Source organism: Gambusia affinis, linkage group LG13, assembly GCF_019740435.1.
Source record: "Gambusia affinis linkage group LG13, SWU_Gaff_1.0, whole genome shotgun sequence".
Taxonomy (NCBI): domain Eukaryota; kingdom Metazoa; phylum Chordata; class Actinopteri; order Cyprinodontiformes; family Poeciliidae; genus Gambusia; species Gambusia affinis.
Window position 1 is genome coordinate 14,272,457 of NC_057880.1, and position 144,179 is coordinate 14,416,635.

The 144,179-nt window shown below is 37.5% G+C and overlaps 2 protein-coding genes across 3 annotated transcripts; both read right to left on the reverse strand.

The window, feature by feature from the left end:
* Positions 1-14,961: 14,961 nt before the first annotated feature.
* On the reverse strand, positions 14,962-74,017 carry zgc:171482 (zinc finger protein). 2 transcript variants are annotated; one of them, XR_006372557.1, is made up of 7 exons: positions 73,262-74,017; positions 56,691-56,807; positions 52,027-52,119; positions 44,085-44,262; positions 39,270-39,588; positions 30,479-30,575; positions 14,962-19,131 (listed from the first exon to the last, which is right to left on the reverse strand). XR_006372557.1 is itself a non-coding variant. In XM_044136364.1 (7 exons), exons 2-7 carry the CDS (start codon positions 56,799-56,801, stop codon positions 19,110-19,112), a joined length of 747 nt encoding a protein of 248 aa, XP_043992299.1. In that variant the 5' UTR covers positions 56,802-56,807; positions 73,262-74,012; the 3' UTR covers positions 14,962-19,109. The 2 variants fall into 2 exon arrangements, 1 of the variants encoding a protein (XP_043992299.1); XM_044136364.1 differs by having other exon boundaries at positions 39,343-39,588; positions 73,262-74,012.
* Positions 74,018-108,976: 34,959 nt separating this feature from the next.
* On the reverse strand, positions 108,977-124,657 carry sfrp5 (secreted frizzled-related protein 5). Its single transcript, XM_044135534.1, has 3 exons — positions 123,718-124,657; positions 115,189-115,266; positions 108,977-111,205 (listed from the first exon to the last, which is right to left on the reverse strand). Exons 1-3 carry the CDS (start codon positions 124,265-124,267, stop codon positions 110,877-110,879), a joined length of 957 nt encoding a protein of 318 aa, XP_043991469.1. The 5' UTR covers positions 124,268-124,657; the 3' UTR covers positions 108,977-110,876.
* Between the last annotated feature and the right edge of the window lie 19,522 nt (positions 124,658-144,179).

Below are 144,179 nucleotides of genomic sequence, written 5' to 3' on the forward strand. Positions count from 1 at the left end.
ATGTGGATCATGATTTAATAATGAATTGATTCAGCAAAAAACTGCATGTTTTTACTTGTAACATTGTTTTTCACACTGCTATTGCCATATTCAATAAACTAGACATAAGTAACAGGTCAAGGATATGTAAGGGTATGTGATATTAATTTCCATCTAGGTCAGTAAGCATTAGCATTAGCATTAGCTTTTGCAAATGTAAAGCACTGGATCGATTAAAGGGTGGATGGATTTTACCTAAGACATTTTTTCAACACTTGGTGTCTCAGGAAGTGTTTTATGAACTGTGCTGTTTTTGCTTTGTTATTTTCAGCAGACGTTATGTTTTGCGTAACATTGGAGGGCATGCTTCAACACAGTTGGCTGCGCTTTTATTTTTGGGACAGTACTTTGAGTCATTTCTGTTTTAATTTGTTGTTCCTCTTTACAGCTTCCCATATGTAGCATCTGAGGCCTCAGTGACTGTCGGTATCAATTCAAACCGACATGAAAATGTTATTCCTCATGCCTTCCCTGATTTTGCCCCCTTTTCAGTTCAAGTTTGTGTTCAGCTGCACTGCTGCCCACTCGGATTATGTGTAATCTGGACACAAATAGCTTTTGAAGGAAAATGCTAATTCAGTGCAATTATTATGAAAATAAAAAGGACTGCGTTGCTTCTATAGTCTCTCTGACTGTAGACTCCACTGATGGCGTAAAAAAAACAAAACAACTTGCTTTTCGCAAAGTGCTTTAGGGACACATCCTAGTCCCCTCATTGCTTTTCACATATAGAAAAGTTTCACTTGTATCTTAGCTGACATTTAATAACCGATGACGGACAGCACTGGGCAGACTTTGGTCATCTGTTTTCAACACTCTAAGATCAAGAGTCCTTCGTGATGGCAGCTTCAAAATGATTCAATGCGACTCTTTTTATTCTTGCTGAAAACACGAGTCATTTGCTTTTTCCTTATTTGCTTTGCTATATAATTTGGGTTCTTTTTCCAACTCCACACCACAATGTTGACTCAGATGGGCTTTAGGAATGGAGCTTTTTCAATCTGTGCATATTTTTATGTGGCTACTTTCCCATCTACAATTCTGTGTCAAGTATATTTCTTGTTTTTAGCGCTTGGGAGCACACATGAATTTGCATTTTTTTTTCCTAGTTTCTGCAAATATTTTGGCTTATTTAGAATGAGTTTTTAAGATTGACCCAGGCTGATATTGGGTTCACAAAAAATTTATATTTCTAGAAATATTTTTGGTGAAACATAAAATCCTCATGTTTATGTTCTTACAAATAGTATTTTTACAGATCACTAACTGTTTTAAATGGTCCGAAAACAGTCTGTATAGAAGTTTCAAGTGCAGATTTGACTAATCCACATGTTATGGTTTTTATACTGGCCTAATTATAAGCTTGTCCTAATGCAACAATTGTTTTGTTTTCACACATCAAATAAAGTTTCATAAATTGAAACTCTGTTTTAAAGAATTAAAGAGGACATATTCTGTATTTTCCAGGCACATAGAACCATTTTATAGCACAATCAAGGAACCAAGTTACCTTCTATTGTTATGAAAAAGCTGTATATATCAAGGACATTTGATTTTGGAATTAACACCTGGAAATTGGGCCTCTGTCTCTTTAAGAAGTTCTTGCCCTCTCCAATACTCCGCCTTCAACACGTCATCGCAACAATGTTTCTCTAAGAAATAAGAAATAGTTCATACAATAAGCTCAGTATATAAGCAGTTCCACCAGGTGTTTGCTAATGGCTGCTGCTGCTAGTCTGAAGGAGTTGGGTGGGATGAAGGGTGCTCTGTGAGCTGGAGGCTTAGAAACTTGGAGACTGCGGCTCTGAGGAGAAGCTTTGTGTGAATAGGCGCCGTTTGCTTCCCCCACGTGTTTTGCACAGCTGGATCATTTCCAAAGGAAATTAAAGAATTTCTCAAACATGCTTGAAATAATCAAGGCAACATTTCATGTATGTTGTTGATGAGGGAATAACATTACAGCATGATTCAAAACTCAAAAAGTACCTCTTCAGTTCAGGAAATTGAAGAGGCTCAGTATAAGCCTCTTCTTGTAAAGTTTTGATTTAAACTACATACTCAAAGTTGGTCCCTCGTAATAACTAAATATAAATCGCCGCATCGAGATAGAACTATTTTTTCAGATTTTCTTTACCTCAAACTGCTTAGCTGAAGCTCCCATTGTTCTTTTTCTGTTTGACTTGCGAGCTCTTGAGCTGTCAGATTAATCGTTGTCTCCTTAAGCAGTGTAGCATTATTAATTTGGTAAAAGGTGGTATTATGAGATGTTCAGGGATGAATCAGGGTGATTCCTTTGGCCATTACTCCCTCTGTTAGAGCGAAACAGCACAAGTATGTTGGCCCTCGCTTAGATGAGTCCAAGTTTGCCTCGAGCAAAACGCATGCAGCAAAGCTTCTATCTAAGGTGATGGAAGCTTTGCTGAATACCATGTGTTATCTATCTATCTATCTATCTATCTATCTATCTATCTATCTATCTATCTATCTATCTATCTATCTATCTATCTATCTATCTATCTATCTATCTATCTATCTATCTATCTATCTATCTATCTATCTATCTATCTATCTATCTATCTATCTATCTATCTATCTATCTATCTATCTATCTATCTATCTATCTATCTATCTATCTATCTATCTATCTATCTATCTATCTATCTATCTATCTATCTATCTATCTATCTATCTATCTATCTATCTATCTATCTATCTATCTATCTATCTATCTATCTATCTATCTATCTATCTATCTATCTATCTATCTATCTATCTATCTATCTATCTATCTATCTATCTATCTATCTATCTGAATGTGGTTGCCTGAGAGTGCTGCTCTGCTAACATGATTCTGCAGGTGGATAACATGACATGTTTATGACCGATCCATCAGTATCAGAATAATGTGCATGTTTTACATATTTGTGATATTCATTTATTTAGCAGTGGCTTGCATCATGACACTAATATCTGAGATTGGTGTCGGTGCCTCTTTATTTCTGATATTGATCCCCTCTTGGTCCTCTCCCTTGCACACACTTGCTCCCTCATAGCAAATTTCCCTCAGGACTTTGTTGCTCCTTCCTGACTTTCACAGGGATCCCAAAGCTCTCCTTCATTTTCTCTCTCTCCTTGTTTTTTTTCTTTCTCATGCTTTCTGTGTGTGCTGGCGTTGAGCTGAGGGAGCAGTGCACTAATAGAAACTCTATTGACTGGGCCACTCACTTATTACTGCTATTATAGCTGCTGAGGCCTCTGGACGCCAGTCGATAAAACGGCTTGTCTCTGTTCACTGGTGAGAGACCTCTGTCAGCACAGGAGGAAAATTATATGTTTGATCGACCACCTTATGATGCAGTTTACTGAAGGGTTGGGCGTGAGCATGCAGGAGAGGGACTTGTCTTATGTGAGAGGAAAAATAAGGAAGGAAAATAAAATGAACCCAGAATTGAGAATGTATCGGTGTGTGTTGCAGATTACCATGGTGACCTGGAATGGATCTTGTTTGCTTCTCCAGATGAAGAGATAATTAGTCATGCCAAGCTAACTTAGCATTGGTGGATAAATTAAGGTAGCAAAGATAAATGGCACACTGGTGCAACTGGTTGCACTGTGGCACATCAACAAGAAGGTCCGAGGGTCAAATACCGACCTGGGGTCTTTCTGCATGAAGTTTGCATGTTCTCCCGGTGCATGTTTTGGTTCTCTCTGGGTACTGCAGCTTCACTGGAGTCCCCATTCATTTAATTTGGTTAAATACAGAAAAGTTTAGAGAAGAAACCAAAAACAGAGACCTATATCTTGTTCTATTTGTTAACAATTGACTTGAATATTACACATGTAGTTTGTTGTTGTACAGGTAAAACTGATAAAATAATACAAATCAATATTTTTACACAAGTACTTTTTATTTGATGATTTTGACCTGTTGATAAAATGTTTGGGAACTACCGCTTTGACCAGAGGATGATACCTGACTACAATCTCAAAGGGCTTTCTCTTGCTTTTTTATGCTCGACTCACCAAAGTCTCACGACCCCAAGACTCAACAGTCGAATCCCCAACCTCCTTTTGGCCTGACTTTAGGAGAATCTACTGGTATTGCAAATTGTGACAAGATTTGCTATATTCTGAGTCAGTCAGAGTTGGACTTGGTGGTAATGTTTCAGATTACGGCACTATTGCTTGACCTACATCAGGACTTTATGCCAAAGAGCAGAATTAAAGGATCCATCCACTGTCAACATCATGTTGATGGTTTTTGTTTTTTGTTTGTTTTTGAAATTTTTGTAGTTTTACCTCCAGATGATATGAAACATACATCTCCAATTGTCTAGTGGATCATCAATAATTTATTTGCAAATGTTATTTGTTTTTTTGTCTGCAGTTGTTTGTCATCTTGAGAATCTCCTATACCTGTTTCTTTTTTTTGCCCTTTGTCTTTCTTATTCTTAAATAATGAGCGCTGACCTTAACTGAGGCAACTGAGGCCTCCTGGGCACTTTGCCACATTACTGTGCAGTTCCAAACCTTGTCTGTTGCAATTGTTTATTTTCACACCTTTTTTTTTACCTCATTTATATGCGTTAGTTTTCAGAATGTTGCACAATTAAAAAAGTTTCAAGATTCAGTCCAAAAAAACAATCGCCCTTTAGTTTAGAAAGCATTAGAGCAGAACGGAATACCTTCACACTACCCAGATTTTAAATAACATACAGTGATCACTGAAAGAATGGCACCACATTAATGCTCCAACGGATGCTTTTTGATACAGACACCTTCTCATGAAGTCCTCTAAATAAAACTACCCAGAAAAAAACAAGAATTGTTTTTGTCTTCCCTCATATGTGGTCAAAGCTTTTCTTCATGTCGGACAGTTTGACCGGTGGTGTTTGTCCTATAACGCTGACGTGTTGCTCGTTAGAGGAGCCCGGTGGCAACACCGCAGGCAGCTGAGGAGAGTTATGTGATTGACAGTGCTGACATTCAAGCAGCAGAAGGAGACAACATGTGAAACAGCAAGGTCATTTGAAGAGTATATGCAGATGTGGAAAACTGCTGGCATGATGTCATACACCTGAGTCACGTCTACGCAAACACCCACAGTAAGCAATTATGTCATACGATGGAGACGACGGTGAAACAGTGATACAGATGAACGGAGGGCCAGGTGATTGTCGGTCGAGGACAAACGAGGTCAAAGCCACAGAAACAACAAATTAAAAACTTTACATCAGATCTCGTGTTTTCTGTCTCTTATAGAACATTTAAGAAAATGTTTGAGATTCTCATCATGTTGCCATGATGCATCACAAATGTTAGATAACTACAGAGAAACCTGCTGCTAATTCTGTCCCACATTTATGCTTGTGGCAGATGGAGAGGGAGTCTAGGTAATATGAAACCGGTTGATGAGGTTCAGGAAAAAAAAAAAAAAAGTTTTCAAATGCACAAACACACACACACATACACAGAACGGAAGACGATGGGAAGTGGCTGATTAAATTAAGCGAGAAGTTTGTGGAAGTTGTGCTGATACCCCTCAGGTGACAACTTCATTAACATACCTGGCTGGAGTGCCAGTGTTGAGAGAGAAAAGAAATAGGCAATGCACTGTGGGTATACGTGGGGGGAGGTGCTGATGGGAAGGTGGTAAAATTGGAAGCCAGATGGAGAGGTGAGCGAGAAACGAGGGAAGGAAAGAGCGCTGAGTGATATCTGCAGTGTGCAGGGTGCGAAGCGTGTCATCTGTCATCTAACAGAAAACTGTGTGTGGCCGAGACTGAAATGCAAAAATACATTTTTCCTGCCCATCTCACTCTTACATTCTGCTACTATTTTTACCCACAAGGTAACTGGTCCAATCACCAACAGTCACACCTCTGTCCCGACCATCCACCTTCCTCCATGTCATTCTGTGCAGCTTCATCACCTGTCACACGTGTAACAGTGATGCAACTTCAAATTCAACTGTGTGATCTGAATCTAAAGTGAGCAGAAGGGGGGGAAAGCCGCTTGGAGGCTGTGTTTGTGCGAGAGTGGGTTTAATCTAAATATTCTGATTGAACTGCATTTGAAAAGTCAAAGCAAAAGCGTCTCGTTTCGGTTTCAGATGAATGCTTCTGTTTACTGCTTGTTGGCAAACAGTTATCCTTAACTGAATAGGCTGATTTGCAAAATATGTTTGCAATTACGGTTTAAGTGCGAGAAGAAGGATGCAATCACATAAATGTTGCTCTTGATGAGCTGTTGCTTAATTGTTATGGTGTAAATGATTAAAATTGGCAACGGGACTGTCTTGTGGGAGATTTTAAACACAGTCACGCATGAAATTTCATTTAACTCTAATGCTTCTGCATGGAGGCAATCCCCTTTTTTTTAGGCAAGCCCAGAGCACCATTCAATAGAGATTTTATTTATGTTTTTTCTCCCCATCACACTCAAATGTTTCAGATCATCCAAAAAAAAGTTTATATATCTGAAAAAATAAGCAGCATGGACTTATCAAAAGATATTTTAAGGTTATAAGGGATAATATGTGACCAAACAAACTTGTGTTTATGTGAAACAATGATTGCCCCTCTGACTTGTATCATTTACTGTGATTAACAAAATTTAAATTCAGTGCCAATTCCTTTGAAAATACTAAAATAGGCTTTCAATTTATCCCCCCTTTTTCTTGGTTTCATGCCACCCTGAAACCTGAGCCATGTTACCCAAATCAAAAACTCTTCTGAATCTGAAGCTGCTGTGAGAGCAGAAGGGGGGAGGAACTTGACTCGGTTTTTACTAAGCTAGATGATGATAAAGACTGTGAGCTCACACAGGCTTAATCATCACACTGCTCTAAATGTACAGTCACATTTTGCACAATAAGACAGCTCTTGATCAGTGCTCTTTGAAAGTTTTTATAAATACTTTGCAGACTTTGTACTCTTGTTCTTCTCCTTTGTTCCTCACTCGGAGCTGAAGTGCTTCAACGTTCTTGTTTTGGCTTGTTGAGAAGAAGCAACGCCTGTGACTCACATGAGCGAACTGTCGACTGCTTTCACACAGACGTCAAAACAAGATCAGATTTTAGGACAAATGGCAGCATCCGCCCTCAGGATGTGAGAGGCATTAGGAGACCATAAAAGCCCTTGCAGTGTTTTTCATCCCCCACAAACTGGGATGACAGCCACACTCTGGTTTGTGACCTGAAGGATTATGTGTCTCTCTTTGTGAAGAGTTCAACTTAGTTACCTCCCCTGCCTTTTACATTTAGGCTACCAGCATTTATTATTTTTTTTTTTAACTTGCTGTTTGGTGAGTAAAAACATAGTGAGCATGAGTAGAGTTTAATCATTTACAGCATCTTTTAAAGCCAAGCTATGTTACAAAAGACATGAGTGAGTTAGTGTGCAACTATACAGACAATTCCTTTGATGTCAGGCTTGGTGGTTGCCCTGTCAACTGTGGCACCTTATATAGACAGGTGTGTGTCCTTCCAAATCAAGTTTGATCTACTGAATTCAACACAGGTGGACTCCAGTGAAGTGGTAGAAACGTTTCAAAGGAGAACTGTGGAAAGAGTTTAATTTTCATCAACAAAGTGTTAAGCAAAGGTTGTGAACATTTGTGTTAACAGGATTTTTTGGATTCTTATTTTTAATACATTTAAAAGAAACTAAAAAAAAAAATCCACTTTGTTATAATGAGGTGTTTTTGTGTAGAACTTTGAGAAAAAAAATATCTAATACAGGTTTGAATAAGGAAGTATCAGAAGAAATTTTGAAAAAAGTGCTTGAGTTTGTACTGTCAGAGGTTACAATAGTAACAAAAAGTACATGGATGAAGGAAATATAATAGAATATATCTAATTTTCTGATATCTGACTACAGTAAAAGATACATGACAAACGTGTGGTGGCTCTTTTCATATTTTTTGTTTCTCTTTCCCAGTTAAAATTATTTATGCCCTTTTTTACTAAACACCTAATGGATTTTATTGAAGTTGTATGTGACAATGTTTTTCTGATCATATAAGTCAACTAGCAGCTTCATAAAAATGACAGAACACAGTAGAAAGGTCAAAGTTGAAGCTCTGGAGATATTTATAAAACAATTTTCGAAGCTTTGAGGATCTTAAACTCAGTGTCTGTAAACAAAAAGAGTATTTTAGACAGGTTCTCACAACCTCAAACCTACCTAATTATAAATTCTGCGGTGAACGAACATCTTCAGCTATTTGCTCTTTTCAAAGGAGGCTTTTTTATTAACTTTGAGAACTGGCCATAAAAGAGGATAGAAGTGCAGAAAGAAATTGCAGCCAGAGGAAATGTTAATGGCATTTAACTTTCTAAAAGCTTTGAATCAGTACTTTACTTTAGTCATTCCTTAATTACAATGGGCACATGTTCCGGAACAAAGGACAAAACAGTAGGAAATGTGTCACTGGCTGTGCTGTGCAGCACTCAGCAGCTTTAAAAAGAAATACAATTATTATTTTTTTTTCTTCCTTCGTATGTTTGCCCTCCTTTTCCCTCCATCTCTTTCTAATAGTGTAATGCTGATACTTTTCAAAAAAAAAAAAAAAAAAAAAAAAAGCCTGTGCTCTGTTTTGTTTCTGCACATGCCTTTGATTTGATTTGTGTTAAGGACTGTAAGGTAATTTTCTGCTTGAAGAGTTTCAAATCATACAACTTTTTCCTTAAGAATAAGTTATATGATTTTTTGCAGCAAATGCTGCAAGAAATAATAATAATAAAAAAACAACCAATAAATCCCCAAATGGACTAGAGTAATTTTTAAACTATGTAAATATACATTATGCAAAACTTTAATTGTATGTAAATGTGAAAGATAAAAACTTAATTAGTAGCTGAAATGGAATCCATTTTTTAAAGTTCTTTTAAAATTGAGTTCTCTTTCCAATTTCACAGGCTTCCCTTGTCTTAGTTACAGTAAAATGTCAGTAATGACTCTAAATTAGCAACTTTGTTTCCACTTAAAGGCACTTGCAGAAGGGAGGATGCGTCATTTTGAATAAATTTAGTAACAGTAATCCTACGCCTTTTGTTTTCAAATTATTACCCAAACTGCATGGAGTCACTGCTGCCCTTTGTTAGATAATGACTGTAACAGACGCATCTGTCTGAGGCATCAGGGGCATAAACGTCTTTATTTATTTTGAGTAATACTTTGTTTCATCTATTGGTCTGAATTTTAGAGAAAGTATAAAGATCCATTTATTTTGAGCAATTGCTATAGTTTGAGGTCGGTTGTGTCCATATTTTCCTCTCATGCACTGACATGGAAGATGTTGTTCAGCTTCCAGTAAGCTAACGTTTGATGAAAGGTTATAAATACTTAATAATTACTAGTTCAGAGGCCAGATGCTGAGGAGGCACCCAACCGACTGAGCTGACCAAGTTAGGATATATTGATCATGCTGTGGCTCTCCATTGTCAATTCTCACTCTATTCAGTTCATATCTGGTTCGGTTCTAGCCAAGTTGGGTGTGTTTTGTCTTGTTTGTCCACAGATTTGACTGAAACATGGAGACAGACAATCAGGAGAGTCAGTCAAGTAAAAAATGGCACTGCACGAAGGCTTTGATTCTTCAGTATTAAAGTTGGATCCGAAAAGACGGTTGCTTGACAGGGACACAAAGCATCTGACTACTGTAGCTGCCAGTTAGCTCAGACACCGTAGTTTTCAGCTGCTTATCTGTACATGTGTTTGTGTGTGTACGTGTGTGGTGGCTACAGATTTATATTCCTGTTTGGGATGATATCTGCAGGCTGAGAGCAGGATCTCAGGATGACAGCAGTCACCGGCAGAGAACCATGAGACATCTATTAGATGACAGACATCCTTTTTGCTTTGGCTGCTCGTCACATAAAAACAATATTAGCCCTAAATTTCTGTTAACCTGGTTTAATGCACACAACCTGGTTTAAAGGACCCAGTTCTAGGATATCCTTTTTGAATGAATATTTTTTTACACTTGTATGAGCTTGTGTGAAGCCTGCAGAGGAAAATGGACCGATTTGTTACAAAAGGCTCACTGACAGAGAAACAGATTCTAGGAGGAGCAAGCTTGTAATGAATTTTTAAGAGCGATGTCACTCAGAATAGCTATTTGCACATACATCTGTCACACAGACACATTCACATACACATAAATATGTAACAAATACATCTCTCACATACACATGAAATTCACTTGCACGCTTGTACTTTCCATGCTCAAACAAAAGCCCTGAAATCAGCGCTGGCACAGTCAGCGCTGATTTCAGTTTCTGTGGACAGCTGCAGAGAAGGAACAACAAAAAGCTTTTACAGGTCCTGTGTTTGGCATTTGCCAATGTGTCCTCGTTTTACAAAAAGACAGCAGGAGACAGATTGCAGCAGAAGCCAAACAATGTGTCTGCTTGACTTTTGTCATGGTCTTTTTTTAGGCTAACCCCGACTGCAATTAGCAATTCAGCGTCGGCTCAGTTTTGTTCTTACAAGCAGATGGAATGAAAAAATCTACAGATGCTTCATTGAAAAGTTTATACAGGCTTAACTATATACAGATGTCTCAATAATATCTGGATAAATGCCCCTTTTGAAAATTGCCCACATAGAAAGCTCTCAGCTTTTGAAGCCGTCAACAACCTTCTACATAATTCAGAATGAATATTTCACCCTGGGGCGCTGATCAATATTGGCTCCTGGCACAGATTTGGTTAAACTGAAATCAGTTTCTTCTGGAGAAAAGTTTTATGGTCAGATGACACAGACTGAACAGTTTGGACTCACAAGAACAATAGAGCAGGTAAGCTTCAAAACCAACAACTTTTGACCAACTGTAGCATGATGATTGTAGCGTCATGTTGTGGATATTTATTCAATCAGTCTTAAAGGTGCATGGCAAAGAATGGGTGAAATAGTGAGAGGTGATAGTAATAAACTTCACCTTAAGTTGCTAAAGGTCTGAAATTAGAACATGCAGTATTTCAACGGGACAATAATCAAAACTGATTTGGGAATTGGTAAGGAAGGCTAACATTAAACTGATGGAATCATCTTCCACAAATCTTAAGCTTATGTCATACTCTATAGTAAGTTGTCCAGATCATGAAGTAGTCCCTACAGCTCAAATTAACACCACCATCTTTGACTGTCAGCAGGTCTCTGAAAATCTGGACTATTTTTAAGCTAGATTAGGTTTCAGGATACACCATTCAATGATGTCTCTCCCAAAAGTCTTGAGATTTATCAAGGTTTTTGGGAGGCAAATGTGAGACAGATCTTTCTGTTCTCTTTGACCTGCAGTGGCACTGATCTTGGAACTCTCTTACACAGGCGATTCTGCACCGTCTCTTTGTTATTGCTAAATATTGAACACTGACCTTAACTCAGGTGGTGAACCCTGCAGAGCTTTAGATGTTGTTCTTGGCTTCTTGTGACCCCCTGGATGAACCATCAATGAACTCTTGGAGTATTTTTGGTTTACCAGGGCTGCATTTTCTCTTCAGTTGTGAACTATGACCTTCATTTTTCTCTAAGTCTTATAAATGGATTTGAAATCTGTTCCAAACTGTAAGATGCCAGTGACTTCCATATCAAAGCAGATACATTCAGCTGGGATGCATAAATATGGTCACTTACATCGCCCACCAGACTGTGATGCTTTATCTCAGATCCCAGCAAAGGGCATGGGGGTCAACTTTGTGATGACAACAATAATTTTTGACAGTGAAGCTCCGACAAGCTCTAACAATGAACAGCTTGCTGCATGAAGCAGAGCAGGGAAAAGAAAATCTGTGCTTCTGTGGTGTGTGGGGGGGTTACATCATCCCCGTTGATAGTTAGACTGGAGCATGCAGATACAGTCTGTGACACATTGGGGAAGAAGGGAAGTTTAAATCTGTCGTTGGCGTGCAGGATTGTGCATTGAATCACATGCAGTACACTGTTGTACAGAAATGCACTCGTAACAAAACAAACAGAAAATTCTTGTCCTGCTCACTGTGTGTGTGCCCTTGCTTTTTGCTTTTTGTTTATGGACAGATAGTAAAAGGCTTTTTTTTCTTTTGCAGAATCTACCACTGGATGGAAATTCTTCCGCCAGTTTTTATTGATTGTCAAAATGAAACTACAGCTAAATAAAACGAAGGTTCAGAAACTGTAACTACAAGGACTCTGTAAAGACCATTCTCCTTTGTTAATTCAAAAGTTGGTATTTCATTGGACTGTTTTTTGAGTTTTTTTTATTTATTTGGAAACATGACTTTCTGAGACTCCTGGGCCAGATCCATCTTTTAAAAGGTGATATATTCCACAGGTGACATGTTCACAAAACAATGCTTTCATTGATACAGCAGTGCAGCAAAACGCAAAGGAAACCGCAACTTGAAATCTACCCTCCAGAAACCATCACCATTATGACTCAATGTTAGACATGTATATGTATTAAAATGATCACACGTTCACATTTGACATAGCTTATTCAGTGCAAAAACTATGATGAAACTACCAACATTTCAACTCACAAAGTTCAGAAAACTGTCGGACGTGCGCGCCTAAAAAGATTTCCTTTTCAAGAGCACATCCCAGCAGAATGCAGGGATTTTCAAGTATCTTTTCATGAATATGGATGAACTCAGATGACATCCCCTACTATCAGCTAAGTGAGGTGATGGCCCTATATTCTCACACCGACTGTTTTCTAGTACGTGGAGGCTGGGTGGTGCAGTGGAAATGGAATGATACCATCTTTAATGTTTTATTCAGCTCCTTTCCTGTTGACTACAATAAGCCATTAAGAGTGCACAACACCTCCTGTTTGCACTGATTCCTCTTGGACTCCTGCTGCTCTCCTTCCTCTCTAGCTTCCACTTGTTTCTTTATGCAATTACCGCTCTGGTCTTTGTGAATAATAAGTTTGGCTCCCAATTAGTAAAATCACAAGAAATACGTCAAATATTTTGTTCCCCTGCAAAAACTTCACGCAGCTCTATCTTGACTGCACTCATCTTGAAATTATGCTCAATTATTCAAATACCTGCTATGGCAGAAACAGTGATGTCTAAAAAATAAACATGTCCAAGTGTAGGCGCTGAAGTCACTATGACTGGATAAGCACCTGGCAGTTGCTCCATAAAGCTTTTTCAAAAATGTTTCTGCTCTGGTAGAGCAACAAACTTTGGATCAAATTATAACAGTTTTAAAAAATAAAAATCTTCAGCATACACACAGATGTGTCTGTTTACTTTAGTTCTCTTAAGAACTAAGATGAATAAAGTCATTCTTAAGATATCTGTTTTAATTTCATAGCCTGGCTCCATAAACTGATAATAAATATGCATAAATATTTCAGCGCTATTTCTCTGCATGAATGAGAAAAGTGGGGTTTTAATTATGGATAAACAGAGAAATCAACTGATGAGCTACACTCTTAAGTGTAGATGCAGCTACTGAGTTAAGAGGACACATAATTAAACTTCAACCCTTAACCTTGAAGCATAGAAGTATGGATCCTGTCACGTATTAATAGTTCAGACTTGTTGAGGTGGCGTTTTGGTGTGAGGGATGTTTCCTTGGCTCATGTTGTACCCATAGCACCACTTGAGCATCGTTTAAACACTGCAGGATAGTATGTAAGCTGAAGTGTTACTTAATGACCACAGTGTAACCACTCCATGGTGGTTACTTCCAGAAGGATAATGTATGATGTAATGAAAGACCAAATCATCTCAAAGTGATTTCATGAACATGACAACGAGTTCACTGTACTCCAACAGTCACAGTTCTCTGTCTAAGCAGAACACCTTTCAAATGAAGTGGAAAATTTGCACTATGGATGTCCAGATGAAAAATGTAAATAAACTGCATAATGTCGACAGGTTGTTGAATCTATACCATGAAAAATATCTAAGTTTTTCCTAAGGTAGGATTGTCCAGACCAATGTTACAAAACTGTACCTGGTAAATTGGCCATTTGCCAAATACATTTATCTAATATTTTAGGTCTTAAAGTGAGTCAGAATTGACTCAAAGTGGTACAGTGGGGTCAAAGCTTGAAAAAAAAAAAGGATCTGATATAGGTCACAACATACCAGTTGGTGCCTGCATAATGTTGATTAAGTATTAAGATCTCTGTGTGTAAAAATGCTTTTTATCAAGATTCCATGAGAAATAAAATAAAAGTTGTAAAAGAACAAAATTAAGTAATTTCTGCAAAAGTGTCAGGCTGCTCATTCATGTGTTAGGAATATTTGTTAAATGTCTTGTAGTGGAGCAAAAAAAGAAAAAAAAAAAAAAAGAAAAAAGAAAGAAATAAGAAAAACAGGTTTGGGTTTTGCAAGAGATGACAGATATAGATGTCAGTTTCATTGTATTCATCATCAGGTGTGTTTACAAATGTGCTTACAGTACACATCTAACAAAGAGTCTCTCACTGTCAGTGCAGCTAACAGCTTCACATTCCGACACCCACTGAAAAGCATTTTATCACACAATTTCTACTCATAGATAAAGCTCTCTCACATATTATGCAACATCTACTAAAATATGTGACTCATGGCACAGTTGGCCTTTTGCACGGGCTGAGATATTGACACATATCTATTGTGAGTAAACCAGTGCAGGAGAGAGCAGTCAGTAAGTATACATGAAAACAGTCTGATGCATATAATAAAAAAACAAAAAAAAATCCTCTAGTTTTTGCATTTTTTAACCCAGCTGTATCTTGAATCTTTTTTTTTTTTTTTTTTTTAAGTTTTCTGATTTATGCGGGTATATTTATCACAACGACTGTATATTTCATGATAAAAAAAACATCTCCCATCATAAATCCTATTAGCAAACACACAGCTACTTGCTGCCTTTTGGTCCTTCATCACATTTTTCAGGTTATTATTTCCACATAAAAGAAAAACATAAAAACACGACTCTTCAAATGATTTTATTCCAGTGCCTGCATATTATAATTCTCATTAATAGAATAAGAAACATTACCACTCTTGGCTCAGTGCAGATAAACACTATAAATACAAAACTCTTCTTTTCAAAACACAAGTTTCACCTGCTGCTGTTGTCAAAGAACACACACTGCTTTTTTTCGTAGATAAACTATCTCATTTCAAGCTCACACTCTACGGTTGTTAATCTTACGGCACAATTGCATAAAAAAATTGGAACTCTCCCACGTCTCAGACGGAAAACTTTCCAAAAGAGGTTCAGAGTAGTTAACGCTGCTCATTGTAAAAGGGGAAAAAAGAAGAAAATGAAGAAACATTTTTTTTTTTTTTACTTATTTCACACCATTAAAACCAAAATTCAGATCCAGTCTTTAAGTTTACATACACTCATCTTAGCATCAATGTCTTAAATCGTTTGTTCCCACCTAGACGGTGTGACCTGAAGGCAGGCAACGTTAACATTAAAAAGAGGAAAAGAAAATATTGTCAGCTGCACTTCAAACAACTTCCCTTTTCCCCCCAATTCTATGTGAGTAATGTAAGGAGCATCCCCTGATGTTTCACATCATCACATCATAGAAGCACTACGATAAAATATGGTTGTCACACTGCTGACCAATGACTCTCGAAGTTAGTACTAAGTTACAGAGAAATTTCACAGGTTTTTTTGTAAAGAATCTGACACATATTTAATCATCTCTAATGTACTTACTGATTTAGTTGTGTCACATGTAAAGTACCAAACTAGTGTCAAATAGATTAACTATTTAATCTTTGTTTTTCTGATAAACTAAAATTGTTGTGGGCACGTGGGTGCGAAGTGCAGCATTCATGCAAGAACCACTGCTGATTATGAACACACTATTATACCTTATAAAAAATAAATATGCGAACAACTTTTGGTTTTATTTTTCTTGTCTGAAAATTGTCAAAATTATAGACACGGGCTTAATAACATGCACACAGTCAAATATTCCTTAACAAGTTGCATCTTGACAACAGGCTTTATCTAGCTAATAATAGAATATTACTGAACTGAAACTGAAAATTACAGGAGCACCAGTTTCATTAAAGGGAGTTTTACATTACTATTCAATGAATAGATGTCGACCAAGAAAGACAATGCTGTTCTATAACATCTTCTGAAGTTTTGTGGTCTGAGGAGACAAAGACTGAGCTATTTTAGTTACAGTGGTGTGAACATTTGGAGGAGTTAATGTTAAGGTCTCAAACTTCACACAGTCTCGGCGTTAGAATTGACGGAGAAAAAAATAACAACCTTTTTCACACAGGACCACGTAGGTTTGCATTTTTTTTCTCCATTAAAAACTGCATTTTGTGTTAAAGCCTACTTGTGTTGTCTTTGACTATATTTAAATTGGTCTGAAGTGTGACAAACATGCAAAACATAAAAGAAGAAAAAAAACCCCAGTGCAAATAGTGAAGAAGACTGCCCTGCAATTTTTCACCTTCATCTCAGTAAAATAGCTAGATTTTTGAAACATGGACGCAACGAGATTTTCCAACATAAAAATGATACCAAATATGTATCAAAACTGGCCTTGAGGTGGATAAAACAGACGAACAGTCCATTTTATTCAGTCTATTTGACTGTTTTTCAAGCTGATCCAAAAATTCTGTGACAATCAAACGCCCAACATCAAAGGAGAATTACGCAAGAAGTTTGTTGGTGGCTAGAAAGAGGATCTCCTCGAAGTGCAATATTCTAACTGAAATATGACCAAATATTTATGAGATCAAATGAACACTTTTGAACCTGTCAATATTTGGATCTAATAAAATCCACAATAAACAGTAAATTTGTTCACGCGTGTACCGTTAATTCAGTTTGATCAAGCCAGCTTAAATATAGACTTAAAAAGGGGAAAAGATGGCAATGATGAGTGTATGTAAACGTTTCCCTGGAACTGTGACAGAACAGGATATTTCTTCTTTGTTCTTCCATAAGCTGATAGAAAAATAAGAGTGACTACTATTCTCCTTGCTTTTACATCCCATCTTTGTTCACTGAAAGAAGCTTCAAATCCTCTATTAAAACTCAGGCAGAAGAAACAACACAAGGCCATTACGCTGCAGTGACAGGTCTAATATCTAAGTATCAAACTGCTTTTCTTTGTTGGACGAATAAATCACTTCTGAAAGTGACCTTTAAATTCCATTGTAAGCATGTGCTGTAATGCATTACAAAGCGATTCCTAAAAAGCAGCACTACAGTCAAAACACGCAATACGTAGGCTTGAAAAAAGTCAAATCAATGCAATGGTTGCATGCACCGAAAACAATCCCAGTTGTATTAGGTGCTACATAAATAGGGAGGGAAGCTTGTTTTCCTCTGGCTATAGCAACCAAAAAAAATATAGAAATATTATCTACATGTTGCCCTTTACAGAGAGAGCTTCTGTCACCTCCAACCTGCATTTGACATCAATACTTAGTGCAGCGGGAATGTTTTCAACAGTTGATGATTCACAGACTCTCAACAACAGTAAAACTCAGAGTCTCTTTGCTCGTTTACCCTTTTTCTCCAGATTCTGATTAGGAGGGAGACATATATTGAAAACAGACCAATCCACCACACTGACAGGCTATGTTCAAAACAAAAACATTTCTTTGTTTGAAGCTGTGACAAGTCATGCAGTCAGTGGTGGCTGAGGTCACAGGGGATTTTCTTGCTCTTAGACTTTAAAGTCTGGACCTGAGTAAGTTTCAAGTGGTCTGAAAGTGAACCGTGCATCCAGCCTGACCATCATCAAACTCATCGCTGCATTACAATACCTTGCAAAAGCAGACGTACACGTTCAAGCTTCTCGTATTTTGTCATGTCAGAACTGTAACATTCGATGCATTTTTATCGAGGTTTAATATGATTAATCTGTACAAAGTACTGCACAATTGTGAAGTAGAAGAAAAACAATGGATGGCTTTTAAAATTGTTTGCAAATAAAACTGAGAAGTGTGGCATGCACATATACATACAGACTGTACCTGTGTCAAGACTTATGCAGCCATATCCAATAAATCAAAACATTTTTAAGTTAATTTTCTTCAGTAGCAAACTTTAGTACGTAGTAGTAACTTTAACTAAGAAAGTAGATTATTAACACACATGCTGATGTTCCCAAGCTTTTATTTCTATTAATTTTCAGGTTTTTTGTGTGATTTCAACTAATTAAAACATATTTTAGACCAATAGAAAAAACATTTTTAATACAGAAATGTGGACTTAATGAAAAGTATGTTCAAAGCTCCAATGTTATTTTCAACAGATACACATCAGAACACATTTTCTAATATAGGACTGAATATGACGTTCAATTTCATCCCATCAAATCTGACTAAGCTTGAGCTAGTTTGAAAAGAAAATTGAGTAAAGGTTTCCCCTCTGGATGTTCGCAGCAGATAGTGACATGGCCCATAGGACCTGAAGTAGTTACTGAAGATGAAGGTATAGAGTCACTGGAGCTGAAGAAAAAGATGTCAGAGTTTTTAGATCTTCCAACTCACAACATTATATTCAACTTGTCATAAATGCTTTTGTGATTGTGGTTTTAATGTAAGAAAATCTGAAATGGTTCAAAGCGTATGAATACTTTTGCAAGGCACTGCATTAGAAACACAAAGACATAAAGGATGGTATCCAGACTCAGATCACTGTCAGAACACCTGGGTCACCGCTAGTCACAGAGTTATTAGTACTCCTGTTCTGTGGCGATCAACTTAATGATTATTACCAGTCTGGGTAATGCAGTGACATCAATTTAATTTCTGATTGTGGTTCACAGAGGAGCTATGTGGTAATCCTCAGTCTTCTGACGATCGTTCAGACCGTTCAACAATCAAACACAATGTGCTGAAAATACCTCGAATACTGAAATGAACACACCTTTATTCCCTACATGCACTCACTTTAGATATGTGCATAGATGCCCACGACACACACCTATACACACACGCACACGCACGCACCCCCACACGCAAGCATAGACTCTGCGGTTAATCTGCACTACTTTCTGGCACCAAGTCCTTTTTTTCTTTTTTTCTGGAGTTGTTTATCCCAATCTGTCTTCGTTGCTTCTTCTATCCCGTGTGGTCTGACTTACTGCTGGTGTTGCTTTAGGCTGAAAAACAAAACACAGGAAAGAATATGTTAGTCTTGTTCTTCACAATTGTCAGGACCTGGCCTTTTTAACCACAGGGAGCATGAAACCCAGTGGAGTGAAAGATCTTACCTGGTCCCTATGAAATAATCCTATTTTTCTGAAAGTCCATTTGACATTTTAAATCCAGAGCAGATGGCACAATAAACAGCCGTCATTACTATTTTAACAAGACAAATATACAGCAACATAATACTGTAATTCTGCATTGCTGCTACTTCTCATTACTTGCTCCACTTAAAACAAATCCCCTTTACTGCAAAGTACAGCTCGGCAATATGCGAAACATTAACCAATACTCCTTCTCCACCGTCTTCCCATAATTACAGTCATCTGTTATGCCCGCTATCTGGCTGTGCTCCAAATTAAAACAAAGAAAATAGATAGGAGCATAAACTCTCATGTTTAAAGTGCAATATTTGCTGTGGATTTGGCCTTTATCATGAACAGCTAATTGTTTTTCTCAATGACAGCCGCTGCGGTTGCATTCAGCAGCTTAATCACTATGAAATAAAGCAAGTGGAGAGGCAAGGAAGCCGTATTCAATTAAAGCAAAAGCGATAAGTTGGACTAAAGATCATAGAAGCCATCTCACACCACACTGAGTGAGCCTTATTTTTGAAGTGTTATAGAAGACAAACATCCTGGGAAATCCTGCCGCAGATCTGTATCAGTGAGATGACGAACGTGAGCCAGAGATGCGTGCTGTACGGAGTCATAACAAAAACGCACAATGTCTTCTTTATCTCTTAAGAATTATTGTGGTATAGATCCTCCATTCAGTCTGGGATGCTATTATCATTTCCTTTATTATACAGCTGTGGGATCGTTTTAGTCTCAGTGTGAGCTTATGCTTCTCACCCTTTAGCTTAGTTGAAACAAACAAACAAACAAGTTGGGAAACAAAAATGTCTCCTCCATATGCTGCGGCCAATTTGAGCCTAAAATGAAAACATGAACCACAGACAGCATGACCAATTCCACTCTTTTCATCACAGTCTTTGGTAAATTGCCACCCCTTCACAGTGCACCTTCATAATCACCGTTTGTGCAAACACAGCCACAGATTTTGAGAAAGAAAGGAGAATTTGCAGGCAAACCAGCCTGTCAGCGCCCATCTCGGTAATGGCTGTTAAAACAGTGGCTCCTGCAGCCTGTCTGCTCTGTCAGGACCTATCTGTTGGAGTCTCAGAAGAGAGGGACAGCCTGAGTGAGGAAGCTTGTTTTGTTTTCGGGAAGGGGACAGGTAGCAGCCAGGAGGGCTGAGAGATGAGAGAGACAGAGAAAAAAAAAATGTAACGCAGAAAAGAGGATGACTAGTTCAATTAAAGTTGCAATACATTTTACGTACCACGAACCATGAAAATGTAAATCATATGTTGAAACTGTTAATTATTTTTTTTCTAATGAAAGTATGTGTTATTTGGAAAGGGCAAAATAACAAATAAATATATAACAAAGGACATTTGTAATACTAGTAGATCTAGTTACAGACTGTTTACTGTGTTTGCCTGAGAAAAGTGGTGCAGTAGGATGATCATCGCTGCAGACTTACTCAACAGAAAGGTAAATTCATGAACAGAAATTGTGGAGACACTTCCATATGTACAGATGGAGTTAAATTTATATTTAGCTTTATATCAAACACATCGGTCATTATTACCACTGCTATTTGTTTCACATTTACCTGGAAATGTTCTGCATCTTCTCTGTTTCTATGGGGACACCATTGCTTGTCTTAAAATAAGATATACAGAAAATAGCTTTAAGCATCATAAATCTGCAGTATATAGTTGACGTGCAACTTGTATTAGTCCCCCTGTCTTGTAAAAGCTTTACCAGTGTTGGCCCAAAAAAATACTATTCACATCTCCCAAAGTGGGAAGACAAAAACAACAAGACAATCCTAAATAAACACAAATAATCTGAGATACAAAAGAATTATACAAAGAAAAACAGAAAAAAATACTAAAGCATGGGGAGCAAAGATGGAAATATAAATCAAGCTGAGGAAGGAGGCAGAACAAAGGTCATGGTCTGTGAATGAACAGGCTGTTAATGGACTAATCCAATAATCTGTCTCTGGGTCACATGTGCGCGATGTAAGATATATGAGGAGGGTGTGACAGTGGGTTCAAAGAGAGTGCATGCGCCTCTAAAAACCACCGGAGGTGTTTGTAGAGATTTGAAGGTCACTTTTGCATGCTGTGAGTGTGTACTCATTTATGGAGCCCAGGACCTTTTGCGATGTATTTACTAACCTTCTGAAACCTGGTCCTGGCCGCCGTTTATAGAGGTAGACATAAATGCAAAGAATGTCCTAATATGGGTTACAATGCAAAAGTTTCTCACTCTGTAAGGCCCATGTTTCTGACAAATACTCATGTTGGGCCAGGCTCTTTTTGGGTCAGAGGTTAGGTGACATAAACTCAAGGTATGAATTGAGTTAATGTTAGAGTTAAGGTTAGGCAACAGAGATGAACAAAAAAATGAATGGAAGTCAAAGAAAAGCCCCGTCTGTGTGTGTGTGTGTGTGTAAGGAAGAATTTACATTTGGTTAAACTTGCAAGAAAATGCACCTTGAAGAAATATTAGAAGTGATTTTCACATTAATCACTTTTCCAGTACAAGAACCTATAAGCAATACATGGGAGCATGGAGAGATTTCAGAGGGTCAAGGTTGCAAAACTGCACCGGTCACCCATGTTCAGAAGTCACTGGACCAACAATATTCTTCTATCATATAAACTTAAATGTCACTTAAGCCGTCCTGGGGTCTCTCTGAGCTGAACCTTGACAAGTATAGAAGCTGACAGTAGATAAATCTTAAAATTTCAGTCGAGAGAGTGGAAGTTAACTCCATTATTTTTATGTGAAGTAATTAGATTTTTTTTATGGGAAAATTCTCAAGAGTACATTTTTGGTCTGACGCAATTTGCTTTTATAAGCATTCAGGGCCAGCAGCAAGGTTGATACTGGATCTGTTTTACCCAGGTAAGAACATTACAAATAAAAGTGGGTTTGGACGATGCAGCCCTAACATTTATTCTCTGAAAGACATCATTTTCCCAAAACGTTCTCATTGGCCCCGATTCTTAGCAATAAACTCCAACCAATAATTCTGTCACAGGGATTACAGTTTATGCCTTACTGCAAACTACTGAAAGCCCACTTGAAATATAACTGTAATAAACTTTGGATTTAGTTAGAAGACTTTAGTATTTCTTTACTTTAAAGGTAAGCAGAAGATCTGTAGATACTCCATTGGTTTAAGAAGATTATTTACGCTCCCCACATCCACAAACACTGAAAGCAAAATCCTGTTTAACTTAATAAATAACAATTTATTAAATGTACTCATTTCCAAATAACCTTAGTGAATATTATTTGAATAGTTAAGTGTAGGCATTGAAAAACCTGATTGCATTCAAAATAAATGATGTTGTTTGCACCAAGATGAAATTACTCCTGCTGAAAGTCAATAGAAGATTTACCTGGCCAAGGAGTTTAGAGTGGGAATGATTTAAATCCAATGAGGTGAAAATATAATCTTTAATAAATGTTTATCATCCTCCCACCACAAAACTCTCATTTGGCATCAGTTTATGTAGTGAAAATGATGGTGGTAACAAAGAATTTCCCTCTGGAACTAATACAATTTTATCTTATATTATCCTTCTTATCTTAACTTGACTTAGGTGGATTTCTTTAGAGATCCATAACATTTATACATCTAATCAGCTATTTTTTGCAATTAAGAAAAGTCAATATTGAATTTTAACATATGTTTTAGTGTGTTGTGAGGCTTTCGTGATGCATGCACACACTATATGTTACCAGTTGCCCGAGTCATTTAAAAATCATCCCAGTAATTAATAATTTATTGCAAGTGGATGTTCAAGGGGTGCACTGTAGAGCAATATTAGTAGTTAACAGTAATATTTAACCCTTTTTTCTTCAAATATTTACAATGTGCGTGTATAATATGCTACATGTAGCCTATTCTAGTTGCATGATGTGCAGACAATGCCTACTTTCTGACAATAAAACCAGATGGTACTAGAGACATACACACATCTAATTATCAGTAGATGCCCTTTTATCTTGCTGAAAACAAAAAGTGTTTAGTACATCCTATATCTATCTAAATCAGTCAGAGAAAGCTAAAAGCAATGCTGATTTGTGTCTTTTGAATATTGTTATCTTTGATTCAGCTTAAAAAATTGTAATCTATCTTTATGTTATTAATATTTCAAGAGTAGCATGTGTAGCCCCTGCATCTTTAAACAAAGTGGAAGTTGTTTGCCTAAATCCCAATATTATTTCTGGTACACCGCACCAGAAAACATGGCCAGGATTTTTAGGGAAAAAGAAGACTTTATTCTAGATGCATTTGCCCACTAACAACAATACAATATGATCCTTTGCACTACACCTGCATTTGTCATGGGGAAGCAAAATAAAGAAAAAAATAAGATAGCAGTGAAATTAAATTTTTTTATGTTTGACAAAAATATTTATCTTTCAACATGATAATTAAAACTTCCTTTACAGTGAGAATAAAACCACCTATTGTGTCAGTAGAGGTGGGTAGTTACCTATGTTTCTGAGTAACCTTTTGGAAAATAAATTGTTTTATGTCACTATACTATATTTTACTTCTGTAATATTATTATGAAGTATCACTTCCCTTACTTGAATAAAATTTCTGGATACACTACCCACCATGAGTAACTTCACTGAAAGATTAACAAATATGTTTCAACCAAAAATGCACCAGATGCCGACACAAGTTAAACTTCGCTGTATAAAAGCTTTGTTGTTCTAATGTTTTTCTTTTTTTTTATCTACTGAGCCTCATGTACCATTCAGATAGTAAAAAGTATAATTTACAATGATCTGTAAATTATATATATATATCAGTTCAAGCACCATAGTTTTATACAGAATACTTTTTACTTAGGTAATTACATAGTGGCTACTCCTGAGTCAAAACATGTTGAGGTATTCCTACTTTTAGTTCAGTATAATTTTGTGAACCCTAGCCACATCTGTGTGTGTGTGATCAGTACAACCCTTCTTTTGTTCCATGTTTTTCTGGAAATGACCTTCATTTGCAACAATTCAGACATGTAATAAGTGGAGACAGAGAGGTCAGAGATCCCAGGGTCAAATATGCTACTTTTCATGCCATAATAGTTTTGTTATAAAAACCCCCCACAACATTCCAGATTAATAGGAAATGTGTCAATATTCTAAGAAAACAAATCATCAGTTTTTCCACAACATACAAATGTTTATTTTTCTTGAGGAAACAGAATAATTAACTCATAATCTGGCTGTTCTTTGCTTGCATCAACACCTCACTCTAATTATTAATATCTCAATTTCAATTTAATTCTCAATATCTCTAAAACATATCTCTTCTAAAAGCCTCTTTGTGGCACAAAACAATATCTCCAAAAAGACAATGTGTTTTTTATTATTTATGAAAGGCAAGATGCCACCAGACTCACTGAAATCTTTTGTAACTTAGTGGCTATCCCCTGGTTGAGGGTTGTCCTACATCAGCAGACTTGATTCTACTTTTAGTAACAGTCTAATTTATTGTTCCTGTAAAAACTTTATTTGGAGTCTGATTTCTTTGCCAGGTAAATGGTTAAGAGGCAGCAATAGCTTAGGGTCAGAGACTGAGTCATGGTCATCACGTAAGCTTAACATCACAGCTTCTCTAAACATCTACATCTGTATTACTGCCTATATGTGCATGATTGTGGTTGCAGTTTTTAGCTATATTTAACCTTTTTTATCTAGAAGATGTCTCTACATGATAATTGATGTGACCTGAAATATTGTATTATCTCTATGTTTCTAGATTGTGAGTCTGCAGTCCTTTTTTCAGTTAAAAGAGGACAGGAAAAACACCTTTAAGAAACTTTTTTCAAAATTGGCACAACTGTTCAGTTGGAATGGGAAAAAGACTCAGTTGAAGTTAGATGTAAAAGTTTAAAAGTCAAAGTTACTGTGACCTAGATCTTCTCCATTCTTGTGAATGTGACATTTCAGGAACACCTTGAGGGAATGTCTTCAACTTGGAGACACACGTCTACTTGGACAGGGAATGAACTGATGACATTTTACATCCAAAAGGTCAAAAGTGAATTTTTCATTCCCAATACACAACAGAACTGTCTTAACTTTAACAATTATGTAATCTAAGAAACTTGGGAGGCTTGGCTGCAAAATGTACCGTAGTTTGACAGAACATATCTACCATATGGTAGAAACATATGATAATACAAATCTTGTCCAGATAATCACAGATAGATGATTTGACCAATTCCTTTGAGGAATGTGTCATGAAGGAAAACACAGTTTCATGGCTGAAGGGGGTCCAACTTGGTAGAAGTTGGTATGTCTAGTAAATTACCCATTTATTGTAGATCATACGACTTTAAATCAATTACTACTTGTTGTTAAACAGGGAAACAGATCGATTTTTAAAGCAGAAGAAATGAATCGGTTAAGAGGCAAGGACAATCAAAACAAGATTTTCAGTTCTATATTGATCATCTTACAAAGCTCTATATCTAAAAATTGCGAAACAAATTATTTACCTTTGTAAAGAGGAAGAGTGAAAGAAGTTTGCTTTTCACAGAGCTTTCTTGTAACCTTTGAGAGTTATTTAAAGTTGTTTTGAGCAATATTTCCCCAGGCTTTCTGAAGGTCTGTTTGCTTTCACACTTTCTTCATTCATTCTGTCAAAAGAAAAACCATAATACAGCACCAGAAAGTCTGACGAACTACTGATTGCTTCAAACCACTTTAAACTCCACTTATTTCTTTATACACAATGTATTGAGGCTTCCAAATGTCATATGAAAGCCTAGATACTCCAAAAGTGTATAAAGAAATAAGAAATGGTTTTAAAAATTTTCCAGTGTACATATTTTTTAAATCTCCTTCCCATTGTTTCATTTTCACGTTAGCAATTAAGTTATTAGATTTTAGGAGTGCTTTAGTTGGACAATTATAATGTGTTTTCCAGTTCATGTGCCTGATTCCATTGTGTTGTTTGTCCGCTGGCCAGCTAAGTGCTTGGGCTTAATCACCACACAGTGTAAACTGTAAAAATGTTCTGCCAGTTTATTATGTCACATCTACTGCTGTTATCCTTTACAGGTCCAATTACAGTAGTCAGTTTGGACCAACTGTGGAGTGTGCAGTGCTTCCAGTGACCTGCGGCTGCCTGTGAAGCAGATGGCCGGCTTAGATAAGACAGAGAAGCTGGTAGACTGAGGAGTCCAGCTGTTTATGTGATAGAGAAATCTGTTTTTGTTTTAGGATGATGGATTCCTAATGCCAATCACCCCACAAAACACACACACACATACACACGCGCGCAGACTCGCACTTTTCATGGATGTTTCTTCAGTGGAAGCTAATCCTCTGCCACTGCCAGCCGCGCTTTCATCTCATCCAGAAAGCTCCTTACACAAACCAAAGCTCATACTTAGTATGAAAGAACTCATATACAACACAAGCGTGCATGTGCTCCCAAAGACTTAGAAAGACCTAAATCTTTGACCTTATCGAAATATTCCCCACGGTATAAAAAAATCGCAACATATAAAAAGAACTCCCCATATAGCCACTTTCATGTATAAAGACAATTCTTAGAGACTATCCAGATTTGTTTCCACTGCAGTAATCTTTTTCAGGACCAAAGTTTTCTGGAGCTACTGCTCAACTTTATGTCAGTAATTTCAACTACAAAATAAGGAGCCAAATGACATTAACAGCTGCCTGCAGAAATTACCCCGACAGGGTGGTATTCTTTAATCAGAGATTTGTATATTTTTGTTGCTGGTTGAATTTTTACGATGCTGTATTTTAACTATAACTTAAACCCTTACACACTTAGCTTTTTTGCTATTTATTCTAAATTACACAACAAGCAACAAGACTAATTTGCATTTATTTTTTTTGCTCACAGAAATTAAACCAGTGACTCATGTTAAATGTCCTAGATTTTCATAAATCAGAAAACCCAAGAAATATAAAAAATAAAACAACAGAAAAAAAAAATCAGCTCAAAGCCACTTTATTGGATTTAAACCAGTCATCAGTGTCAGTTTTACATATGGGCCATATGGGCATTTCCCCAGGGCAGCATAAGAAACAGGGACACCCCCGCACCAAACAGATGTAAATAATCATATGTCAGTTGTATCTTAAATGGTTTTGTTAATGCCGTCATATGTCTTGTTCAATTAAACATCAGGAGCAAGAAAATCCTAAAAGTTTCATATGTTGTATATATGTGTTAATTGCATTCTGGATTCTGCGGTTGTGGAACAATCGTTGAGGCTGAATCAATAACATTTCTTCAGTGTGAGGGACCCTCTCAGGTTGTTTTAGGAAAACATCTTGTTTGTACTGTTAAAATGCACCTTTAAGTTTTATTATGTTATTATTATATCATTCCATGGACAATACAGGATAAAATAAGATGCCTGTTGGCGTGGGACCGATGGGAGATAAGGCTCATCCTAAACTGTTGTCAGACAGATTTTTGGTGCAGTGTTGTGTTTCACCTAAGTGACTAGGTGAATACAGAGGAAGTGAGGCTGATGAGGTGGAACCTTTAGTCTTGTTCTCCGTTACCCAGAGGATCGATACCGCAGTGCAACAGAACTGGCCAGGCTTCAGGTTTCAGAAACACTTGTGTTCAGTCTCTCAACGCCTGCAATGTGTCAGAATGGTTGCACTAAAAACATCCTGTGCTTTGAGACTTTTCAGCTTGACATGTTATGGACTTAATTCAATTAACTGTGGACAAGAAGTAACAGTTTGAACTTGTTGAAATTCTTCTCATGCTCCATATTTGTGTTGTGCGTGCTTGTGTGTGTGGCCTCTTTTTTAATGCATTGTAAGGACCATTTTCCAAACAGACACTACATTGTTGGGACAACTGATCTTTTTTTTTTTTTTTTTTTTTTTTTTTTTCCCACCAGGGGTCCTTTTTGTGGGCTCTAGTGTCCCTTTTATCATAGTAGGCTGACAGGAAAGGGGGAAGGAGAAGGGGGAAGACATGCGGCAAATGTCGTCGGGTCCGGGAATCGAACCCGCGACGGCCGCGTCGAGGACTGAAGGCCTCCAAACGTGGGGCGCGCTAACCTCTACACCACCAGAGCACGCCCCCAACTGATCTTAATGTGATCCAAAGCTCAGGCTCCATAAGGTGAAGTTCTGTTTTTGGGTTAGATTTAGGACCAAGGTGTGATTTGAGTTTAGGTTAGTTTTAGGGTTAGGAATAGACTAGTATTGGTTCTGATTGGTGGGTGGTTTAGGCATAACGGCAGTTACTAAAATGATTGGAAGTCAATACAAAGTCCTAATGTGAGAAGAAATACAAACGTCTGTGTGTGTATGTGAAAGATATCATCCTCAGCAACTTCCTTCTGTCCTCACATGCTGCAATGTTGAGGTGTCATCAAAAACTCAGTGAGTCAGAAAATGTATCTACTACTTCTCTTGAACCTTTTGTAACAATTTCTTATGCTGACTGGTGTGAGAGCAGTAAAAACAAAAGCCCTGTGCCTCCCCTGTAAGTCTTCCTCGTTTATTCTTATTTGTCTCTGGCCTATCCGTCCTTTCCATCCTAAAGCTCTGCACCTGTCAGCAATGCTGGGTTAACCTCATCGTCCACTCCAAATCTCCTCTATATCTCCAGCTCTAACTTTTTGCCCAGTCTAGAAGATTTATTGTTAACTGCAGGTCTGTTTCACTCTCTCTTTATTATCTTTGCAGTGTCCTTTCTACAATTCATCTTGCCTCCCTTTGTGAAAAAGAAACAATACTATAGAGACATTTCTTAATTTTATTGTGGCCTCTTGCTATCACTAAACCCCGTCGTCCCAAACCTGATGTCTCTTTTCCTCTCCCTGCGTCTTGTCTCATCTGTCTCTTGGTGTCTGCGGTGGATGCTGTCGATTAGTCTTGCTTATGTTCTCTTTGTCATAAACATGACTCTTTTAGTGTCTGCAGTCTGCGACAGTAAAACTGACAAAAGAGAGTTATGAACAGTCATCTTTTACCACAATATTCTTCCTGTGTAGAGTTATGATACTTTAGAAAAATCCCACTTTCTGTGAGTTTAGATCATACGTTTTATCCAGAGCTCTGTGTATAGGTCTGTTTGGTGTCCAGAACTTAATCTTTGTTCTCACGTCAAGATATAATCTTAAGCAATCTCTTCCCATTAACAACAGCTCCTTACAATGACATAAAGCAGTTGATAAATTGTTACCGTATACCAACCTGTTGACGTGAGACATTGATGGCATGTGGGCAGTCGTATTTTAATGGTGATAAAAACCCCACTGTTAAAGAACTATCATGTTATTTCTCTTTAACAGGCTATTTTGAGGAAGTTTTATTTTTTTCTCCTCATACATGTTTGAATTGCACTCGCCGGACTTTGAAGGTTGAGCAATAAAAAAAAAAAAAAAACAACATTTCTGATTCCTTAATAGTAAAACAAAAGAAAACATGAATAGAAAGCCAAAACACCTTATGGCTTTTTTATATCTGGCAAAATGCTGATGTTAATTTCACTGCTTTGAATACATCGATGCATTCGCCCATGCATCACAACACAGCCTGCAACCACACTCACAGCTATCTCATGGTAAATGTATGCAATACAATAGTTTTGTTTCAGATTATATTTTGCTGGTGGATATAAAGTATTTTTCATTTTGTAGGTTACAATGGCAGTACAGCTGTTGAGCTCGGCACTCATCCTTCATTTGTCATTCATGTAGTCTTTCCACACTGCTAAACAATGTTAAACTCCATCTGACAGGAATAAGATGAAACAACTTTGAAGAAAATGTTGTACACAAATATCTGACATCACTTTGATGTGGCATCTCCAAGGCGACTATTCCTTTCAGATATATATATTCAGATGGAAGAAACTGTCTCAATTATTAAATAAGACTCAATCATGTTAGCTTGAAATGGCAAGAGTGCCTTCTCTAGGTTGAGAAGGATGCCCTGCCCCTAGTGGAGAAGTTTAAGCATCTTGTTCATGAATGAGGGAACGATTTAGGAGCTTTATCATTCTGTTTTGACGAGAAGGATGAGCTTTCTCGTCATGTTTCTTGTTAGATAGTTGAAGCTCTTCATTAACCAGTAGATATACATTCCTACACACATCTAAAAGAAATATATCCACTTATTACCAATAATTTTAATTTACTGCGAAGAACTTGTGTGAACATGCAACAGTTCTACTCACTTGTTCTGGTGCTTGGAGCCCTGGAGATGTGCATGGTACTGTTCGATGGAGTTAAGGACCACACTGCAGACGCTGCAAGAGTAACTACTGCGCAGCCCTGGAGAAAAACAAACACAACCAGGTATTTGCACGGGTTGCTGGGGAGAGAAGTTTGGATATGTAGAATTCAAACCACCATCTTTATGAGCTGCATTACAAACATGCTGGAATGAGGACAACGTGGGTAACAATGCACTTCTCAACGGACACTAAATAAGATTATGTTACCCTCAGCTTTGGAAAGTAATTTTGTTAATTAAAGTGCATCTGCAAAAGCATTTGATTAGACGAATCATTAGCAGAAAACCAGTTACAGTTTTAGATCCTTAAATCAATGCCTAAGACTTTCTAGCAACAATGTGTGTGTAGGCGTGAGCAAGGGTGTCTCTTCCAAACTTGAAATTGAGCGGGGTTCAACACAAGAATTAGGACACCGAACAGAGAGAACTGAGCAGCTAATTGTGTTGCCTTCCACTGCGAAAAGATGTGCATAAATGCACATTTTACATTGTAAATTGAATGTGTGCTTCAGACACAGATGTTAACTAATTACAGGGTTTGCAGGTGGTCGGGATGAGCACCCCAAAAATAGATGAGTTTGGAGATACTGACAGAGCGGGGTGAAGCAACATTTGGAGGCAGGAGGGGGAGAGAAAGGGGCTTAGCAGAAATGAGGAAAATTTCCAGAGTAAAGTAAGATGCATATACAGATAAAGAAGAGTAGACACATAATGAGTTGTTGGCATGGCAGCACCGATTCTAAAAATGTCTGCCTTTTGTGAGGGCAGAGGGAGCCGAGGAAATGCTCTCTGTGTCAAGGAGGATGGGGCGATCAACAGCGTGACATAATTGGCTCTGTAATCTCGGTCAGAGATACAATGAAGGGCTATTAATGTTTTCTAACATGCTGTATAATCAGGAACATCACTGCAGAGCTTTACGAAGATCAGAGGTCATAATCCTTGATACTTTAAATCTACCTGTCTATGGCCCTCAGGCTTGATAGAGCTGCATTTTTATTTTTTTTGAGTTTTTTTTTTTTTTTTTTATGTGTACTATTATCATTCAGTTTGTGCTGCAAATGAAGCTGGATGTGTTTGCTTGTGTGTGGGTGCCCTTTTCTCCACTGTCATTACTGTCTTTGAGATTTATGACTAGTCTGTGTATTCTGTCACCTTCTGACCTTTCGAGGCAATAATTGCTAAAGAACTATGTTGGGAAATGAAGTTGTAAGACAGTTGAGAGCAATGTGAGATCATTTAGACTGGGTGGGAGCTGCATAATGTAGCATATCCACTTCGTGTTGCCTCAGGAATCACTCCGTCTGTGACAGGGGTGATTAAGGACATACAGTCATTAAAAAAAAGAAAAGCCCAGAACAAATTAGTAGCCTGAAGTAAGCACTGTCTTAGATTAACTTGCTGATATTTTGAAGCTTTTTAAAGATAGTAGCTAAATCTGTGTGCGCAAGTAAATAATAAATAAAAAGGGAAAATATTCATATGATAAAATTTCTGATGATCAGCGTAATTTAACTTTAAATCATCATTTAAGTATACGTGTTTAATCTCTAAGTTACATCGTCAAAGAAGCAAGCAGAAGGCAAGGAGTATAAATTGGAGATATAGGCATAAAGAAAGCCAAATAGAAATGCTATATTTAACTGAAATTCATGTAATTTTTCAGAGAAAAGTCTAAAATGGTTTTACAGAGTTATGTTTGCATTTTTTTTCACACTAAGACATTTTTCCAGTTTCATTTGAATTAAAAACAGATGTAATACAGCAGCCATTCAGGGTTTGATGGTGGTACTGAGAACTACTCTACTGTTGCTGCTGCCACTATTAGTTTTGAAAAATTTCATATTGTTAAATTCCTATTTGTTTATTGGAAAATTACTCTGAAAAGAAAACAATGCCCAATTCTGCTCTTCTTAGTTCAATAAATCTATACTGCTGAAAGGATAACACAAAGATTTCTGTTCTTCTATATAAGACTAAGTGTGTTATAAGCGCACATGTGTATGCAGCTTCCCTGCTTTTAGCCTGATTGATGTCACCTCCCCAGTGTGTGGCCGAGCAACACTGATGTGCAATATGGTGCCGCTTTGTATTGGCGCCAGTGGTCTGAACACAAACACACACATGCAGACATTAACGTACACTCAAGAGCAGACGCTTTGTGTTTTTGGTTCTGGCATAAGTTTCTGGCAAAAGACCTAATCCATGTTAATTACATGCAAGGAAAGTGTGCATGACAGCTTGCAGCTCAGGCTTAAGAATTTAGCAGTTTTTTGTCAGCGGGAGCAGTATTTGTGCGGGTGTTTTAAGCCTTGTTAATTACACAAGAAGATAGGCCAGGGAGGGAGTGAAAAGAGAGGGTGCGATGAGCAAAGGCAGTGGGTGTGGAGTTGTGACTGCCATTTAATGTGCAAAGCCTTCTAGCACTGCAGCCATCCCTTGTTTGCAGATGCATTAAAGCTGCTTGAAAATGAACCACATTTTATGTTAACATTTAGAAATACACTGTATGCTCATTATGAGGCCATTACTGCAGGGGAATCTTGACATGTCCTTGCTTCAGTTTCCTATCTTTAAATATTACATATAATGCACAACTGAACATTTTTGATTCAGGTCTCACAACATTATTGCTAAGACCTGAGAATATTGTGCCTTCAGGGGCACAATATTTGTGGCATAGTCCATTTAAATGCTCTGCCAAGCTCTTACTTCAACTCCTTTTATGTGTCTCAGAGGGATTTATGGTACCATTTAACACTGACAATTAAGAAATCTTGTTTATGGTGAGTACAGTTTGTTAAACTACACTAAATCAAGCAGAAAGGGACAATTAACCAGTGTGCAGATTATGAAAAATACAGGTGCACACTCAAAATTATGAATGGTGTTTTTAATCATTTCCTTTTCTATTTAATGTAAAGTTAGAACATATTTTGAAATGCATGTGAAAGTTAAAAATCTCAAAACAAATTTATAATTGTAATTCCTTTTTTTTAATGTGCTGCTGCCTTGGATACAGATTAATGAAGCTTTTCCCACCCCATAGCCCTAAAATCCTATGATACATCATGAGTGGGCCATGAACTGTTCAAGACTAAAAATGAAGCAGATTCAAAAGAAATCCTCTGAGATGCAATCAAAACTAACAGCATGCATGGGCCTGACTGTTTGTCTCCAAGGAATGAAACATACACATCACAGCAGAAAACAGTTGCCTGTCGAGTGTGAAGCAGTCCTTATGAGTCCAAGTGGAATTTCACCAGCAAAAAATCAAGGACTTCAGGAGAGTCTAATTAATTTTGCAGGAAATGTGGCAGAAATTGGAAACGGCATCTGTTTCCGAGAGGACGGAGTAGAAGCCATAAAGGAACAAAAGGCGTAACTGAAACTTGCCTAAATTGATGTTTGTGTTTTAGTTTAACTGTGTTTTCCACATCAAGTCAACATTGATTAAGACATACTTCAGTGTAAAACACTTTGCACGTTAATAATATTAAAATAATTGTATTACATATAATTTTAATGCAAACTGTTAATTACGTTTGTCTCTTATTTAAGATTTTCTAACAAAATAAACAATGGTATTCTTTCAACTCTAAAGATATATAATATTTACACTTCAAATGATTCTTATCCCTTTAGCCAACAGTTTATATAATTAACTGGTTTACTTGTCAGCAACCTAAATAAATGTCCATTAGACAGCAGAGCAACAGCAGCACGTGTTTAGAGCAATGTCTTTTTATCATTCAGCTCTGAGGTTTAGGGGAAACATTCAAAAAGAGGCTTATAATTTACTTATGTAGTTCTGCTATTTTGATATAAATAAGAGCAGAGCAATATACTGAATAGCAGTTCTCATTGCAAAATCAATGTGTGGCAGTGAAATCAGAATAAAAATGCTTAGTTGCATTATTTGTTTGATTACAATATTGTGCATTAAAACTTTGCTTTCCATTAGTAAATTGTGTGAACTGAATGAACTTGTGACCTTCCTTTAAAACCAAATAATGAGACAGTTTTCAGTTACCAAGATCAGAAATTGCAGAAATTGGGAGATAATGATAGAGTGTGGAAAATATGGGATGGTCGTAATTGATTTTGTCATCAAAATATTTAACAAAAATAAAACTATGTCATGTTTTTGAAACAACTGCCTACTGGTACTTAGGGTTTATACTACTGAGAATAGAGTTAACAAGAACTTCAGAGTTATGTTATTTAGAACCATTTCTTCTTATTATAGTAATCTCAAACAGTTGTCAAGACAATTTATTGAGAAATCTATGTAAAATCATATTTAAACAAGCTATTTCCTATAGCTGTTGTAAGAGTTAGGCATTTTATTGATCTCGACTCAATGATAAACCCATTTATCTACAAAGCCCTGAATTGATTGTGGATATCTATGAAAGTGATGTGCAGCTATGTCACGGAGTGCTATCTCCAGGGACACGAGGTCATCTCCGCCTCACAATTGAGACAGAGCCATCAATTACAGACTGCATTCTTTCAGCTTCTGAACCGATTCGTCCACGCACGGACCCAGGCAAGCATTCACTCACACACACGCTCTCCAATCCCAGACGCTTATCTCACCTCTTCCAATTCCATACTGAATCTCCAGAGAGCCACAAAGACAAAGAACAGGGCCTTCTTCAGGAGTTTCTACTCTATTGTGATTTATATTAAGATTCAGCTGAGTGAGGCAGCCTCCTTCCCTCACCGGTGGCCACACCCACAGCGCCTCTCTCGTTATCTACTGGAAATGTCTTCGAGAAACAAATGGTGTTCATGTAAATATTATGCTATTTTGTGATAAGTTTAGCCACTGGGTAGATGGGATAGGAAAGACTAATGAAAGCACGAGAATGTATTATCATTGGGATACAAGCATAAAACAGTAGGGAGACTCTGTAGTCACAGATAGTAGCGGGGAGGAATATTACATATATAAGTCACCACACCTTGCAGAGCGCTAACAAGGATGACAGTTCAGATGTGATGCCATATCTGAGCTCCTTGTGATGCAAGTGCAAGAACAAGCAACAAGCATCAGAGAATGAACACAGCAGCAGAAAGAATGGGAGAAAATGGACTGGGAATAGGAAAAGGAGTACAAGTGATAATAAAAGCCAATCAAAAGTGAAAACTATGCCAAAACTGGAAATGTGTCTGAACCCAGCAGCCACAGACTGTAGTCAGTAAGAATCATGCAATGATTTTGTATTAAAAGGAATGATATCAGATCAAGTCATTACATGAAAAAATGTGAAAAAAAACTGCAACCTCCCCAAACTTTAACATATTTGGGAGGGATTTACAACAGTACCAATTAATACATTATTGTAAAATACATGAGTTTTAAAATGTTTTAATGATAAATAGCTAAAAAGTACATGGACTTATAACCAGCCCATGTACCATTAGAATAAAATATTATGTGACAAATAATCTTGAACAACTTAAAAAATAAAGTCCACCTGTGTGTAACTTAATGTTAGTATAAATGCAGCTGTTCTGTGAAATCCTCTGAGGTTTTGCAGAACATTAGGCAACAAAGAACATCAAGTAGACCAAGGAACATAACAGACAGATTAGATACAAAGTTGTGGGTTTGGCAACAAAACAAATCTCAACTTTTGAACTTCTCTGAGAACTGGGCCTGTCAGTGGAAGTGATTGACCATGTCAGGTTTATAGTTGTTCTTTTTACCCTTAGATGACTGAACACCAAACAGAGTTAATCAGAGCAGCAGACAGGATTATGTTGTGGCAATATTTTTCTTCAGCAGTGCAAAGAAGCTGGTCAGAAGTGATCTGTGGCGCTAAATACACTTTACTTCAAGAAAAAAAAAATGTTTGAGGCAAAAAAAGGTTTAAAACTGATGCAGAGGTTCTGACAACAATGAGTCTAAAAATAAAGTTGGAGATAAAAAGCACAGATTTAGATTAGGAATTTCTAACCCTGGTTTTCAAGGGCCATTGTCCTGAATGCACCCCTACATCAACACACCCGGATGAAATGGTTGAATTGCCTTTGCAGGAGATCATGGTTCCACAGAGGCCTGATAATGAACGTGCTTCTTTTAATAAAGCACACCTTCATGATTAATGTAAAGGCTGTGGGACAGTGACTGTAGCTAGGAGTGCATTCTTTAGATCAAGTGAGATTTATGCAATAGAGTGGCCTAGACTTAAACATAAATCTGTGGCAATAACTAATTTAATGTCTACAGCACATCTCAATTTAATTTGACTGAGGTTAAGCTATTTCACAATGAAGAATGGGTAAAATATACTCCAAGATTTGCAGCTATAATATAAAGAGAAGGTGATTCATTCTACAAAGGTCGAATTCAGGGGACTGAATACAAACACATGCCTTGGATTTTTATCAGTGAAATATACAAAACAATGTTTCACTTTCATTCTACTTTGTAAATATCATATAAAAATGTTAATAAACTCACATCTTAGAACGTCGTCTCAGGTTATAACAAAGACATTTTACTGGCCGTGAAGGAAGAGATTTTCTTAAATGCAACAAATGTAGAATTTTCCAAAAAGGTGTCTGTTAAATATTTATAACTGCATACATTTAAATGCTTTAGTCGAAATTATAAAAAAAAAAAAGAGCTCAGTTTGTGGGATCTGGGTCACAGTGTGTGGATTGCGGACGATATCCAACACGACACTTTTAAAGCCTCTGAGCCACTGTAGGCGGCAACATGACTCATGCTTTTAATATGATTGGCTTCTTGAGATGATGGTTTGTGTCATGGCACCTGGAGCACAGAGCAATCAGCGCAGCTCAGGCTCTAAGAGAATCAGCATTTACTTGTAGAAGCTGTGCAATGTGCGCCAGGAATGCGCCAAACTTGAAAGTGGAGGAGGACGATGGTAGATGTTATCTCTGTGCCAAACATTTGTTAATATGACTTCTCAATTAAGGACAGCCTTGCTTCTTCTTGCTATTCTTCAGTCTGGGTCTGTGTGGGGAACAGACTGAAAAAAGGCTCTGAAAATGTGAAAATTAAGAACTGGGACTTGGCATCATTGCAATTTTCTACTAAAGTAAGCAAAGTACGGTACATTGTTGTTTCCTTTATATTTGTAATTTTGTCACAAATAGAAAGTGTGAATTTTCGTGGTTAAGGTTTTTGCATATATATTAATATCATCTTCTGTAGTTGCAAAATCATGCTCCACTATGAGGTGTTTTAGCAGCTAAGATATGCTATAGCAACAGAAGGCCCATGGGTTTTTAGGCACATAAAAATATAGCACTAACAAGTGTAGAAGCTGCGCTGCAATCTGAGCTGCCTGTGAACCCTGACAACTGATCTGGAAAGCTAGACTGTAGCAAGCAGAATTAATAAGATATCAGGTCAAAGTTGTAGAGGGATTCACAGCTATATAAAGAGTGAGAAATATCTCTGTGGACTAATAAATGTTCATTTAAAATGTTGTATTCTATGGGGTTTATAGCTGTTCTTTTTCCATCTGGGTTTTAGTAGATTTTGAATTTTGATTCTTCTCCTTTGATTTAATTAAGTCTATTTTAGGCACCTTGATCGTTCTGCAGTTAGCCTGGTCAGATGTTGATTTGAGTTTCATGTTTTATGATTCTCTGCTTTATCACCATTCCTCAAACTAATCATGAAAGATAAATATGTGTTCCCTTAAGCTACTGTGGAGAACACTATCTCATCTCCCAGGCTAAAGCTAGGTTCATGTTAAGCTGGCCTTGTGCGCTGTCGCAGTGCCTGGTCGTCCACCTCATAATAGTCTATTAGGAAGGTGCTTTTGCAGAGCCGGTGCACCTGTAATGGCATTTATATGATCACTCTATGAAGGCTCTTGTTATCACACCAACATGGAGGTTAAGTATAAACGCCTCATTGCTTGCTTAGCCTTGCGCGTTTTCTGTGAGACAAAATTGTCCCAGTAATCTACTACCAGAGAAAGACTCCGTGGTGTAAAAGGTAAAAGCCTTCAGACTGGAAGGTTTATTTTTTGTGCACAATAAATAATAAAATGCATTACTGCTGCAGGTAATAAAAACACACACACACACACGCACATTGTAGGTCCACTATTCTTAAATCACTTGGTTGTTCTGGTCATCAACACATCTTATTTGTACTGGTCTTCAGATAGTTATATATTTTTATAGAGAAAGACAGAAAAACAACTCCAGTAAAGGCTAGGTTACATGCGATTCCTGCTGAATGGTCTGAAAACAGTGAATAACATTTATGAGGTGTGTAAAATGATGTGTGCACAATCTTTCAACATAAAAAATATTTTTTTATGTTAAAGTAGAGGAAGGTTTAAGATTTGCTATTAAAATAAAATAGTGCCCTAATTAAAATATATTTATACTCTTAGCTCAAAATACACCTGATAGTTTAAGAACTATCAAAATGATAAACCTACACAATACTAAACAAATGTAAAGTTTATTGCATTATTTATGTAATTCAGAAAGGCTGGGGTAACAAAATTGAATTAAATGTCTTTCAATTATACATCAAAGTTAGTCAAACTATAAATTTGGTGTGTAGGTATTTTTAAAGTAAATACCTACACAATTGCGAATGTTGACTAAAATTACTGGTGATACTTATACCAACGTGACATATGTGAAATGTACACAACATTTACAAGAGCACAGTTTGAACACTTTACCACCCACACCGCCACACTAAGGATATGATCACTCACTTAACCTCGTTCATTGTAACGCCCTCACAAGCCACGGTTGTCAACAAGTTGAGTGGGGACTCTGGAGGCTGACCTGTGCTCTCTGTGGCATCCAGACTGCCTGCTAGCTGCTCCAGGAGGCGGGCCCTGGCAGCATTTCTGCGATGTTTCTTCCCCTCGTAGTGCTGCTGGGCCATCAGAGGGTTGTTGAACCAGGCTCCGCACAGGCAGCAGTACTTCCCAGCCTCTCTGCCACCGTTTCCACTGAGCTCTGGCGTTGGCCAGGGTAAGGCAGGGGAAGCGTTGGGATCTGTGGGTAGCGGGGTGGAAGGTGAGGAATCTGAAGGAGAAAGAAAGAAAAAAAAAAGGCAAAAATTAGAGCCGAGGAGGGAGTTCTACAGGATTAAAAAGAAAAGAAGGGGGAGTTAAGGTGGATATTAATGTTCATTCAAATGCAAATTGAGCCCTAATGCGAAAATGACATGAATTGAAAAGATTTTTATTAAATTATTATACTGGTATAAAATTTGATGCATTCATATTCACTCATTAAATAAGATGACATTGTTAATGCATGGTCCTGCGCACACTCATTTACGTTCACACTTGCTAACAATAGGTTGTACCCATCAAATTAGACTTTGTTGGCCAGATCTGTGCCAAGTGTCACCTTAGAGTGCCGAAGCAATCGGCACTCTGGGGTCCAATCTTCAAGAGCTGCCTTTTTGCTCACATTTACCATCCTACTAATCCTTTCCATTTCATCTTTTTTTCAACATCACCTTGTCTTGTCTGTCCTCTGAGGGAATAAAAAAGGGGAAATGGCAGACTTCCAGGTGACCTGCTACTCATGACACGACACTGGTTACCATGGTGATTGTCCATTAATAGCCAACAGGCACTGATATGGCCACAGGACGTAGTAGTGGCTCTCACAGAAAAGATGGCATGTCTGCGTGTGTGTGCGTGTGGGTGTTTGGGCGGCGGACTGAATGTGTAATCCCTTGAGAGAAAGTGTGTGTTTGTGTGTTAGAACGAAGATCCAGCACAGCCTGCTTGCATGTGTTAAGGTACAATACGTGTACGAAAGACATCCACCCGGGAGGGGAGCTAGGTCCACAGCCAGACAGAGAGAGAAAGCTTATGATGCCAGATGGTATCTCCAAATGTGCCAATTCACTATCCTGAATGAGTCAAAGACTTTAGAGTCAGACTGATAAATGTGACGGTAAATCTGCACTGCCACACGTTGGTACATTTTATATCACAAACAGAAGCCCAATCATGCATGGTTTTTAACCAGGATGAGTCAGTTATTTAACTGCAACCACAAACAAATGAAGAGCAAGCATGAATTTTTGACCACTGACTCCTGAGGTCAGCTACTGAGAGGATCTGTTCTATGCGGTCCTGTGTTGGCTGAACTCTAGCCCTGCGATCTGATTGGCTACTGATACCTTGATGTGTCTTCAGTCTCTGTTCACATAGTTACCGTATCTATGGCTGTGCCTCTGCTCATCGAACCCGCCACACCCACTCACATTTGCTTTGCTCGTCTCTGCCATGCCACTCCATCTTCTCAGTTACTGAAACACAAACTTGTAGCTATGTGGCTGTCGTGTCTTTTTTAATTTTTCTCTGATCCCGTGAAAGATGAGGGGGTCATCAAAGCTCTGGATGATGTTTGTCTGTTTATGTGTGCCCATGCATGAGTGAGGTTCCTCAGTTCTGACAGCTTTGTGGAACACGTACTGAGCAGAAACGAAGAGAGAGAGATCATCCAATGTAATTTCTTGTTCCCTGCCTTTGTTTTCCCACCATTTCCCCTTTTGACTGTGATCTCTGTACACTGGAGCAGAAGTAAGTGTTTTTCATGGAGTGGGGCACAGAGAGAGCGAGAGAGAGAGTGTGTGCAGGAAGTGCTCAATTGATGTGCACAGAGGAACAGACACAGGTATCTCTTCTCTACCTCTCTAAGGTTTCTACAGCATCTATCGACTTTTCTTTTTCTTACTTCAGTGAATGTTGGAGTCCAGATTTCTAAGTAAATGCATCAGTCATTCTGCTTTTGTGTGTTTCTGATGATCATGTTAGCGTATTCGTGTTGTGATGTACGGCATGGCCTGTCAACTTGGCTGTGCGTCCTTTGCGCTGCACTCATCTCAGTGAGCTCACAAAGGCTAGCTTTGACTTTAATCTCTCCTGAAATCATCTCCTTCTCTCCCAGGTCACTCTTCCTCTCTTCTTGTGCTACTTCCCCTGTATCTTTTCCTCCAGGTCCCACTGTCATAAAAAGACAGAAATTCCACAGCAGCAGCAGCACAGAAGTGACAGTTTTCCAAAGTAGGCCAAAGTTTAGCAGGAGTCACTTTGGGGGCTGATTATAATGTTCCATTTTGGAGCAATGGTATGTTTACAGCTCTGTGAATTTTCCCTTTCACTCCAATTTGTATCACATTATGTAAAACTTCCTTGGAGATAAATTGCCAGAACACACATTTAAGGAAAAGATACTCAAACACCCATGAACAAAGACTAGGAAATAACTCGGAGATTATTTTACTTGGCAGAGATTTTGTATTGCTAATTATATGCCCTTTTCAGTTTGACTCTCTAAATTTTAGGCTTTAAGTAAATTTAAGGTAAACTTTCAACGTGGCCAATCAGCAAACAGAAAGAGAAGGAATGAGAGTTGATGTTGATTTTCTGCAGTGTTATAGAATTGTAGTCTGTAGCGGACTACTAGAAATGGTAGACCGCTGCCATTTCTAAAACTAGAAATGGTAGGAAGTGAATGAAGCCATTCTGTCTGTGTTGGCCATGTTTCCAAATATATTGAATTAACATTAACAGCCACCTTGTTCAGATTGGCACGTCTCTCTTCGCAGTGGAGGATGGTTGTTTTTATAGCACAGGCAATTTATGGTAAGTTTCTTAGCGTCGAATTGGTGAATTACAAAGGTAATGGGCAAGCGCTAGCAATTGGGTAAAATTTAAAATCTCAACAAAGTTCACGTCTTCAGGAATCAATCACGTCTCAAAGTCTAGTGCAAGGCACTGGTTTTTACCAGGCTAGTACTTATCATCACTTAAGCTTCTTTAAAATTTTAAGAAGTGTCACCAAATATTTTACTAGCATAGAGAGACTGAATGCCTGAAACTTAAATAATTACTTAATACTCTATTTGTTGCAGTCTTGGCACTTTGCAATTTTCACGTCGTGTCCAGTGATATTGCAATAATAATACATTTATGATATATTTTGCAGCACTATTGTAAAATATTAAACTTTGAGGTTTAACATCAGCTAGTTTGTGTGGAAAAGTGTTCCAACATTTACATTCAAAGGACAGAGTTTCTTGACTGCTAAGAGTGTGAACCTGTGTGTGGGTGCAATCCATGCTGCTAAACATGGTTCTCTTTGGGAACCAGCCTCCCCAATCATTTTAACCTAATGATATAAATTGAAGGCTTGTGCCCTAAACATCAAAAAACATTATGTCAAAATATTTATGTACTCGTTTCGTTTTGTCAAAGTGTTGGAGCCTGCCGCAGTCAGGAAGTAAGACCTGCTTTGGGCATGCAGATAGAACAGACACAATCAGAACTATTGTTCTGCAATTTGCACCCTAATGCATCCAGACTCTTCTAGCTCTGCTGTTTATCGATCACACAGAAAGGTCTAAGTGAAGTGACAGTAGATGTTTTCTTTAAATTAAGACTTCTGACTGTGTTAGCTGACAACTTGAAACAGAATAAAACTTTTATTCCAAGTGGAACACCCACCTCAAAGTGCCTTAAAAGTGGCAGCAAATAAAAGTGTACTTTTAATGGGCAGATGTTTTTATGCTAAACTACTTAGTGGTGGAATTCAACTTAGTTCAGAATCATGAACATAAACTACAAGCATTTAAGTTTTAACCTGTAAATTGAGCTCTTATTAAGGGTGAAGTTGCACAAAACTGCTTACTCCAGTCTGTTTTACTCTGTTTTTAGCAAACAGTGCCACAAATGCTCCAGAGATGCTTGGTTTTCCTGCTTCAGCAGTGCTTGCAGTTTGTTTGGAGTGATTACATTTTTGGCTTATTCTTGACCTTGTGCCTTGAGCTTTCAAAATTTTGCCTTTGGGCCCTCCTCTGCTATTGTGTCCTGTTTCTCTCTTTTTTTATGTTTTGGCTGAGAGATGCCTAGGTACTATATCCATTCCTATACCTACACGCATAAAAATGGGATATATAATTAAAAATTATGTCATTTATTGAAAAATTGTCATATATTTGAAATGATAGAGATCTGGTTTTTGGTCTTCAGCTTTCCGTTTCTTATTTCATATCCAGTCCTTGGAGGATTTACAAACATGTTTTGGTTCAACGCCGTGTTAAAGGCTCCAGTGCTGCTTCTGCTTTAAGTTTCTTTTATACAGGTGGTCTCCCGGTTTCATCATGCACCATCTGATACTTGATAGAACTCATGTAGCTAGCTCACCAGTGTAGCATCAAAGTCCTGCTGGAGGAAAGCACACCTGTATAATGACAATGACATCCAACTCAATGCTTTCACAGTTGGTATGAAAGCAACTCTCTGGGTTTGTTTTTGATGAAGGAATGATGTTATGACAAAATTTAAAGCTTAAAAAAGTCTATTTTGCATAATACCTCCTGTTTAAATATAAGAGTTTTCCAGTTTGTTTCTGATCAGTAATTGCCTTTTGTCAATTTTTTATTAGTTTTTTATTAATTAATATTGAATTTTTCAGTAGTTCTAAAACCGAGTTGTCTACATGATTGTGATTTGTAATAAGTGATTTGCAAAGATAACAACAAAGGTAAAATGCACCTGTGTTTCTAGGGCTGGTTATGGCTGTGGGTAGGTTTGGTGGTTCCCCAAGCACTAGGCGCACTCTCTTGGCATGGGTTTTCCCTTGGTAGTGGGACTGGGCCACAATGGCGGAGGTGAAGAACATGTTGCACAAGGTACAACACTTGTTTCTGTCTACTTCTGTTTCTGCACAGTCCTAGAAAAAACAGAAGTGGGAAAGATGGTTAAAGGAAGCTAAATGGCAAGGAAGGAAAATGGCAAATCTGGTGAAACATAAAAGAAAATGGTGCAGGTGAAAGAGTAGCAGATAATAAAATAGGGAACAAAGAGAAATAACCTTTTCTCTGAACTCAGTAGGCTTTCTCTCTCACACAATCACACACAGACACATGCCAAGAAACACAAAGGCAAAAAGAGTGACGATCAAATATACATCTGTCTCTCAGGGCTGAGATTGTGGTCTGGCCTCTCCACTGCTGCTGCTGGTTCATTACTAATGATGAGCCAGTGTTACTCCCCGTGGGAGATAGCGCAAGCTAAAAGACCAACTGTCTGACTGACACAAATGTGCAAATACACACAAGTTCATATCTTCACCAGACAAAGATAGACAGACAAAAATATTGCTTTGCTGTTAATTAAAAATGCCCCAAAAAAGCAAAACTGAAAATGTTAGCTTGAAAGAAAAATCTATAAATTAACAAGAAAATGAGAAATAACATGAAAAAGCAACAACAAAAAAGTATCATATAATTCAATATCATTATATTATATTGAATTATATATGATTCAATATTTGAACCATATATATTGATTCGTATTTATGAATATATGATTATATGGGTTGTCAGACCCAACCACTCCAACTTAGGCCATCTTTGTCTGAATAAAATATTTGTCTGGGATAAAATGTGTGACCCATGTACGGATGTGTTAGCCCTCTACAAGATAGTCACAGGTTTAAGTCCCGGCCTGGAGGAAGCGGATCTTTCTCAGGATCCACTTTCCACTCTTCAATAAAGGGCACTAGAGCAAAAATAAAAAATAAAATAAATGATGATGATTTAGTTATGACAAGAAGCAAAAAGAAAAAAAAAATCTGTGAAGGACATGTTTGTAAACAAAACATTACATGTTTAAGTCAGCGTCAAACAAATAATTTCTTATTTAGTGTAGAGGATATTTTATTTAGACTGCTGCTCGAAGTCTACCCAACTGCTGTGCTCCCTGAATAGGTGGATAATATTTAAAACACATTTAAAAGATTTTGTGTATTATTACCCCAGTAAAAAATGAAACAAGCTGTATGGCTCCTTTTATAGCATTTTAGATTAATCTGTTTTGAGTGTCATCTTTCTTTCTTTCTTTTTATCCATCCTTGTATGTTTGTGCTTTACTTTCTAGGTATTTTTTATTCTGTGTTTAACTTTTTTTTTTAACTGTCTGCTGTCAAAGTCGAAAAAACAGAACAAAAAGATTTTTACAAGAAATTGCTGTTACAATAAGTGGATACAGTAACAGTGTAGTCCCTTGAACATCACATTTGAATGAGTGGGTGAAAGATGTGTGTCTCTGAGGATGTGTGTGAGTCTCTCTCATGTCATCCCTGCTTAGCGTCACGGACAGTGATGTGAGAGATAAGGACACCTTTACCTTCCAGGCTTTCTCTTTTTTTCTCTCTCTCTCTCTACTCCTCCTTTACTCTCTTCTCTTTCTTTTGTTTTTTTTGGGAGTTTTTTTTTTTTTTGTCTTGCCTGCTTTCCCTTTGCTCTTAGCATTTCCTCCCCTGCATCCTCTCTCCCCCTCTGGGTCCCAGTCTCAGTGACTCTGTGTGTTGTGGGATGAAATATTTATCTGTATTGGCAGGCCCTCTCCACCCCCTCCTCTTCCTGCCCTCTCCCGCCTTGCCTCTTCGCCTCCTTCATGCCCATGCTTGCTGTGAATGACGTGTAAATGCGTGCCATTGACTGTCCTACGCCTCTCCCCTGCATCAATAAAACAAACTGAATTTCTCTCACTGATTTACATTCCCTTTTCTGTGATTTAAATGACATATATGATCATTTGTGCAACTTTTCCCTATAATATATCTTTTCTGGCTTGTGGGTCCTAAAACAAATGTAGGTCGTAACGTTCATTTACATAGAAATATGTAAAAAAAAAAAAAAAGGTGTCAAAGACAAAACAGAGCACAGAAAAGCTGAGAATGTAGACAGAAATTTGTTTCAAACAAAAGTAATGAAACCCAAATCTCCAGCTCAAATGTGAGATTATAAAGTGAATATTTATTTGGATAATCCTCCCTTAGGGTGAGGAAGTTAAGAAATGTTGATTGTGAACAGTATCTTGGAAGTCTAGCAAACTGGCACCCTAGTGTTTTGGCGTGTGTGCGCGTGTGGGTGTTAGTGTACATGTAGAATTTTTAATTCTAATTTTGCTATCTTTTAAAAAGGATCAAACCAAGGACTTTGTTTGCAAATTAGCCAGTAGCTAGAAAATCGTCATACAAAACAATGGTTGCTTTGTTTCTAGCATACAACATTTTTTCTGCTCTGCCACTGAATAAATAAACTTGAATTCAATTCAATACCTAGAAAATGAAATATGCTGTGTGGTGAGCTCAGTCTGCTTACAATTTTCCACAATGGTTAATGACTGCTTGTCACAAAAAATAACTAAATAAATAGAAAATATGTAATGTCCCTAGACTTAAGTACTGTCATTTCATCCAACAACTATATCGCCAAAGTAGAAAGTACATTATATTAGAAAGCTGTTCATTGATTCTGCAAGTCTCATTTTCTCAACAAAATCAGTCCATATTTTACTTGTGATGATCTAACTGTATTACACTAATGAAGCCTACAGAGTGTTAGGATACGGACATCTTATCTTACGCATGTAATAGTCTACCAGTCCGTCTGCATTTAGTCTCGACAACAACATGTAATTTTGCTCTCGAATGTCACACAAACCTAATGCAACAGATGTAGGAGTTGAAAGGGAAGCTGAAATACTGAGATGACATCTGTAACTAAATGTTGTCCTTTTTGTTTGGTTTGTTTCAAACATTTAATAATAATGAGATGTTCATTTTCAAGGTATAACCTGGTCCGATTTTAAAGATGTGACTGAAAAGGGTTGTTCTGCATTAGAACAGGGATTTTAAAATTGCTTATATCCTCCGACTGACTGATTTATTGATGTTATAAACAAATGACAGATAAAGCCCAGTAGCAGAAAATTCTCTGCACTTCTTTGATGTTATGTCGCTTTAAAAAATAAAATCAGCTTTTCAATAGTTATATGGCATTCAATTCTGTGTCATTTCAGAGACACTGTAGTTCTCTGGAGGGCAAATGCTTTCTATTCTGTCTTGTTTTTAAACAGAGTTTTTCCTCTCATATCCCCATTCCTTCATCTCTCCTCCCCCAAAGTCTCTCATGTGTACTTTATGCAACATTTCCTTCTCTTTTTATCCTTCTGTTCCTTCCTTCCACCTAAACCCTCGCTTACATTGTTTACTTCAAACCTCTCTGAACCAAAATCTTAGCTGAGGGAAATCAACTGGAGCAGCCCGTCATCCTGTAGCATTTTTTTCTCTTATTTTTTTCTTGGTTAGGGACAAAGATCTGAAGATGACACCGTGCAGAAACTTGCAGGGGTCTCACCTGTCAAGACTCAGAGGAGAGTAAAAGATTCAGTGACACAAATGGGAGCCAAACCAAAGTGAAGCATCTGATTGAAAAGACGAAATACGTCACACCAGGGATTTAGTGAAAGCAGAGAAAAAGTTTTTAAACAATTTCATGCATGTGTGGGTGACTGACAGATGAATAATTGCCATCCCATTATGGCTGCCACTCTGCACAACCCCTTTAAACAATAAACAACATGTCTGACTCACTGTTTCCCTTTATCCTCTGTCTCTGCTGAAAGTCATCAACCTTTCCAAATTTCCCTGTTATTTTACTGTTGTTACCTGTCGCACTTCAAACATCTAGCACAACTGATTTGCATGCAACCTAGTCGTTGTGTGTGTTTGTGTCAACATGCATGTATGCCTTCTTATCAGCTGTCTGACAGTGACGCCTGTATTGCTGCGTATATATATATATTTTATTTTTTTTGTTAGGGTGACTTCTTCCAACTCATGGAACTAACAATAGACTCCTAATTAGCAGTGTTTATCTTCTTCTCCTTATGTTTTGTTTTTCTCAGCTTCTTCTTGATTCTCCCACCGTTCGGCGCCGAGTCGCTGTGAGAAGTCTTGCTAAATTTACATGTGAAGCAGTGCAGAGTTTGAGGAAGCGCTAGCAGCAAACTGAAAGGGATAAGAGCACAAGCATCATAATACAAGAAGAATAAAAGCTGAAGGGAAAATGTGATATTTTCCACCCCGTGCAAAGGTAGACAACTGCACAGAGAGAATGGGAGGTTAAAAAAACCATCCCTTACATTTGTGAGTACCTTTACGACCTACTTTCTCTCTATCTTCTCTGTGACAAACACTTCCACTTACACACAAACACAGAAAACCTCAAGGCATGGCATTTTACTCTGGCAGTTCATTGACTCTGAGGAAAACCTTTTCTGCTGTTCCCACCGGACAGCGGCGTGTCAATCAGAGCAAAAACAGAGATGGAGAGAGAGAGAGAAAAAAAAAAACACACTTAGATGCAGCGGTGAGAAAATGTGTGTGAAAGTTCCCATGGGAGGGGAAAGATAAAATAGATGAAAGGAGAAAATATTTTTTTTTTACCCAGACTGAGTATTTCATCTCTGCTCATCTAATATCAGCTTCCCAGCACTGTCTGATACAATCAAGCACAAAGCACTAGCTGCAGCACTCACTCTGCATTACAGTATGGCAGATGATTGGTGTGTGTGCTTGTCTGATGACCTGTTTATATGCATTCACTTTCCCATATGAGTTGCAGGCCAGAATGGGCTGAGTCATGTCTTATTCACCTTGGGAGACAGATGGAGACGCAGGTGTCCATATTTCTGCACTGTGTGTCAGTGTAAGTGTACACCCAAAATCTTTTGACAAATTATTTTATAATTGTAATCTGGACAATTTTACTTCTGTTAGAAACTATGTTAGAGTTTAATTGATCCAAAGGTAAGTATTAAACATTTGAGCAGTGCTGAACCCAAGTGGAATTCAATTTCAGCTTAAATACATCTTAAGTTCCCAATTTCATTTTGTCAAAACATTTCTTGAACTTTTCCAGAAATGCTCTCTTTACATATCTTGTATATGGAGAATACTGGATTCCGGTTTGATTTATTCTCCATCTCCATCTAATGGAAAAGTTTTAGGTATTCATCTTTGTGGCAGCCTTCAGTTTTCTGTTTATAAACTGACTTTTAGGCTCCCTCAATGCCATGATTCCTGCATAAATTTGGAGTTAGATAAAAAGCAGGAGTTGACACTTTTTCCCACAAGGAAAACAGAAAAACGTCAAAGCCAGAAAGAGACTCTCTAAATAGCTACATGTTGAATTTAACCTTTTTCTTCATGGGTACAAATTTCTTTTTTAATAAGGTGTTGGATGCTTTCCAGGATAATAAAAGGTAGTTATAGGTATGTGAATTGAAACCCACTTTAAAAGTCTTTTCTGTATGTCACTTTAAAAGGATCTTTTATATCAATAGTTTCAGTAAAAAGCAAATTCTTATCCATGCAGGTGGTAACTGAAAAACATGAGAAGACTATGCGCTTGTCAGCTGATAAGTACAAGTGTTTTCGTCTGAGTGCCTGTGAATAGATATAATAGATCTTTTGAAGTGTAATTATTTTGCTGCACTGCTTCACATGTAAATTTCATGGAGAAATTCTGAACGCTTCAAGATAATCCAATATCAGTCATAGTTTTAAATATTAACTGTGTCAAATTAAGTGTCTAAACCTGTCTTTTAGTTATTAGTATGATTACATGATAAATGGTGCTCATTTGTTTAGTTCTTTTTGAGATCTGGCAACCTAGAGGGATGGAAAGTGGGTTCAACCCAGCAATACAGCAATCCTATAGTGAGCCACTATAGGACTGTGAGAAAAACCTTACAGCTAAAGTTATAGATTGTTGACATTGTTTTAAAACTTAGGTCTGTCTGATGTCTGAAGCAGAAGAAAAAAAGAGGAGTCCACTTACTGCTGAGTGCCTAACTTTACACTGAATCCAGTTCTGGGTAGGTGATTTCAACAACCTTTTCTTCTGGATGCACAGACTGACAGAACTAAAATTTCTATCAACAATATTCTCCCAATCAGATCACATGGAAGACTAATCACCTTTCCTAGGTTTTGTTGCCCTAAATTCTGATAGATCGATGGAAATTTCTCTCTATATAACTCAGACATGCACTTAGTGTCACTTAGTCAATTTCTCTAAGTGTTTTCCATTCGTATCAGCAACCTGAGTTGTAGTGATCCGGTTAAGGGACCTCCAGACATCCACAAGCCTGTGCCAGAAGAGACAGTGCACCTGATAGGCTTAGATCAACCCTTGGCAGACTGAACCGCTGTTAAACCAGAGACCTCATTATCTTTCAAGCTAATAGAGATGAAGGTGGGGAAATGCATAAAAGACTTAACCTGGTTTTAGGGGATGCTACACAGATCTCAACAAGCAAGGCTGCTTTTCCCCTTCTATTAGGATTGCTTCTGGGCTTTGACCTTGATTGATCAAGAATGGTTCCAAACATTGAGATTCCTTGCCTTTCCACTTAATTGTTCTATTAATACAATACTTATAGTGAGTTAACGTGTGTGACAGTGCAAGTAAGCAAGATCCAAATCAGCTTGTTGGACCTCAAAATATTTAAATATATATTGATCCATAAAGACCTGATATGTGCATCTCAAATTTTAGACCAAATACTGTATATTTTCATTGTGGTTAAAATGGGATTGTCAGTAAATATAATATTTTATGTGATAATGAATGTTTGGATGCACACGTAGGAAATAAATTATGTAAAACAATCACAGTCTGCACAAGTATAAACAGTGGGAGAAAAACAAAGACATCAGAGAATCTCATCTTATCAGGCAAGGGGGATACATTAAAAACTAGGCCAATATATCACAAGGGAATGTTTTTATCTCAACAAAGCAATTGGTTTATAGCAGTAACTCCGTAGTACACTATTCTCTTTCTATTCTGGAGCAAAGTCTGTCCTAATAATTTTGCTTTAAAAATAAAGACAACTCTATCTAGTATCTCCAACAATGGGCATATTAACAATTGATTGTGCTCATTTAGTCAAAGTGATACATTTTTTGACAAGAAAAAGAAAAGGTCAGTGATCTCTTCACGTTGACTAGCATTCTACTGTGGCAAAATTTTTTGATTGTAATATGCAGTTCTTTTTAATTATTATTTCTTAAAAGTAATTTCTCCAAAGCAGACACTGGAAATATTACTTTTGTTTATTTAGCTTCATGCCACATGGGCCACTCCAAATGAACTCACTTAATGATGACTGCACATTTAAACATAAGCACCAAAATACCTTCTATGCCTCATGTTTGATGTGCAACAATTTGCTCCAAATGCAAATGCAACCTCAGCAATTGCCATAGTTGCAAAAGATGCAAATCATGCCATTGCAAGAGCAAATTCACACAGGAGAACCAGAATAATAGAATGACCTCTTTAGAAAAGGCCTGCAATTGTCAGATATAGAACTAGTTGGCAAAATCTGCTTCCACTAAATCTTACAAGACACGCACAGGAATATTTACAAGGAAGAGCAAACACTTTTCCTACAGCAGTCATGTTCTACAACTGTAGATGGTCAGTGTAGTTTTTGTCATTTAGAAACTATTTTTAAAAAAAAGGATTTTCTTCTATGAATTCCTTCTACTTTGATTTGAAAAGACATATTCATGTTAGTTTAGTAAAACAGAAAAAGACAAATAAATACACACTAACATTAAGTATGAGCTTACTGGATTATCTGGCCTCAGCCTTTTGGAAGGTGGTCCTCCATCTTCAGGATGAAGCATGTAGAACAGACGCACCTTGTTAGCGTGTTTCTTACTCTGCAAGAAAGACAGAAAGTGAGAAATTTGAAGACAATCCACAACCACCACTCCATCTCACCATGTCTCTCCATGTGTTTAGTTTAGAGGGTGTCTGCCAACAAAGGTTAAGAATTGGAAAGCATTAATTATCAAACTTTTGTATACTTGCATGCTACAACCACAAATATTTCTATATTTCAGTTGGATATTTTGTGACATTGACCAGCACAAAGTAGCACATAAATAAATCTGAAGAAAAAGCATGCTGAAAATGTTGGTATGCTTATAAAGCAGGGATATGTGGTTGAATCAGTAACACTGTTCTATCCATCATCTGAAAATGAAATGAATATGGCACAAGTGCAAAGCCAGAGAGACTTGAGCATTCATCTAAAATGTTAGTTTGGGATAAGAGGGTACTAATCTGAGAAGCATCCAAGAGGTCTATGGGAAAGCTGGGGAAGCTGGAGAGACGCATAGATCATGAATCTGTTGAGGACATCAAACTGGTCTGGTCAGATGAGACTAAAATTAAACATTTTGCATGACAGGCAAGAGCCTATGGGGAAAAATAATGCACATCTTTCTGAAAAGACCGCAGTGACAAATAAAGGGAGCATCATGCTGTAGGGATACGTTTTTTTAACGTAGACATGAAAAACTGTTCAGCAATCCTGAAGAAAAATGAGTTAGAGGCAGCAAAACACTTGATAATTAAAAGGAGATTCACCAGTTTTATCTCAGGAATGCTAAACGGACAGCCAGGACTCTGTGTCCAAAGGCAGTACTTTAAGAATGGTATCCTGCATCTTTTAGTTCTTTCAATCTTTCTGCTACATCCAGTAATCCACCTACATACTGATTAAACCCCCCCTTTTCTATTTAAATTGGCCAATCAAACTCCAGCTCTTATTACTGCTCTTTCTGTAAAAGAGCTGAGTTTAAGGTGTGCCTCCTCTTTAGCAGGTTTCCAAGATGGCTGCCACAGAAAACACACTCAAAAGGTAACAAACATTTCAACCACACACACAAAAGGTTAATTTACACAATGTAAAACTAAAATTAAAGACAAACCCAATGCTTCTTAACAGTCATGTAAAGCTTTTCGAGATATAATTCCCATACAACAAGCTGAATTTGGAAAGAAATGTGTTTTTTACAAAGTATCAACTGAGAGGACCAGAGTACAAATGTAACTGGGCCACTTTGCAGAGTTTTACTTTTATTTAATATTGTTTAATAGTGTTAACCATGTATTATTTTTGATGCCAGTTAACCGTTATGCACTATTTTGTATTGGTCTATAAAATCCTAGCAAAAATATGTTAAAGTCTGTGGTTGTAATGTGATGAGATGTGAAGAAGTTCAAGAGGAATGGTGTTTTTGTAGCACACTGTGATAAATGGCTTGGGTTGCTCACAGCTTCCTGAAGAGATAATTAAGATATTAAGAATGAGATAAGGGAGTTAGACATTTCTTCACCTGCAAATTCACATTTTTCATTGCTGAGAGAATTGAGAAAAGAGTTTAGGTCCAACAAGTGATAATTATTGCAAAAACAATGATGTCATAGTCACCTACGAATATGAAACCCAACAAAAAGGAAAAAAAATAAAAATTCAACAAATGTATTAGATATTATGTTAATGTTATGTCTACTGAACTAGTTTTGAGTACAAAATGTCTTTTTACAGTATTTGCTTCCTACATATTTAGAGCGTTCTCCTAATGCAATCGCTTCCTGTGTCATATGGGTTTAAAATATAAAGACTATAAGCAATAATGAGTGCAGAAATGTTTATATGAAAAGACAGTGAGCTGTCCTTGTAGCTGCTAGCTGTCACTTTAATAACAAGCAATGGAAACAACTGGACAAACTGCAGGGCAGAGATGTGTAAATGTGAACGTGATCAGACATCTCTGGCAAAGTCAGGCCTTCATTTCCAATCTCTATATAAAACCTAGGATTGTCTCTAATCTCTATGGGCTGCTGCTGCTTCAGAGCAATAAAAGGGAAACAGGATAAAATGCTGAGATACAAATAAAGATTTCAAGCATCTAAATCAAACATGTATAGCAGTTGGAAGCTGATGGGACATGTTCTACAGAGGCTAATGTTCTAGTGAAGCAAGACGATTATCACGGCTGAAAAGCATACAAAGAAGGCCATTGGGAAACTGTGACAAGACTTGCACTTGTAGCCCATCAGCTTATATTGGATCCTTTTCCCCCCAGCAGAAGAATTTCTCCTCAGCCTCACTTGTCACATGGCTGTTAATGCATTTTGTCAGTGGGTATATGCATGTTTTCGAGTGTCTAGAGAGTATGCGGTGTGTTTATAGGTATATAAATGGCTGTGTGTTTGATGGCTCGGGGATCTGGACTGTAAAAGCTGGACCTTGAGTTGGTAGGCTACCCTGCAATGACCCTCAGTGCTCACACTGCTCTAATGGACTATGCATGTTTCTTTTCTCTCCTTTTCCTGTGTTGTTGTGTCAAATGAAGTTGATGGAGACAGAGGAGAGGACAGCTAAAAGGAAAAAAGGCCTTTTGTTATGTTGAGTTTTGTATACATGCAGCATAAAGCACAAATAAAGATCATAGTCAAGATAATGATAATCAGAAACATGTCTACATATATTTTTCAGGTGATCAAAAACACATATGTAAAGACATACTAGTGCCGTTTTAACACTTTGCAAGTTTCAGTTTTTCACTTTCATTTTGAAGAGTTCTTCCAATCTTGGGGGTCTTTGTCACATTTACTTAGGCCTAATTTTTGTTTGTGTGAAAGAAAATTGGTTATTTTGTACATCAGAGGAAACAGACTTTTTATTTGATCTTTCTTTGAAATTTAAGATCTGTTGACTGAAATGAGTTGAATAAAGTCTACATACGTCAAGTTAAAGTTAGAGAATTTTGTTAGTTTTTGCTGTTTCTCTTTCAAATAACAGCTTGTTTTGCCTATTTAGCACATAAAAGAGAAAACAGATACAATAACAAAATATAAATTCACATGTCCACGATGTGTGTGTTGTGCGCTAGTCCCTCCTGCAGCACTCCAACCAATTAAAATGCAAGCAATTGTTAGATTTTACTTATTTATATTTTTGTAGCAGAACAGAGGTAATGAAGTCTCCCAGTACTCAACAGGAAATAAGGAAAACTTGCTCCACTACATATACAAGTAGTAAACTTGTTCAGGGAATATATATATGTATGTGAAATTAAACATGCAATTACACTGCATTGTTTAACCCCTCAATGGATAGCACTTTATAGGCTAAATCAGGGGTGGGCACTCCTGGTCCTGGAGGTGCCGGTGTCCTGCAACTCTTAGATGTCTCCCTGGTCCAACACACTTGAATCCAACAGCTGAATCACCTCCTAAGTGTAGTCAGGTTCTCCAGAGTCCTGCTAATGACCTCATTATTTGACTCAGGTGTGTTGAAGAGAGATGCATGTAAAAGTTGCAGGACACTGGGCCTTGAGGACCAGGAATGCCCACCCCTGGGCTAAATCTTCTGATGTCTGACCCAAATGTGCCTCCTTACTCACTGTAGATTTAAGTGCCTTAAATAAATAGATTTTGATTCTGGCATAGGTTAGGTGAAGCTAAATGTTCAATTATGTTTTCCAGTATATTTTTATCACATGTCACGACCTTTCCCTTCCTGAGCCCCCGCACCCTGAGAAGAGCTATGGGGGCACACTCGACCCTGATCTAAGCAATTTTATTATTCACTTAGGTTCCTGATCTGACGTTAAGATAGGTTTCATCATTCTAAGATTCTAAGTGTGATAAATAAAAAAACAGAAGACAGAAAAAAAAAATCTGTGACAGGGGTGAATAATTCTTTCACAATACAGCAATGTGCCAAAATCACCTGCCTTCAAGTGATTTCTTGCCTTGTCTTTTTGATCCATTGACCTCTGCAGAGATATTTTGTAAAGGCTGACTCCGACAACATGGTGTGATTCATCTTGTCCTCTATATCTAAAGGCTGCTTTTATTTTGTCAGGCTTGAAAAATCAAGGTCAGAAATAGATTGTCATCGAATGAAAGTAAAGCATACACAATTGTGAGTAGACAGATACACACACACACACACACGGTCAATGTCCTTGCTTAAGTCTCTCAAAAAAGTCCCTCGTTCTCATTAGTCCGCTTGTTAATTCTAATCCTGCCATATATAATCAACATTGACCTCAGTGCTTCGCACAGAATCAAGAACACACCAATAAACAAACAGATGCACTTGCATATAGATTTAGATTACCTAATTTAAAGACTGATTAATTAATGGCCTTTCATTATAATACTAATAGATGGTCTGCTGAAAAGTAGACCGCATTAAAGCAAAGTGAGCATGTTTGGGTGCGAGTAACTACTAGGCTCATGTAATCCGATGTATAATGGATGAGCACAGTGTTGAATGGCACAAGCACAAATTGGTACAAATAAAGCAGATGCATTGCAGGAATCAGAAATAAAAGCAGTAGCAGTAATTATAGAAACAGTTTTTGCTTTAGACCATCCTACTTTTAATTCCTCAGGAAAATAACTGAAACTGAAGAGACAAGCTCACCTCATAGTGAGCGGTGCGCTGGGACTCGGAGATGAGCTGAGCATTGCAGATGTTGCAATAGCTCTCTGTGAATAAACCTCCATCCACGACGCCCGCAGACTTCATCTTCATCTGATCCTGCATAAACACACACACAGCCAACCAGAACGAAAATGAATATACAATATTAAAATGCACGATTGAATCAAATGTGAGGCAACATTGCAATGTGTGTGGAAGCTGTTTAAGCATGAATATTTCTCAACTTAAAAACAGTTTTTCCTCAAAGTGACTAATTAATCACAAAAGTTCAGCCCCAAATATGTTGATCCTCTCCAACAGATTATCTTCTAGTGGGTTAGTTTGACTGCAGCTTTAAAAACAATAACCAGAGGCTCAGGCTTTGGTTTTACCATTTTGTTGAGCAATAAATTATATTTTATTTTGTTGACTTTGTGTCAAACTTTTGTCAATAAACTCAGGACATGGAAAAACTGAAAAAAAATAAATAAAGAAATTCTGAACACTCCTATAAAGTGCAATCATTTCAACATAGAGCAATAATAATTTATAAAGGTGAGCAAGTTTATTTTATTGTCTGGTCTGAATCTCAGTAACATGCTGAACGACTGAGAGGTAATTCCATAGTAGCACACTAATTTACATTAGCATGATTTGTGTTGTACTTGTGTGATGTTTAAGTCCTCTGTACCTAATTACCTTCCAAAGGATTCTAGCAATGTAACTCGATAAATTAAACTTGAATGTTCTGACTAATTCATCTCCAACTGAGGAGAAGACTGCATAAAAGGAAAGAAATATAACTTCAGATATAACTTGTTTGTTTATACATATCCACACAAATGCTTTATGGTGTAATGGTTTGCTCTGTTGCCTCAATGAGGCTCTGTTTGAAATTTATTTCAATGGGCTCGAAAGATCTGTTGCACAGTCATCATTTAACTTTTGTGAATTACAATCTCTAACGTAAATTGAACTAAGATCAACAAAATTCTTTAGAGAAAAGTTTCTAAAATGTCTTAAAGGCTCAAATGTGAGGGAAACACTTAACAAATAAAACGATGAAGACCCGAGCTACCCGCTGGGAAACATTACTGAGGGGTTTTAATAAGTGGGCAGCTGTGTTTTTCTTTAGTTTTTATCCTGGGTAATGTCATAAGGAAGGGTTTAGTGGTGCACTCTGGGGTCTTGTGTTCAATTTTCCATTTTCTTCATTATGTGTCCCCTGGAGGCACCGCTCTGACTGGACTGGGGTGAGTAATGAGTCTTTAGGGAATGATTCAGAAACATCAGCTCTCAAACAGCATGGGGTTCATTCAACAGGGAAGCCACAGTAGAGGTTTTACAAGGGTAGAGTGTTTAGAGGTTCAAAATACACAGAAGCTAAGTTTTCAGAAGGTCAGTCAGTTTTCACTGTGATATATTCTTCTGAAAAACTGTGTGTGACAAGTCTACATTTATGTGATGAGATCAGATTTGTGACTTTAAGTCTTCTTCTGCATCACAGGTCAGGCGTGTAATTAATGTAAACTGATGTATTTGCTTGCTCATGGTCACTGCTTAAAATCACATTTTTTATTATCCCTCTGCTCTTTTCTGTTTAGTCCACCTTAGACTTTTCAATTACCACCAGACACGGTGTACAAATACGTCCTTCACTATTTTTCATTATCCGTTTAAACTTTACAGTGCCATGTTTATACAACATAATAAAAAAAGGAAATGCATTTGATCAAGAGCAGGACACTATCACCTCTGCATGTTGCTCTGGAGATGTACATGCCTGTGAGGTATATTTTTATATCTGAAAAGGCACAGATGAGGAGCTGAAAGCATGTTTCATCCTTAGAAAATGTCACATTATTACCTCCATGTTGAAGTACCCTATAAGGCATTAAGTAAGAGATTATATTCAGAACTGACACAGTAAGTTTGCCTCAGAATATGCTACACGCCTAAATGTTGCAGCGATAAAAAGACCTTGCAATGCCCGTGGACGTCAGCCAGACTGAGGCGATTCTATCTTTTAATCTTCAGGCTAATTAAAAGTGAGTGTGATGCAAGGCATATCTATATCTTTATAATATCTCTATTACCTTTGATTATTGGACACAAGAAGGGAGATGTAGACTAATTAATAGTGCCAATCTGTTGGGGAGATTAATGGAATGCCATGCCCAACGAAGCGAAAAGATAGAAAGATAGAGTGTGGAGAACATAATGAAGAAGATAAAAGGAGAGGGGGTGAAGAGGAATGGGGGAGGGCAAACCCAGTGCATGTGTGTGTTACATGGATTTAACCTAATTTAAACTATGTGTAGCAATAAGTTTAGAACAATAAATAATTAAAGTTGGATCAACAGGAGGACTTTAGTTTAGATCATTTCACTGTGGAGGTGTTTGGTAGCAATGTAATCGTTCCTGAAGCAGTCGCTTTCAAAAATAGACATTTTACATTGGTGTGTGCAAAATCTCTTGTTTGCTCATAATTTAAAGAGAAGGTCCATACAAAATCTGAGTAATAAAAAGGTTGTCTTGTTTCGGCAGTTTCTGCTAAAGATGGAAATAAGAATAAACAAATCCAGAAGTGTTTACACAAGGAAATATACTTTAAAGAAAAAAATGAATGCAAGTTTGTATCATCTTGCTCTGGTCCAAGAAGAAGTCATGTAGCGATCATCATTTTTGGATTAAGACTGATCAAGGTACCTTCAATTTTGTAGTTTGAGGGACAAATAACTCCTGACTGAAGCCAGAAAAACAAATCAAATTCACAGGGATATTACCCATGCTCATAAAAGACTTTTGGTGCAACACTATATGATTGTATTTATTGTCTTCAGGGGTGTTACAGTATCTCGGGGAACCAGATCTTACAAAACTGCATGATGGTGTTTATTGTCATAGCAAAGATGACAGTCCAGTGGCTGTCAGCATGTGACCTTCTCTGGTGAAATCTGAACCAGCGGTTTGAAACCTGGCACTTGATGGCATGTTGTGAAGGTAATCCACTCATTTGAATCTGGTGTGCCGGAGCCATCAAAGATAAAGGAGAGTGGATTCTGAGAAGCAGAATTGAGAACCACTGCTCTAAGCAGTTATCATGAGCCCTGGGTATAGAGGTGAATTATTTAAGCTTCACGTTGTACGCTCGAGACTATTACTTAGGAAGGAGTTCTTGAGATGTTGACCTGTTGTTAACAATCTCTGAACAATCTGTGTTAGGACATTTCAGTTGATTATGTGGTGTAAAGAACACATATAGGGTTCGGGAAGAATAAGCACTCAAACCTGGACTGCAATATTTAAAACTCACGGTTTGTTCAAGTTCAAGTTATTCTGTTTTCATTTCAAATAATACAGAAACTGAATGTTGGCTTCACACAGGTTTTCCTGCTTTCACACCCCTCAGTATTCCACTCTGAGGCCACCTTAATTTCTGATGTTAGAACAACTGTTTGATTAGCCAATAGATTGTAAACCAATCCCACATTTGGGGAAAGGGGGGATTTTGTGCCACTATAGACATGCTGTAAATCCTGTAAATAAATTAGAAGTTTTGCATTTTGCAAACACTGCTGTGTGATTTTTCCCTCTGCAGAGATCTTTCATAAAACAGTCACTGACACCAAGTCCGTTAATTTGGGATTAGCACTCTGATTTTGGTACCAGAGTTTATAATCAGGCAATCAGCTTCGAGCTGGCATCTGTCCTTGGACCAGCCTATCTAATCTTGGACTACCCTTTGAAAATATCTGGACATGGACCAGCCCCTTATTTTTAATACTGCCGTAACATCATCTGCATGAGAGGTTAACGTGCTGTAAGATGTTATAAGATGTAAATATTCAGGATGCTAATTAGCGGTTTTTACTGAGGTAATTATATGCCAGATAGCTGTACTGAATTTGAAGTTACTGGATTCTCCTTAACTGAGCATGTAGTAAGGCTGCTCTGGCTTTTCCTACTGGAATTCCAACGTCAGGAAAGCTGTTGCTTTTTACAGCTCGATTTTGAAATTATTGGTCCAAATTATTTGACTTTACTGGTCTACTTTTTAAAATTTTATGTATGTTTGGTAACCTTAAAGAATTTTCTGTGATGTTAATTTTGAGAACCACAATTCTGCAATTAAAACTCTCATTCTAAGACATTGCTTAATTTCACAGGATGAATTTATTTCTCCAACCCAAAGAAACTCAGATGATGACATCGGTGTAACATAGAATATTGATTCTTGAATAATTGTTCTCAGCTTTTTTTAAAATGTAGACTTGAATTATTTTTATTATTCGCAAGATAAACGTGCACATTAAAATATTAACATTTTTGCCACAGTAGAAGTCATTTCTTCTTTGCAAATGGCCTGTACTTGTACAGTACTTTATCTACTCCACAGGATCACTGAAGCGCCTCACACTACAAAGACTAGGATATGAAGAAAAACAAATTTTGAAATAGCAACTTTTTGGACATATACTGACAAGCAACACTGAATTGGCTGGGGGAAAACCAGTTGCCTTTGTTAAATTTACATTGCTAGGTTTTTTTTTCCTGAAAATCTAGCAGACTGGCACACTGTAAATGATTTATATGTAAGAAGGAAAGAACATAGTTTGAAACTCATTATACACAACATAGTAGGACGACGCGAGTGTGGGCATCATTATCATACAATCAAAAACACCCCAAAAGCATACAGTGTTGTATACATATTTTAATTATGTCTAACTACAATGAAATCTGTGTTACATCAACTGTGTCATGATCATGGAGGACTATCAGTGAAATTAACAAAACCAAACCTATGAGAATTTTGGATATTGTAAGAATGTGGTAGTTAACAGTATTATTTAAAACAACAAGCACTCTATTTTTGTTTCTGTTTATACTGCAAATGGGTTTAGATGAGAGTTTCTGAATCTGAAAGAGTATTTTAGACAGCCTGAAGTGCTTGCCTGAGGCCATCTGCTCCTAAAGGTGGTGCAGTTGAAGTAAAAATGAAGTAGCTTTTCTCTTCGGGGAGGGTTGTTGCTTTCCTCCTGCTTTTCTGAAACAATTTGCAACATGGAAAGATGCGTGTGCTGAGGTCTTTCAACTCTAATGCAGTCAGGGGCTATACACTCCAAGAAAGAGTTTTCAGTCACTATTATGCTACACATTTTCTCAATGCAGTAAAAAATAAACAATTCCAAACTGGTAATTTAGTGCTGAGGAAGAACAAAATTTATTCAGCACCAGAGGTCTACAACCTGTACAATCCAACAAGCCAGAAAGCAAAGTCCAATGTGATAACCCCTCCAGTCCACTAGTTGTTCTGTCTTTGTCTTTTTTTTTTTTTTTTTTTTTTTTTTTTTTTTTTTGCAGGGAGAAAAGTGTTAGGCTTGTCAGCCTGATTGTGCCACACCTGAACTGCCATTATTAACAGGCTTCCTTCTGAAGCCTTCTAAAAGCAAGCCAGTCATTTCTGGCTTGCTTTTAGTTTCATTGCTAGTCCTGGTTGGAACAGCTGGTGTTGCTTGTTGTTCACAAATCAACTGAATGCAGTCTTGATGACCTCCACAAAAATAAATATTTTTTAAAGTAGACTGCATTTAGAAACTATCACGATTATCGTTTTCTCACATGTGTAATGCCACATTTCCACACAATAGGATATATAAGGAAGTATAAGAGAAGAACAAGTTATATGTAAAAGGTTATAATTTGTTACTACATTTCTAACTTATACAAAATTTAGATTGTTTTTGCAAGGATTTAAAAATATATTCAGTGTTGTTTCCTTGTTAATTTATAATGAACAACTATCCTTAAAAATTGATTTTCCATTATTCATTAAATTTCAACATCACATATATTTTAATATATCTCAATTAATTTATTTATGATTTACAAACACCATGATTTCTTTTATATTAATAACCTGTTGATTTCAAAGCAAGTTTTAAAATTTTCTAATTTCAATTCAACAGTAGGCAAAAGCTCCTTTCAATTTTTCCCAGAACAATAAGTAACCCTTCTGAATTGTGACACTGTCTTGTTAATTTCCACCCAAAGGTGGAGAGAAAATATGACACTCTTCTCATCCCACATCTCTCCTGTTTTCCCAATAATATGCTGTAATCTGTAATGCACTAAAAGTAAGAAGATAAGTTGTGGGCATCTGGTGGCTTGATGATGAAAGACAGGACATCAAGCTGATGGTCAGAACACAACATGTTTCAGAGAAAGACTGAAACAATATGAAAGGGACATAATTCCAAACACATTTTCACAGTATAAGTAAAAGCAAGGAGATAGATTGTTGATATGTGGAAAAGGCAAAGCTCAAATTAAACCAGGAAAAAGGGATTGTGTCTTACCAAAGACACAAAAGCCTAAAGCATCAAAAGACGGTACAGAATACAGAATCTCTTTTAAGACAGAATCAAGTATTAAACATAGATGTGAACTATACACTCTCCCCGAAAACACAGCGTCGAGCCTACCGGTCATTAAACATCTTATGCTGAACTCAAGCACTAAGCCCAGCTTAGAATTTAAATGAAACTAGATGTTCTTGTGCTAAATGAGAGTCCTACTGTATACAAAGTAATAACAAAAGCCATTTCATCTCAGCTGGAAACTTCAGTGGCACCGTTCCAACTGATATTATTCTGTTAGTTCTTTTATGACCCCCAAGAACAACTTTTTATTAGACAGAAAGCAAAACTTGTCTGTGTGATGAAAAATAGTAGTGGAAATTTTGCCCCACTTTTTAGAGTAAGCGATGCAGAGATAATAATGGAAAAGGACAAGTGAACACCAGCTGGTTGCAAAAGCTTGTGTTGAGCTCTCTCCTTCTTGCCTCCATTTCATTTCTGCTCTATTAGGAAGAAAACTCCTGCGAACTGGACTTTGTGTTCTTCTCTTTCACTTTCTTCCATCGCATTTCCATCTATCTGACTTGAAATAAATTACTATCCTGATTTGACATTTGAATTATGCATAGAGATAATGAAATACTGACACCATCCTGTGAGCCAGTGACCTGTCTAATGAGTCACAAGCGGGAATAACAAGAGATGGGGTTAATAATACGGAACCCTATCCAGGAAGAGCACTGTGAGGTGTCTCTTTGAAGTTCCAGATTACATTTTCCCTGTTTCACACTTGGAAATGTATTCCTTCTGAATGCTGCCTTCCCTTCATCTATAATACTACGGAGAATTTGCAGCACCCTCCACACTCTCTGGCAACCCTATCTAGCAAAGATGTGTAAAAAAATAAAAACTAAAATAAATGAAGCTAAAATTATAGCAGCAATAGTTGGTAATTGTTAAGAAAATTCAGCCTTAAATTTGACTACATTCGTTTAGTTTGGGAGAAAAAAATCTTCCAAAGTAACTGTCAGGACTTTGGGTTCAAGTTTTGATTACTTGTTCTAGCTAGTTCAGCTATGTTTATTTATTCCTTGTGTTAATAATAAATTTTTTTTATTATACGGTAGTTAGTTATTTTCCTAGTAGCCCTGTTTACTCTCCCTTGCCCCAATGGTGGCATTCTTTCTCTATCTCCTTGGTTTGCCTTCTGCTCTCTCCCTTTTAACCCTGTTCTTATTTCTTGCTGTATCCTCCTGTTATACCCTGCTGTCTTTTCACTTGGCTCCTGTTTTTTTTTTGTTGTTGTTGTTTTTGCTCTGACTCTCTGTGTTTCCAGTGTTTTTATAAGTTTGTATTTTTTTCATCTTCTCTATGAAATAATCTCCATCTGGATCCAACTCCTTCTCAACACAGTCATGACATTTACATTTTGAATTTTATTTTTAACAAAATCACTGATGCAAATGCTACAGAAATCCCAGGTGTTCATATTTTGTACAATCTCCTTCTGCAAATTGCATTTAATTTTCAATGCGAATGAAAATTAAATGCAATTCAATATGTCATTGTAATCATTTTAAAAATTTATGTTTAAAAATAGGCTGACTGGATTTTTCAGTCCTGTCAGTCAAAATGAAGGATCATGAAAAAATGTAAATATCTAGATATCTGTTCTGACCACAATAAGGCTACAACTTGCATTTAAATTGCTGATGCATAACTCAATCAGTGTGGTAGTTTTTCATTAGTCATCAGACAGAACATGAAAGTTAGTGCATGGGCTATAAAACCAAAAGTGACAACCTGAAAATCAAATTTTGATAAATTGCAGCAGCTAAAACAAATAGCCTTGGATTTAAATAACCAAAATGTTCTTGAAATGGCTTGATTTTTATGGTTGTGAGACACAAATCAAGAACTTTATCAACACAATCTGGCAGAGCAACTTTCCAAAATGTAAAAAAATTACTTTATTGGCTCGTACCAGTCCAACAGCAACAATACTGTTAAACTGGTCATAATGTACCTTACATTCAGTTTTTTTCTCAGCTCTCTCCAGTAGGTAAATACCTGGTATCTTGGTGCTTGTATTCAGTCTCTTACAGATTCAACTTCTTAATACTGACAATCCAAATTAGTGACATATGGTCGCTATGCTTCTCATCAGCTTCTATGCCTTTCCCTCTCCATCCACTTCTTTTCTTTTTCTGGGTAAAATGTTTCCCGTTCGCCAGAGATAATTCATAAGGAATTATGTGAGCAAGACTTATTTACTCTTCACGGAAAAAAGAGCATCACTTCTCACTACATTATTATGCACGTTGCAACTCAGACCATTCACTTGTACTCGTTAGATAATGGTGTTTTGAACTTGATGAAAAGTATTTATTTTCTCTTGCTGAACAAGCCATTACAAGCTTTGCATCTTATAACTCTTAAGATTCTATTTGTTCATGCATAGTAGCCAACGAGTTTTTTGTTTGTTTGTTTGTTTTACTTTGCTGAGAATCAAAAATCTGGATATGTGCAGAAATGCAAAGAGGATCAGTGGATAGTCAAATAAAGGCCAATATGCAACTCTTAACTACATAATATTTATTTAAATGTAATGTGTTCCCTTATTTTACATGAAAATTTAAATCAAGAGGGCACTCTGGCAGTTTGATGTGTGAAAATCTCTCTTTGTGCACCATTAGCTGGTAATGTTATCTATAAAAGATCAATGACTTCAGGCCACAATATTTACTTAAAAGATTAAAGAGTTTCTCTGAGTTTAACTGAGCACATCTCCAACCCAGTGTGTCTATCAGTAAGAGACTTCTAGGCAAACTGAGTTAATGGTGGGAGACAAAAGGCAACCCGAAGTTTTAATGAGGGGGGTTTATGTTACTGTAACATATGGAGAATGCTATGCTGGATAGCAAAAGAACTGTGGGGGTCTGTCTGTTTCATTAGCAACTAATTGCATTGTTTTTATACAAGCTATTTTTCCCCAAATGTTTCTATTCTGTTGTCTGTGACTTCATAAGACATATTTCACAGTTTTTTTTTCTTTCTTCATTTAAAGATTTAAAACACTAATTAACCATCTGAACTCAAGAACCAGAATTGCTAAAATGTAAAACTAACTTGATAATAAAATATGAGGAAAGTCTCAAACAAGTTTTTGAGTTTTACATTTATTAAGTGGTAACAAAATTGCTCTTTCTTGACAATGAAGACCAGCTTCACAGGGCATATGACCATTGCAAAAGCTCATTGGGAAAAAAATTAACAAAAAAAACAAAAAACAAATGTGGACTAAAACAATCTCAAATCATACTTGATGCCAGCTTTTCAACCATATGCAAAATAATAGGCCTGCTTCAATATGTTATGCAGTCAGATGAGGTAAGTGAGACAGTGCTGAGTCACAGTTAAGTGCCCAAAATGGAAATACTTCAGACTTGAGTTTGAATCCTGGTCTAAGACTTAAGTCTTAACAGTTTTCATGTCATGTAATGAAGAGTGAAAGGCAGCTAGTATGCGAGCTACAAAGTGCAGCTGCTGTGCAAGTTCTGATCTGAAAATATAAAATATATCATAATTAAATGTTTGTGATAATTTACGCCTAAAGAACAAACAGCACAGGTTTGGATTCTTAACTTACAGCAACAGAGGGCTATTGGTCCACAAGATGCTGTGGATTTGATAAAATTACGTTAGAAAAATATCTGATTTCAGGTCCCTATTGTTAAACAGCTGTACTTCGGGTCAGTTACATAATTTGTCAATTAAATTAATCTCGACTTGTTTTTCATCCTTTTATTGCAATTTTCCGATTCATAATTCTAGCTCTCAAAGAAAAATATATAACAATTAGGTCAAAGAACATTTCTAAACAAGCTTCAACATGTTTGCATGGTTCTGTTTTCCCTGATAAACCTTTATGGATCTTGAGTGTCAGTCTGATTACCTGGATGAAAACTTGCCTAATTACACAATAAATGTATGAATACATTACTTGATTTGAATAACTATTGTTTCTAAAGGCTGTGATAGTCAGAAAGACAGAAATAAAACTAGGCCTTTCATAATTTGTGTAAAAAATGTTCATATTGAAGATTCTATCAGAGTTCAGAATATATTTGTCTAGTTTACATATGTAGTGCATCAATTATGGTGCACAACAATAAGATTATTTGCTTACATGCAGTAAAAAAGTTAATATAACAAACGTTTAATACATTTACAATTGAGGACAGATTACTGTCTGCATTCTGAGTACGGAAGCCATGCAGCATTCAGACGACCTTCGTTTGCAGAATACCTTTGTCTAAAGTTCAGAGTGAAGTATATGTGACTGGCCATGAGAAAATCCGGCATAAATCTCTCATGAGGCATTTTGAGCTCTTTAAAGTGTGAATTCTAAGCTTTTTAATGTCAAACACAATGAAATAAAAGAAAAAAAAAAGATTAGGTCATTTTAGTCTTGGCACAGTGGAAGCAAGGTCAGGGAGAAAACAGTCGACATGACGCCACCTGTCATTTAAATCAATGGGTTTGTCAGCAACTGTTGGTGGTTGCAGTTTGCCTCGAAGTAAGATTTGTTGACAAAGATTTGCTCGTTTGTGTACTTCAGGTCACTAAGTAATTACTCACCATCATGAAAAATTATTTCAACACAACTATGCCGAAAAGGACGCTTGGATACAATGACAGAAAACATGGCTGGTCAAATAATTGGAAGATTAAAAATCTATAATGGTAATGGTAAAATAGATGGCAAATATTCTCCAGCAATGCCAATTTTGAACAGTCATTCCAGCGCACCCTCACATTATTGTGCAAACAATGTCTGGGTGCCGTGGATGTAAAGCCCAGAAGTAACTCTACAGACCAGATGTATGACTTGTTTCGAATCTTCTTTGCCTTAATGTTGGCTGATGAGGCTAGAATGGCTCACCAAATGTCTCACGTAACGCCATGAGCTTCACTACCTTCACCTTATAACCGTGTTTGTTTGTTGGAAGTTTGCTCTACTTTAGTTATATTTCTATGTGGCAGAGCAATCTTGTCCTGGCTTCATGTCAGATGTCTCCAAACCTAATCAGCTACCTGGAGGTGTTAACAAAGGCTACTTATTTACATTTCTTTGCAATAAACCCACCTCCCAGAGTGGACTGTCAACGAGCAGTGGGACTTACGGCTCTTTGAAGGGAACCACATCCTCAGGATCCATTCACTTTAATTCATGCACACATTCATATGCTGATGGCAGTGAGCTGCTGCATCAGGGGCTCTGATCACCATCAGTGGGTAAGCCGGGTGAAGTCTCTTGCCAAATGACACAACAACTGAGACAGATAGAGCACAGGTTCAAACTAGCAACCCACCACCTTGATCAGCGCATTACGTCCTTCGAGAGGAGTTAATGTGCTGATTACTTCCGCTACATGGCGCAGTGTTTGTCATTTTTTAAAGAAATATTAAAATTTAACATCAGAACAAAGAACAATTTTTCCGTTTCGCTTCTGTTCATTCTAACTTAGCTCGGTTGAAGAATCTTTGTTTTCTCGCAGATATTTGCTCAGTCATCTGAGGTTGTGAACCAACTAACAGCATTGAACAATATAGACACTTTGTATACAGGGCTCAATGTTGCAACAACAAAAACAGAGGACTTACAGCAAGCAATGACTTTAAAGTCAATTTTGTTGTTAATGCATTCTCCTAACCGCAAACAAAACTCATCTATAATCAATATCACACTGTGTTGCAAAATGCAGTGTATATCATTCTATTAGATTAGACTAATATTGATAAAAATGCAAACAGACTTTTCACGAGGTACTCAACACAACCAACAAAGACTCAGTTTGACCTTATAATAAATGCTGAGAACACAAATTAGAAGTGCACAATAAATCAAGTATATAATTACACTACCAGAGCCACTGAGGTGACACAAGTAATACGTTTTAATAACATTCCTCCTTCATATTGCTGTCCTCACTCTCTTTGTTTATAGTGCTGAACTGAGATGACGGCTACCAGCTAAAGACCAATACGGCATTTTCTCCTCTTCCTAATTACAAAACGAAATGTAAGCTCCTTGTTCTTCACTACAAAAGACTCGACCTACAAATCAAATGCTAAACAATAAACTCCAACAAACTCAAGTCTGATAGTGTGACTATAAAGGAGCAATATAAATAGATTTAGTGCAATGCAGCTCTCAGAGAATTATATATTTTCTTTCTCAGGGGATATGCACACAATAAAAATGGTTTCATCAGTGTCATTTATGTTATTTGCTTTTAGATACATTAAACGTTTTTCCTCAAATGTATCTGAAATTAAAAAAATTCAAGAAAATATGAGTCAATTTTTTTTTTTTTTTTTACAAAAAAAGAGGAATAAAACAATATTGGCAATATTCCCACTTTACTAAAGTCGATTTAATTGAGAGCTACAAATAGCAACTACACTTGTCTGTTACTTCTAATCATTCTTCAAATTCATGTGTTAATGCATGTTTCTGCTGCTGTCAAAAACAGATGAGAGTTTTGACAATGGAAAATTTGTGGATTTTTATTGATAGCTATGTTTACTGCACCTATAAGAGGTCTTCCTGAAGGAGAAGTCTGTTTTGACATCACACTGCAGGTAGGATCCCGCAGTAAAGACAAGTGAAGCTGTGTCAAAATGTGCATGAGCTTTTTTATCTGCACACTGAGCATGCCTTATACTGACTGCAAAGTTCCATGCCATCTTTTGTCAATGATATACAATGCATCACTATATCCTAAAGCTTAATCCAATGATTTATAAGAAATAAATCATTGTTCTTAGTCCCCAACATGTGAGGGTACAGAATAGCGCAAAACTAGTATCGATGGGATTAAAGATCGCAGAACAAGCAAGAAAACTTGCTGTTGTTTTGGGCATAGATCTAATTGTTCTAATTGTTGATCTAACTGCATAAGTCTTGTTGCTAAATCAGCTTAATACTCTCACCAGAATATAGAATTTCCTACCAGACCAGAAAAATTGGAGCATGCGTTCATTTTTAGTAGGGTGGATTATTGTGATGGTGTCTTTACAGGTATTTACAGCTGCTTTACAATTCGGAGTTACAAGTGAAATATGAACCACGTCGACCCCACAGGTCTTCAGAGACCGGCTTACTCTGTTCCCAGGAGCAGAACGAAACGAGATGAAGCAGTATTTCATTTCTATGCGCCTCCATTCTGGAACAAACTCCCTGAGACGTTTGCTCCTTTAAATCAGTTTTTAAACATCGTTTATGGCAGTTCTTGATCAAAGAGTCTCATTACTGAACAGTCAGTAATGACTGAATTTAATTTGAAATTTTCTTTTTTTTTTTTTTATAAAAACAAACTGTTTTTGCCATTTTGATGTTTTCAGCAGAGATTCTGTAAAGCATACTGAATTACCTTTTGTGTCCCTTTTACATAAATAAACTTGCTTTGGCCTGCAGGCAAACACATGGTCCAAACATTGGCACAAACAGATCTACACAGGTGTGATCCAAACAAGGCATGACCTTGTAAAACAGCCTACGCAAACAGTCTGTGTAAAGTTTCTATCCATCCCTGTTTAACTACATCATTAATAGATGAGGTCATTGACTGTTGTAAATGTCTATGACAAAATAATGCACAACTGTTAAGGCAAGGTGGAAAACATAATGGCAAGTATGTTACTTTTCTCTTAAGCAATCAGAAATATCACATTTTCTTTACGTTACTGCCTCGCATCTGGCAACACGGCAGTTTCAAAAGACGGTGATGGAGCAAAGGAAAATTAATTTCTAAAGACCTCTTATTGCTTTGCCTGAATATAAAATATCCAATAGGTTATTAATCGAACATTGACGTAACATGACAACCATGGAATGACATGTTAAAAATGAGTGGGCGTTGTTTCTCAAAAAATTGATTTAGCCAAAAACAAACTATAAAAAAACTATTAATAAAAAGGCAAGTGTGGTATTTGAGAAAAACATTTTACACAAAAAGCCCTCTAAATTAGGTCTACTGATGTTTCTATAGGAACGCTTTGATATCTTGATATTATACACTTGTGACAGTTAATGGTTACAAATTAGTTATCATGCAGCTGTTAATGAAAGTATACTATCAAAGGTCAAATGGCCCACACACTGATATGAGATTAGATCTCTCTTTCTTTTTCGCGCTTTTTTTCACACACACACTCACACACCCCTACAAGTGAACACACATGAAGATGCACCCATACAAAGACAACAGTGTCAGCAGAAAGGTCACAGCACACCATGAATTAAAAATATATATCTAAGGATGAGACGATACACTGCCTGTTGCTATGGAACATTCCTCCAAAAGACACAAACAAAGACGCACGCTCACTCGCAATCCACTGTCAATCTTAAAGAAACAAACCCATGTCCATGGACATAAACACCAGTGCTCAATCCACTGCCATCCTATTAAAGAAGAATATGGTTCAACAACTCTTCAAGAGTGCTCCTCCTACAGTTATTTTTCTTTTATTTTGGACTCCAATTTTGTTTGGTATCAATTTTTCTGTACTTTTAAAAGCACTAACATCTGAGGACTAAGTAGGGCTGGGCAATAAGTTAATGACAACATACATCACGATACACATGTGATCAATATAAGAAAATACGTACAATATAATTTTCAATAATTCCCCATATCTCTGATACAAAATCGCACAGCATTTTGGGAGATGTAGGCATAGGAAAGGCTTTAACCACTCAACTTCAACTAACAAGAATGTTCAATGACCAGCTAAGCAGGGGTGGCCTCAACTAACTCACTCACTCATTGGTTTCCTAGGTAAAACCTGATGAGCACAATCTTGCATTAACTTTTGCAGACATCCAGTATGATGCTAAATGTATATTAGTCCTAAGTGACAGATGTCAGGGTTGGATTTTTATTTTCAAAAAATTCATTTTACATTACATAACAGAAGAAATTTATGCATGAACAAATGCAAAAGCAAGGTTAGGAATACCACCTGTCTACCACATTTTTTTAATCTATTAATTACATTCTTTATTGACAAGAAAATTTCATTTCCTAATGTTACACTTCACTGTCAGTGTGACATTAAATATGACGTATACTGATCAGCCATCACGTTAAGATTACGAACACGTGTATGAACAACAGATTATCTTGTCATCACAGATGGTGGAATGTATTTGGCAATAGTGAACATTATGCCTTCAAAGTTGATGTGTGAGAAGCAGGAACAGTTAGAAAAGTCTAAGGATCTCTGCCAATTCGACCAAACTGGAATAACTATTGAGCTAGAGGACAGGACATCACGAAAACAACACCTCGAGTAGGCTGTGCCCAAATAGTGGTCAGAATTTATCAAAAATGGTCAAAGGAAGGAACAAAAGTGAACAATGCCAGTCCGTGTGACCCAAACCATCAAATGAAACAATAGTTTAAATTGCTTAAGAAGATCATCTTTACGACATGTGTAAGAATGCACAGCCACGGTCCCAGTAGTGGTTATAATATCATGCCTGTTCACTGTGTAATAGAACATCCTCTCTGAAAAAAAAAGCTAATTTATTCTTTCTTTCTACCTTGACTTACAAGTGGATGACTTTTAAAGTTTAGGATATAACTGCCTCACCATCCATGCTGATCATCTATAAGTGATCCAACTCATCCATTGATTCTCTTATATTACACTTTCTTTGGGGCTTTTACTCAAATCTAATACTTTGGTGAGAGATCCACACATCTAAGACCTTAAATTTAACTATTTAATAAGCATCATTATGCATAATAAGATCCGCTCGGACTAACTGGCAATATAAAGCTATAGTTGCAGCGTTTAATAACTTGAGGCAAACAGTTCTGGCACTAAAATGCCATGTGTTCATTTTATATCTATACAAGGACATAATAGTCTTAAAATGATCCATCATCATTGCATGTCGCTAAGACCTACATATTAAAACGTGCAGAATTACCCTATTCAAATTTATTAAATATACTAACAGCTCAAAGTTTCCAAGGTCTTGCTGTAAAGTGATGCTACAAAACTTTTTGTGTGTGGCTTTTCTACAAGAAATATGTGAAAAGTCAAATATAAGAGCTAGTCAATAATCCATCTGTTGTTAGTGCTCTGGTCAGTATTTCCCAGTATTGGGCAGTGCGGTCCATCACTCACCTTGCGCAGAGGCAGAGACTTCTCTCCTCGAAACCGACAACCATCCGCCAGCTGTCCTGTCTGTATTCCTGTATCGCACCTGTTCCTTAAAATCCGTCAGAACTCAGGGAGACTCCGCTTCATCCAGATAAATATTTCTATCGTATATCTCGCTTTAAACCCCGTCGTGTGCTCTGAGAAAATGAAAAATAAAAATAACTAACTCCTTTTTCCGCTGCTTTACGTCGTGATGCGCTTGTCCCCCGGCGACTTATCTGGTCCGCGGTACCGCGCAGGAGGTAAGAGGAGCACCGAGCTCTGTTGCTATTATCCACTTAACTCGGACCGTAAAGCCACAGACGGAGAGTAGTTCTCTCCCGGCGTGAGGGAAGAGGGGAAGAGGGGAAGGAAGAAGAGGAGGAGGACGAGCTGAAAGTGTGAGGGGAAGCGGCAGCCTTCACCGGGATGAATGAAAGACACAAAGCGCTCTCGGCTTACACGGCGTGTGCGATAGAGTCCACGCTCAATGCTCGATTTGTTCAGTGAGTGAATGTGAGCTCCGGTCCACGGAGCGGGTCTCCGCTTGGTTCACCCACGTCAATAGCAGCTCATATAAACAGAAAGGAAAATCGCCTAACATTCCCAGCGATAACCTGACACTGAGGTAGAATTTTGCGCTTCTAATGTTTGTCACGAACTCCCGCTGTTAATTCCCCTTATTTTCTAAATCTTGAGTATTATGGCAAATCAGACGCTAAAGTGCAGCAGGTGTGGGCGATAGCAACACATCTTGGTGACACTTTGCCAGGGTTTAGTTAAGGTAAGGGGGCTTATTTGCGCGCTATTCACGCACATAAAACTGAAGTTACACACACAGAGAAACAAAATCTAAGGAAAAGGGAAAGATAACTAAATTTAGAATAACATATACATTACTAAATGATTCTAAGTAACACAAATAAATAGGCACAACATGATACAAATGAACATTCTGGTTTTCAAATTTGGGATTTTTCAGATTTTCTCAAATTCAGGGGTAATTCTGATACCTGAAATACTGAGTAAACAGGTTTCTGATAAGTTTAAGTGTCTAGATGGTTCATGATACAACACCTCTGAAAAATATTTAGATCTGTTATGACTGTCTCAAAGTCATAACAAAACAGGAGACCATGCAGTGGTTGAAGTGCATAAAAAATGAATATTTATTAATAACAGCAATGGATTGTGGATGTCAGTATCAGTGGTGTAACGCAAATGCTTGGATGTGGTGTACGAGTTCACACGGAAGTGTTGATGTGCAAAAACAAAGGCAAACTCAAATGTGCAAAAGGAGAGGAGCTGAGGCCTGGCAACAAAACACCACAAGTGTCAAACGGAAGAATGGACGCCGAAAGCAAACCAGAAGGTGGAGACAGCCGGGTTCAAATACTCTGCGCTCCAAATCAACGGATCAGAAACATCTGCAAAGGGGAGGAGCACAAAGACAGACTCAAGCAGGGGTGTCAAACTCCAGTCCTCCAGGGCCACAGTCCTGCAGTTTTTAGATGTGCCACAGGTACAAAACACTGGAATGAAATGGCTTAATTACCTCCTCCTTGTGTAGATCAGTTCTCCTGAGCCTTGCTAATGACCTAATTAATCTATGCAGGTGTGATGCAGCAGAGGCACATCTAAAAGTTGCAGGACTCGAGGACTGGAGTTTGAGACCCCTGGACTAAAGCAACACCTGGAGCCCAGCCCGTAAGGCCCAGGGCCATAACAAGATCTCTGACCATTGTGAGCTTCAAAGCACAGAGTTTTATAAAATAGTGCAGAGCTTCAAAGTGGTTGGAATATAATCAATACACATTTACCTAATAACAGTAAGTGGACTCTGGTCATGTGCAGGTATTGAAATAAAAGGTTGTGTTATGAGTACATAAATGGTTTGGTGTCTTGTCATAAAAGATACAATCTGAGCTAGGGGTACAGCTTCACTTTGTAAATATTATATAAAGGTTTCTTGATGTTATTAGATTTGACAAATGCCACAAAGTTGTCCATGTTTGATAAGAAATATCTGAACCAACTTACCACAGTATGTGACAATCCAACCAATGTTTGCACTGCATCTGTATGTTAAAAACTATTAAGCAAATTTATCCTGACTTTGCTCTTTGCAGCACAAGTGTCGGTGACATAAAAAAAAATCTAATCAAAGCTTTAAAATGTATTGTAGGTATTTGCTTAAGAATCTCTTTGGTCCAGCAAGACATGTCATCAGTTTTTGACCCTGAACCTGAGTGAAGAAAGAAACCAGATATGGCAATACTGCCAGATAGGCACAACATGATGCACAACATTTAACCTTTTTCATTAGACTTCAGAAGTAACTTTTATGATGCTCGTTATCAGCCCCACCACTTGACCGAATTTGTACCTCAATTTTAAACGTACTCATTTCAAATTCATTCTTTTGTATTTCAGTGTTATACCCATGCTAAAGTATATTTGTGGAATGATCTACAAAAAAATGTTCAAATCTCATGAATAATTCCATGTAATATTTCCAGACGAATTTATATTACACTGTCTTCCCAGAATCTGAGCAACATCATGCTGACAGATTCTATTTCCTTACAAAATATTATTAAAAAATACTTCAGGTTATTAGTCAAAGTGGGTTAAGAAAAACTTCTTGTCGTATACAGTTGGAAAAATAGTCTGTATTAAATGTCATTTGAAAGGAGGTTCCTTTCCTTTCCTGAAATGGCCAAAACTGTAAAAAAAAAAAAAAAAAAAAAAAAGACTATTATATACAGTCTTTTAGTGAATCATTCTTGCATATAAACTATCTTAATGCAAATCCATTCAATAAGGTTTTTCTTACTTATTTAGCAGACTTAATGAAGTGATGAATATACCAGTCAATCTCATCTTTAACGGGACCACATGTTACTGAAAATCTTTATTTCTAGAATTATTTGTAAAGTTTAATTATTATGTGATGAAAAGAAAATATGTCTGAAAGCATGTAAAAGCACTACAGTTTTTCATGAAGCGATCAAAAGGAGGGGGTATCATTACATCCCTAACAGTGATATGGTAGAAGAAGTATGAAGGTTCAAACAGTCACAATTAAACACAACCAAAATACATCCACCTCATAAAATGTATATTTAAACAGCCTTGGTGGAAGTTGTACATGAGAGCCAGAAATACAGTTCTGCATAATGTCCGGTTCTTTGAACTCAGTTCGTCATTGAGCATCCTTTGCCCTCCTAAGGTTGATAGTTTGGTCAAATTGGCTAATTTATAGTGCTTCTGTGCGTTGTTGCTATGGGTTTATGCCTATTTGGAATATTTGTGTGTATGTATGAGATTTTTTATTTTTTTTTCAGTCAGCATATTTATATTTATTTGTCTAGTATGTTGGAGTATATCTAAGAATGTAGCTTGTCTAACTAAAAATGATGCTAGTTATCTGCACAAGACGTTTCTCTAGAAATGGATATTCCTCCCCATGGTGCTACACAGCATGGTTCATGCTCACATTTTCTACACATGCTCATTGAAATTCAGTTGCCATTATTATTTTTTGTCAAAAGAAAAGGTAGTAACAATATGAAACCTTGAGGTATGCTGACATGACATGTCTGCTAATGCTATGCAGCTGTTTTAGAGCATAATCATTTTCTGACAATAATGTAGAATGATTGTAATCAGTTGATTACAATTTGGAACACAAATGAATGAATAATATTATATAGAAGTCTTATAATAAAACTTACATTTTCAGAAACGTAAAAAATAAAATAAAATAAATATTAAACTGCTTCATCAAAACGTCCACCTCTAACATCTGGATGCATGCCAGAAGTTGTTGCAAAGCTATCAATAGTCTTCATTTCATGCAATAAAATCATCCCCATCCCTGTTAAAATTACTGCATTTTCTGATGTAAAATGTGAGACCATGATAAATCATTCCAAAACCTGTAAGAGTAATAATGATAAAAAACAATAAAACATAGCAACATGGTTTAAGAGAGTAAGTGTGTACACCCATAAACTAATACTTAGTTAAGGCATATTTTGGTTAAATTTTAGTATTCTGTCTTTGCTAGTTTGCTTCCCACATCCCAACAAGTATATTTATCTTCATTATGTTGTATTTGTTTGGCAGACTTATCAGAGCCAGAGGGCATTTCTTGTTCATTGCCCTCTTCAGGTGAGGCCAGAATTACCTGTTATATTTAGTCATCAGCTCTGGCTGGCAATTATAAACCTTAAAATTTTCTCTGGCAAAGCTGTGTGCTTGGACTCACAGTAAGGCTGAAAAATTTAATTCCTCTCCATCGTCATATTTAAACCAGACAACTGAGAGTTTTGGGTGAGAAATGTCTCTTGGAGCTATTCAACATTTCTTACATCTGGATTAAAATTCCTGTTCCATTAATAGAAAAGTAACTCTGGGGATACTTTACTTGGCTGTTGAGAAGCAAATCTGTAACTCCTTACAAACAAATGTACAAAATTAAACCTCTTCTTTTCTTTAAATACATTTGAACTATGCTCATTTTCTACTGTTTGTTTCTTCTATTGTTGTGTCTGGTTTGTTGTAAAATGACCTTGAGTGTCCTGAATGGCGCTTGTAAATAAAATGTACGATCATGACAAGTGTTAGGACCACCCAACCAGGACAGGTGAGCTTTATTTCCTGTTCAAGCTCAGCATATAATAGGTGTGAACTAGAAAAGACTGAATGCTGAAATTAAATCAGAAGGTGTTAAAGCAAGGTGTTATTTTCATGGAGAGTTGACCTGTGCACCAAATCTTTTGAACAAAGAAAGAAAGAAAATTTAGTCACTGAAGACTTTTGAGAGCCACTGCCTATCAAACAATGGCATAAATTTAACTTGATTTGCATCCAGTTTGTAAAGCAGTCATGTTCACCAAATTTAGAGCTTAGCTGAAGAGAATGACATTGCCATGCCCCTTCTTATAATTTTTTTCAGTTCGATTATCCCGGTCGTTTTGAAATGCCACATTTTTGTGCTTGTGTATGGATGTGCATTCATGCCGAGAGAATGGGCGGTTATTATATGCTTTCAGGGGCTGTGACAGCAGCGCTCAGTGAAGAAGCCAAACACTATGCGGCTTAGACAATGTACCGAGGCAGACACACACAAATGCATATGTATGCACTCCCAGATTCAAGCACACACTAATCCACTGACACAATTCACACTGATGCGATGAAAGGGCCAATTTATCAAACCACCAGCCAAGCCAGGCCTGAGGATGGTTAGTGCAGTATTGGTGTGGAGACAGAGGGTGTTGTGGGCTCATGTTGTGTAACTTTTGGCAAAGTGGTGAAGCAAGTCTTCAAATACAGCTTGCCCTTTTGCCAATAGCCAAGTTTCAAAAGCATCATCTGCTGATTCGGGGTCCATGAAATAAATCTGTTGCTCTTTTGGCTGTCAGGTACCCTGGTGCAAAGAAGAGAAATTATCTGCATGAGTTTGTTGAGGCAGAGAACTAAACAGTGGGAGGTACCAAGGATACTGGGTGTAATTAAATTTCAGAATCGACAATTGCTTTCAGAATAGTTGCGACCGCCAAAGCCTGTCTACTCTCAGAAAGCTGCACCACAGAAAAAAGAAAGAAGTGCTGTAAAACAGATCGATATTCTTAGTGTTTCGCATCGCTGGCACAGTGCAGATCATGAACAAATTCAGGCCGACTCTACATGTCTTCGGGGATGTGATTTAAATTTCATCATCTGTCGACAATCTCTCTCGAGCCACTTGACACATGAACTTCAGCCGTGACATTTTCCTAAAGCTGTAAGGGAGATATCACATTTCAGCAGCTCTCTGTCTGGATTTACATACGTGAAGATCTATCCAAGTTCAGAAAAAAAACAAAAAAACCCAAAAAACTGCTTTTTAATCAATGATGTTTTGAGAATGGTTTGTGTGACAATAGTGCTTTACCTGTAAATGTAGCCTTTCTCCTCAAAGAAAACCCACACATGCTCTTTAATTAAATTTTTATTTTTTCATATGTTTTCTTGCATGCGTGCAGGGTTTTCTTTTTTATAAAGTTGCTAGTTTTTCTTTAAGTGAGGATTTAGATGTTCAGACATCTGCTAAATCTCTATCAGTCTCTACACATGAGCACAATAATCTTGACCTACCATTGAAAACATGTTCTCTTTATTGAGCAGATATGGGCTATTGTGCTGATTGCAGTGCTTTTCTTTCTCTGTAAGCTGCTGACAGCACATATACACCTATTTTATTCATATTAGAATATCTTACAAATGTCTTGAGTTAAACTTCTTGACAAATGAAGGATGTATTTAATGCTGTTTGATAGTCACTATTCTGGATCTCTTTGTTTAAATTATTTGAATTTGTTTTGATTTTCACATTTTATAGAAACAGTGGTATAAATCAGGATTTTAATTGACTACTTCTGTTCTTTCTATCTTGCAGTCCGTGCTGCAGTACCAGAAAACGTTACACAGATCTAATTGAGAAAAAATGAACATGATTTCGTGTATCGCAAAGTCCTGTTGAGTTTTTGAGATATGCGTGTTGCTTTTAATATGCTCCTAGATGGAATAGTGTGCATTATAGTGTTTTGGGATCAAAGGTGTGAAGATCACAGTGTTAAACTGTGTCAGAGTGTAAAGCAAATTTATGTTACCTTTGGCATCACGGTCTGACCTTTCCCCCCACTATTAAAGTCTCGTAGCAATTCAGTTTCAGCGCTCTGAGGACCCCACAAGTAGTCAGAAAATAATTGAGTAAATAAATCAAAAAGTAGGTTATGCTATCAGTTTGCATGTCGTCATGTGTTTAATGAAATTAATGATAATATTGGGTCATTGTTGTGGCACTCTGCTTGTTAGTCACTATATATATATACTTTATATATACATTTCACTCATCTAGAGTGCACTATGTTAATAAAGCAGTGTTTTACTTCAAACTCAGGGGATCAATCAGCACTGCGTGGAGGAACAGCTCCCGTGGAGCTTAAAGATATCCAGTGTCAAGGCCAAGAGTAGGGTAGGGAGTGTCTACCCCCAAAAATGATCAAGTTTACAAAATTCCAAAATATAACCAGGCAGGCTTATAAAAGACGTCAACCTAATGTAACTCATCTGAAAATCAGTCCAACGAGGCTGGTACTTTACAGGCATAATTTCCCATTTTCTCTTTGCCACACCTTTTACTGACCTGGATGGAGAAATCAAACCCCTGGTAACTCAAACACAGGAGGGCTGGTGCTGTTTTCCAGCAGTAAGGGGTACACTGAGAGGCAGGGTACACCCTGAGCAGATTGCCAGTCCATCACTGGGCACACACAGTCGTTGTCAAGCTAAAAATTAATCAATCAACACAAAAGGTGTGGCAGTTCATGACTCATGACTTCTCAAATCTGGTGTCTGTGTTCATCTGCTATTTGACTACTGGACATAAGTTCTTTATATATTGAGAAGTTTTCTAGTTTTAGTCCAAAATGTCAAGACTTTAATATTTGAGCCACCTTTGTATTATCTTTGGCGATACACATATGTGCCTAAAATAGAAGGTGTAAAATCTCCAAATTACAAATTTGGAGTCTCCACATTTTTTGGGGCAGTGACTATGTGTAAGTTACTCCCAGAGATGTAAATGCAAGCAATGCATAAGTGTCTTTATTTGTGTTGGGAAGGTATTTCAAGTCTCTTGATTTTGTGACATCTTCTTTGCCTCTAATCTTTACTGTGCTATTCGGTCTGGGCTGCTAAGATACTGGATCGGTGAGTTAAATGTCATGCCAAGGTCGGGCGCTGTCTGCTGGCACTTGCTGTGGGGACTAGCCAAGTAAGGTGAATTGCCTGTTGTAGCTTGATAAGAAGCTCTGCTACCTCAGAGAATCAAACTCCCCTAAGTAATTAAAAGGTAGACACATATTGTTTAACCCTTCAGGTCTGAAAAATAGTAGCGGTCTTGTCATTTACCTAATGAGTGGAGCTGATTTGTAAGGAACAAGTTAAACAAATTAAAGTTCACAAGGTCATTGATGAACATTGCACAAAATTTCTTAACAATAACGTGTTTATTGGTGACAGGTGAGAGAGAGTCCAGCAAGAGATTTAATTTCAGAAGCGTCAGCAGCCCTTAGCATTACTGCTCAGATCACTTACAAACAGCAATATATAGAGGCCAGGCGACACTGAGATTGCACAGAGGGAGCTAAATCAAAATTAATGTGAACTTGTTACCCCGCCTGGATACCAGTCAGGAAAAAAGGAGCCAGCGCATAAATAATCTGTCTAGCATTCATTCCTAAGCAGTATCCTTTTTACATGATTAATGGTCTCCTCCTCAATTATCCTCACATTACTGAGGCAATAAAAATTCAAACTCATAGATTTTAGTTTTAAAAAGCCAAAGTATGTGTACTGTTTGAAAAATGTATGTAGAAGTGATATATTCTTATCAACTAACCATTTCCCCCCCAAAACTCCTTTATTTATTGTATCTATCATGGAACATCAATAATCCACTTACGAGGCTTGTGTAATCTCAACTAGTGACAAAATAATGTATTGAGGTGACAGATCAATGTAAGCCCCAAAGCTACAAACCTGTCATCAGATATCTACCACAGTGTTTTTAATCTAACAGCGTCTGCAGGACATGCATCAGATACAATCACATCACAGGACTAATATGTCTTAAACTCCTATGTCATTCAGTTTCTACACAGGCTCTGTGCTTTAAATTCAAGAAAAACAAAACAAAACTTACATTTCACATTATTCGCCTGAAACCAACCATTTTGTGTTTTAAAACAATTTTTTTCATTTTTTTCCCCACAAAATAGCATACATAAAAATGTTTCACAAAAACTGAAATTCTGTGGTTAGGTTATAATGCAGGCTGCTTTTTGTTTTTACATTTTGATCTGCGTCTCTTTTGATCCTGTTATCTGGCTTAGGTAGCTACTGCCATCTAGCGGGAAATAAATATACTGTGCAGTTAAAAGCTCCTGCGGGTTACCACTACTTTTTGTTTTCTTTTTACTTTACCATATTTCTTTTTTAAACAAAATAATATTTAGAATTTTTCAAGCCACTTTATTTTGTTCGCATTGCATAATATATGCTCGCAATAATAAGTTATAAATCCTGAATTTACATCATCAAACAAGTCCAGTGCAAACCGACTTGATTTGTTTCAGTCATATCCAGTCACATTAAATCAGATTAAAATAACTCTTTTAACAGTTAATATTTTTTGAGAAAACTAGAAGCTTGCTTTGAATGGTCACTATTCTATCAGCAACAGACTTTTAATAAGAAACTCCCAGTAAAATTAGCTAAGGGTTAGGACAACAATGAAGAAAACACTGGCAAGATGCTGTTGGCAAACATCAAAATGGATGTAGGTCTAAAATCTTCATCTCTAAGCAGCCTCCATTATCAATTTCAGTCATGTTTTTTTTTTTTTTTCTTTTAATCAATTTTGTTAAAATATTTTGGTTTGCAATGTCCCTATATTTTATATGTGTTTTTGTTCCAGAACACCTGACCCCTTCTGTAGCCTGTTAATCACCCACAGATTCAAGACAGGTGTGCAGCAGAAGGGAAACACGTAAAACATTCAAGGCAGGAGGGTCGGAGGACCAGAATTGAGAAACACTACTAAAGAGTTGTGTATGTATGTCAGGTATTTCTCTTCTGTCACACACCTGCCTTTAATAAGTAGATAATTAAAAGTCTTTTGTTACACTTCATGGCATGCATCATCATTTGAATCAGGTGTTCAGGAACAGAGACATCTAAAATATGAAGGGCAGGCAGTGGTTCCTGAGGACCGGAATTGACCAACACTGCTCTATAGAGACAATTCATAACATCCATATGCTGAAGACTTCTCCAGGGAATCCACTCACATTCAAACAGAGAAAAAAAATACACATTAAAACAGACTGACACCACTTAATAATATACTGATAATATATTAAGAGATAAACATAACAGTGTCCAAACCCTCTGCCTTCACTCTGTCATTCTGTATGCACAATACTGTGGACATTTCTTGTCCAAACTGATACCTTTGTCCGGTGGGATTCTTTTGATTCGTTGCGACTGCTCTGCAGTTTATGGCTTTAGCTCAACGATGCATTTGAGCAAATATCAGGAAAATCCTAATGGGACAGTTGTAATTTGTTTCAGGTTAATCAGATACTTAAGATCCCTTCTCGACATCAAATCAAGAAGACAGAATGATGAAAATAAATTGAATGAGTTTGCATAGGTATGCAACCAACTTGTTGCGGTATTTTATTTTACTATTTGTGTCTCTAATATTGTCATTTTTTACCTTACAGTAAATGTGGAAACAATTTTGAAATTATTTGTGTCATTTTTATACATCACAAAAGCCTGACATTTTATCAAAGGGGCCTACATTTTTGACAGCTATTGCAGAGCTGTCTTAAATATTGTAGGAGGAATTCCGAGGCAACAGATGGCGCTAATGTACTGCTCACATGAAAACTGCAGTGGTTTTTATGTCTGAGTGCTTCCATTTAAACCAGCATTAATTAAATTCATGGCAAATTGAGTTTACACATTGAAACTGAGTTTTCTTTACTGAGATCACTTTGAACTTATTTACTCCATTCCTTCCACTCCGTTGCCTATAATTGTATCCAAATGACTCGGTCTTCATTACAGATGTCCTCCTGGAATTAAAAAGCTTGTGCTGACTGACTATGTGTGCATTCGCCTCTGCCGATGGCTGTGTAAATGTGTGTGTGCGTGCGTGTGTGCGTGTGTGTGTGTGTGTACATGTTCATAAATATTTCATGTTTCATTTCTGTTTGATGAACATACTTCTGCAGTGTCAGTTCTGTTTTTAGCCCTACCGACTCCCTGACAAAAGGTGTGTGTGTGTGTGAATCCGGATTTTGGTCGTCTTGATTTTTACTGTCAATGTGGGGAAATCTTTATTCTTAAATGGGGGGATCTAGGATGGATTGGAGAGGGGTACTATGCCAAACCATCTGTTTTGAGCTTTATATAAACTTTTTACTTCTAATCTGTAAATTGTCACTGAAATGAAACCTAAAGCTGCTCTAGGTTTATATCCATGCTTTAATGTTATTCCATCATCCAAAACATATCTGGAGTGTTGTTTGGATTCTGTCATGCATGTTTGAAAGAATCCCAGAAACACTTCTTTTGTTTTATTTACCAAAACAAATCCTTGTTTTTGCAAATAAATATTGGTTCTTAATAACTCTCCTGGTTAAATACAGGTTACATTTTAGGATTTCTTGAATTTCCCAATGGAGAACTTTGTGGAAAAAAGTTCCTCATAGATGCTTGGCTTCTGCCTCACAGAATCTGAGCTTGTTTTATCATACAAATGGTGAGGCACAGCCCCACAAAGCACCCCTCCCACAAGCCTTACCCACTCAGCTCCTACAGACTAGTGGCAGACACATCTAGCAAACGCCTGGTGGAACTGTGAGCCTGCTGACCTTATATGAGCTACTTCTCAATTCAACATTCCTCCAATAATAAAAAAATGGGATTGTAAACACCATAATGGAGGAGCCCTTCTGTGATGACATGCTGATGGCAGAGTGTCACAAAGCATAAGGGATTCTTAAAGAGACAGAGGCCCAGTTTCAAGCTGTCGAATAAGTCAAAATTCTTTAAAGTCATGTTGAATATATGCAGCATTTTTATAACAACTGAGGGTAACATAGTTAATTAGTTGGGTAATTGTTATATGTGCCCGAAAAATACATAACACAAATTCATCAGATCTTCTCAAACAGATGTTATTAGGAGGTCTTTGGTGTTTGTGAGCAGGGACTTTGGACTGCAGGAACAGATTCTAATGAGCTTCAATCAGTGTAGCACATTACATCATGAGCACACAAGTACAATCTGCATAGAAGCTAAAGAACATGCTTTCATGTTGATTTTGACTTTACACATAAATCTCTTCATTGTAATTTCCTAATGTTTTGAACTTCAACCAGCTGTAAGTTCCTGAGAACTTTCATTCCCCGAGTTTCCATGATCCTCAAATGGCTTTACTCTAAATCCCCAGAAATCCTTTACAACCACTGGCATGAACATAGCCCTCTCCAACAAGCTGTTATTCTCTTTCTTCAAAACAAAAGAGATTTAGCTTTCCAGCTAACAAGGCCGAACTTATGTTCTTGTGGTTGTAACAGAACAAAAACATTTGGGGGACACTTTGTGATGCAGGATCTTTGTGTAACCATAATTTATCTATTGCTGAGAACTTTATTCTTGTGTGTGTGCCTTTTAGGTTTCATTTATTCATAAGTGTTATTTTGAAGTTAGATTTATTATTATTTATCTGTGGTACTGAGTTGTTCAGGTAGACAATGTGATCGTGTAGAAAACTGACTGGTAACTCATGCCAGAATTTTTAGGAACAGTCACATGTGTTAAAGATAAATTGTTTAATCTAAATTAACAGTATTCTGAGAAAAAATAATTTTATGGTATTGAATATTTCCATGGTGCTCCACTGCCTTTCCTATAACAGTCGATTAAACAACTAAATATTGCAACTCGAGTCAGATTCTTTGTACATAAAAAAACATGGCATGCAAAATTACCTGTGAATATGTGCCCACTTGTGTTTGCACGGAACATGCATTTTCAACAAATTTTAAATTTATTTCTTTCCACTGACAGCTGTGTTGATATGTTACACAGGATCTGTGTGTGTTTTTTTTGTTTGGCCCTCTTCGTACAACCCTGCGGGTTGAGGATTTATATCTCTCAGGTGGTTGTACAGTTCCTGAGGAAAAACATCTCAGCTGATACAAAGATCTGCAATGCCACTTTTTTTTGTGTGTGTGTGTGTGTTTATGCTTCAGTGCTGCTGTCCAAGTGAGTGTGGATGGAAAGTGTCCTGGGGAGAGGACGTTCTTCTCACAGTGCTGCACTGTACATCCATCACAACTGTTGATAACATGATGTTTGTTTAATCACACACATAGATCCATTATGCAACAGACTTCTGACCACACCAGCAGACTTCCTTGGCAGCTGCTGTCCATCTTGTTTTTTCACATTTGGCTGCTCTGCTGTCAGTCCACTTTGAGGTCACTCAGAGATTGGTCGTATTGCATGCTTGTTTTTTTTCAGTGTTCTTTTTTTATAGAACACTTTTTTTTGTAATAAAATAGTTTTTTTCTTCTTTTTTGACAGTATTTGGAAAACCTTTTGGATAAAGATATTTTGCAAGACGAAAGACGGATGGAAAGCGGATGAGATTTATGAGATGTTGAAATTACCACAAGCTTCTATAAGACCAAGTTTAATTGGAAATGCATTGCCATGCAGAAACGATTAAACTTGTTCACATTTTGTCATGTTATAAATTCTTAGTATTTTGGGGGGATTTTATGTGACACACCAACACCAAGGCAGTCCATTGTATGTAGCGGGAAATAAAGGACACATATTTTTTACTTTTTAAATCTGAAAAATTTAGCCTTGTTTACTCTAATGTCCATAAATAAAATTCAGCACAAACATTTGCCTTCAGAAATCAATTGTGAAACAGATTCTAGCTAGGTCTGCGACAGACTGGCGACCTGTCCAGGGTGTACCCCGCCTCTCGCCCGGGACGCAGCTGGAGATGGGCACCAGCAACCCTCCCGACCCCATTAGGGACGAAGGGTGTTCAGAAAATGGATGGATGGATGGATGGATGGATGGATGGATGGATGGATGGATGGATGGATTCTAGCTAGGTATAATTTAATCTCAGGAATGGAAGGAAAACGTATGACTCTGAAACAGCCATGGCATACTACAATTCTAAAGCAGAAAATTGAAGTCATTCTCAATTCATCCTTCTGTTTGCTAATTAAGCTGGTTGAAATTCTACCAGAGAAATTAAGGTCAATGAGAGAAATCCCAGATGCAGCACTGAAGGGAGATGAGAATCGAATACAATTGCATTGGAAGGCTATGGCATGACAAAATAGTAACAATTCCATCAAACTTATACAGTTTACAAAATAATGTAATACTGCTTTGCATTCCATTATTGATAAATGCAGACAAAACTGGTGCTACCATTTACCTTCAAGTGAGATGCTTATAAATGCATGCAACACGTTCTAACCTTTTATTTCCTTTTAAAAGAAAACATATATCACCTCTTAATATATGTTTTAAGCCACCCCTTAAAGTGGTTTAAGGGGTGGGACATTTTTTGCAAGAAGTTCTGCATCCCAAGCTTGCTTTTTAGCAGCATGCATTGACCACAGAGGGCTACACCCTGGTTTTCCTCAGGCTATGAGAGCTTGGCGCTTGTTCAACTCCAGATGTGCTCTTTGTACGGTGGATGTTTCACCACATGGTGGAGGGCCAATTGAACTTGGCAAAGGTTTATCCAGGAGTCCTCAATGGGCCAAAAGTAAGGGCTTTACTGGGTTATATTTAAAAAAAAAAAAAAAAAAAAAAAAGCAAGTGTTGGATGGACTTGGTTGCCATTGGTTTTTGATGATGCAACAGAAAGTTCTGTCATGCAAATGCAAATGAACTGGCCCAATGGGGGTTAGAACCACATTTTATGCATCTGTAAAGTGCAGTGCGGTGTGTTTTATGAATTGTTTTCAGTGCATTTAGCTGTAACCAAAGACCTAGCTAACTTCATTCTGTGACATATCTTTGCTGAACTTGTGAGTCTGACTTGGAAAGACACATAGTGCAGACTGGTGGGAAGTATTAAAGTAATAAATTGTGTCTTTATGGTACTTTATGGTAGATGAAGTTCACATTTTAGATGTCAAAAGATTGGTGTAAATTTAAAGAACAACTATTAAGGAAATTTGGTTTTGAAAGATAATCAAATACATAGATTTACAGTAGCAAGTTTTATTAAAATCACTTTATTGTATCAGAGCTGAAACTTTAAAGTGGTATTCAACAATTCCTATGACAATTTTTTATGGATTTCCAAAAGTGCCATAAATCACCTAAAAATAGTCATGATATGATTACTTACAGTATTGTGACAAAACTATTTGACCCCGCCCTAGTTACCTATTGTTTTGCATGTTTGTTTCAGAACACCAAACTAATATAGATGTTAGTCAAAGACAACACAAGTAAACATAAAATGCAATTCTTTAAAAGGGAGAAAAAAAGTATAAACCTACATGGCTGTTTGTAAACTCTAATTCTAATAGCTGATTTGCTAAAACCTTAGAAGCAACAAATGTAATCCAGCATTTGAGAGAACTGGCAACAAGTCTGCTACAGCTGCGGAGGAATTTTGGCCACACTTGTCTTTACAGAATTGTTGTAATTCAGAGGATTTCCGTCATAAACTGCCCTTTTAAGCTCATGCCATAGCATCACATTAAGATTTAGGTCCGGATTCCAACAGATGGCCAGACTACCAAAAAGTCCCAAAAGACACCAGAATTCATGGTTCTATTTTTCACAATAAGTCTTCTAGGTTCGAAACAGCAAAGCAGCCTCTGATTTGCCTGTGGTTCCTTGGATATTGTTCCAGAGTCTCTTGTGACCTCTTGGATGATTTTGTCACTGAGTTCTTGGCGTAATTTTGGTCAGCCAGCCACTCCTGGAAAGGTTCACCACTGTTCCAAGTTTTCACCGGTTGTGTTGAGTTGTGATTCACACTGTAGCTAGCTAGACTCCATTGTAAACTCTTTCCAGACTGACAGATCTCAATTACTTTCCTTCTCAGTTGTTCCTGAATTTCTCAGGATCTCAGCATGATGTCTAGGATCTTGAGGAGCTTTTGAGGATGTGAGAAGCCAATTACAATTAAATAACTTGTTACCAGCTGAAAGATAATTGCCCTTGCTGTAATTATCCAGTAGGAGACTTGTACCTTTTTGATTAGTTAAATCCAAGTGGAAACATGTTTTTTTGTTGTTGTTTTTTTTTTTGGGGGTTGGGATGGGGCTGGCCAAGCAGTGTTTATAGTTAATTTATTATATTTGGGTCTCAATAAGCACCTCATTGATCACTGAATTTTGTAAATCTATTGAAAATGCTTGGTAATGTGCCTGTGGTACCCACACAATGTGCTCACCTAAACTGTACATGAACTTGTTTTTATCCCCCACATCAACATCCACACACGATTAAAAGAAAAATAACATGGCACACAATAAAGGGGAGGGGGCTGAAAATAAATGCAGGAGGTGCCATGTATTTCTGAGTTTGAAGATGGAAATGGAAGAGAACTAAAGTCTGAGAGTATTCATATCTTTCATCGGCGTCTAATCGGAATCTGCTAGTGTCTGTGGCGCTCCCACTTGTGTATGTTTGTGTGAAAAAGCGAATACGGGCGCCCGACTTTTGATGTTTATCTTTATAAGGACCTTTAGTAAATAACTTCTTGCCAGCTCAAGCTATAACGATTGGATTGCAGAGTGTTATTAATGAGAAACCAGCGAAGAAATGCGTGTGCTTGAGTCCAGAATACATAGATGTGTCCGTGTTTGCACACTAGCGCATTAGGTTGTGGAATCTAAATGTGCTCATGACCTGATATTTCAGCATCATTGCCTCAGACTATAATGATCTGTCAGTCATAATAGATATGTGTGCTTGTGTGCCTTTGCTTATTGTGTTTGTGTCTATACAATGACTTATTAGTTGATGCTGACCCAACAGATTTTTAGAACAATTGGATGCTTCAAACTTTTCTTAAAACTTTATTGGAACCTATTTTAAATACTGCAGCATTCAGAGGAAAATGAAGGAAAACAGTCAATGTGGTTTATTTCATTTCTATAAGCTGCAACAAGCATGAGTAAATATGCAATTACAACCATGACCACTTATGGTTCAGCCAAATTATTGGTTCAGCCAAATTACGAATTGCCAAATTCGTCATCTGGCAATTATGATTTGAATGCCGAATGGGCTTTCCTCCATATTTCCTCCATATATGACTAATGAATGTGCAATAAAAACACAACTATTAATTTAAAATCTATTTTGTGACTTCTGTTAGTAAATTATCTGCCATTGCATATATGAACATTTCAAGGGACAATGAATGATCACATTTACACAATTGTTTTTTTTTTATTTAGTTATTTTTTGGCATGCTTTAGTCTATCTGATTAAGTTCAAAAATTAAGTTTGAGGTCTGGCTATGATTCAGTGTGTAAATTCAGTGTGTAAATGATTCAGTAAATAAATGCAAATGAACAAAGAACAAAACACAAGACTAAACTAAGAAACTAAACACAAAGGAATGAAGTTATAATGGGAATACATTTCTAACTAAAATGAACAAGTAAAAATGACCTGAATATGACACAGCCACTAAATTAACAAAATGATTAAAACGCAAACATCCAAGGAGAGTGACATATTTTCATTGAGCTCTGAAAAAATTTTTTTCTACCTTAAAGTTCTCAGTTATGCATTACCTATTTCTATCACATAAAATCTCAATAAAATACATTTATTTAAATGGTTGGAACGTGACAAAATGTAAAATGGAGGTTCAACAAGTCCTTTCACAAAGCATTGTAAATTCAGTTATCTTCAAATCTAATATCCAGCATTTCTATATTCTGTTTAGGAAAGACTGCTGCTGTACTTACCACCATATTCCAATCAGTGTCATGAAAATTTAGAGTTTTATAAATATTATAGTCTGCGACAGATTGGTGACCTGTTCAGGGTGAACCCTTCCTCTCGCCCGGAATGTTAGCTGGAGATAGGCACCGGCACCTCTCTTGACCCCACTAGGGACAAGAAAATGGATGGATGGATAAGTATTATAGTGAAATGAAAGCTGCAGATATTCATAAGTTCTCCTATAAATTCAACATGTTGGCCTTCACCAGAAGGGGGCAGATGTGTGCAGTACAAGTAGTCAACTTGCTCTTGCATCTTTTCAGATACATACTTTATATTTAGTATTTTATTAATTTTTTTAAAAAAATGTATAGGGCCAGTATTTTATTCTTGCTCTGCGGGCTAAGCCTTTCATGTCTGTCCTGCAAGGAATCTGAGGAACGCAAATGGCCTGATGATTGAACGGGTCCAGAGGTGATGGTGTAAATCCCTCTGTCACATATTGAAGAGGATAGACAGAGCCTGTCTCTCTTTTTAGGCAACCAAATTCAACTATTCCTGCTCATCTGAAGCCGACTACAACTCAACTTCAAAGGGAGTGTCCACTTTGTGCAGCTGGAGTGATAAAACTGCCAGTCAGCATAAGAATGTTAATGATTAGGGCTGTGATAGTTTGGATGTAAGAATATATATAGAGAGCCGAGTGAGAGCGTGTGAAAGTGTCCAAGTGGGTGTCTGTTGTATTTCACAGTAAAGTCCCTATGAAATACAGCAGAATTTGTGCATAATAAACAAAGAAGCCGAGACATGACAGACTAACAAAGACAAACAGTGCTGTTAAAGTTCAATAAGGTATCAGTGGAGGAGGTTATAGTCTGTTCTGATCAATCTTGGAAGAATGTTAATGCAGCTTTTGGATTGTTTCACTGCAGACACTGATGAATAGAGACTGTGTGAAAGCGTGGCCTGCTGTTTGAGGGGCTGATTCACAGAACCACTCGGGGGAAATTATGAATCAGGTCATTTTCAACACTTAGACTAGAATCTGGGCTCAGTGGGAGAAGGACCAAGAGAGAAGAGCATGGAAAGAATCACAGTGGATTTATGATGTCTGAGCTCTCCAGTGAGATGGTCTTTCCTCCGACCCTCAAGGAAATAGTTCTTCAATCTGTCTCCTTGCCGACACCCTCCGCAGAACTGACACATGTGAGACCTCCTTAACCCTGCTCGTGCCCCTCGCTTTCACTCTTCGTCTGCTCCGCCATTAAATCTGCTACTAATGATGCGGCCCATTCAAACTGGAAAGAGAGGCTGAGAGGAAAAAAGAAAGAGACTCCAGGGGTTCAGGGATTCCCAAACTGTGGAAAAAGTTCACTCGCCAAGTCTTCATCCTCCTCCAGAGAGCGTGGTGTTCCAGGAAGCGCAGGGGTTAAGCACACACATTTTGGAGCCGACCTCTCACCTCTGATTAGCCTAGCGTAGCCGCTAAGTGGTTTTCTGTGACTCGTTCACTGAGCTTTCCAGTTTCTCACACAGTAGCGGTGGGCATGACACATTTCATTTGACACATGGTGCTCACTTTTGTGGTAAACTGATTGCTAGGCCGACATAATATAAGTGTAATGAACCTTGGATTTATTAATGACATCTCACATTCACTTCCCCAACGTGCAAGCAACTCAGGGCGGCTGAGACACCGTAACTAACAACACAGCCTGGATGTTTTGCTGTATAAGAATGCCTGCTGGCGGTAGCCCATGCTTTTTGTGGCTTTGTACTGTGTGATTTTTAAAGCTCTACTGCTGTGATCATAACCACTGGCTTTTGTGATTTTTCTTTTCTTTTCTTCCTCAGCTGACCCATTTCTGACCCGTTTTTACTTGTCATGCCTGATATTAGAAAAGTTTAATCATTGCTGGGAGACATACAAAGAGGATTAACATTCCTAGGTCTCCTACACTCAGACCTTGCCCTTCTCCCTCCCGTTCCCCCTCCCCATTTGGCCTCTCTCTCTCTCTGTGTTTCTTTTTCTGACTCTCTTTCTCTGACTCTCTCTCTCTCTGTTTCTTGCTCTCTCTTTCCCTCTCTTCTGCATTTCTCCACATGAATTCTGCCCTCTCCCATTCCTATGCATGCAATTTTTCTTCTTTATAAGCAACCTAGTAGGTTAATTAGCAAACAGGTATAAACTTTTACCGGGTCATCAATGATGGCAAACTTCAGTCAAACAAAGGCAAACTACAATGTTAGATCCATTATGTTAGTCTTATTCTATTTCCATTTTCTTGGATTATTAGTATTTATCTGTGAAGAATTTGCACCGTGTTCAAATTATTACTCAAATTGGAATAAAGTGTCATAAAGATTAAATTTTTTGTTGTGCTATTAAATTTATAGATGCTATTGTGTCTCAGGGCTCTTTTAATCACTATAATTAATTTCAGAGAGCTAGGTTGATTAGTTTGTCTGGTGAGCTCAATTAAAGGAAATCTACTTAATAAGGTTGTTCCACATTATTAAGCAGGCCACAGGTTTCAAGCAATATGGGAAAGAGAAAGGATCTCTCTACTGCCGAAAATCATCAGATAGTGTAGTGCCATATGACAAGGTATGAAAACATTAGAGATTTAACAAAAACTGAAGCATTATCATACTGTGAAGAGATTTGTGGCTGATCCCGAGCAAAGATGGGTGTGTACAGATAAAGGCATAATGAGGAAGGTTTCTGTTAGACAAATTTATCAGATTAAGAGAGCAGCTGTTAAAATGCCTTTAAAAAGCAGCAAACAGTTATTTGAAGCTACTGGTGCCTCTGGAACCTCAAGGTGGAGGATCCTCCAGAGGTTTGCGGTGCATGAACCTACTATTGGGCCCCTAACCAGAGCTCACAAGCAGAAACGGTCGCAGTGGGCCCAGCCGTACATGAAGATTAATTTTCAAACAGACTTGTTCACTGATGACTGCTGCGTAACCCTGGATGGTCCAGAAGGACACAGTAGTGGATTGGTAGTGGATAGCCACCACATCCCAACATGACTGTGACGTCAGCAAGGAGGTGGTGGAGTCATTGTTTGGGCCGAAATCCTGGGGAGAGAGAGAGAGCTGGACCTCAGCAAAGTATATGGATTTTCTGACCGATCACTTTCTTTCATGGTTCAAAAAGAAGAGCTGTTCCTTCAGTAGCAAAATCATCCTCATGACTATGCACCATCTCATGCGGCAAGGAATACCACTGTGTCATTGGCTGCTATGGGCATAATAAACCAAATTATTGAAATGAAATTTTGAAATGAAATGAAATTTATTCGAACATGATACAAATATAAAAATAAAATAGTGCACAGTAACAAGAAGTGCATAAGAAAGAAGAGAAAATACAGATTTTTAGTTTCAGTTAACATATCATGCTCAAAATGGGGTAGGAAGAAGTGAGAACTTATAAACTCCTACCCCTAAACACTTGAGACTTTAGAGTCCTACTGTCATTAAAAAAAAATCAAAATCAAAGTGGCAGTCAGAAGTAACAGTTACTAATATTTACCTATACATTTTCCCATTTTATGCTGGTTTATCTTTCTAAACCCTTACACCAAGTTGTTATCTTCAATACACACCTTATTGCTTTCTGTCCCCATGTGTGTATCTATTGAAAATTACCTCTTTGTACTTTCTTTTGAATTGTGTTAAACTATTGCTTTGTTTTAAATCTTCATGTAACTTATTCCATAACTTTACACCTTTAATTGAAATACAGAAGCTTTTTCTTGTTGTTCTAAAATTGCGGATCTTGAAGTTTGAGTGACCCCTTAAGTTATACCCCCCTTCTCTTTCAGAAAACGTGCTCTGTATGTGCTCAGGTAACAACTTTTAGATACCTTGAACATAAATTGAGCCATTTTAAATTCTACAAGCTCGTCAAATTTGAGAATTCTGGATATTATGAAAGCGGGTTTGTATGCTCATAATAACCGACATTGTGGATGATTCTAATGGCTCGTTTCTGTAGGGGCGGTTATCGGATGTAAAGAGCTCTTGTAATTAACTCCCCACACTTCACAGCAATATGATAGATATGGTAAAATCAGAGAGTTATATAGAATATGAAGTGATTTAGCATTCAATACATGTCTAGCTCTAGCCAATATGGATATACTTCTACTGAGTTTACTCTGTAAATGTTGAATATGAGGTTTCCAACTGATTTTGTCATCTATTATTAAACCGAGGAACTTATTAGCAAAAACCCTTTCTAGAGTTACGTCCTCTATTTGAACTTGGATTTCAGTATTTTTATAACAGTTCCCAAAGACCATGAATTTCGTCTTGTCCAAATTTAGGGATAATTTGTTATGGTCAAACCATATCTTTAACTTACTAATCTCTGAAGTGACTGTTGAGAGAAGATGCTCTAAATTGTCTCCTGAGGCTAGAATATTTGTGTCATCAGCGAATAAGATAAATTTTAATACATTGGACACTTTACTGATATCATTTATATAAAGATTAAATAAAACTGGTCCCAATACTGATCCTTGTGGTACTCCACAGACAGTCTCCTGCCAATCAGATTCCACATCTCCCAATTTCACAAATTGTTTCCGGCTCTTTAAATAACTCCTCATCCAGTCAGAAACTACTCCCCTAATTCCATAGCGTTCTAATTTTTTAAGTAGGATTTGTGTTTAAGGGGTCATCAAGAAACAATTCCATGATTTTCCCAAAGAGGCTTCTGATACACTAAATATGAATTATGGACACTGTGTGTGGCATGTGGATTTACTGGTGCCACGTCCCTTCTAAAACAAACAGGAATGGTCTCCAGTCTGTGTGTACTACACGTCATCTGTATGCTGACACAGTGTGTATACACTGGCTTCTTTATGGATATTAATAGTTTTTCCCAAAGTAATGGGCTTGAAGAGAGATAAATGTGGCTGGAGGTAACACCTTCATGTCTCATCTTCCTAAATGTTTTCAAGTGCCTGTTTATCCACTTCCAACCACCACAAACTGCTGATGGGTCTTTATTTGTAGAACATCAAATCCAGCTCTTATCGACAAAGTTGTGCAGAAAGATTGCTAGTGTGGGTCTCGTCTTTATCTTCTTCTCCTTATTAACAAAACTGTTATCAATTCGGTTAAAGGACAAATACATAATATTTCAGAGCCATAAGACTTAAGTATTCAAAGTATGACGTATTTACTGACCCATTCAAAAAAATTAGAATAAGATTAAAAAGGTAACTGTTCATGCTTTAATGCTGGCACTAGATTTTACACATATTATCCACAATCTTTCTGTGATTCTACCAGTGTTGATTTTGCAAATTTTAAAACAAAACACACATTTTTTTTTTATTAAAGCATTCCACATGTGCAGTTCCATATTATGCCTTATCTGGTTTAAGCCTGAACTACTTTCTTCTGTAGACGAAAAGCAGAGTAGTATTTCCACAGTTTGTTTGATCTACAAGCTTCTTGAATGTACGGCACTGGCTCAGTGCTAGCCTTAGGATTGTGTTGTCTCCCTGAGGCTATAGAATAGAGACTCAACGTATCTTTGAAGTTATTTGTTGATGAAGTAAGTCATCATCACTTACAGACTTATTTCATCTTTTCTGAAAAACAGCTAAAGATTTTAGGTGGCTTTTTAGATCCAACAAATCTGGGCTGTAACCAAAGAATCCTAACTCTGAAATTCTGCACCTGGCTAAAAAGTAAATCAAATATTATGTTATATTACTGTGAGTATGTATCCTGACTCCTCAAAACAGCTTAAAGTGAAGATTAAGATAGCATTTATCCATGAGATTTTGTATATTGAAAGTGTCCACAAAACCTCTGAAAACTCCCCATTTGTGGTTTTGCAGCAGCAAAGTTTGAAACTTGTACATCATCACATTTTTTTCACCTTTCATGAAAAATATTAAAACTTAGCATATTGGCTTCAAATGTCCCTGATGCTGTATGAAACAACAGCTTGAATTTCTATTTCCTTTGTTTTGTTTGTCTTTCCACAAATCAAAGCAACCACTAAATGTTCCTAAAAATACTGCCATGAGGTGACAACTTTTAATATTTTTCCAATTTTACCTTTTTTAAAATTTTTTTACATTTTGTTAGGCCTGAGTGAGAAGGCAGATTTATTTATATGTAGATTTCAAACATAATTTATAAACCCTCTGATAATTGTGTTTTCTGATATCTGCTTGGACGGCAGGTTGATATTAGCTGATTGACAATAAACTCTATGCGATCAGTTCATTTTACATTTATTTTAAGTTCACTGAAGTGTGGTGGAACAGTACTACAAATATTTTATTATTTTTTTTAATTGTCAGCAATAACAACAGGCCGAAATTAAGAAATCCCTTTGGAACATATCAATTTGTTACTCTTCTCAAGGAACTATTTAATTATTTATTCACGTCTTATTTTTCCAAAGTTGGTTAAGAAAGTGCTAAAAGCAGAAAAAAGTAGTCAACTCTTGTCTCTGCCCTATCATAAGCTGTCATTAGGACCCGGAGACACGGGCTGGTACTCTCACAAACATACAAAGACACGTAACAGTTCATTAGTTATTCTTTAAGGTTAAGGCTTGTTCCTTCAAGACATAGCTATCTTTGATGAGATACTAACAAGACGTCTAAGGCAATAGAGTGCTTTTATGTCATTATTTATTGGACTTTTTTCTTTATTTTCTGCAGCTTTATGACACCTGTCTCATATTTGTCCTGAGATATTACCTTGTCTGGAACTTATCTTAAAAAGTCAGCACACACCCTAATTGATTGCCATTTATTATCAACGTTAAGCGGTCTCAACACACAAACACACAGGGAGGTGGGCACGCAGGAACAAAGGTCCCTTTCTTATGGAGCAACCTCTCCAAAGTCAATGGTTGATGACAGCTTGTCGATAACAAACTGTCATCAACCTTGAAGTGACAAGGTGAATAATAGCAACAACTTGGCCCTCATTTTTAAATCAATATGTGCTTTTTTCACTTGCAGCTTTCTTTTAAGTAAAATCCTTAGTCTGATACAAGCTCATCTCTTTACTTTCACCACTAGCTGGTGACAGCAACATGCAGACTTAATGCCATAATAGATTGTATTAGAGGTACTTCAAAAATTGGCAAAAATTGAAATAAGGTAAAATGCTTAACCTAAAATAAATGTAACTAAATTGAATTGTGGCTGCACTGTGTTTTTGATGGTTAGCTCTGCTGCTTCACAGTTAGCATGTTGCCAAATCAAATCTTGTCTGGAATCTTTCCTTGTGGAGTTTTCTGATTTTTCATGTATGAGTACCAACTACAGTATGTGCCATGGTGTAAAAACTAGCATTTGAGATTAACTGGCAACTACAATATATGTGCATAGATGTGTCTCTATTTCTGTCTCTGTCTCTGTCTCTGTCTCTGTCTCTGTCTCTGTCTCTGTTTCTGTCTCTGTCTCTGTCTCTGTCTCTGTCTCTGTCTCTGTTTCTGTCTCTGTCTCGGCGGAAACCCTCATGTAGCTCACTATACCCCATGTCTTGCCTGTGGATAGCTTGGCACCAGCTCAGTAGAATCTTACTGGGAATCCAAGAAATAAAGTGAACTGAACTTAATCAAAAATGAGCACTGTCATGTGCTGCACACTGCATCAGTCAACTCTTTAGTTATACACAAACCTAAATGTAATTAATTAGTGTGAATGCCTACAGCATTCACACTATTGAGTTCCACTTTTCTGGTTGCTCAGTAAATTTCGCCGCGCTTCTTCTCCTGCATACTTAGTGCTATTTTCACCATTCAACTTTTATATTATTCAGCTTACTCTCCTAATGCCGACTATTTCTCTTGGTATTCATAACCTTCATACTTTTTATTAACTTTTCTCCCCATGGGGGAAACCGCTCCGTCCTATGGCAGAATTGTGAATTACAATATAAAATGTCCATTATGTTTCACAGTGGATATTTTAGGTCCTGCCTATTAATGGCAATCAATCATCCAGTTTCAGGGCTGTCATGGAGGAAACAAAGCAGAGGCCACTTTGAAGTTGGGCAGTTTAACAGCTTTTATGCTTTTAAACCTGGGAATAATTTGAGCTTTTGACTTTGCTTTTTTCATATTGCATGTGGCATGTTTTTTTGTAGTCACCGTGCTAAACAATGCCTCCAAACAAATGTTGATATCTCAGGAACCATAAAAGTATGTATTTCATTCATCCACGGTTTTTATCTGCAGGAATAGGGAATATTTCTGTCCTTTTCAAATTTTAGGTTTTACATTAGTTTTTTTTTACTTTTATTTTTTACATTGAATATATTACTGTAACTCAGCATTGTAGTGTTATCTTAGATGCTATTATTAGTATTTTAGCTAGTTTCAGCTTTTTAGCTAATTTAGATGAGTTTTTCACTCTGCATGGACTATTTCTTACCTTTCTGTAAGTCTTCAGCAGATGGCTTTAAACACTGTTGCCATTTTAACCAAAAGCATTCAGCATTGAGCATTCAGCATTCACACTTGCATTTTCATAGGAAATGCACAATTTCTAGTTAGTTTTTAAGATCTTTTAATTATGGCAAAACTTATCAACCTATCTTGAGCCAGTTTGTCTCCCAAAATCTTTTGTTGCCACTTGTAAAATATTTACTTTGGAAGTGATGATAGCTCTAATAGTAATTTTTTAGCCTATGAAGGATATGCTTAGGTGTCATCCAGGCAATCATCAATGACTTTAATATTTAGATCTTATCAGCTTGTGAACTCAGAACAAATTTATAGAATCCTGAAATAATTTTGCACTTTTTAAATGTAGCTGCAATGGACTGGGTTTGTGCATAGTGTGCAAGTTCAAGAGTTCCTGTGCAAATCTGTATTTGTGTGGAAGAGATTTGGCAGCACAGTTTGAGCGTTGTGTGATGAGTTTGGCATAAAAAGCTGTTGATTTGCTGACTTCTCCCTCTAGATCAACAGAGCAACATACACAAACAAACTCCCACAGGACAGAAGTTATACTGTCAACATACACATTTATCATTCATTTGGGGCGTGCTGCAGCTTCCAAGATCTTAAGTGAAAATGGTATGGTTTGAAAGATCACTCATCCAAAAATCTAAAATTGATGCTGGAGCCAGAAAATGTTCTGCATGTATGCAAGTGAATCAAGAATTAAACATGGTGGGAAAACAACACATGGTTTCTTTCAGGAAGAAAGGAGTTTGGAATTCAGATTCATGTGACTTAATAATGTCGTATGTCATATTGAATGAGATGATGCTCCTCAACTTTTTAAGCTTCATGATACAAGTGTACCCGTGTTCTTAGAAAATGTTTAAAACTATTTACAATTTTGATTAACTTGGCAATTAGAAGTTGTTTTGAAGTATTTTTAATACTCTAACAAAGAAAATGTTTTGGAAAGATATGTTAGTATTTCCAAAACGTGTTTCACAACTCACAAAAATTTTGGGTAATCAGTTGGATCAAGACCTTGCACTGTCCCTTTCAGGCAAAGGCTTTGTTCAGTGGGTTCCACCTAAGACAAAACCAACATGAAAAGCTGGTCTGGTGGTGAATAAACCATACCTCACCAATCAGTACTAATTATCAATGAATAATGTCAAATACATGGAAGCCTTACTTAATAAAGACCTACTTCCAGGAAAGTATATTAAAGGGACAACAAAACAACAAAGGGATCAGAAAGTGGGAGGCCATTTTCCCATTACCACAGTCCCATTCTTACTTGAATGACACATAGACGAGGAATCTTGCCTTTGTTTCTAACAGTCATTGCATATCAGGAAATGTGCCACTTGGAAAAAATAGGAGCATTCATGTGCACCCCAACTACTTTCTGTGTGACTGCCGAGTTAACGGCCCTTGTCTACAAGCTGTTACTGTCTGCGTCTGTAAATGAGTGCTCAATTGTGAGCGCTGTCTGCCTGCGATGGCTCCTTCTTCCTTTATAAGCTGGTGCTGACAGACAGAGATAGAGGTTGTGTATAGTCAGTGTGATGACAGAGCAGGGCAGCTCTTTCACATGGGTGAAGGTCAAAGCAACCAAGTGGCTCATCATTCGCACACGTTAAATTGATTCATCGCTATTCTTTTTGCCATTAAGCATGGATTTACAGAACAACTGTAAATTTGGCCAGAGGTCTTTCTGATTTTAACTGATCAGTAAAAATCAGTAGACACACACTGTATGGAACAGTTTTAACTCTTGAATAAAATCAAACTAAATCAGACTTTTTCTGTTTTTGATCAATTAGATAATGTTTGAATAATGAGAGAGAAATAAAAGTTATCCAATATTAAAAGTTTACATATGCTCAAATTACTGCCCCATCATTAATGTGAGAAAGCCTGTACAATGACGCAAATATTTTTAAAGATTTCTCATTCTATTTTAAAGGGTCAGTATGTGTATTTCCCAGGCACATAGTACCATTTTACAGCAAAATCTAGTAACTATACTAACTTCAATTGTCATAAAAATTTGCAATGGACTCTTGCCTGTCGACCGCTTTCTATAGCCACCAGCACCTCTTGCGGCCCCGCGAGGGATAAGTCTGTACGATAAAGGATGACTTGATGAATGGATGCTATAAAAATGCTATATTTAAAAATAATTTAACTTCAAAAATTAGAAACATGAAATTGGGCCTTTGTCTTTTTAAAAACTCCTGCTCTTTCTCAAATTCTCCCTCCATGAAGCCATCCCAACATCACATCCCTATTAATCCTTCAACAGCGGTTTTACCAACGTTGCACTGAGAAAAAGCTCATATACTGAGCTTAGCAGATGTCCAGTTCCATGAGATATTTGCCAATTGCTGCTGGCTAGTCTGAAGGAGCTGAATGGGATAGTCGCGGGAGCTCTGTGAGACATTGATCAGAAACATGGAAACTGCAGCTTTGAGGAAAAACTGTTTCTCGAATATGCATGAAAGAATCAAACCAACACTGCAGGTATGTTTTTGATGAAAGAATAACATTACATGATGAAAGCTAAAAAAGTTTATTTTACATAATACTGCCCCTTTAAGACAACAACTCAACTCAAAAGCTGGACATTAGTATCATTATTTACAGTGAAATAAGTTTAGTACTGCCTATTGCATTGATGTTGCTTAAGACTCACAACGGTGAATTTGAAGAATTTGACCCTGAAATAGCCGCATGCCGATTAAAGTTTGTAAGCTGCTTTAATTAAGAAAAACAAAGTCAATGCATCTAATCTGGCTTTGGGGATTTTAAGAACTTTTCTGCAAAAGATTTATCTTTATACCATGATCATAAGAAATGGAAACCAGAAACCAGAAGCTTCACATGGTACATACATGTTATTGTTGCCTTCCTAAAATTATGACCTATGACCTTTTTTTATTTTTCGCCAAAATGATTTTTGGCAACAAATTTCTTGTGGAGTATGTGGATGTTTCCTCTCAGAGAAATGTACATCAAGTGTAGAAGTAATTGGAATTCACTTCATTTGTTATGTGGGAAGTGTGGAGTTGAGCCCCTCAACATTAAGGTTGAATTATCTGAACTTCCACATTTTCTCAGGCTCCTTTGACGCACTTAAAGAGACATTCATTCAAAAGTCTTGAGTTTCATTTAATGTGTCCTTAAGTTTGCTGTAAGAGCAAAAACGGTTTTTAAAGCTTTATTTGAATTTTGATAAATATTTTAATCACATGAAGCAATTACACAATTGGTAAGAAATTTATCCAAAACGTATGTCCGTCCATACATCTATTGTCTAAACAGTCATTGGGCAAAAGGTGAGGTGCAACCTGAACAGGTTACCAGTCCATCAAAAAATATATAACCAACAATAACATTAATATCAGTAGTTCAAAGTAAAACAGTTTTGGATTTTAAAGGTGCACTGTAATATATTTTCTTGTTCAATATCTGAAAAATCAGAGCTAAAACTTAAAAGAGCCACCAATTATCCAATAAGTTCTTCTGTGTCTTGGTACTTGATACCTTAAGTGTGGATATGTCAAAAGCCTTTGCCAAGGAGTCTGTTTTTGTTCCAAATTCAGTGTGCTCACTTCTTTTGGGTGGAAGAAGAAGAGCTCTCGAAGGCTTAGCTAACAACAGCACCGGGAATATTTCCATTTAACAATAGCAGAATGCCACCCACGCTTTCTCTTGTCCAGACAAATGTATTATGTCTGTTTGAAAGGAGATTGACAAGTTGAAGATGGGAGATTATGTCAATTAGTGGCCATGGTCCCACCTCGCTAGACTGCCCCGTCTCTCAGGGCCCAGGGGGTCAGAGTTCGTGACCTCACAGGGGTTGCAAACATTTTGCCACTGTGACTTTATGCAGCTTTATCAGCCTGTGAGCCACCACACAGAATCACACACTGACGCACTCTCACCTCCCTCTGACCTTCTGCTCATCTCTGCCTGCCCTTGACCCCCCCACTGTTGTGTGTGTGAAAATAAAGAAGAGAGAGGAAGGGCTAAAGGGTTTCCCCGAGCAGGAGGAATTATTTATCGCCTGATGCTTGTCTTTCCAAACGAGTGTAAATTTTCTTACCAGCAAAGTGATTGAGCGTGAAAGCTTATGTGTTAAGAGTAGATGAATATTTAGTTTGCCTAATGTGTATGTGCAATCATTTGTTTTTGTCGGAGCCATTGTACCCCGACAGTGATCTATTCTGTAAACGCTGGTTTGGCTGCACCAAGAATCAACGTTTTACTGTGTGTGGACATGTGTTTGTGTATGTGTGCGCTTTCCAAGTGGCCGTAAATCTCCAGACTGACTTGTTGGTTCAGTAGGGAAACGACAGGTTTGGGACACCCTGATAGCCTACACAGATGGCTAAAGAAATGTTGCCCACACAAGGCCTTTTACTCCACCTATTAATTTATTCATTTTCCACGGCAGATGAGACACCGGAGGCCGTTGTGATTGTGATTGTTTCCCAGTGCTAATTGCCATTGAGAGACGGTTATTTGTTTCTCCACTCCTTTCTGCTCACCCGTACTTTCCCAGACCCCCTGTGGCCTGCTATTTTTTCTCCAGGTTTATGTTGTTGTACATTTGTTTGTCCTGCAGTCACACCTGAGCCTGTGATTTATGCAGCCTCTTAATCATTTGTCTAGAAATGAAACAGTATCTTAACGTTTTGTGGATGGATAATTGTCACAACTACACAGTTGAACGTTTTAGTTTTGACTTATATACGTTGCAGGTTTGGGTGTAATTCTGTGTATGAGCAGTAGGATTTTCTTTATCTGGCACTAAATTTATCTGTCCTGTCTTTAATAATAGTTTGACTCTGTAGTGTCTTAAAGAGAGCCAAGATTAGTTGAACATGTTGGCCTGAAAATGTTGCAATATTTTTATTAACTAAAAATTTGTTATTTGTGATACATAAAAACTAATACATATTTTTTAAATCATATCTTTTGTTATATTCTTCACCAATGGAGGTCGCCATTTTTTCAAATGCACAATACATGCTCGATTGATGATGTTTTAGTCGGTTCTGTACTAAAGTCTACAAAGTAAGCCGTACTTAAAAATAAAAGTGAGGCGAGTCTTGATTGCTTCCCTCATTCATCTGAAACAAACTCAAAATATAAAAAAGTTTGACTTTTTTCACTCATTTCAGAAAGTGAACCTCATAATTGATTCATTGTTTATACAGTGAAATATTTCTAACTTTTCATTTCTGTAGACAGATTTTACATTTTTAACCCAACAAACTGTCAACTGTTTTTCTTCTGAGTACCAGCCAGTACCAAGTAGTTCTAAAATTCAGTTTGTGAAATGTTTAGTTGACCAACCTAAAAGCCCTTAAGTACTTGGATTCTTGCTTTCTTTGGTACTCCTGTGTGTGTGTTGCCGATATTACAATAGATGAAGTATGTTTGGCGACACCATTGCAGCCATTTCATTTGCTGTTCGAACAAAGTATTAATTTGGTTAATAGAAATGTTAAAATGGTTTGACATAGTGTCACCTAAAACATGCATAATTTGATTAGTTTTTTACAAACACATATCTGAAACAATTTTCAAATCTATAGATTTTACTCAACTCATGTTTATTTGTTTATTGTTTTCATTTGGATTGCCTTTACCCATTACTGTGGCAATGACTACTTGTTGTCTACATCATACAGTAATCATTATTTATTTAAGAAAATAATTAAACAGGGCTTCTTATAAGCTCTTGCCTTTTGTTATCTTTGTAGATGAAGGAATGGAGGGTTGGAATTAGGTTTGGAAAAATAGTTTGAAGGAAGGTTAGAAGAATGCTTTCAAGTAAAGTTGGAATTAGGGTTTAATTCCAGCCCTCATTACCTTTGCAAACAGTGTTCTGTGTGAATTTCTATCAGTTTTTGGCTTGGATTTTTGCATAGACTGAAAGTTTTCTGTCCTCCTCTACCTTTTTTTTCTCCATTTGCGTTTTGCATGCTTCTACTTTGTTACATTTCCACAAACACAATCGCATCTGCAAGTTTCACTCAAAATATTCAGCTTAGAACATTCACTCTGCAGGAAATGCAAATTTTTCTGCTTTAAATAGTTTCTCAAACAATACAATGCAACTCAGACAATAACCTTTGTGTGATAGAGGAAGGGATAAATTAACAAAACAACATTAATAGACAGAGGACATATTATGTCTGGGTAAATTTATCCCTTTACCCAGGAATAAATTATTCTGCACAAGACTTTTATATTACAAATCCAAAATGAAATCTGTGAAGAGCAGAGATCTAATGTCTTTTAAGTAGCAGCTCAGCTCTGGCACATTAATGCACTACGGATGAAAAGAAAAATCCAGTTTCTTACACATATTATTTAGCCTTTTAAAGAATACTGCACAGACAATAATATGTGTAAACACACAGTCAAATGATTGCACAACTAATAGCTACAGCATCGTTGTCGGAGAGGAAGGCAGGCTGCAATTTAGAGCAGAGCTTCATGTGTGGCCATTGTTGAAATTTCTCCTCCACTTTCCTCATCCTGCCGTTCTCCAGACAGGTGGTCTTGTGGTTCAGACCAGAGGGATGTTGGCTTAATGTTTAATGCTGTTTTAATGGTACCTTGTGTTGTGGTTATAGAGGCCTGCTGTAACTAATAGAAATTCTTTGGACTCTGCAGAGGGTTATATAATGGCCTTTTCCCATTGAAGTAGACTGGGCAAACACAATTGCCATGCATATGAATGTTGTGAGGGTGTTCAATCACTTATTGCCACAAAAACGTGTTTGACAGCATAGTTTTATATCTAAATAGACTTTTAGTTTAGCTTGACTACATATGACTTGTTTATGTGGACTGTGGTTAATGTCAATTAAACATTATCTTCTGTAATAGTAATGTTATTTCTCAATAAGAGATCCCAGATTTTTTTATTTTCTTACCCTAGAGTCAAAGTTACTTCTTTCACACAATCCATTTTTCTGATTATTGAATATTTGTGCTTTCATAAGCTATAAGCTAATAAAGATAATTACATTAACGGGTAGAGATTACTTTAAAAGGATCAACATTTTATTGCCACTGGTTTCAGGGCTGGTAAGAGTAGTGAAACCACACCGTAAATTTAATTTACGAGACATACTTTTAAGCTCCATTAGCTCATTTCCCAAAAGAACTTTATCACACAAGCAAAATATTTTCTCAGATATTGAAGCAAGCAATTTTAAGCTGATCACACCCATCTCTCTGGGTTTTCAAGCAAGTCCTGGAATGTCCAGTGTAATAAAATGTGTGACCAACGGTGTGAACGGTGTGTGTGCGTGCACGCGTGTGTGTATGTGTGTATGCAGGCAGGTGATAGACATCCGCTATTCAGCTGTGAAAAGGTGCTGCTTATCAGCACACTGCAATGAAAACAGACAATGTGGCCTTTATTCTAGATCCTGTGGGAATGTGGGTGAAGTGATTTTTTTTTTTATGCGTTCATTTTTTTTAAAGTATTGCTTTTAATACAGTCCAACAGTGTTAAATAGGATGTTTATGTCTGTATTCAGCAGATTGCTCAGTCAAGATTCCTCTGGAAGAAAGCAAGTAAACTGTAGCACTTGGAGCTTTTGAGCATGGGTGTGTGTGTGTGCGTGTGTGTGTGTGTGTTTTCGTGAGTTTGCAAGTCGATCATCGGGCCCTTATTAACAACACAAGTGACCTTTGAGGAAGTGTTGATTGGTGTCTTTGGGACTTTGCCAAGTTCCCTCCTTTTTTTTTGACCTTCCATTTAACTCCAAATATAAACACTGCTTATGATTTTCAGGGTTCCTACATAGTTTTGAAGAGTCTGGGAAAAATTGGAATAAAGAAAATGAAGTTCTATATGGAAAAGTGTTTTATTTTGCACTTTTTTGTGTTAATTTTTCTGAAGAATATACCTATAATGCTTGTTAAATGCAATGGTTTTAAGTTGATTTATATTTAACTTCATTCTTCAGTTTTGAGTTACCCCATCACATATTGGTTTTACCCATCAGTAGTTTGTTTTTTTTATTTGACTTACTGTCATCTAGACAGATTTAAATTCAGTTAAAGATTGATCAAATGCCACATCATATATATATATAATATTTTTTGACTTATTGACAAATGCAAGAGTTAAAGATTTGTATATAAAGTTGGTCTGTGTTAGTCGGGATACCAGAAATTGGAAGCCAATTTTTTGATTGTATTGTTTTTTAATTTGTAAATATATAAGTTAGAAAATCTAGAAAATTTGAGCCTGAAAAAATGTGAAAGTTCAAATATTTTAAATATTTTACTGTCTGGGTCCTCTAGATTTTTCTCAGTGTCTGCTAACATTTGCAGAGTGCTCTCTTGCCCTCTGGTATGTGACGTTCCAGCAAATGTTTAATTGCACATAGAATTTTGAGTTTCTAAGAAACCCGCCTCTGTCCACCTCATGTAAACCCATTATGCCGGTCCCTTCCTGTTTCTGTGATGCCTCAGTCTGGAGCTCAAGGCTCTATCTCTGCAATCACTTGGAAACACATCACTGCTGCACCGACATTCAAGCTTCAAGCGGCCTCCAAATGTTTGCACTGTCGGGAGAAATATGAGTGCAGGATATTAAACATTTTAAAGCAACAGAGTTAGCACACTGATGACAATTTGGCTCTGAAAAAAGTTTTTTATTTTTTTAAATAATGTTGGTCAGATACGTTGAAGCCTGCTGTCGTTCCACAATTTTCCATTTTTTTATGAAAGTGGCCATAGTAAGCATTTTATCATGTTATGTTATTAATAGTGTGTCATAATAGTAAGATTTCTCCAATCATCAAAGTTTGAACAATGTTGATTATATGAAAGCTCTGGGCCTACAATTTGATTTTTGATGGAGTTTTCCTGCTTTCTTTTTTTAATTACCCTGCTGTTAAGCTGTGTTGACATCATTGATTATTTCTTCAGGTGGTTTTGCTGCAGGCAGTAAGTATAACTTTTTTTAAATTCCAAAATAGTCCTTCATAGTAACTATTTGCATACAGCTTGTTTTTTACAAGTCTTATTCCATTGTTTTGTTTTACAGTGAACAAGTAATAAATGGGAATACGTCCAACAGTAGATTGGATCTGTGCGGATCCAATCTACTATTTAGGGCCATGAATACAGTTAAGCCCAAATTTATTCACATCGTTGGCAGATATAGATTTAAAAATATTTTCATTCAACCTATGATGTTGTACTTCAAAGAAAACAAAACAAGTGGCTTTTTAAAGATAATAAAACGATATTAAAGGAGTATTCATTTAGATTTTTTTAATGTTGAAATATTTTAGTATGCCCCTTTCTGAAAGGGCATGCTAAACTGATTTATACTTCTCCCAATAATCAATCCTTTTTGACAATTTGCCTATGGCGATGAACTCCATTGATCTGCTTTTACTTTATACTAATTTACCACTAAAGTTCAGATGTCTTTGGGACTCTTACTGCTCCTCTTATTCAGGAAAGCAAATCATGTCTTGTGGTTAAATGAGTTTCTGCTGGACAACTTTCTCTGCTAGAGAAGCTGGGTTTATAAAAGCTGCTATCATTTACTGGTTATGGATGCATCTTAGTAAATACAAATTCAAGTGAAAGAAAAGCTGAACTCATGGAATGTATACCTTTATTACACAGGGGAGATATATTTCAAGCATTTATTTCTGTTCATTTTGATGACAATGGCTTACAGCTGAAACAAAAGCCCAAAAGCTAGGGTTGCCAAAATTTAGAATATTGCAGATTACCAGCAAAAATGATTACATAAATACAGAAATTTAATGTTACTGTTTCGTATTGCTCTACAATCATGTGAAAGACTGTTGATTTGACAACTGTCCAGAAGACAGACACTTACACGCTGCACAAGGAGAGTAAGCCACAAAAGATCTGGGCTAAAGATGGAGTGCTGCATCCAACCATATGGATAATGTAAAATAAAATAATAATAACGTAAAGCTGCCAAAGTCAGAGATGACTTAGGGAGCTATGTCATCTGCTGGTGTTTGCTCACCGTGTTGTAAGAAGTCCACAGTCAGGACAGAAACAAGAAAATTTACAAGAATATTTTTGAGTACAGTACTTTGTGCGCCTCCCTCTGCTGATAAAGATAGTTAATGAGGTCCTGTGCCTTAATCTGCACAAAGTGTAGCCTGGCAAGAAAACATAGCTTGTCTAATATATAAAAAAAGTGCATATTATAACTACAAAACTCAATATTGTGTAAGATGCTTTAATATGATTTCAAGACACCACTGACTATTCCCCTTGCCACAATTAAAACAAAATAATACTTTGCACCCAGTGGAATTGAAGGAAAAACTTATTTTATATGTAAGACTGAGATACTTTTCTCTCCAGGCATCAAAAGTACACTTTGGGGTAAAACAATAATGTAAAATAAATCTCTCACAGGGGTTGTGTTATTTATAAAAATGTCAAATAGATTTTATTCAGTTACCTTTTTCAAAAACCAATATCTATTTCAGTAAAATAACTACTCACAGAAAAATAGTTTAGACATTACTGGTGAAATTAAATCATTACTACAGCAAGTATACGTAGGTGCTATGTCTGCATTATGATTTATTCTTTGACACAATAACAGTAAAACTGATGTGATTTTTTTACTTTTAAGTACAAAAATTTAAATATTATAATGCTGAATATTAAAAAAATAGTGAGTATCAGAAGCATCTGTATGGAAGATCCAATGTTTTTTTTTCTGTTATGAGTCTCTCAGTCTCTGTTCTTTTCTGTTGTAGGAACTTACTTTCCTATTTCAAAAATTTCAGAAGTAAAAAACAAACAAACAAACAAACAAAAAACAAAAAAAACAAATCATGTTTCAATGTTTTAAACCACCATAACGGTGCTGTTAAGTCGGTAGAAGGATTGTCCAGTCCATATGCCCTCCTTGTTCCATCGACTGTCTTTCCAATCACAAATAAGAAAAGAAGAAAAGAATACAAAACAGTTTTCTAATTCTCTATTATTCATGATAATCTACTTTTGTACATGATTATAAGATGCAGTTATGTGGATCATCTATTTTTGCTCTGCTTTGAAGGAGCTGTGTGCAGTTCGTGTGTTGCACAACCAACATGTACAAGAAGATTATTATCTAGTCTGTTTTGTTTTACACACAAATAAATCCCTACTTCCCCTCAAATTTCATTCAACATTTCATCACCACTGAAAAATTCACTTCTCATTTTGATTTTGTTTTGAACTATTTGTGTTCCTAAACTGAAAATGAATTGGCTTCCTTAAGATTTTCCCACTGAGGGAGCTGCAGCTAAATCAGTGAGAACGAAGCCCTTAGTGATCTGATTTATCTTTTTTGATGGGGTTTATGTTTGAGGACCGTAACCGACTCTCCATACGCAGTCAGCAACTATACAGGACTTTGTATTTTTCTTAAGCTATTGAAGCATGATTCAATTTATTGTAAAACAGGGTGAGATATGAGTAAAACTGGAAATTCTGCAGAACATTCTTTGAGCAGTGTCACTGGAAGACAGTGTGGTAAGAAGGGCACTGATGGGATTTCATGTACTTGATAGCAAACTTGAGCTCCTTGCTCTTCTTGTCCCACTTGTGAATGGACATGAGCAGCAGTTGCTGATCCACTTTGCGGCCCATGATGAGGAAGTTGGAGCCCAGGTTCTCCAGCTGTGAACACGGGCAGTTTGCTCCATTCTTTATGTACAAGGTCAGCTTCTTCAGGTCCTTCTTCCTCAGCACACCCTGCTTCAAAACCTTCTTCTTCTTCTGTGCTGCAATTAGCTTCCGGTCACCTTTTTCCTTTTTCACCTCCTTGATTTTCATCTTCAGGACTGGAAAAGAGGAGAAGATATATATTCTCATTTAGGATTGTGCTTGTAAAACCTACATTCAAACACACAAAGTCTGACATTTGTCCTGAACAGTAACTGCAGTGTACATAGGCACTTCCAGGTTGACCTGACAATAACATTCTACAGTGGAAAAGTTTTACTGCGTGAAGGGTCCTCACACAAAAAGTTATAAGCAGAACAAATTTTACTCTGTCAAACAGTAAACTTGTCACAGCTGTTGTTTACATTGAAAGAGCCATGTATAAAAGAAATATTTTGTTAAATACCAAGAGCTAAAAGTACCAAAACACCCCAAAACAAGCAAAGATGTTTTTACATGTTAGTTAAATAAACATATCAATATAATTTTGGATGCATTTAATTCAAAACAGTGTATGTTTATAGGGAATCAGTGGTATGGAAATGACAGTGATCTGCATAGCCATGACTTAGTATTTTACTTTTAGGAGATTTCACATTTTAATTAATTTGTTATTATATTTGGAGTCTAAGTGACCATATGGGAATGAAACTTGAATTGCTTCTCCATGCTGTGTGGTTGTTGTTAGAGTAACTGATGCCTTCACTTTCAGTTTTAAGCAACGGGAATACTGGGGAGAGTGAATATGTAGTATAACATAGCATAAAATTAAATAATGTTATTTTGGGGTCGGTACTGAGATATAAGTTGCAGTTGTGTCAGAACTGAACCAGTGGTACACATGTGGTTTAAGGCCTCTGAGAACTGTGGAAATCCTGAAGTGGAATTTCAACATGTCAAGTAACAGCATTGCAGCCTGGCATAGCTGGTGATCACATTACAAATCCAGCAGTTGTCAGAAGAAGTAGAAACCTAATTTTTCTTTGGCTTCATGTCATTCTCCTCCACTAATTGAAAGGCAGACACACAAGAATGTGACTGGCATAATAATGCAGGTAAATTTTCGAATTATTCATAAAGTATGAAAAATTTACCTACTTGTTATGGAATCAGAGGAATGGGCAACTAATACTATGACCAATTGATCATTTTTCAACGGATTCATCAGATTTTAAGTGAATATTCCAACTTTGCACACAAGTCAAACTGATAGGTGTGCAAAATTAGTAGATGCTGGAAATTATTTGATTATCTAGATGAAGCTGAAGCATGTGTGGAGCAAAAGACAACACTTGCTGTGATTCTGTTTAGGTCACTTGTCGTCACTCTTCTGAGGACTGCAATTAGATGTCATCACCCGTATTGTTTTAAGACTTGTGTTTTCATGCAAACCTGCAGTGCAAAAATAGAGCTGAAAAATTCTGCACGTAGTTTTGATTACATGTGACAAAGCCAAGTTTGTCAGCGTGATGAAATGCTGAGTTTTAGGCCTCACTGAGTGTTGTGTTTATAGGTTCATATTTTCTCATGTCGGAGATTAAAATTAAAGTGGCAACTATTTCCAAGGAGAATTTGCAGAGTAACCCCTTTTGACAGGAGGAATTAATCATAGGTTGGGCAAAGGCACAGCGCTGAAACGAGACATCTCCGTTTGCCTAAGGCTGCTGGAAGATCGCCATGTCGCTTCTCGTCTGCCTGTCTGTGGTTGCATAAACAATCCCGAGTACACTAATGCATGTACCGTACATGTGAAGTTATGGCATGCTCCAAAAGCAATGCTCAGTGAATTGCTCCTCGTGCACTTTGTGACTGTCTTCCAGCTCCTCCTCATGCTCAGTTTATGTGTTTCTGTGCCTGTGCATATGATTCTTTTTATGAATGACTGCATTCAGCACAGGTTTGAAGCATTAAATTGCCACCCTTCCTCTTTCATTTCGCTTTAAATGCCCACCCCTGTGTTTTCATGCTTACAACAAAGCATGCGGTGGCCCCTCTGCGCAGCCTGGCCAGCATCTTTGTGACATGCCATGCCCGTTTCTTTATACAAACTCAGTTTCTTTACTGTGAGCATACAGAAGTATGCTGTCATTATGAGGAGAAGCAGATTTTCTTTAAAGCAAAAACAAAACAAAACAAAAAAAAAAAGCAAAGAAAAGAAAACTCAGTGGAAAGGTTGAGATGCCAGACTTGATTTTATGCAGCACATGCCTTTTTTCTAGATCTTAAAGAAAAAAATGTTTAAAGATTAAGCATCAAAAGCAGACTCTTAATACATTGAAAATGTTTTAGGGCCATGAGATCAAGCTGCTGACAACTGTGGCTCATTGAAATACCATTGTAGAGTAATTCTTCCCGTGATCACCAAGGTATATCACAGTTATCTTACATTATCTTGTTACACATCACCTGTAATCAGCCTTAACTAATAAAATGTCTTCATCTGAGTGTCTATACACATTTAAATGCAACCAATAATTTATTCTAATAACATGAAAAAATGTGTGGTATGATTCTTGAAACTGCATTAAGGACCTCATCAATTCCTCAGCAGTTAAATGTCACAATTAATTATGATTGCTGATGATGAGACTGTATTTCAGCTTCAGCTCAGTGTGAAGACATAGTCTATAGATTCTAGATTAGCTTCTTTTATTTATGACGGCTTAGGATAATTTTTTCAGGCAGTGTATTGTTTTAGGTGTGATTAATTATCCACCAGGCTTAGGCACAGAAAGAAACTCAAGATTTGCTTTTTCTTCAGTATTCTGGTTTGGTACATGAAAACTAGGCAATCTGGTTAAAATGCTGTGCACAACACTGCAAAAATACAAATTCAGCTACTGTGGACTTTGAAGAGAAACACAATGAGAAAAAACTGTGAGCAATTCTAAAAAAAAATAAAAAAAAGTTCTAAAACAATACCATAAAAAAATGTCAATATTTTTGAAGCAAGTGTCAAGAAACTTTCTTCAAACATTTGTCTTAACTATTAATTAAAGTCTTAGCATGGATAAACTCTGAAAGACCAAATATATATAAGATAATTTATAATGTCAGCCAAAGGGAATTTGAGTAAATAAAAATTGTGATTTTGTTTATTGAAAGAAAAAAGCTATCCAAAGCAAGCAGAAATTTAGTAAAAAAGGAAACTATCTGTAATAACTTGTTGGTCTAGAAGCAATAACTAGCAATTAGTCATTTTACATTGTTGTAAATAAATATTGCTCAAGGTACAGTTTTTTTTTTTTTTCAGAATTGTTTAAAATGAGCCACAGTGTTTTAAGCACAGTTCCTTCAATTAGAGTAGGCTGTTCAGGTCCTGTAGCAGCAAAGCGGCCGTCATCATTATATTACCACCACCAATACAAGTGTGACATTTTTCTAAAATGCTATCTTAGTTTTTGCCACTTTTGTTTCCTTGATCTACAGAATATTTTTCAAAACCTTTGGGGTGTCAGTAAGGCATTTTTGGGGACCTGTGAAAGAAGCCTTTGTGTTCTTTTTGGTCCCCAGCTGTTTTCACCTTGGAAATCTCTATGCTTTAAATGTTGTCCAGAGCTCTTTTGGATGAGTCATTGAAGGGCTTGTGGAGGTTTTCTTTCTGGTTCAGGTTCCTCACTGTTCCACGTTTTCTCCATTTGTGGATTTTGGCTCTCATTGTTGTTCTCTGGAGTCACAGTCCCTTATAAATTGCTTTGATACACTTTCCAGATCGACATATGTTAATGACATGTTTTCACATCTGATTTGAATCTCTATAGATTGGAGCTTGTTGTTTTGCATTTTCAGACTTCATCTCAGCCAGGTTCAACATTTGTGCTTATTTGATTAGTGGAACTGAACCCATCTTTCTAAATATGATTAATGACTTTTGAGTGATCATTTAATCTCTTTTTCTCACAAGCCAAGGATGGTTTGGATAGCTACTTCTCTTAAAATCATCCATGTTATCTCCAGATTATATAAACATTAGCTTAAAATGTGAAACATTTCTTAAAGACAAAACAAAAGAAATCTATCAAGAAAAATGTACAGTTTTGCAGTACTCCATGAGTATTTTTTTGTCTCTTTTTTTTTTATTATTTCAAAATTGCCTACTTACCAAAATCACTTGCACAGTAATGCTCCATGATGTTGTCTGTTTTCAGCTCGTTGTCACATGGAGGGCACACCTTCGACACTGAAGGGAAAAACATGATTTCTCATCAGTTAGATATTAGCTAATCTAGGCTTAAAGGCATCAAACAAATTGTATTTTATTCTAACAGCTGAACATTGTCAGTCAAGTGGAGTCAGCAAAACCAAAGCAGCGGATGTAAAACATTGAGCACTGTTGAGTCACATATTTGCAGCCCCCACTGGGTCCTCTTGTCAGAGGATATTTGCTGTGGAGCAAATACTAAGTCCAGCAGACTGACTGATGTTTGCCCTGCAATTACACTGGAAATAATGTTTTTATTCTACCCACTTGTATATTTTGGTGGTTCAGGCGTGGTCTGGCTGTGCAGAAAGGTAAACGGTGCGCCAAGGAGCTGCTGAACATGGTGAAAAGTGATTCGGTACACACACCCACAGCAGCCACACATTGTGAAACAGCAAGCAGACCAAAACCAATGAGTCCTGTTTATTTGGAACTCAGAATTTATGGTCACGCACGTTGTGCTGTAGAACGTGTTTGGCCTTGCTTATTTTGATATGGAGCTTTGTGGCTGTCATTACAGTGAAGACACAACAAGACAGAGTAAAAGCAAACGGCCCAAAATATATATATATATATATATATATATTTTTCAACAAAATAGTACAGCTGTTCAGTTGTTTCTACACTCCTAATCAGTGGCAGTTCATGTATGTTAACAATCTCATGCTAAACACTAAACATCTTTTTAGCTCAGCCAATTAAAACAATAATAGAGATTACAGATAACAGGAACGCTTGAAGTGTATGCAGAAAAGTTAGCGCTTGTCTTCCACAAAACGCAAGACTTCACATGATCCAAAAATATTGGCTGCCGCTAATCTCAGTACAGTACGCACTAACAGGGCAGACAGATTTGATCCGACTCAGCTCGTCTGAAGGGAAAACAGTTCTGACCTTTCCCTGAGTGGGAAGTCTTTTTTTAACAGGGCTGCTTAAACAAGAGCTACATTTTTCTGTCGCTCACTCATCGCTATACCTAAAATATGCTTTCAGCTCACTGTTCCCTCTCCGTTCCCCCATGACTGTTGCTTACAAACACACTCATTCAAATGCTCATGGGAGAGCTGCAGCGCAGTTGAGGCCTGGGGTTAGAAGTCAGGGTTCAGAGGTTATCATCCCCTGCCCAGACCTCAGTGTCTGGACAGATAATGAGAAGGGTCAAAGTTTTGCATGCTTTGCTGCTTGGGTCGTGGGGAGGTGAACCCCCTTAACCATCAGTGAGTGCAAATCTGTGTGAGTGCATGTGTGCATGTCCAGGGTAGCTGAACCATGCTCTTGAAGAGCAATTGACAGTTTTCTCGTCAGAGAGAAGTCCATGCTTTCCCAGAAAGGAACCATGCAGGATCAGCTTCTAATTGTCGGCTGCTTACTGGAAAGCTGGGTAGTAAGATGGCGCTGCTACTCACATCAACATGAACCAGACACGACCAAACTTTTATGGATCTATATGGTTTCATGGTTTTCAAACTGTTTGGAATTTTATGTGACAAACATAAACTAACACATGATAATAAAGTACCAAAAAAGAAAAAAACAACAGCATGGTTTTCTTTTCTTTTTTTACTTTTCCAAGTACAAAACATAAAAATGGTTTTAGATGAACCATTTAATTTAGATAATTTTTTTTTTGTTATTGTCAGGCTGCAGGTGAAATTCCATCCCAGTTTTTTTGCCAGTACTCATTTTTTTTGTATTGCACTGTATTTATCCCCATTCAAGTCCCTATGAACTCTGTTCAGCTTCCCTGTTCTTACTCAAGAAAACACCCCAAAGTATGGCGCTACCGTCACAGTGAATGTGATGTCTTTAGAGTAATATGAGGTTGTTTTCACAACCACACACAGGGATTGTATTTAAGCAAAAATTGGCATCCACCAGATTGTCTCCTTCCATGTTTGCTGTGTCCCCCGAATTACAAACTGAACTTCTTTTGCCTTTCTTTCAACAGTGACTTTTTCAATGTCACTTTTCTATGAGGCCTGGAAGTATAACCCACTTCTGCTTCAACCTTTTGCAACTTTTTGAAACCTTTATTTTGTGTTGCTTGGTCTCTGTTATGCTGTTGGTTCAGTACTATTCCCCAATAAGCCTCTGTGGCCTTTACAGAGCAGCTAAATGGTTAAATTCTTGCAAACCAGGTGACTTCAGAAGGAAATCAGTTGCATTGGATTGCATGTAGTAAAAATCAGAGTGAACTGGGATTGGTTATAAATGTATGACTCCCGCTTAGCATTTCTGCTTGTACAAAAAAAAAAAAAACATTGAAAACCATGAATCCTTTCCCTTCCACATCACAGTTCTGCTCTGATGTGTTTGTCTATGAAGCTTCATTAAAATACATTAAAATCTGTGGTTTGAATTTCAAAAAATGTAAGAAGATTCAAGGGATATTAAGACTCTTGCAAACCACTGTCTTTTTTTTTTTTTTTTAACAAATTTCTTGAAGTTGCATGTTGTTTAGCCTCCATGGGAAATCATTTCACTTGGGTAGTATCCTGGCAGGATGCCCAGCTGTGCTGATGCCAGAGCATGTCTCAGGAGAAACCAGTGCCTCCAAGAAACTCTGAGTTTGGACTGAAAACCAGCATTTGGATGCTGCCTCATAACACGAGTCTGTCAGAGGAATTACTGTCATGTTCTGTTGGGAATCAATGCCTCATAGGTTAATCTATGTGCATGTATCTTATTTCTTGTATTGATTTTTGCAAACATTGCAAAACAGATAGGAGTATTTGTAAGTGCAAGAAAAAAAAAAAAAAGAAGAGGAAAAATGTAATTTGGTTACGGAGGTGACAGCTTCTGTTTTGCAAACCCTTAAAGTTATCAGTGATTCTGGCAGATCTACATGACCTCTCGCGGAACTATTTCAGTGGATGATGAGAGAGCTAAGAGTCAATGATTAAGGGTAAGAGGAAAAGGTTGATGGGAGCTGTACGAGTAAGGAGGTGGTCTGTTTGAAAGCACTGCTGTTAATCTTCAAACAGAGAGCCAGAGTGGAAATGGTGAGCGGCAAGAGTCCAAGAATTTAACTGCACAACTTCACAAAGTCAGAGCTCCAAAGTTAATATCACTTTCTCTGACGCAGCTTCTCCTTTCTCCCAATCTGTCATATCTCCAAAGAAATCTCTCGCAAACACATATTGAAACTGTTTAATACTAAGCACAAAATGTTAAAAGCTCACTTTAAAGTTTCATCGTTTTTGGGGTAAAAACCGCCCAAACCTGCCATTGTACACTGGCATAAAAATGAAATTTGTTCACTTGCGCCACAAAAAGCACTGAGATCACTTTGATGTCAATATTTGATGTGAATGATTTGAAATAACTTTAAAGAATGACCTCAATTTTTTATAAACAACACCATAAATCTTGAGCCCCATTAAAGCCTTTGAAATGCAAAAGAGAAATCTGTTCTCCTTTTTGTCTTTGCATGACTTTCAACAATCTCTTGCATTTTCTGCGAACGCCCATTTGAAAACAAAAACACGGTAAATCACAGCTTCTGTTTGCAGCTTTTGACAGACTTCTTTGACAACAGCTTTGCAGCTGAATGCATTTTAGATGGAGTATGTGCAATATTGCATACTCTGCTCTCTGTCTTTCTCCTCGGGGGGCAAACACACACATGTCGTCACAAAAAAAAAAAAAAAAAAAAAAAAAAAGGGGGGCAACCTGATCTAACGCCGTTGTGGTCGGATTCCCTGACACGTCTCAAGCCGTGTGTCTCACTACAGTCTTGAGCTCCACACTGACTTTTACAGAAGAATGTTCCGTTTAAAATATGCTCGGGTCACTGTCTTATGTCTCATCTGGGCCCTTTAAGTTATGAACAGCAACACTTATGACATAAAATGGTACTGTGGAGGAGATGAAATGCAGGATATGATTTACGTCCAAGGGCCTCACATCTGTTTAAATGTGGCATGCAGACAGACAGAGGAAAGCTTAAACATGGCCCAGAGGCAACCCCCTTGAGGGCCCTAAAACAAAGCACACTCCTTGCATCTGAAGGAATACTATACAGACGAGAAAATATGTTCTCAAAAGGCCTCGGCGGTCTTCCATGCACGGAGCATTGGATCACATTTTCCTTTTCACATAGCAGCCAGGGCCACATGAGTAGAGTCCATTGTGTTGCTGGAGACCTGACAGTTTCGCTTGTCTCCTTTAGCGTGGTTGCAACCTAAATTGGCCACATCAAAGAGAGCGCAAGCAATACTTTGAGTTGGCACATTTAAGTGGCATCCAATATTTTAAGGATATATATCAGCAAACTTTGGCTATGGAGAAAACCAGAGGAACGAGATCATCCTGCGAGGAATCTGTTCTGTTTTTACCTAGCTGGTGATAAAAGAAATGGTTCTGAATTTTTTGAAGTTCTCCTGAAATGTTGAAATCAGTTCATATCTTATCTGGAGTACATAAATCTCTTTGCATCTTCATGTATTAAAGTTGGTTAGCTTCTATGAATATGTGGGCTTTGGCAATAATTGTTTCCTCCTTGTTTATATTAGACAATACATCTAGCAGTAAAAATTAACTACTACAGCTGCACATTACATCACATCAGACATCATCTCAAAATCAGTGTTTGCAGTATCACAATTGCAAAACACTGCTGGGATGTAACACACATTTCAAGCCGCACATTCACCGCAATAATTCCTACGACCAGATAGACGGTCTTCAAATGGCTTTGATTCTCGTACCACATGCCTACTTCCAGTGGCCTGGATGTAAAAACCTCACAAAATTTGTAATCATGGAAAAAAAAAAAGAGAGTTAGAAAACTGTAGGTCATTTGTAACTGATATTTCTGTCCAAATATTCAGTAACAGTATGGTAAATACATAGATTAATTAATGAAATTGTGCCGTCGTAGACTGAAATCACATTGCTGAGCACGACGGTCTGAAATGACAGAAAACGCTTCCTGGACAAGATGCAGTGTTGCATTTCTTTTGAGCCACCTTTTATCATTACAAAAATGGCAAGCACAAACTTTATGTTACACCCCAGGTCCATCTAATCTGGATTTACTGTAAATGAAGATGCTAAGAGAGTTATTTACTGCTTATAAACAAAAGCTCAAAAAAAGAAACAAACAAACAAACTGAACTTCCCTATTTAAGTAGGTTTGATGGGGTAGCATCAGTCGTTATCTGGCTGACAGACTGAGCTGGGATTTTGTGTTCCTGGCTCTTTTTATTTAATCAGCGATCTGCTGCTCCTCCCTGATACAATGTACATACTTTTATTTCACATAATAACACCCCCTGGGCTCCTAAAAACAGACACACACAGAAACATGTGGCGCACACATACACACAAATCATCCACACAAATCATCCACACAGACAACCTGAGCTCAGGTGGTCTTGGGAGTTTTTCTAACATTTTTTTCATTGTTTTGAAGTGGCACTGAGGTGGAAAGTGAATCTGACTCTCTGCTGTGAGTTTCCACAGGAACCCTCCAACCGTGCTGTATCATGTAATTGCAGAATAGCTCAGACAGCATCTGGGCCTCCTATCCGGCGAGAGCGACAGGTAGCTCAGTGCATAATTCCCCTGATTGACTCTACTCTGACATTTGGCTGGATTACTCGACATTCCCTCTATGATCCCAACAGAAGAGAATCGTCAGTGTCCTCCGGTGTGACTGAGGGTTCCCAGAAAACCCTCTTCTCAGAGTTCTTAGCTGAAATTCCTTTTTTATTATTGCTGGCTGCCTCTACGTGTGCGTGTGCGTGTGTGTGTATAAGTATGCATTGTATGCGTGTGTTTTTGGAGTCAAAAACTTGTCCTCGGGATGGCCTCATCGGCACATCTGAGAACCTTTGGATCTTAAGAAAATGTCACTGAGCCTTCAGGCAAGAAGTGATAGGGGTTTGATATCAGTTTCAAAGACAGACGTAGTCATGCGCCACCACAAAAATGCACACAGAAACAGTATTGTTAAATGCTGCTCCACTTTAATTTAATTGAGGACCTGGTTGTGTTTTGTCTGGTTTATTATATTTATTTCTAATTATTATTGATAATAGAAATAAAGAAAGCATCCACCTGAATTTGAACTGATGTCCTGACTCATTAATTAGTTACTTTAAACAAACAATTGATCATCTCCTACCACGGTGGCAGAAGAAGTTTCAGCTGCCTCCATTTTTTTTTTCTGGAGATTTATGTGCAAGAATGAATTATGACTCTTTAGCCAGAATGTCGCATAGCTGAAAGCAATCCTATAAAAACAGAACAGCCAATTTTCTCTCCCAAATGGAAAAACTTAGTTGTGCATTAATTCACTTTGAGGATCACCCAGCAATAATTGTCACACTTTTAAGTACTGACAGTTACGTAACAGAGTGCTGTGAACATTTGTGATAAAAAGCAAAGATGTGTCCTGAAGCTGCAGGAACAAAATGCTTTGCACATTTTCTTTAACAGTCTAGGATAATAGGGAAAAAAACGTAATGGAAAAGAAGTTAATTTTTATCTACTAAAAACTTAATATGTAGCGACAGGAGCGACATAGAAATGTAAATTATTTGAGCAATAAAGAATCTTCCTCAAGCTCCTTAAAGAAAACAGAGAGCCGGACAATTCTCCTGCAGCAGGAAGAAGCTTTTCTCCACTTTTATGCTCCATCTGCCTCTCTTCACTCTCCTCCTTCCCCCCTCCTTTCACTCCTCTCCATTCGACTCTCTCAGGAACAATCATACTTGGCGATTACCATTCTCTGCCCACCCCGCTTGCTCTGTCATGTCGACTAATTATCGAAGCTCAGTAATTGGCCTTCTAGTTAATTGGCCCACTGTCTGCCAGAACCAACAAAAGGTCGAGCAGAGCAGGACACAGTGGGGACCGGTCCCTTCTCATTGAGTCTCCCTCAGTTCCGAATGCTTTGTGAAGAAGTTGCATAGGTACTACACGCACATACACACACACACACACACACTTTGCGTGTGCTGGTGCCAGCACACGCAAAGTCTTCCTGTCTTCACAAACACTATGCATTGACTTCCATTCATTTTTCATTCATTTCTAAAGTCTAATCCTTCCCCTAAATCTTATCATTGAGTATAGGCCTAACTCCAAGTCTAACCCCTAGACCCAAAACAGCCCTACTTCTGTTTTGGGTCATACTCATCTGCGGGGAATGGGCTTTGGATCCCATAACAGATAACAGTAGGTTCTCACAATGTAGTATTTGCAGAAAAATGACCTTACAATTTGAGGAATGCTAACACACACACACACACCCACGCACACGGTCAGACCTGTACATTTCACCTTCTCAGAACCCTCTGTCAGAACGTTTGTGACCTTCTTTCTTTTATTCCTTAATGTTTGAAGTGCATTGGTTCATTCAGTGACTCTGAGCAGACCAGGCTCTGAGTCATTCACATTGACATTAAACATTCCTCATCAACCCATTTGTTAGGCTGATTGATTATGTGTAACTGGATCTCTGCTGATAAAGGTGAGTGTGTTCATGTGCAGGGGTGTGTTGCCCCCTTTTTTTTTTCATGGAAATGGATACGTCATCACTGGACATTTGTCTTAACTTACTAAAGAATCTAGCAACTGGAGTCTTTGAGTCTCCCATCCTCGCCTCCCCTGAAGGCATGTGAGATCTAAACTGTCCACTTGGGAACTTTCTCCTTTAGCCACCCCCAACCACACGCACACACACACACACACACGCACACACGCACACACACACACGCACACACGCACGTGGACTCACACAGATCCTGCTCCTGTCACTCCTCCCTGACCTCTTCTGGATAGTTTCTGCCTTAAACTTTCATGACATTACTGCTACTACAAACAGCTTTCGACTGTTAAAAATGTTTGTAAAAAAAAATTGTAATTAAAGCTCCACTAAACTACAGCACACTTCTTTATGACCCGGAAATAAAGTTAAATATATCTTAATGATTTTTATTAAAATTGTTCTTAGAGATCATTCAACTGATTTTCCAGATTATATTATATTATATTTATTATATTTCCAGATTTTCCAGATGATCGGTGATCAGATTCCCTATTACCATAATTATCTGAATTGCATTTGTTCTATTCATTAAAACTAAAAACACATTTTTGTTCACAAGCACATCAACAACTTCATGTTCTTTAATGTACTTTAAGTGTCATAAAAATCAGATAAGGTTTTTTGAAATTTTTTGACCTGCTATGATTAATCTAATAATCTTGTACTCCATGCTTAATCATGCCACAAATTATAAAGAACTTGCAACACATTTTTGCTTCCTTTATGTATTATACACTGTAGAATGAAAACTTGGTTTTGTTCAAAATCACTTTTGGCAGGTTTATCCACAATTTGGGCTTTGAATCTGACCAGTGGCTTAGTTAAATTGTTCTAAAATGTTTTATGTGAGAGGATGCATAGGCTGGTCCTACCTGGAGGCTGCGTGGCGTGGTTCCCGGCAAACTGCATGGGGATGCACAAGTCGTTATCAATGGGGAATTTGTCGCAGGACAGCATCTCTGGCCAGGGGAAGCCGTAGGTCTCCATCACTGGAGCGCAGCTGTCCCTGACGGCCTCGCACAACGAGCGGCAGGGGTAGATGGGCCTGTCTAGACATACGGGCGCAAACAACGAGCACAGAAAGACCTGGGTGTCAGCATGGCACCTTTTGGCCAGGAGGGGCACCCAGCTGCCTGCCTGCTGCTTGACTTCTGGCATGGTCTCGTGATCCAGGAGGTTGGGCAACCTCATCTTCTTGTACCCCACGTTGTGGCACAGGCGCAGGTCAGCTGGTATGTCCACACACTGTGGCTGCTTCGTGTAGAAGCGGCCGTTGTGGAAGTTATCTGACTGCCAGCTGTAGTAGTCATACTCATCTGCGGTTACGATGTTAGGGAGGAGGGAGAAGAGCAACAGGCTCAGTGCCAGGCTGAATAAACCCTGGGTTAATGCCAACCTCGGGATCTTTTGTCCATATGCCATCCTTTTTAGAGTTCAGACCTGCTATTTAAAAAGGATGTATCCAGAAGTCTCCAAGGTAACTCAATGAAGAGACAATCTTCAGAGAAGATTGCAACAAGTGGACAGGCGTATGAACTGTAATCCTTTTTTTTTTGTTCTTCTGAGTATGGATATCGCAAACAGAAAGAAAGCACAAGTTTTTAAATCTCTTCTTCCCAGGAGAATCAGCCCTTAAAATCTGTCTTTGTATGAGAGCCTCAGGTAGTTGAAGGGGGTGCAGCAGCCAGAAGTAGGTGAACACGCAGGTAGGACCTCTTATTTCCCCCAAGCTTCTTACTCTACTGCCTTCACCCCCTCTTCATACTGTCTGAAGCCCACTCCTGCTTTCTATCAGTGTGTGGCTGTGAAGAGGAGTACCTAGATTTTAAGAGCTGGTGGTAGCTGCTCTCCTCAGCTGCCTGCCCCCCCAACAGGCTCCCAGACCATTCATCTTCCTACTGGCCTCCCCTGGACTCACTCACAACAGCCTCAGCCAATTGAAACCACAGTGGGAGGCTGCCACTGGTCTTCAAGACACTCCCTCTGCTACTAATTCTCAACAAAATTCCCCCTCTGAAGCAAGTTAACAAGAAAGAATAAGGCAGCAATATTTCACAAGTTCTTCTTGCTGCAGCTGTTTATTCCAAAATACAATTAAAAAACATATTTTGGTTAGATGAACACTCTAAAGATGATGTCATGGAGGCTATCCAACATTGATTAACTCATTGCACACTAAAGAAGCTCCCTTTGCATACAACAAAGGAAGTCTGCTTGGCATTTAAGTCTGTTCACTGCATTAGCTCAAAACAGTCTGGCAGCAAGCCTCTGCTGGCACGGAGAAGCACAAATTTGCAATCACAACTCTCGTGCAAAGGCTTCAGGGGAATGCATGAATGAGGTGAGAGTGAAGGAGTTGCAGCATGGGGGCCGTTACAGAGAGATGGTTGTGTGGCCACAGGTGGCTAGGTGGCACTATGAGCTAATATGCTAATGTGTATTTTGGCTGTGAACCGAGGCACACTACCCCTGTCTCTTTCTATCCATGCTGCTGATGCAGTGAGATCTTTCATCTTTGGAGCAAAGGCTGTACCATTGTGAGCAGGACTTGAGATCTCAGTGCATTCTTGGATCTCTCATTTGATGTGCGTCATGCCTTCATGCATCTTCTCCTCTGAATGAACTCTAAATGCAGGTTTTTGCAAGTTGACATTTTACCAAAAACACACCAGGATTGCTAAAACTCAGAAAGATGACATGATTTTTTTTGTATTGTTCTTGTTGAAGGGTCGTGACAGATTAAAAAGAGGGAAATTGGAAATTGAGCACAGGACTGTTTGGAGGTGAAATCAGATAAAAATTATGCCTTGTATTGTTTCCTTTCCTATTATGCGAAAGATAAAATTCCAGAAAAAGGTGTCTGTTTTCAAAAGGTTAATTCAATAAGATAAAATCAAACAGATAAAAACTTGGCTAAATGTGAGGAAGCTAGCCGCATCCATAATGGTCCTTTTTTTTTATCTCCGTATGATAAAGTTTTACTGTAACAAGACAGCAGTAGATAACATATTTGCATTCTTTTCTTTAGATTAATATGGACATCTTTCAGGTTTTATCTTCTTGAGGATACAGTTAAAATCATTGCCTTATTGGAGTGTGCGCCAATGCCGCTGATTGATTTTCTTTGGAATCAAAAAGCTGCCGCCAGAGCAAGCACGCGCAGACCTCCCTAAGATCGTTTTTCATACCCTGTAGTGTGGAAAGATCAGATGTCCTCTCCTGATTTTCCCACAGAAATGCTGACGTCATGGCCTGTGAAGTCGATCTTAAAAACATTTTGCTTTGAGTGTTGTTCAAAGAAGGCGTTACTCTGTTAACCTTTGAACTGCAGCTAATCAATATTACTCACAGCTAATAATTTGTGGACGTTACTCCTGCTTGGAGGGCTAGTTTATCCGTGCACACATCACTATCTTTGTGAGGTAACTTGTATGCAAGTTAGTGCAGCAGTGACCCATTTTAAGACTGCCAGCATTTCCTACAGATACAAGCCCAGTGTCCTGCCTTCAAGTCAGCAACAAAAGTGTCTTTCATGGTAATCAATCAACAATGGTTGTCTCCTCTTGTTCTCCTTCCCCATTACTGGCCCCTCTGGCCACCAGCCAATCAATTCCACTCTTAGGTTTCCAGTCCTCTGATTGGCCAGGGGTTATGAGATTAGGTTCAGTCTGTATTGTTGTGCCTAAAGGTTTAGCATGGTTTGAAAAGAGTGTCTCAGCAATTGTATGAGCAAGTGTGAGTGCGTTTGGAGATAGTGAATCTGTGTGTGTCATGGTGATTGTGAAGAGGACAAGCGAGGTGGCCAGCTACGCAGATATGCCCTCCATGAAGAGTTTGAATTTAAAACCACACAAGAAGATAGTAGTGAGGATATGCCCAACAAAAGATGCATGAACATGTTGTATGTCTTTTTCTGACTGAAGTTTCACACAAATAAGTAGAAAAAGACTTCCTAAATGTTGATAGTTGCTGATTTTCTCCAGCCAGTTAAAAGCCAGTTTACTTGTGCAAAGATCCGGCGGTGAGATGTTTTAAACAAGCTGGCCAGAGTCGCCACACGCTTACAACAAACAATTTCCGCATTCTGTGCACAAGACTTGCAGACGTTGTAGGTATGAGTGTCCACAGAAGAGTATTCCTGAGGATGACTAATGTGCTCAAAATACAACTGCCTAAATTTTTGTCACTGTTTGTAATTTATTTAGAGTAGTTTATGTGTAGGCTACAGAAAAGTCTCTAAGTGTACCATGGCTGTGGCTTCATTGTAACAAAAAAAAAACAAAAACAGTGAAAATCAAATATTGTTTTGTTTTTTTATTATTGTTATTATTATTAAAATAGTACCATACGGTATCATGCAGTGCATTCTGGGCAAAAGTTTCCCCCTGTGTCTATTAAAAGTTATTAAAAGTCAGACTTGCAAAGTTCATTAACTCTTGTTATTTTTTGAGGTTTATTGTATTTTGATGTTTGACTTTTAATCAGGATTCCCTTATCTTCTGTGACTCGAAAGCTAATTGCATTAAAAGGATTCAGATGTTCAAATTTACTTTGGAATTTCAACTTTGATTTATGGATCTAAAGTTGAAAAAATTAATTCCATTATAATTGTTAGCATTTATCAATATAAAACGGATGTTTTCACCCTTATTCAGTTGTTATTCCTTTGCAGCCATTTGCTACAGTGACTGATGTTAGGAGGACCCTCACTCTGCCGTTGATGCCTTGTCTAGTACAGCTTTTTAAAGTCAAAAGTCATTGGTCAACATCAAATTTGCAATTATGCTGAAGAATTTTTATTTTCAGTAAACTGCATCATAAATAAAGGAGAATCAATACCTCTGGTACTGATGTCCCATGACTTTTGCAGAGTAATTACTATGCATTGAAGATGAGCTCATTAAGCTGACTCTATTTCATCCAACTAATAAAGAGTTTAAGAAAAATACTTTAAGGTGGGGCAACTTGAAAGTTACTTGTTCAGATCTTGGCTTGGTTCTTTTTCTGTGGAATTTGCCTTCTGTTCCAGCATGTGTTTTCATCCAATAAACCGGCTTCCTCTCACTGATAGATACCTTAACACATCGGTGGAAAATAAAAAATGTTTTTTTTTTTATTTTAGGTGGGAAAGAGCTTGTAACTGCTCGACATTGATCAACATTGACAGTTACATATCAGGAAATTCAGCCGACATTTGTCACAAGAGTTGCCACATGGTTTTCAGCACACTGTATCTTTAATCTACAGTATCAGATTCATTCAGAGAAAAGGTTTGTCTTGTCAGTTTATGGTTGAATAATGAATTAATCAAATTTCTTCAAATACTGTATTTATTTATTTTTTTTGCATCTATCACGTTTTTTAAGAAATATTCCTACATCTGAAAAGTCTTACAAATGAGTGTATGCAACCAAGAGACTAACTTGTTGATCTTGTTTGCTTCTGTAGCGTATGACTTTTGTATTTTGAATTATGTTGATAGATTTAAGGTCTGTAAAATTGAGCCTACTCTTATTTATGTTACATCGTTTTATGCTGACTTCTTTAAGTGGTTTTGCTTTTTGCAAAAGTCACTTTTGGCCTTTAGGCAAAAAAATTACATAATACATTATTTTAGGCAGGTGACAATATTTATCTTTTGTTGTTGATGCTGTTTGTTTCGTTTTATTGACTGGTAACAGTTACGTGTGGTGTCTGCTGGTGTTTTTGTCTGTTTGGCTGCATTTTTACAAAAAACTATTTTACAGTTTTTCTGCCTGTTTGGTCGCCGTAAAACATTAGCACCAGTGTCAGTATCTGATAAAATATGAAGATAAAATGTATAAATATAAAACATGATAATTGTGATGTGAAAGCAGTGCTTTCTGCTTTGATCACCTAAAGGTTAGACCATTGTTATTCTCTTTATCTGGACATTAATCAGCCTCTATTATCTCATCTGCAGCTGGTTCCAAATTCTGCTGCCAGAGTTTTGACTGGATCCAGAAATGTGACACATTTAATGTTTTTCATACAGCGCATCCGGAAAGTGTTTCACACGCTTCATTTTTTTCAACATTTTGTTATATTGCAGGCTTATTACAAGTTGTATAAAATTAATCTCCACAAAATTCTGCACACAAGTACCCCATTTAAAAAGACTTGAGGCCGTAATTTCTGCCAAATGTGCATCGATAAATTATTTAATCAAAAGCCATGAATACGTACGGGAATTTTTTTGGCTTTCTATTTTTAACAAATTAGCAAAAATCTCAAAAACATTTTTTCACATTATCATAATGAGGTATTTTTGAGTCAAATTTTGAGGAAAGATATTCATCTAATACAATTTCAAGTAAGGCTGCAAGATAGCAAAATGTGAAGAAAGGGAAATCCTGTGAATACTTTCCAGAGGCACTGTATGATCATTATGTCTCCTACATGTAAATGCACACTATCAACAGAGTCAATTATATTGCAGAGTAGACAGACGAAAATAAGACAGAGATGCATTTCTCCATGACTGTCGGAAATGAGCAGAAATCTGGCAGCATGAGTGTCACCAGGAAATATCGGGCTTGTGTGAAATGTCTGATTCTGCCTCATTTCACCTTTCACTTGGTCTGCCTAAGGCCAGGAACAACTTAGCTGGAGAAGGGGTTGTGGCACATAGTTACTAAAATGTGATGAAATTATGCTGGAAGATTTTAACACCACTTGGTCACATAGTGCTGAAACCTGTACATGTCAGTCAGTCTGGGCAGTGAGGGATAAAATGTGGTTTCAGCTCTTTCTGTTTGACTGGAGATTCATTTCTTGGTCAATCTTACCTTTGCTGTGGTGTCTGTCTTCCCTCAGTGGTCAACTTAAACCTTTACTAGCCTTCAGCCTCCCTTTGTTTGATTCTTCATTGGGTTCCATGACAGGGAGCTGCTCAAAGCTCCCTGTCATGGAACCCAATACAAGGAGACATACAGAAGAAAGGCTGACCCAAACTATCCTGCGTGTTAACAGTAAAATCTTTGAGTGACAGGAAACATGTCTGAATACATACATATGCAAAAAAAAAAAAAAAAAAAAAAAAAAAAAAAAGAGAAGCAGTATTTCTTTGACAAACTGTCAATTTTAACTGAGCTAACAATGATGGCTGTCCTCTGGATTCTGGATAATACTTGTTACCAATGTGTTAAAATTCTGAGATTTGCAGTGTGTGTAACCGGATGGTTGTCGCCATTTTGTACATCTCATCTCTATGAAAACGTGGCGCTTCCTCAAGCTGCACAATGAATGCTTAATGTCCGGTTGAGGCTGGATGACCTGAGTGTTGTCATCAGATACTAGATGTAACTCATAAAGTAAATTGTAATCTAACTTAGTTCCTTTTGAAATAAAGTAATCAGCAAAGCTTTCTATTTTAAAGCATTAATTAATAATCTGTAGTTGGATTACATGTTAGATTACTGTGGCAACACTGCATGTCATTTTTTTTTCATATAAAAGCTAAAATAAGATGCAAGCATTTTGATTTATTCCCCTTTACTCCAATACATCTAACAATTCCAGGAGAACCATCTGCATTTTTACATTTAAAAGTCCAAGAAAATACAGTACAAGTATAAACACAAATATCAAAGAACAAAGAACTACTACTGAGAAGAATAAAATGGTACAGGTCTGATGTAGTGAATGAACATTCAGAAAACGTATTGCTGTAAGCAGTCAGAGCTGTGATGGGGATTCAACAGGGGTTCATGAAACCATGTACGAAAGGATCTCCAGCTACGTAATCTGAGTACTATCTGATCAAAGGGAAAAGGGAAGAAAGGACTTTGAAGTTTTCTCTTCCAACACATGTCCACATCCACTGTCACATCAAGCAATACAAAGGATTTCTCCCTCCTGGGTCAGCTGGGAAATGTCTGCCTCATGTTCTCTGGATCTCAGGCTCTCAGGAAGCAGGCTAGATAACAGCCCAACTCCCTATCTATCAAATGAGCTGCACCCATCAGCCTTTAAGACCAGCCTGGTTACTATGAGGAAGGAGTGCAGGCAATACGGGTCTGTCTGACATGCAATAATATTTGATGGATATCGCTGGTTCTCCTGAGATCTCTGATCAACATAAAAGCATATGAAATAAAGCAATTACTTGATGGTTTTAGAACTGGAGGTTCCCAAGTAGACAGCTAGTGAACAGAAAAGCTAAGGATTTACATAAAAAGGTTCCCTCTCAGGAATGTTTGTAGCCAGAGAAACTGGCAAAGGTGATGAAGACTAATTCAAGGATCTTTCAAAAACACTCTCAGATGAAATAAGCTTTCCGATGAGCACAAATTTTGCACGCATGCAGCATGGAGTGGATGTGACCACTTTAAAAGTCTGTCTCTCAGTCCAGAATGTTCATGGAGAAAAGACACAAACTGGAAGAAACAAATTATACAATCGCAATCAACTAACTTTATCAAGAATGAAGGCTTGGGGTCAATGCCTCAGAAAAAAGATCCTTCAAGGTCCTTAATGCGCTGAAGTGCCAACTTAAAATATCTCTAAAATATTAAAACTACCCACAATAAATGTTGGACAAAGTTAACACCTCATGCTCGTCACTGATTCCTACTTTTAGCCTCTTGACTTGTTGCATTTCAAAGAAATGAGACTAGAATTGAACATAGAGATCTGATTTGTCTTGAATATTCAATGAAGGCATCCAGGTTTTTGAAACCTGGTGATGAAGAGCAGCCGGTGAGTTGACATAACCCTAAAAATAACCAAAGGTCAACGACATCCAAAATTAGGGAGAAGAAAGAAATGGGGGCATTTAACAAAGAAGACGGTTCAATCAGGCAAATTCTGATATGAAGGTAACCAAATTTTTCTTTAACCTGGTCCACATGTGGTTTACTGCAAAGCTAAACAGGTTTGTTCTTGTCACCAGGAATGCCAGTTTGACCTCTGGTGATGTGAATTCAGGTGAGAGTCTTGTATTTAGTCAGTGACGGCATGACCTGCAGTGATGTCGACTCTATTGTTAAAAATGTTCCCATCACCGGAGCTATTTGTTGTTGTGTGGCTGGTTCTCTGTCTATTTGACCCTCAATCTGCAATCCGAAACATGTTAGCAAGAGCAGAAAATATCTTTTTCCTCTCCACTTTATCTTTTAATCTCCACAGATTTGCATGTGTGTGTGTCCACATGCCCTTTCTCATATTTTAGGAGTTGCTCGGGGGTCATCAGTTAACGCTCAAACCTCGCTTCTGTTGAGAAACAAGAGAATTTGGAATTTCAACAACTAAGAAAATAATTTTCCCATATCTCTGTGACAGATAGCAAGATAAAATTTTTAGTTGATTAGAGAAAAGTCATGGTATTTATGTCAGCCTTCAGCAGTCTCCATTTTAAATTTTTAAGAAGGTCTGGCAGTCCCTCTGAACTCTCTGTTACAGCTTAATAAAAACAGATCTGCTGGTTATGCAAAGATTTATTTTTGGTGGTTCTCATACAGACTCTGCTTTACAACAAGAACCAAGTTTATGATTGTCACTTTCTTTAATGAGCTGGAACAAATGATAGACACCATCCACATATTTCAGAAAGCAGCTTTTTGATGTGTGCTTTATTTGAGTCGTCAACATTGGCTCAACTAAGACATCAGTGTCATTTAAACTTGCACTTATTGTCGTAGAGCTCTGTGAAACACATCTTTCTTGGGAATTTTCTGGAACATTAGCCAGGGCTGGAGACACTGCACAGCCACATGTTTCTGCTTTTCCCTTTTACTGCCTTATGAACAGTTTGTTATTGGAAGTTTGAACCTTATTCTTAGCAGCTCTCACAAGCCTTTATTTTCTCAGCCTTTAAGATTTATCAAGCTAAACATTTCTGACAAAGTCAAGAGAGAGAGAGTAAATGGCTGTTTTATTAGTTCCAGAGTGATGGAAGTTCTGGATGTTCTCTACCCATCAATTTTATGAAAACTTTGTCAGATCTAAATTTTTCCATTGGATTATGATAAGAAAATAGAAAATAGTTTTTTTTTTAAAAAGTAGCCTGGAATTTTTTTCCCCCCTTTTCTTTCTAGTTGAGAAGAAGTGGTTGTATTTTTAAAAGTGATAACACTTAATTTTTCACCACACTAAACTCAGTATTTAACAAGTTATTTTTCCATTTATGAAAGGTGGCTCCTTTATTCGCAATGGTTTGGCTGCTTTCAGGAAGAAAGTCTCAGGTTCAGCTCTCGTTTTGCCTTTTTCTTCCCGAATGAAGCTCGCATGTTCTCCCATGTGCTTGTATAAGTTATTTCTTTTCTGATACGCTGGTTGCCTCTCTCAGCTGAACAACATAAATGTTAGGTCAACTAGCACACCTAACTAACCTTTCTGAGTTAATGACTTTGTGCGTTGTTTGTCCCATGTGGTTTTATGTTGGCTTTGTGTAAACTGACACCTGCACAAATCATAGCTCACATCATCTGGCTGATTTTCAGAGAATGCCCATGAACTTCATGAAGATCAAGACAAGCGATTTGATTATTTAAAACGTTTTTGAGATTGCAATATTTTAAACTCTCATCAACATAGAGTGGAAAAAAAGGGAGAAAACAATTGAGATGAAATACTTTTCCCATGAACTGAAGCCGTCTCAGAATGTGTCAACAACTTCACTTGAAGGAAATTCAAAAACCTACGAGAAAACACACATTCCAGGGGAGGATACAAAATAATAAACCATGAGAGAAGCAGGTTTAAGGCATTAGCAAGGAGATTTAACAAGGAGAGTTTGTTACTGAAAGAGGAACAGGTTGGTTAGGAACAGGGTGCAGTTGTGAGGAAAGGCAAATAACTAAAGATAGAATCATAGAATACAGAGAAATTCAGGCAGCAGTAAATTAACACAAATAAAACAATAAAATAAAAAACAAAAGCTTACTTATCCTAAATCTCAAAATTAACTTAATTCAAGAATAGTTCTGATTATCAGACAGTACTTTGTTCTCTCCTATTATGATAAAACAATATGCAATGTTTATATTTTTATAGATATTTTTATATCTATCTTTTAATTTTTTTTTGCCTTTCTCTTCAACTTCTTTAGTGATTTTCCCCTCATCTAAAAATGTGAATTGTTTTTTGATTGACACATTTCATTTGTTCATCTTCTTTCAATGATACAAGCCTAGCTGCTTCAACAGCTTAAACTTTTCGTGTATATATATGAATTGACATTGCATTTGTTATATGTAATATACATAGTATATTTTGTCTATGATCAACTTCTGGTAAGTTCATAGAAACTGATAAAACATGAGCTGAATGGATGATTATAAGGTTAAAAGAAAAAGCGGGAGCAACAATAGACTGTCTTACTTGGAATTGAGAAGTTAAAAAGTTGAAGTTTCATGGAGGACTTTTAGATAATTATAATGAATTAATTCAATATAATACATTAAATATTGAAACATCAGAAGCACAGAAACATGTTTGTTATCATGTGCAACACCAGTCTTTTGCTAATGTTACCAAAATCCAAAATTTTAAAAGAAAAATTAACATCCATATATTGATGCTCAGTTTAGACAAAAATTCTTCTATTGCTAATGTTCTTTCATGGCAACCTTTGTATATTTAAACTGGCTTTGGGTTAAGCACATAATTGAAGCTCTGAGTAGTCAGTAGCAGTTGACTAATGGGAGGAACTGGAGACGTGTGCATAACTAAAGAATGTGACATATTGCATAAGAACATATGTCCAGAATAACCCCTGCCCAGATAAATGAAGGCAAGAACAAACTAGTTAATTGTTCGGCACAATGGGGCTTTTCAGCAATCTGGCAGGCAGACACGCTGCTGAACTGTGTTAATGGAAGAACAGCAGTTTCTCTCTGGCAGGGGTTGGAGCCGCTGTTCCAAACCACTTCATCTGTCCTACTGGAGTCTGCTCACCGTACACCTATGCTAGTTTTGGACAACATAAACTCTGGAACAAGAAAAGCATAATTTTCTTCACTTTCTCGCTCATTCATTCAGTCTGTGTATGTGTCCCATAAGCATTACCCCACACATACCAATACGCACAGATGAAAAATCTCAAGGGCAGACCACCTGGCAGTTTCATGCCTGGTCAGAGGAAAATCATCCCGTCTTCATCAATAGGGTGCAGTGTGCTGAACGTGCTCTGTCCCACTCACATATCACTGCTATTAGACAGGCATGTGCCGGGCCAGCTCCAGGGCAGGGCAGGACCCGCTGCTGTACTCTCTGAAGTCTCATTCACGGCAATCTAATTCAGACCAACCAATTCTGCAGGTGCAAAAATGTGGAACGAGGAGAACTTGAAACATTATTTCTCGGCTCAGATGATCCTTGTGTGAAATGAGCAGTGGAGGAAATCCATTTTTCAAGCCTAAATGCTTGTTGTGTCAAGAATGGAACAGTGGATTTATGAATGGGCACCACATACATAAATGCATCCAAGACAGGTACAGCCTTGTTGGGTTTTACTTAAGTTTCTAATTATTCAATTGAACGATTTGATTCACTGATTCAAGCAAAATGCAGAGCATGGTATTTCTAGACTATATGGCAAATATAACCTATGAACTTTCATAGGTATGTTTGATACACTCAGAGGAAAACTATAAATACATTTTTGTCTGCAAGGAAACATTCGTAAGGACAGAATATGTTAAGTGATTGTGTGGTTCTCAAGCATCAGACTGTGTGGTTTTGGTTGAAAGCAAAAATATACATAATTTATTTGAAGGAAAAATTTCCTGGGGATTTTGATATAGACATTTGAGTATGGCTTTATTGCTGCACAGTTCTTTGCTTTGGCGCATTGCAGAAAAAATATGTTAGCTGGGACATTATTATGTAGTTAGTATGCATACGTTCATTCAGGATGAACTTACTTCATCTTACAGACAAAATTCTACCTGTAATGCTAAGCCAGGTTCTATGCAATTATCTGTGCTCTTGTCCAGAATTTTTTAGCATGAATGAAAATCTCTGTTTGGGGCTTAAGTAAATGTTCTGGGGTCATTCAGTGTGACAGTCATTCCAAGCACTTATTCAGAGATCCAACAGAGAACGATGACCTTGAACAAATATTAAGTCGAGTCAGATATGTCCTGGGAAAATTAGGCAGTCAACATCTGATTTTCCAATTTTGTCCAGCCTCAAGCAGCTCTGCTGCTGTCTTCATTCCAGCATCCTCCTCTCCCTCTTTTAAGCACCACCTGGTCACGTGCATTGCAAGTTAACAAAGGCTATAAAAGGCTTTAGTGTTCAGTATTTGCTTGGACTTAACACTTGTCCCAATGCAAGTAAGCAAAGAAGGCAAGAAAACATCTATGTTTTATTATAAGCTCATAAATATCTATAACTTATTGTCCATTTATTAGTGGGCTCATATGTCTGTGAGATTTGTTTGATACATTTGGGCTTCAGCAGCAAGTCATGTCATCTACCATGCAGTGTGACTAATGTTATTGTCTTCTGGTTCTCACACAGTCTGACATGTTTAAGTTCTTAGATACATCTGAAATCGTATAGTGTATGGCACTCTGAAGTTATATCTCCAAGTTTAATGTGCATGTAGGTCCTGAATACCCATGTCAAAGCACATTTTCTGAAACCACACTAAAGTTTCAAAATAATAAAAAGTGAACATTTTGACCTCAACCATAAGTATCTCTTGATTTGAAACGAAACATCCCACAGTTGCTGATAGGGTCAGAAAAACGAAGCATTTCACAAGCTACAGAAAACCTTAATTAGGATTAAATATGGTAAAAACAGTTTAGGGTTCTTCCAATGATTACAGAAAAAACTAGCAGTGTCCTTTAACTGAGATTGCCCCCCTCTCATCTTGTGGTTCATTTATTTACTGTAGACCAGTGGTCCCCAACCTTTTTATTACAGCGGACCGGCCAAAGCCTTCGTAAATTTCCGCGGACCGGGGGGGTGCATGCGCGTTGTGAGGATCGTCGAACGGGGGGGGGAGGGGGGGGGGTGCATGCGCGTTGTGAGGATCGTCGAACTGGGGGCGGGGGAGGGGCGTTGTGAGGATCGAAAGGGGCAGGGGTGCGCGCGTTGTGAGCTGGCGCAAGACTCAACCCTCGGCATCCGGTGTACGATTTTCAAAATAAAAGCTCCTCCAGACTCAATACATAGAACGGACATATTTAATTATTTCTTGCGCGGCCCGGTACCAATTGGTCCACGGACCGGTACCGGTCCGCGGCCCGGTGGTTGGGGACCACTGCTGTAGACAATAAACACTTAGAATATTTTTTTTGTTCCTCCACATTTTTAGTATAAGTCACTCTATAAAGCACTTGAAATGATAGAAACTGTTTAGTTTGGTAAGGTTGTGTGCATGTTTGTATCTATTAATGTTTTTGCATACTTGGACTGTATTTGGAGTGATAGAAGTGCTCCAATGTGATGGATACTGTACAATACCTAGTTAGTGTGTGTAAAGTCACACACTGCAGTAAATCTATATAAAGTGTTTAGAAGTAGAGAAGAAGCTGGAGGCTCCAGAAGATCTAAACACACAGAGATGTCTGGTTGAGACAAGAAAACATCTTCAGCAGTTTGGGTTTCCTCAACTAAAGCAGCAGACCAAAGAAATGATGTAAAGCAGTCTAGATTGTTTGGAACAGAGTTCTAGCATTTGAGAGATGAAGTATGATTTTTCTCTTTTATTCTTTCAGTGTTAAGTTATTGAGATCCACAGGCTTAACTTTGTCCCTGATATAAATTCTTCCATGTGAGAACGAGTTCTCTCCTGTTTCAAGTTTCAAGCCACTACACAAAAGCCCTCCACCCTCCAGTTATTCAAGTTCCTTTTCATGAAAGCCTAATGGTTCCTCTTTTTGTATGTTTCTTTTGGCAGGTGATGAAGAGCAGTTCAGATCTGCTCAGTCTCATCATTGGGCCTATCGCTCTGTGATGAACTCATTGTTCAGGCTTTGTGGCATTCATTTTTTTCTGATTATATGATTAAAAATTGACTCATTGGAATTTTTCTCTCCATTTTCCTCTTTATAAATGTCATTTCACTCTTGTATGTCCATCTTCGGGAACGGGGGATGTGACATTTGGTGGATAGATAAAGCTCAGGTTCCTTCAGGTTAGAAAACTAGAGAAGGTGAAATTTCCGGAGTCGAAGACTCATTTTGCACATGATCTGCACACACTCGGGCTTTTTTGAGAAAATGACTGGTTGATTCACCTTATCTGAGACAAGACATTCCTAGGCTACTGCATAGCTTGATTATCTGTTATTATGCCAAGTAAGACCAAAGGGAATTAAACAGAAATAGAAAAAGGGTAAAAAAAAACAATATTTGCTCAGATGTAATTACAAGCATAACTATAATAGTCCTGTCCACCTTAGTGCCTTATCATGCAGAACTTGGCAAAGAACAGAATAAAGCTCTTCAAAGTGACTGAAGATCACCAAAGAGATGACTGAGGAGACAGTGGAGAAGAGGCATTACATCAAGTGAAATGTGTTAGGAGAAAAAAACTGGGCAAACTGCTAGGAATGTCAATGTTCAAGTCAAATATATTTGTATGGCACATTTAAAACAAAAGCAGTTGAGACTTAGTTGAGACCAGAAAGGTAGACTAAGGAAGGAGTGAGAGAATGGCAGAACGAGGGGAATTAGGAAACTGAAACTGAAGCAAATAATTAAACAGGACCTGAATTGGGCATATAACACTGAACAGAACAAGGCTGATCAAATCACAAAAAGGAATAAACTAGCGGTAAACAAATCCAAAACTCACGCACGGAACAAACTGAAAGAATAAACTAGCCTGGGAGGAAGAATGGAAATAGCAACAACAAAAGCTGAAATCTACAACCGGATGAATATGACAGACATTATGTAATCTAAATATAATTTTTTTGTTGAAATGTTTTTAAGCAGCAAATAGACGCTGACAGACAATGCAGCAGACGTGTTATCTTCTGACCTTTGTCTAACACACTGTCATTTCTGCATTTAAAAAATCAGCATGTCCACTAGAGGGCATTGTGGGCACTGTTGAGCTGTTCCCGGGCTAACCCAGCCTGTGACCCCAATTTGGAACAACAATGGACTTTGTAACAATCTACGTTCATCCTTATGTACAGTTTCATTATTTTTTTTTTACCTTTGTAATGTGTAGTTATAACGTTCAACTTTGGTGAAACCATGGCAGCCAATATCGAGTTGATTAACAAACTGTACTGTAGTATTGGCCCTGGGGACCCTGCCATCTGCTCTGTCATCTGAAGGCAGGAAAGAGGCTTATTCATCTTACCTTCTGCTGTGGACTCTGCCAGTCTGTTTTGAGCTTCAGTCGCAGCACGAATAAGCTTCCAACAGCCTGAAATCCTGCTCTCACTGTAGGCTACAACAAGCCTCGTTTGGCGTACTGCCGAAAACCTTCCTTTCATTTCTGATTAGACTCAAGACTGGAAATAGTGTTTCAGCTGGGCTAAATTTAGGACGTGTGTTTCTTTGATTAAAGGGAATCTGATTAATTCTGACTCATTTGAGGACATTTAAAGAAATTTACTGCAACCACAAAGCCCACCTGGTGTTTTTTGCTGTATGCACACAAAATCATGAGTGATCAGCCAAGGTTTGTTCTTATCCCCCCTTAAAGCTGTTCATCTAGAGAACGCATAGTAGTCCAATAACTGGCAGATTGTGCTCCTGTACATTGATGGAATGAGTGTTTTTCAGTCTGTACAAAATCTTGGCTATAAAATGAAGACAGGCAGCCAAAACTTCACCTCACAATTTTTAAGGAAGGATTTTTTTTCATATGTTTCTTTCCTCCAGTTGAGAGGCTGATATTCCTGCCTCAGAGGAAGGACTGTCAGTGGTGATATTACCTTTTGATATGTTACTAAAAGTTCATCAGTCCAACTGCTTTTATACTTTTGCTGCTTGTGTAAATGAAAAACTTGGATATTTGGTTTATGTCAATTACCTCTTAAAATATGTTCAGTGTGTTTAGGAATGTGACAGGAGAACACAGAGCGTGATTGCATGACAAATGAAAAGACTTTACAATTAAAAATCTGAAAAAAATATCTAAACTGGATTTAGCCAGGCCATCATATATCATAATTTGTTTGCACCTAGCCCATTACATATCCACATGTCTGTGTGCAGGTTGGTGTGTGTGTATCTATATCTTTCTCCTATGACTGTAGGATGTAACCGGCAGATGCATCTTCACAGCTGGAGTTCATCAAGCCCAATCAAGAGGAGCGGATTCACATGAGGGGTAATCAGGCGTACCTACTTTCAGCTTCTGTGTTTTCTATGCATTCACAAGCTTATTCCTGTTGTCTCCCAAACAGGAAAACAGATTGTCAGTAGGTGTTGCGTTCCTGGAATTTAGTGCTCTGTCTCCTCGTTCTTAGAGTCTGTTTCGATCCCACTTCAAGACTACCTCATTGCATCTCTCCACCAGCTAATGCTGTCGAAATGTAACCACAACAACCCACCATTACTCAGCCTCATGTCCAATAAGCACCACTCATCACCACCTGCCAATATTTGTGGGATTTGTGGGAATACTCACCTTTCCTATTGAAACTCCCCCACCTCTCCAACAGTAAACAAACCATCCCCTCAACAATTTCGAAATGCAAGTCAATAATCAAGTCCCTGTAATAATTGCTGCTCCTCCTCAGTGGTGTCTTGGATTTCCCATGAAAACTTGGAAGAGCTGTTAATTTATTTGAATCAAACATTTTAAACATCCTGTTCTGTGTTTCTGTGTTGTTTCCTGTGCAAGAGTCTCGGATCAAACCAACATGACATTCTGCTGTAGTTCTAAATTATATGTTAAGGGTCATGATCCTGTGAAGGGGGAAACCTTTGTCCCAGCTCCACGCCCATTTCTGCCTGTAATGTTCTTTCCTTCAGGTCTGCACTGCTCTATTCATTTCCCCACGATCTCTGATTAGTCTTTGAACATGCTAGAGAAAATATCCTAAAAGTTGAGTTTTCAAAAATCCAATTCAAACTCAAAGTGGAAAAAATATTTATATACTTTTCAATTCAGTGGGTATGAATAATTTTGCAAAGCACCTTATGTTAACGTTTTGCAACGAAGATCTCTCTATCTTCTGTGTGCTGCCAGTATTTTCAGAAAATCTTATCCAGACAAAAGCTTCCCATACACAAAATGTCTCCAGCTGATAGGAAGCGGTTATATTTCAGTTTTAGTGTCTTCTTCTCATCCCAGATTCTTCACAGTGGTCAGCAGACAGAGGCTCTACTTTGTTATTTTAAGCAGCTGTTTATTTGGTTCACATCAAGCACAAAGCCCTATACAGGTCCAGAGAAGAAGCAGCGCTCACTTTAGTTTCAATATTCATGGTTCAAATTGGGCTTTTTACTATTTTTGCTTTCATTTTAATTGATACACTTTTATTTGGTGGATTAAGTGATGTAGTGGAGCTGTGGAGTGCAACAAAATATAGCTGCAGATTTAAAAAGACCACAAATAAATCAGTTCCGCTGTGATTATATCAAGTAAGCAAATAATGCACATTTATTTGGTTATTCAGCTAATTTCTTGGTTTGCATTTGCTCTGCTTTTCTGACTCACTTCATCCACTTTGCATTTATTAGCAGTGAAATGCAAAAAATGCAATAATAAATATGTCTTCTTTTGAGAATCAGATCAAAATGCATCTGAGACGCTTTCTCCAACATGCTGACTATACATGGATTACTGAAGAAACACATTTGGTGTCTCAGGATATGTGTGTATTTTAATTCAATCAGGAAATTTATCATGTTACAATATATTAGGCAAGGGCTTGTCGTTGATGCTTTTCCTTCCATCAGATATGGAAAAAGGGTTTGATCTGTCTGGACCTCTTATATCACTGCAAGATATATGTCTCACTTCCTACTAGTATATCACGTTTTAAATAATTAACTGCCTCATATTTGTATGTAAAAAAAAAATACGATTAACTGCACTAGAATTTTTTATGTGTTTAAAATCTGTGGTATTAATTAATACATTGAAGTCCTGGATCTAATAGAGGTCTATTTTCTTAACCTATGATTCTTGAAGAAAGAAATATCTTCAAGCCTCTTTAAGTTTTTTAGAGATTTTAACAGACCCTAAGGTGGGTGATACCGTGGCAACAAACAAGACACATACATCTGAGGCTCCCAGTCGCTCAGTGGGAAGGTCTCAGGAGACTCAGATGTTTTCTCTGCAGCCAAGAACCTCTCCACTTGTCCATTTCAAATATCTGGAAATAAAGACACAGACTGAAAACTGTAAAAAAGGAATCACCTCTGCAGTTTGGGTCCATCATTTAACTGGAAATTGGACTGACAAAACAATCTGAGGAGAGTTTAGGATCTTCTAAGCAACTGATTAAAGCAGGACAGCCAGAGGTACAGGGTAACTATGTGTTTGGACATTTGTCTTAACACTATGAGAGGTTTTTTCTGCAGGAAAGGACTCTTACATTCCAGCCGCAGTGTCTTTATATGGTAGTCTCTGCGTATGAGAGACAGAGGCAGAAATCTCTTGGCTCACCTCATTTCTCTCATCCACTTCCCTCTGGCAGTGGGTGTACTGAGGGACTATAGTTGTCACCACATTATATAGGTAGAATATTTCAACAATGCTCAAAGATGGAAAGAAAACAGGAAGCACAAGTTTTATGAGAATACAAGTGGACAGCACTGCGGGGGGGATTTTAAGCTAAGGACAAGATGCGTGTCATAACCACTACATGTCATTTGTCATCACACAAAGAATGATGGGCCCAGTTAAAAATAAGGAGAGTAATAATTGTAATAATGCTAATTTTGTACATATGTTATTCCCATGAAATTAGCATAGCATTTTATCCTAATTGAGTCTTGCACCACCTCAATCTAAACAGATTTTAACTGGTTGCTTTCTTATTACTATCCACATTTTAGGACACTAAAGATTAGAGTTGCACAAAAACATTCTCTGTTTTTACCCTCTGCTTTGTCCTCTTTCCTTTATAACCACAACCTTGATTGCACAAAGGAACCTCACTTGATTTGAAAATGATCAGAGAATTATTGTTATTTCCTCCAGTGCATCTTTTTCCAAATCATAATATCTGTTCATGGGCAATTTCATATTTTACGTGTGGCTTAGACATTTATTCATTTTTTTTAATAACATGTGACTCATCAAATCTCTGGTAGTTTTCATGCATGGCATGTGGAGAAGAGTCATTAAATCAACTTCCTGGCTTGTATTACTTCTAATCAGTATTATTCATGTCTCTCAAGCAAGGACGTGTTTTATTGCTTCTGATTGTATTTTGGCTCGAGATTTTTGGCTTTTTTAGTTCCTTTATCTTTAAACAAAATGACTGTTTAGCAAAAACACAGATATTTACTGCCTAAATGCAAATCTATTCTAATTTTACTCAAATCTGCAAATACATTGCATGGGGATTGGCGAATTGGTGGCATCTCTGCCAGTTTTGCAACTACTTTTTCCCTGCTGTGTATTGTGTTGCTGGAGTACAGCGGTGGGCACTCCTGGTCCTCGTGGGTCGGTGTCCTGCATCTCTTAGACGTCTCCCTGGGCCAACACACCTGAATCCAACAGCTGAATCACCTCCCAAGTGCAGTCAGGTTCTCCAGAGTTCTGCTAATGACATCATTATTTGACTCAGGTGTGTTGAAGTAGAGATACATCTAAAAGTTGCAGGACAGCGGCCCTTGAGGACTGGAGCATTTGCATCGGCAGGGACAATTTGCACCAAACACAACAGAGGCAATGAAGAGATCAAATTGAGGACAAACAATGCTTTTTACATAATTTTAAGTAAGAACAAAGTCCTTGTCTCAACCTATAAACATTCCCTAAAGTTTTAGGATATCATTTCAAAGGAGTCATCTCAAACTGGAATTTGAAAATGAGATAGTGATGTTTTAGATGGGAAAGATAAGTGGATTCCTCCATGTCTTGAACTGATTTATATGGATATAAAAATAATTTATAGAAGTTAAAATGTAACAAGTTGTAATTTTGTTATGTAATATTTACAATTGCATTGTACAAACCTATATTTATATGAGAATAGAAAAAAGAAACAGTTGCTCACAATCACATGCAGTTGTCACCATAATGCTATATATATATATATATATATATATATATATATATATATATATATATATATATATATGTAATTTTTTTACATTTAGTTAAATTTTACTTTATTTTTTGCAAAATTATCAGACACAGCTCACTAGAAGGTAGAATGTCTCTGTGATATCCCCGACACATATTTTCCCAAAATTAGCTCCTTGGC

Coding starts and splice junctions, on each gene's coding strand:
- sfrp5 (XM_044135534.1), bottom strand. CDS start 124,267: ATGGCATATGGACAAAAGATCCCGAGGTTGGCATTAACCCAGGGTTTA. Junction 115,267..123,717: donor CCACGCCACGCAGCCTCCAG/GTAGGACCAGCC, acceptor TTTTCCCTTCAG/TGTCGAAGGTGTGCCCTCCA. Junction 111,206..115,188: donor TTACTGTGCAAGTGATTTTG/GTAAGTAGGCAA, acceptor CCTCTTTTCCAG/TCCTGAAGATGAAAATCAAG.
- zgc:171482 (XM_044136364.1), bottom strand. CDS start 56,801: ATGAAGATGAAGTCTGCGGGCGTCGTGGATGGAGGTTTATTCACAGAG. Junction 52,120..56,690: donor AGCGCACCGCTCACTATGAG/GTGAGCTTGTCT, acceptor TCTTTCTTGCAG/AGTAAGAAACACGCTAACAA. Junction 44,263..52,026: donor GGCTGAGGCCAGATAATCCA/GTAAGCTCATAC, acceptor TGTTTTTTCTAG/GACTGTGCAGAAACAGAAGT.